Genomic DNA, 138,609 nt, shown 5'->3' with positions numbered 1-138,609 from the left:
TACTGGGAATAGAGTGTGTTGGGAACAGAAGCATTTCCAGTCCTTTGGGAACCTGCAATCTATCATAGTGGATGATGATAAAAAAATAATTAAAAGTGCTGTAAATGTGATGAAAGGAAGAAGTACAAAGTGTGTGGATGTGGGCTGGTATGGAGGGTTAACATAGTCAGGGAAGGGTTTCATAAGAAAATGTTTAAATGAAGACTGAAATTGTAAGACTCACTAGATGAAGGAGGAGTTAGGGAGAGAGTATTCCAGGGATTTGAAAATCATAAAGCATGAAGACAAACACAAACTGCTCACCAGTAGTGAGCAAGGTGTGTGAGAGGAGGTGCAACTAAAGAGGCAGGGTGGAGTTGGAAGGACATTTGGTGGAAGAGAGTTGGCTTTTATGGAAATGTCAATTGGAAGTCGTTGAAGAGTTTGAAATGCAAGGGAAATATAATCAGATTTGCTGTTGAAAAATATCTTTCCAACTGCCATGTAAACAATGGATTGGAGGCGACTCTACCTTTTGGATATGGTCCAAAGACAGCTCAATTTCATCCTTTTTTTTTTTCCATAAAGTGAATAGAATTAAAATAACACCTGAGGTCAGGAGTTCAAGACCAGCCTGGCCAACATGGCAAAACCCTGTCTCTACTAAAAATACAAAAATTAGCTGGGCATGATTGCAGGCACCTGTAATCCCAGCTACTCGGGAGGCTGAGACAGCAGAATCACTTGAATCCAGAAGGCGGAGGTTGCAGTGAGCCGAGATCGTGCCACTTCACTCTAGCCTGGTCGACAAAGCCATACTCTGTCTCAAGAAAACAAAACAAAAAAGAAATAATTAAGTATTATACACATAAAAACTAGAAAGATTTTAAATTGAACTATAGCCCTGTTAAGATTGCTTTTAATAAGATTTTGCATAAAGTAAAATTTAAAAGCTTGATTATGAAATAATTTAAATCCTTTCAAAAACTTCCATAAACAAACTGGAACCTCCAATTGTTCATGTAAAACATGAACAATATGTAAACATGTAAAACAATATGCCTAGCAAGCTTTCTAGACAGCACATGATTTGTAACTGCATTTGTATATTCTGAAACCTTTGTAGTATATTTAAATTATTTTAAATATAAATTCAGTTTAGCATTAAGTCAAAAAAATGTAAGTGAAAGGTAAAACTATCAAAGTAGTTCAAATTCAATATCAGTTTTAATAAAAACTCTCAAAACATATAATCTTTACAACCAAGACAAATTAGTTTTTCATTTTTCTAAACTCAATCCAATGTTTTTCCTGTGATGATTTTAAGCACTAATGCAAGAGAGAAGGTCCACAAAACATCTGCTATTTTATTTTGCATTAACTTGTTCTTTGCAGTAATTTGAGAAAACATATTCAAAAATTGAACAAAGTTCACTTTTCAATGTAACTAAGAAACCAACTGTATTCAAATTATAAAATAAATCTGTGGATGATCTGCAGTACTAGAGTAACATAACTCTGAGAATCAAGTACTCATAGATACTAAGGTCACCATCAAGACAATCTAAATCGATATTGTTCCCTTCATATCAAATGTTGCTGAGGCTTTCATATGCCCACCTACAAAAGGAATTTTATTGACTTTTTTTAGTGCATCATTTGAAGAAAGTTTGGTCTTGGTCTCATGACAGTGTGAAGAGGTAGCTATAGAACGTGAGGCATAGGTTTTACATTTCCCTGAGTTGCCACAAGGATCTGCTAATACAATTTGGCATCATTCATGGTGCCAGTAATCACTGTGTGCATTTCAGAGATAAAACATTTAGCCTCTCTTAAAGGAATGTAGTAATTGTAAAAAGGAAGATGCTGTGTAAGGTCACTATGCATGGAGATATTCTGCTTCTCCAATGAGTTCTCATCAGAAAGTGCCTTCTCTTACCCTCCTGGGCCCCTGACAGATAGCAGGCCCAGAGGTACACCAAGGCTTTCTACCTACCTCACAGTGTGAACTCCCAGGAAAACATTTCTTATCAATCTGAATTATGAATTAAGTTGATATAGCATTGTTTGATATTTTCATCGAATTGCTTGAGAGGGTTATGTCTTCTTTGGTTGAATCAGAAACAGGGTAAAGCCCAATATTTATTTTTAAAGTTACATCAATGCGATTCTGTTTTAGGGAACTTTGGAAGTTAGTTTTGACAAATGATTTTTGATCAAGTGTTAGTTTCCAACCGCACAAATGAAATAACTCTTGCTCTGTACTTGCAATCCATATACTACATTAGAAATAGTCACATTGTCTTTACTCTGTAGTGGGCATAAAGAAGAATATAACAACCTTTCCTAAAATAAATTTTTAAAAACTGTTTTATTTGCTGTTCAATTTAATGAGATTTACCTAAGATGCCTAACTCCAAGTTGTTATTATTATCTTTTGTATAAGATAAACTTTTTCTCATTTTTTTGCTGTTTGCAAGAGCTCAGTACCATCTGAATAAACAATATTAAATAACAACAAAAAAACATTAACTTTTTCCATGAGACATTTCAGGAATGCAAGAATTCATTTTCGATCATTTGCCAGCGTAGGGCTATCTGATCCTCGGAAGCTTTCTCTGTTAATTGAATGGCTTGTACAACTATCTACCTCTTTCCTCAACATCCAACCCACAGTGTCATTCTTAAAATAATTCTTACTGTTTACTTTACAGAAAAAGCAGAAGCCATCAGTATAAAGGTTTTGAACTTCCCCTCCTACTTCTGTTGCTCCAACTATAGACGGACTTGCATTTATTGTCATCACTGACTCTCCCAGGAAGGTCTCTCCAATTTTGCTGTGGATCCACTCACTTGCAACTTCCTCACACACTGCACCTTATCAATGGCCCTCTCTCCTACACACTCACCTCTCTCTCTTTACACTTAGAAGCACTTAAATACAATACAGACTCTATTATACAATAAAAGCAAAAGGCTCATTTCTTTGGCCCTACATATTCATCTACCAAATTTCTGGGCCAGAGATTCTCCAACATTTTGGTCTCAGAAATACTTTCCATCCCTAAAAATTATTAAAGGCCCCAAACACCTTTTATTTGTAAGGGTTATATTCATTGATATTTACTGTATTCAAAGTTACTGTATTCCAAGTGCTGTATTCAAAGTTAAAACAGATATTTAAATAATATTTATTCATTTTAAAATAACAATGTTAACTAGATAACATCAATAACATCAAAAATAACTATTTTATAACAAAACATTTAGTTAAAAGAATGGCAAATTTCTTTAATATTTCGGTTAAGAGGACACAGCTATACTCATATCTTCTGCATTTAATTCCTCATGGGGTTTTCGAAGTACATGAAGAAATCTAGCCTCATACAAATATGTAGTAAAAAAAAAAAAAGAAAGACAAGATTATCTTAACAGTCTTTTCAGATAAGTGTAGATAGTCTTCTTTGATGACTTACCAAAATTTGAAAAATGGCAATTTCTGAAAGGTTGGTTGTGATGTGAAATCTTTGTTTGGTATTCTGTTATATTAAAAATTAAAATCAATTCATGTATCTTGCTATTCGAATGGATCTTTTACCCATGTATGATTTTGTAACTTTGTGCATCAAATGTTTCCAATATATTGGCTCACTTAGTTATACAGAGCTTCCAAATATACATTGGAAAATTCCCCCACATACTCATGAGATAATGAAAGTGAAAAAAGGCAAATAACACTTTAATATTAGTATAAAAATAATATTGATTATTTCTAGACTGTAGGGCCTAGTGATTAAGAGAGCAAGATCTGGTGTCAGACTAATATATACAACTATAAGCTCTGCCCACCTTAGGAAAGATACATGCCACCATTTATCGTGGGTATAATAAAATATCTACATCATTAGAACTGTTGTTATGTTGAGATGACATACTACATGTAACATAACGGCACACAGTAAATGACCAAGAATGACAGTTTTGCTTTGTTTTTTAAAATGTCCTTTTAGTTCTGATTTTCTCCTGTGCTTTCAATTTATATTCATGTTCTCTCTACCTTTACTTTGTCTTCTCTTCTGGGATCTGACATTCAGGGTAAATGTGTCCTTAGGTCCTGACTGAAGAAAACGTTCAGGTTAGAACCTTCAGCTAAATCCAAATTGGACCAGGAGACAACTTCATTCATGCTTTTTAGGAAGTGAGACAATTCTAGAACGTCGAAAGCAAAGCAAGTTGAGTCCTTTAATCCCAGGACCCAGAAGTTTCACAGGTGAAGGATATGACTTACTAAGGGAAGGATATGACTTATTAAGAGAAATCTCAAACTATGTATAGGGGGTCCTTGAACATATCCGTGATAGGAAGCAGAGTTTCTCTTTCAGGCTGCTTGAGTTAATGGAACATTTGGGAAGAGCATGATGTTAGCCTGGGAGAATAGTTGCATTTAGCTCCTGGGCCATAGAAAGAAAATAGCTGACTTCAGTCCTTTGTAAGAAGTCTGGCTCAAGTTGGATTCAAATTTCCTGTTCTGGTTACAATTGCTGTGTAACAAATCACCCCAAAATCTGGCAGTGCCACTTACAACCACCATTTTATTAAGCTCACAGATTCTGGCCTCAGAAATTCAGAAAATGCACAGGAAAAACAGCTTCACCCTCTGCTTCTCCTTGTCTGTGGTGTCAGCCAGGAAGATTCAAAGGCTGAGAGAAAACTGAAAGAGCTGGAATCATCTGAAGGCTCATTCACTCACTGTCGGGCTCAGTGCCTATGCATAGTCTCTCCAGGGAGCCTGAGCTAATTCACAGCAGACAGCTTCAAGGTAGTCAGACTTTATATGGTAGCTTAGACCTCCAAGAGTGAGTGTTCCAGAAACAAGCTCGAAACTGCACTTCCCCTCATGTCCCAGCTTCATAAGCCACACAGTGTCATTCCCACCACACTCACCTGGTTGAAACATTCACAGTCACAAGACTACCCATATTCAACGGTAGGGGACAAAGACCCCATCTCTCACTAGGAGTAGTGTCAAATAATTTTTGGCCATGTTTTAAAACTACCTGAGTGCTAGACACGGAAACTATTAATTGGAGTTTAATGTGAAGAACAATTTAATCCTGTGAGCGTGGACCCAGGGACGGAGAACAAACAGAAGCAACAAAACATTTCTGAGCCCAGGAAGTCAGAGGTTAACTTGGATACTTCAGGACTTGGCTGGCTTGGGCTGGAGAAGCATCAGAGTTTCTTTGGTAGTAGAGCTGGATATGAAGAGACTGAATGCGGAAGCTTGGCAAGGAAAATGGGAGAACAGAGAATAAAGAAAACAAAATCACTCGGAATCCAACTCCCCAGAAGTAACCGGTCTTTACATTCTGATGTGTTTCTTTTAGTGTTGTGTCTGCAATATATGTATATTTATGATCTATGTTGTGTGTATGTGTATGTAAGCAAGAAAGAACATGCATGTGAAGCAACGTTGCAATCATACCTTATAAACGATTTTATATCCCATCTTTCAACTCAAGAATTGGCTTACTTCTCATTGGCATCCCACCCTGAACAGATTTACATTTCATTTCTGTTCACTTCTGCTAAATCAGCTAAGTTAGTCTTGATAGAGTTCCTGTGTGCCTAAGTTTCTCTGTCCATTGCCAACAACTTGCCACTGAGTTTTTCTTGTTATTGGTGTTTTAAGTATTTACCAATTTGAAAAAGACTTTCCAACCAAGAAAGGAACAAAGTCATTAATTACTCCCGTCCATAAACCTAAGGGCCAAAGCCTCTAATATATTAAATAACAAAGTTTCTGCCCTATAAAGCAGACTCTGCCATCTTGCACCAATGCACCATTCCTGGTGCAGAAGCAACAGCAACAGCAAAGATTACAAACAAATAAACAAACACAAACCAAACTGCTACTGCAACCATTGCTCATCGCTTCCAGAAATATTGAGAAGGCCCCAGGTTACATATTTGGCCACCTAAGGTCTTAGCTGGTTTTCTCCTTGTAACAAATGCCTAAAACAATATAATTGACTCCAATCCCCTCAACTGGTACCATTTACCAGCAACCAGTTGTTATGAGATAGAAACGAGGCCAATTAACAGCTCCCAAGCTTCCTGTGTTGACTTTTGAGACACTTGCTCCATTCCTAACCTCCTAACCCCTTGCTCCATTCCTAACACTTGCTCCATCCCTAACCTCCTAACCCCTTCTGAAAGCAGGAACTGCAGAGCAATTTAGTGAGGAGAAAAATTATTCCTAGATTTTTATCAGAGGACAAAACTTTAGCCAGGTGTTAAATGTCTCTTGCTAAAAGGCTTAGAAGAGCATAAGAAGAGAGAGTCAAGCTGAATATAGAACGTGTTGCATTTTTAAACAAAAATGCCTTTTTTTTTTCTTTTGGCCAATGGATATTTCCAAATAACTAGTGTCTGCTTTAAAGTAACTATCATGACTGGGAACACAATAATTCTAATGATGCTATTCTTATCCACACCCTTTTAAATGTGTCATTTGAAGTTATCTTTATAGAGACCATCATAAATTTTGCTTATACTCAGTGGCATTTATTCAACATTTATTTAGTCCCTACTTCTTGTTCGTTACTGTTATAGGCAGTGAGGATATAGGGTAAACATAACACACAATATCTCTGCCTTTTCAGAACTTAAAAACAAGCAAACAAATTATATTTCTTTTTTTCCATAAGTTATTGGGGTACAGGTGGCATTTGGTTACATGAGTAAATTATTTATTTAGGTTGCAAAAATTTTCTCCCATTTTGTAGGTTGCCTGTTCACTCTGATGGTAGTTTCTTTTGCTGTGCAGAAGCTCTTACCTAGGAATCCAACTTACAAGGGATGTGAAGGACCTCTTCAAGGAGAACTACACTGTGATTTGTGAGATTTTGGTGCACCCATCACCCAAGCAGTGTACGGTGTACCACATTTGTAGTCTTTTATCCCTCATCCCCCTCCCACTCTTCCCCCCAAATCCCTAAAGTCCATCGTATCATTCTTATGCCTTTGTGTCCTTATAGCTCAGCTCCCACATATCAGTGAGAATATATGATATTTGGCTTCCCATTCCTGAGTTACACCACTTAGAATAATAGTCTCCAGTCTCACCCAGGTCACTACAAATGCTGTTAATTCATTCCTTTTTATGGCTGTGTAGTATTCCATGGTATATACACACCATGGTTTCTTTATCCACTCATTGACTGATGGGTATTTGGGTTGGTTCTACAATTTTGCAATTGTGAATTGTGCTGCTATAAACATGCATGTGCAAGTATCTTTTTTGAATAATGACTTATTTTCCTCTGGGTAGATACCCAGTAGTCGGACTGCTGGATCAAACAAATCAGTAAGAAAGAAACAAACAATCCCATCAAAAAGTTGGCTAAGGACCTAAATAGACAATTCTGAAAATAAGATATACAAATGGCCAACAAACGTATGAAAAAATGCTCAACATCACTAATGATCAGGGAAATGCAAATCAAACCACAATGTGATGCTACCTTACTCTTGCAAGAATGGCCATAACCAAAAAATAAAAAACAGTAGATACTGGCGTGGAGACGGCGAACAGGGAACACGTTACTGCTGGTGGGAATGTAAACTAGTACAGCCACTGTGGAAAACAGTTTGGCAATTCCTTAAGGAACTAAAAGTAGAACAAGTAATATTTCTGATGGTGTTATGTGCTAAGAAGAGAGAATGACGTGAGGGACTCGATGGGTCTGGGCATGTTTTCCTGAGGTGGTGACATGAAGAAAAGGGGTAAGCTACCTTAAGACATAAGAATGATCTAGGACCCTTCTGGGAAACAAAGCTTTGTGAGTAAATGGAAAGCCACTGATGGTTCTCAGAAGGGAGTAATTTAATTTGGTAAAGATAGGTTTAACATAAGTGAGTGAATATGGTGAGTGTTTCAACTGAAGCATAGAGTTTATGACACAAATTCAGGTTTGTAGTTTGCAGAATAGGGGGTCATTTCTAAAAGATTATTTCCAAAACTGTGTTAATAAAAGAGACCTTAGGAAATTGTGCTCACCAGGCTCTCACCACAACTAAAGTCCTGACAAAGAATATTTTGTTACACACACACACACACACACAAGGGCAGTTAGGTTTGCGAACAATTTAGTGTGTTTAAAAACCAAACAGATGAGTTATCTGTAGCTAGGTAACTTGGCTACTCACATTGCTTTTCTTTTCTTTCTTGGAAGGTTAAATATGATGTTTGATCTTTTAAAAAATTCCTCATGAAAACTTTAATGGCATATAGAGTCTAGAGTTTGTCCAAATGATCACATTCAAATGGAGGGGCCCAAGGTAAGGCAGTCACCTGAACTCTAAAAACAGAAGTGGGTCATGATTCACTAGGGGAAGTCTCGCTAACGTGGACATACGGAAACATGGAATCCATACACTTTTTTTTTTTTACCATTACGTTCACTTTACCACTCAGACTTCGGGTATCTTCCCGTAAGTTTGTCTGTGACTCAGTTTTAGTTTCGGATGACTTAATGCTTCCATCTAATCAAGGGAAGGGAACATGATTATTTAACATATCCATGATCCCCAGTTAGGATGCCAGGAGCCTCTAAGAGGGCTAATCTTGTGGCCTGGCATTTTTCATCTTTTCTTTTTACTTAAAAAAAAATCATTGCTTACATGTGGCCTGCTAACCAAACGTTTCTTTTATCCCTTGAGGATAGTTCTGGGTCCATTTGCCTTGATAGCTCATAAAAGCCTATCCAAGAGCCCAAGTTACCTTGTATAGAGCAAAACTAGACCAGTTCCTACACTTCCTTCTTTGCTTTTACTTAGTAAAAATGCTAATGTTTCCAAGGGCCAGCCTTATCCACATATATTATCTCATTTTAGTTCTCACAGTCGCACTGTTATCAAAACGATTCAGGCATTATGACTTTAATTTACAGATGCAAAAGTGGAAGAGCACAGAGCTTCGGGTTCTGCCTAAGGTTATTAGTAAGGCTGGCTGCTATACTCAAGCCAGTGTCTGGGCCCCACAAAATTTAGTACACTTTAATACATCACAAGGTTTCTGTAGAACACACCCCAAACTTAACATATATATTATTTCCTACCCCCAGATGAGTATTAGACACTTATAATTTAAGCGTTTGATGTGCTCTTATTGTATATTTGTTATCTATCATCACAGTTTGTGTGGTTGATAGAGAATTCCAGAAAATGAAGTGTAACAGTTGGCAGAGATAATAGTCCTTCCTTCTCTCTCTAGACCATTATGGAAAGAGACTCTGTGGTTTATATTCGAAAATGGCACTGAAAACAGCAGTCAGGAGATAAATTTTTTTTATTTTATTATTATTATACTTTAAGGGTACATGTGCACAATGTGCAGGTTTGTTACATATGTATACACGTGCCATGTTGGTGTGCTGCACCCATTAACTCGTCATTTAGCATTAGGTATATCTCCTAACGCTGTCCCTCCCCCCTCCCTCCACCCCACAACAGTCCCCGGAGTGTGATGTTCCCCTTCCTGTGCCCATGTGATCTCATTGTTCAATTCCCGCCTATGAGTGAGAACATGCGGTGTTTGGTTTTTTTGTCCTTGCGATAGTTTGCTGAGAATGACGATTTCCAGTTTCATCCATGTCCCCACAAAGGACATGAACTCATCATTTTGTACGGCTGCATAGTATTCCATGGTGTATATGTGCCACATTTTCTTAATCCAGTCTATCGTTGTGGGACACTTGGGTTGGTTCCAAGTCTTTGCTATTGCGAATAGCGCCGCAATAAACATACATGTGCATGTGTCTTTATAGCAGCATGATTTATAGTCCTTTGGGTATATACCCAGTAATGGGATGGCTGGGTCAAATGGTATTTCTAGTTCTAGATCCCTGAGGAATTGCCACACTGACTTCCACAATGGTTGAACTAGTTTACAGTCCCACCAACAGTGTAAAAGCGTTCTATTTCTCCACATCCTCTCCAGCAGCTGTTGTTTCCTGACTTTTTAATGATCGCCATTCTAACTGGTGTGAGATGGTATCTCATTGTGGTTTTGATTTGCATTTCTCTGATGTCCAGTGATGATGAGCATTTTTTCATGTGTTTTTTGGCTGCATAAATGTCTTCTTTTGAGAAGTGTCTGTTCATATCCTTTGCCCACTTTTTGATGGGGTTGTTTGTTTTTTTCTTGTAAATTTGTTTGAGTTCATTGTAGATTCTGGATATCAGCCCTTTGTCAGATGAGTAGGTTGCAAAAATTTTCTCCCATTTTGTAGGTTGCCTGTTCACTCTGATGGTAGTTTCTTTTGCTGTGCAGACGCTCTTACCTAGGAATCCAACTTACAAGGGATGTGAAGGACCTCTTCAAGGAGAACTACAAACCACTGCTCAGTGAAATAAAAGAGGATACAAACAAACGGAAGAACATTCCGTGCTCATTCATGGGTAGGAAGAATCAATATCGTGAAAATGGCCATACTGCCCAAGGTAATTTATAGATTCAATGCCATCCCCATCAAGCTACCAATGACTTTCTTCACAGAATTGGAAAAAACTACTTTAAAGTTCATATGGAACCAAAAAAGAGCCTGCATCACCAAGACAATCCTGAGCCAAAAGAACAAAGCTGGAGGCATCACGCTACCTGATTTCAAACTATACTACAAGGCTACAGTAACCGAAACAGCATGGTAATGGTACCGAAACAGCATGGTAATGGTACCAAAACAGAGATATAGATCAATGGAACAGAACAGAGCCCTCAGAAATAATGCCGCATATCTACAACCATCTGATCTTTGACAAACCTGACAAAAACAAGAAATGGGTAAACGATTCCCTATTTAATAAATGGTGCTGGGCACGTATGTTTATTGCGGCACTATTCACAATAGCAAAGAGTTGGAACCAACCCAAATCTCCAACAACGATAGACTGGATTAAGAAAATGTGGCACATATACACCATGGAATACTATGCAGCCATAAAAAATGATGAGTTCATGTCCTTTGTAGGGACATGGATGAAACTGGAAAACATCATTCTCAGTAAACTATCGCAAGGACAAAAAACCAAACACCGCATGTTCTCACTCATAGGTGGGAATTGAACAATGAGAACTCATGGACACAGGAAGGGGAACATCACACTCCGGGGACTGTTGTGCGGTTGGGGGAGGGGGGAGGGACAGCATTAGGAGATATACCTAATGCTAAATGACGAGTTAATGGGTGCAGGAAATCAACATGGCACATGGATACATATGTAACAAACCTGCACATTGTGCACATGTACCCTAAAACCTAAAGTATAATAAAAATAAATAAATAAAAATAAAAAATAAAAATAAAAACTGAAAAAATTAAAAAATAAAATAAAATAAATGGTGCTGGGAAAACTGGCTAGCCATATGTAGAAAGCTGAAACTGGATCCTTTCCGTACTCCTTATACAAAAATTAATTCAAGATGGATTAAAGACTTACATGTTAGACCTAAAACCATAAAAACTCTAGAAGAAAACCTAGGCAATACCATTCAGGACATAGGCATGGGCAAGGACTTCATGTCTAAAACACCAAAAGCAATGGCAACAAAAGCCATAATTGACAAATCGGATCTAATTAAACTAAAGAGCTTCTGCACAGGAGATAAATTTACTTGAATTTCACTATCCTCTAAAGCTTACATTTCCGCATCAATAAAAGTGGTATGATACGTGGAAAAGGGGTCACAATAGTTCTGCAAACCTATACCAGCTAGCCTATATGTACATTTTCTTTATTTGCAACCTTTTTGTGTGGTTCAGGAAAAAAATATTAATAAAAACTGTTATAGGTTGAATTTATCAAAAGGAGGAAGGTGTGAGGGTAGGGATGGATGTAATAAAAGTGGAGTTTGGGAGTTGCCTACTCATTGAGTTGAGTGAGGGCATACAGCAAAGAAACTAAGCCAGTTGTTATAAAGCTTAAGACTATTCAGGAAGGGAGATGAAAGAAGAGTTCTAGGAGGTATTACTGGGCATTAGCAAGGTGATTCCTCTTTGCTTTCTCCTCAGTGTTCAGTCTCCTTAACACTCCTTTACATACAGAAAAAATCTACATTGATCTTTAGTGATTTTTAGAGTACTGCTGTGTTTTGTTTGTAGGGTTGCCAGATTTGACACATAAAAATATTGGGAAATACAGGAAGTACCCACTCCAGTTAAATTTGATCGCATTCAAGGACATTCAGATAAACAATGAATAATTTTTCTGTGTGTCTTAAAAATATGACATTCTTTTATTAAAAATTGATGTCTGAAATGCACATTTACTGGGACCTGTATTTCATCTAGCAACTTGGCTAAAAACACAGATAAAAGCAAGACAGTTTATTTTATTGGCTTACATGCAAACTGAGGGAAAGTTTCCTGGAGGCTTTCAGGCAGTTAACAGCTGTTCCGAAACTTGTCTCGACATTAGAATCACCTGAAGAACTCCAGATGCCAGCGCAGTGGCTCTGGAATTCTGCCAGGGTGTGGGATTTTTTCAAAGTATTCCAGGTGACTCATGTACAACAGTGAGGAGCTGGTGACTGATGTCCAGTGCTTCTTAACTTTCCCTACATGTAACAAAAATCTGGGGAACTTTTAAGTATACCCATGCCCAGATCCCACCAAGAACAATTAAATCAATGTCTACAGGCAAAACCCTTGTATTGCTATTACTATAAAGTTTTCAGTAAATTTTAATGTTTCTTGATTAGAGAGCCCTAAATTGTAGCCTAAAAATGGCATCCCATGGCCTCTCCACATATAGAAATGTCATTTCTAGTTATAATGTATCTCAAAAAGTTTAATTTTTTAAATTATGAAATTAATATTTTTCTTATAAATTCAAGCAATGCAGAAAAATCTAAAATAAATATGAACTCCCAAAATCTACTTTCTAGAGGTATCTGCTATTAAAACCTTGATTATTAACTTTTAAATCATTTTTAATCATTTACCAAAATATGGAGAATTATATGCTTATACTCTGAAAAGAATGTGTCCTAGATAGAAAAATCAATCAATTAGGTTGAATTTATCAACCCTTAGATATATTTTTTAAAATGAACATCTGACTTAGGGCTTACATATTTTAAAAGCTTGTATGTTGGGAGATAAGTATTTTACTATTGGGTTTAGATGCAGATAAGAGGCCCCTCCAAAAAATTTTATTTAAACATTTTATTTCTTAAGTGAAAACAGTCTAGGAATCATATGGCAGCTCTGTGGTGGCAGTACTTTATCTAGGAAATCCTCAGCAACCCAAGTTTCTTCTATCTTCTTGTTCTACTATTCATGGTTTACATTCCCAAGATCAGCTCATGGTCCAAGAAAGGTGTTCTGCTGCCAGCCTACACACTGACACTGGAGTCCACAAGAAGCAGGAAAGAATAAATAGTAGCAAAAGATACATGTCACTTATCTTTTAAAGAAGTTGCCACACTTCACTTTTAATGGGCCAGAACTTTGCCATGTTTCCACACCTAGCTGAAAGGAAATACTGTGTTTATTCCATGGTTCAATGTGAATCAATGAAATCAGAAGCTATAACATTAGGGAAGACTTCAACAGACAAGCTCACTTCTCCCACAGTCATTCCCCACTCTGACATTCCCATGTGAGATAGTGGCATTACAGAACACTCCTGACCATTCTCTGCCCTCTGAAAGAAAAAACTGAGCATGAGTAGTTCAATTCCTTCTTTTTGTCTCTCTTTGGGGAGGCAGCCTGTCTGAAGGGCACACACAGTCCTACCTCCTCCATGGGGTAATATTAGAGAGATAAGCCTCTACCAGGAACCCCTCTGTTTTTCCACCTCTGCCTGAGACAGGGAAGGTAACTGATTCTATAGCATTCTGCAAACCTATTGTTGCCAGAATATATGGCATATCCTCAAAACAGCCTTATCAGGATAAAAATGATTTCTGTTTTCCTCCGATATCTATTTCTCAATGGATTTCACTGACAAAGTAATCTCTCAAAATACCAGCAATATAAACATATTTTCCTTTTGAAAGTTACAGAGCTATCATTGAAGTAAACGATACAATCTCTCCCTGATTTCTATGTCCACGCAGGCCCTCTGACTGTAACTCAAACAGTTGGTATGAATACTTTGTAAACAGAAATGCATAAAGCCATATAGAATTAAGAGAGATACACAAACACAACAAACAGAAAAAAATAGATATATTTATATAGTTATATATAAATATTAGAAAAATAATAATATCTAAGTAATTCAAAGGAATAAAATAGACCCTGAGCATGGCCAGGAAAAATCTTCATAGCTGTCATCTGATTTGCCAGACTTTTGAAAAAATATCCCCACATCTCCAGCCATATTGTCCATTCGATGTCATCTGTCAGGCCAGTAGGCAGGCTGGTTCGTATCTGGGCAGATTGTATTCCATGCCTATTAGCCATATTTTCTTTTTCCTATTCAAATAATGGCTTGATTCTGTCTGTGCCCATCTGACATTCTCATTTTAACTAACAATTACATCTCTTCAAAGCAGGAAAATCTATCAATTGATAGTTTTTAATAAAAAATGTAAAAATACATATTTTAATAAAGAAATTGAACTCAGATGTGCATGGTGACTACAGAAGAAGAGAAAGGTGTATCAGCGTATGAGTGGAGGAATACGTAAAAAACACTCCATGTTACCTAGGACACACACATTTTAAATGTTTTCTTGTTTTTATAACATAATGATTTCGTTTCTCCTTTATAGTTAGAAAACCTCTGAAATTAATCTGATTTATTGAGGTAGACACCATGAGTATGTGCTTAAAAAAGATTTTGAGCATTAGAATAATTTGAAACTTTTTAATTTTTTGGTGCTTAAAATCTCAATGTTATGAAAGATGTTGCTTTAAAATGTTTTAAATCTCTGCTAAATTTTTGCTGTGGCAGCACGGAAACTGGAATAAAAATGGTGATCTGTATTTTTAGTTCTAATTTGATTACGAGTTAATTCTCAATGTAATTTTAGACACATAACCTGGGCCTCTCCCACTTCCTTCACTTGTGTATTCGAATGTAGAGCAGATGGTATTTAATACTTCTTCTGATTTTAAAATCCACTGATTCTATTCATTAAAATTTATAGATTGGTACTGATAAATTCTTGGATTAAAAAATGAGCATAGTTTAACAAAAAAATCCATGAGCTGGTGCTGCCCCCTATTGTAGCTTGTTTTATTCAGCTTTCTGACGTGGAGCGGGGAAAGGCCCCAAAGCCAGATAAATATTTTGTCACTCTACTTGCTTCTCCCTGGTACTCTCTACTTGTTTATTTCTGTAAAATCAAGAGACTTTAAAATGGTTTCTAACTATGTTATCTTTTATCTGTTATAATGAAAAAAGTTAAAACTCATGTAAATTATGTTTAGTGATAGCTAAGACAATTTGAGCAACATGTTTTCAAAACTGTTTAAGGAAAAGATTGCTCCTATAATTTCCTAAAATAAATTTGCCTAAACCTGGGTCATAGAAGAGCTGACACAATTTTAAATAAATGTCTTTTACTTAGCAATAGTACTAGAAATATTAAACATATTAAGAGAATCTGGAACTCAATAATACGATGATAGATAATTCATCTCAAAGAGAAAAATAAAGATTTAGTTGTAAGTTAGGTATAACAAATAGTAATTAGTTGCAACTTTCAATATTATATATTTGTGTTAAATAATTTTCCTCTGAATATTTCACTGTAAAAATCATGTGCAGTTTAAAAAAATAGGTCACACACATTGCTAGCAATGTTTCAAACTAGATAATCTTAAAACCCCTCTTTCCATAGAATATATAAAGTCTGGCTAAAATATAACCAAAGAGCATTTAGATGCAAAGTGTAGATTTTGGGAGAGTACAAGATTTTAGCAGAAGTTAAAAATAAAGAATAACTGGAAACTTCTGACTATTAAGCTTAATCTGACATTTTCTTTGGCTTCTCAAATGGAAGGAGTCACCAATGTTTATTAGCAAGGGGCTTTGATTTTACACACCACCATGAGGCTGGAAGTGAGGTCTTGGGCTTAGGCAAGGGTTGGTGTTAGAAGAGAGACCCCCAGTAAAGGGGAAAGTCTCAAAGGGACACACTCCAGTGTAAAAAGTGAAATAGAAAAATTGGCACATAGAAATTAAGAGAAAGCTTGATTGTTTTGACCTCTGCTACAGGTAGGGAAAATTTGTTCCCCGAGAATTCATAAACCACGATTTGCCCACATCATTTAGGGGTTCATATTTGAAATACATACATGACTTGGGAAACACCAAACTGAAGAAATAATATTAAAAATGGTCATCAGCTGGCAACATCACTGAGGCACCAATGGGAGCAAAGGTAAGCCTGTCTGGAGACAGCTACCCTCAGACAAGACTTCCGAGTCTCTTACGTTTCCTGGCCATAGTCCTAAATTTTAAAACACATGAAGTAGCATGCCATCTTTCTCCTCTATTTCTGTTTCCCTGTATTTCTGGGTTAACAGACAAAGAAATCAAATATTACACAGAGATGAAAGAAAAACAGGGCATAAAAATTTGGAGTGTAGCCTCTGGATGTTTATACCAGTACTATGCTGTTTTGGTTACTAAAGCTTTGTAATATAATTTGAAGTCAGGTTAGGTAACGCCTCCAGCTTTATTCTTTTTGCTTCTCCGTGCTTTGGGCAGTCAAATAATAGATTTGTGGATATACAGCCAGCTGAGTGGCCTTGTGCAAGATACCTAAATCTTCATTTTCTATTTTGTAAAATGGGAATCCTTATAGTAATCTATCTCATAGGGTTATGAGAATTAAATAGGTTAATATGTGGAAAGTCTTTAGAACTGGAACAGTGTCTGGCTTAAAGGAAGCATTAAATAGAGCTGGCTGGTTTTATAGTCTTCATCATTTTCACTATTGTTATTATAGGTAGTTGCATCATCCCACCTATCTCATGATTAGGTTGTTTTTTCTCCATATGTGCCCCAGATGAATGTCCAACATCTGGCCTAGAATTAAATCTTTGGGTAAAGATAGCAATTATATATCCCCAAATTACATGATTTCACAACTGGCTTCTTTACTGAGGGGCAGTGCAAGTAAGAACGGCAAGAAATGTAATGGGCAACTATTAAGCTAGCTAATGGCAGTACATGTTTTCAGAATTTGCAATTCACTTTTTTGTTTAGATATTATGTGCAAAGGCATTACCATCTCCCCAGCTCTAGCACCTTCCCCACCCTCATTACACACACTAGTGAACACTCACCATGAACCTACTCTGGGCAGCTGGGACACAGGATTAGGACAATTGGCCTCATCAGATTTCTGGTTGAAACCTTGAGACTGGGCAGCTCTACAAATTGTTGCATTAACTAAGTTCCACCTCTAGGTGGAAGTAGCTCCTCTAGCTCTAGGAGCTTTCATGTATCTCACCTTTTATCCAACCCTTTGGTTTTCCTTCATTACAATTATAGCAGGGACTCCTTATAGCACTTCATCTTCTTGGTACTATCACCTCTTGATGAGGTTTGCTCTTCCTCTGAAAAATGAGATTGATGTTTACCTCATGATACAGTTGTGAGAATCCAGTAATACACATTTGAAAAAAAAAAACACTGTATTTATTTTATGTAATAATTACTTAGCTTTGTGCTACAATTATTTATCTACTCGCTTTATCCCTGCTGAGCGATAGACTACATGTTCCTTTCTATCTTCTTGAACACCTAGCACCGTGTCATACACATATTCGAATTTTTTTTCATTCATTCACCAATATTTACTGAGCATCTTAGATATACCAGACACTGCCCTGCACTCATGGTTTACCATAATAAGCAATCGATCCCTGCTTTGCTTGATGAAATTAGAAAAACTGACATTTTCAGTTACACCCACCATGCATTCAGCTTGCAGACATAGCTATAAAGTGCATCTTACTTACCTCCAGCAGGAACAGGAAGCTCCACGGGGCATATGGCACAAACAGCCTGCCTTAACTGTCCCATTAAATGGGAGAAAACTACATTATGCAGCACTTGAGATGGTGCTAATGACATGGCCTTTATTGAGTGTGCCAACATTCCACTGAGTATGTGTTCATTGTTGTCCTAAAAAATGTGTGTTTTGTTTATTTAAAAGTCTATCTTGGCTGGGCGCGATGGCTCACGCCTGTAATCCCAGCACTTTGGGAGGCCGAAGCAGGCAGATCACCTGAGGTCAGGAGTTCGAGAAGAGCCTGGCCAACATGGTGAAACCCCGTCTGTACTAAAAATACAAAAATTAGCCGGGCGTGGTGGCAGGCCCCTGTAATCCCAGCTACTCAGGAGGCTGAGGCAGGAGAATCGCTTGAACCCGGGAGGCGGAGGTTGCAGTGAGCTGAGATTGCACCATTGCACTCCAGCCTGGGGGACAACAGCGAGACTTCGTCTTAAAAAAAAAAAAAAAAAAAAAAAAGTTAAAAGTCTATCTTGCCCACTAGCCTGTGAGCCCCTGAGAGTAAAAATTATATATTTTAACCTTTGTATTTCTCTCTGCCTTAAGAAATAGCTCAGCGTCTGAATTTAGTAAATGTTCAGTAAAGTATTGATGGAATGAAATAGTGGTAAGGATGACAAGAAGTTTTACTGACAACTATAGCAAATATTTCAAATATATATCCACTTACTATGTTTTAATTCATTTAGCAGACACTGAGTAGATACCTACCATGTGCTATTATTAACCATGCCAAGTGTTATCACATAGTATATTATTCTGCCTCACTTGGACTACTTTGGAGTGTATCACTCTGCTTTTCTCTTTTTTGAGATTTACAATTTAAGAGGCCTAGAGGAAAATGGGAAATGCATTCTGTGAAGTTATGGAAAAAGGTCCATTTTTAATATTAGCTATCACTAGCCAAACAGATGATTTTGATATTAGTTTATTAAATCCAGACTTCTTATGGGTTTTCCAAGCTTGCTTCTTTCAATATAAATTAAATCCAACCTTGAACATTGGGGAAAAAAAAGACTGAAAAGTAGCCAGCTGCTCCAACAGATCAATATACCATACTCTAGAATCACCCTGCTTATTCTATACCTGAATTTGATTTAATATCAGTTGGTCAGAAAAAATAAGTCTTGTAACCTGATTTTTGTATAATTTCTGGAAAAAATGGTCATTTAGAAAAAATGTTTAAAATGCATCCTTCACTGACGGTTACAAATTCTAGCAATTTGTCTTCATGATATACTGACATTGAAATTATATTTGAAATTTAAATGTATCTTAGGAGGATTAGAAATAAGTATTTACAAATAACTTGGTCATATAAGAAAGCTAGTTACTACTAAGAAACACTACAGAAATGACTTTAATAATATTAAATTTATATTAGAAAGCAAAGGCCTTGAATAAACCTAATAATCAATAAAAATTACTTCAAAATCCCTGTGAAAAAAGTATTTTAAGATTCAAAGTCAAAAAATAAAAGTGTTTCACTATTAACCATTGTATATTTATTTAAAAGCCATAAACAATATGAAAAAGCATGAAAGCACAAATTCCAGAGAATTTGTTTTTTAATCGACCCCATCAATTTTACACAACAAAATATCATTAAGAAGCATAGAAATCACGTGAATTGTATTAAAACTATGACATATGACAATATTTTATAAAGAAAATTTTAACTCTAAGAGACACAAATATCATAATTTTTAAAAAAAGAAATTAAAAATATCACGTCTTACGCTAAATATATATAGATATATTTATTATGATGCAGCAGGTTTTGGAATATAGGGATTTAGGCAAGTTAAAAATAAAAAGTTTATATGCTTAAACTTTCTGAATATCGTTTGTCTGATTTCCTATTTAAATATCAGACATCATTATAGGAAATACATAGTCTACTTAAGATTGCAATGGTTTCAAATATGGGGCAATTAATATTTTAGAAAGCAGCAACTTTTACTTTTTTTTAAAAAAAAAGCTAGTAGCAGCATGTAAAAATGAGCATTACAAGAAACTCAGAAAAACAAATTTACCCTGAAAAGATGAATATAATTAAAAAACAAAGCACCTTTCATTTCAAAAAGAACTGTAGGCTAAGACCCTCATCTCAGAATAACCCCATCTAAGAACACTCAGGCTTTCTTTATTTAATAAGCAGCAGCAGCAGAATACATCCCATTCTACATACTGACTGTGTTAAAAAAAATGCAGTCCATATGCAGGTGGAAAACTAAAGTGCAACAGAAGCAAGTTAATTAGAGTGTATTCACTTATACACTATGCTTTTAATTAGTTAACACAAAAATGTGTAATTGATAATTTATTATTGGTACTACATATTATTTACTGGCATGCTGTAGACCATAGAGAAATAGAATGTTTGCTGTGTTTTATTATTACTCTGTGTAGATACATATTTATCTATCATGTCAATAAAAAGAAGCAAAGCAGTATTAAGCAGCGGTGGAATTTGTCGCTTTCACTTTTTATAAAGTGCTACATAAAATGTCATATTTCCAAATTTAAAAACGCAACTCCAATTCTTACCATGAGAACAGCATGGTGATCACCAAGGATCTTCTTGAAAAAACAAACAAAACAAAACAAAAAAAAACAATGATTTCTTCTGGGTATCACATCAAATGAGATACAAAGGTGTACTGGGCAATCTTAGAGATTTGGCAACTTATTTTATATATAAGGCATCTGTGATCAAGAGAGGTTATGAATTAAATGTACAAATGTATTATGTATAAATGTATTAAATGCAAGCTTCATATAATGGCACCAATGTCTCTAAGTTGCTCAGAGATCTTGATTGGCTGTGGCCCTGGCCAGCTCCTTTCCTGATAGTCTGATTCTGCCTTCATATATAGGCAGCTCCTGATCATCCATGCCAGTGAACGAGAAAACAAGCACGGAGTATATAAACTTTCACATTACAAAATGTTTTATTTTGTAATAAAATCAAATTTCCCACTGAAACCTTCAAAAACTTTGCAGAATGAGGTTTTGATATATGTGTACAAGTAGTACCTTCTTAGTACAAGAAAATATCATTATTTCTGTCTGCCTGCCTTTTTGTTTTTAAAGATGAAGACTATCATTGAAACAAGTTTGTCTTCAGTCTGAGGACATGCTGACGGAGAGGAAAGGTAGGAAAGGGTTAGGGATAGAAGCCAGGTTATTTTATCCCAACCAAGTCTGCTCTAAAAAGCCTTATTATTTCACTACCTATTAATATGAGAAGTCTGGATTCATTTTCCCTTATCTCATGTTTATAGTGTTTTAAGCTTACTTTGTATATGTTTACTGGGTTAATGAGTCACAGCTTTTTAGGATGAACTCCTATTCTACTAGAGAGATACTCAATTGAAATACACTTTTAGATTGGGTTCTTGCAAGCCCACTCTCAGCTGTCAAAGTTAACACCCAATAAAAATACTCTACAAAGCAAAGAAATACACTTGCAAATAACTGAGTGCTGACTGTAAGCCCAATCCAACTTTTCCATTTTTCAAAATTAACCATAGGTGATGGCTTGCTGTGTCTCTCTATCTTGAACGTTGTGGTGGAGATCTTTCAAAATACATGAAGTCCTGAAATTGGAAAAAGAATTATATGTAGATATATAGATAATTAGGTATAATGCATGCAGTATTATCCTTTGTAATTGATTAGGGGACTCCCCCATTCCAGTTAAAATAAATAAATTTAGGGAAATATTTATGAAGAGGACCTACTGTGAAGAGCAGCTGTTACAAATTTGGAACTGTTAGTTTTCCATTTGAAGTGCCAATTAACTGAATCTCATCATTAAAAAGAGGAAAAACTTCATAATCTAAGGATTGGACAACCCCAAGGAGCACTGACAGGCAAAAAGGAAGGAAGAATGGGGCATCTACTTTAGAGTTATTTCATTAAGAAATCATAGTCTAGGCATTTTTAAGTAGTGAGAATGACAAATTAACATGCAATGATGATAATTATACCCAACGGATACCTAATGTTATCTAAGTACTCTCCTGGTCATTTTACTCACGATAGCTAATATTCATAACCCTGAAAATTGTAAGTATTTTAATCTCCATTTTACAGATGAGGAGACTGAGGCTTGCAAGTGTTAAACACTTTCTAAAACACGTAACTAGTAAGTGGCAGACAGATAAGTTGGGCTGGTTTCAAGGCTTATTCTTTACACTACACTACACTGCTTCTCCATCAGAAAGAACAACTCTCTCAGGATAACTCACAAATAGAAGGCTTACAATGAGGAAGCAAGCTCCAAAAATCATGGCTTTCATCTTCACATCCAGGTCTAGTGGGAAGTGAATGTCAAAATGGTCAGCATCTGCCATCGCTGACAACAAACCATTCCACTTCCGGATAATACTGCCGATGTTGGATACACCATCAAGGGATTTGACCTGGAATGACAAGAATGTGCCTTTATGATGATTGAAACGCTTAGAGGCACGTTTTAATGTTCTGCTTATCAGATAACATAAATACAATGCAGAAAAAGACTATGTAATTATATAATTTGAAATGAGAAAACAATGGCCAAAAAGGGTTAAGTGCCTTGCAACTGGTTAATAACTGAACTGGGGTATATCTTAAAAGTCTCAGACTGCTGCTCTTTCTTCATCTTCAAATGAGTGATTAAGGAACCTTTTAAGAAGAGGTATGATTTGAACTGATTATGAAATTCTTCTCAACATAGCAAAGGGTGGGAATTGGGAGAGAATCACTTCCAATCTAGGGAAACCTATGAGCAAAAACCGGGAAACAAGTACTGTGCACTTCACATCACTTAAGTTTTTGTGAGCCAAATCCACCTTGTCTTCTTAATATATGGCCAGATACCAAAGAGCTTCAGTTTCTAAAAGGGGAAACCTGGCACTTGTCACAGGGAAAATATCCAAATACTAACTTCTAATGTCACTTGGCAATGGGAATGATCACACACACCCTGATCTAGCAATCTGGCTTATCTACATTGCTCTTTTAACAAATAAGCAATGCTTAATGATATAGTAATACAAAATAAGAACTAAGGAAAGTTTCTTGAGTATCATAGGAAACATATGAACAAGCAGTTTGGAGGATGATGAATCTTGCCTAATTGCAAGGCATTCAAAAAATATTCTTTAAGAAGCCTAGGAAATATTTCTAGGAATTTCCTGTGTCAGACTTGTAGGGTAATGAACCAACATTTTGTAGCCAGTAAGATAAAGGCAAAACAAAATAATTTTTCTTTTTATTGAAAAAATGTTATAAGTGTTATCCGATTTCTTGAGGATGCTGACAGACTTGTATCCTGCAAATATGTATTTCCACAGCCTTAGGAGTACTTGGTATGTTCTGTGACATGTTGGGCACCTGCATTACTTAGAGCCTATATTCCCAGCCTAGAAATCTATGGAAAAAAATGGTTAATTACATATAGCCAACAATAGAATAAATGAATTAGGTCAAGCTATTTACTCTCAGAATATTTAATGTTTTAAATGATTTTATTTTTATCGAGCACTGAAGTCATAAAAAAAGCTTTCATTTCGGAAAAACTCAAACAATCTACTAACAATAACTTTAAAATCTTTTGATGTCAACTGGTTAATTAACTCTTTCCTCACACTGTGTTATTCATTCGCATTAAAAAAAAAAAAGTCTACAACTAGATCTTTCCATGGTCTGTTAATATGAGTAGGAAAAATATCAGAAACACTATTTTTACATAGTTTCACCTCAAAAACAGAATCTGAACCACAGCCATAGGTTGAGCATGGCCCACGAACTCTCATCATGTTTTCTTTCTTCTCATTTTGGATGCTGTACACCGCCCTGCACAGGTTCCAATGTTCTGCAACAAAGCCAATGGGGACACCAGGAGGACACTGCACCTCCAGCTGCAAACAAAACAGTGACAGAAGTTAGGATGCTACATGCATACACAAACACACATACACAATCTAGATGTGTCCTCACTCATTCAAAGACCAGCAAAATTATTGTTGGGAGTGACAGCCTTCCATTTTACCCAGGCCATTCTTTGGGTTGTATTTCAGTGAAAAGCTTTAACGGATGAGGTCATGTTTGCCTCTGGGATAGACAGCAGGCTTAATTATGGCTTGTTACATAATGGCCAGTTGTCCAAGTTCAGTGTTGGCAAGCTGCATAAACAGCTAACATTCATAACTCTGAAAAATGTAAGTATTTTAATCTCCATTTTACAGATGAGGAAACTGAGGCTTGCAAGTATTAAACACTTTCTAAAACATGTAACTAGGAAGTTGCACAGAGATAAGTTGGCTTGGTTTCAAGGCTTATTGTTGATACTACACTACACTGCTTCTCCATCAGAAAGAACAATTTTCTCAGGATAAGTCAAAAATAAAACGCTTACAATGAGGAAGGAATGGGCTTCTCCAAGTCAACCTCAGAACTTGGAGATGAGGGGAACCTACACACTTATGATGCTTGCTGTGCTGTAAAAGGGTCCTCTGTCTCCTTCCTAGGAGTCTCATTTCTTCTGACTCAGTCTATGAAACAGTCAAGCTGACTTTTTAGATTTGAAATTGGGTAAAATCATATCTCAGACATGAAAATTATAACAGAAAACAAAAAAAGAGGCATTTTGAAAATTATATATTGTGTAAACAACAAAATGTGTACATGGGTTTATAAAGCCATTTTTTAAAAGTTTTAAAATATTGTCCACTACCCTGTTTTTAGCTATTTAACTTCAACAATATTATTTTGTGAAGAATTAAGATCTTCCTGTTTGATAATAATGAGTCATAAAGATTAAATTATTTGGTAAAAGCCCAAAGTGAAAGTTTTATTGACTATTTCTCTGGTGTTACATGTACTTTCCTAAGAATTTGGGGAAAGGACTACCCAGGACATGGAACAGGACTGCACAGCTTCATAAATTATTAAATTAAGGTATTATTGTTCATATGTATAAATTCACACCTATATACAAATATATAAATTTGAGAGTATCATAGAGCTATCTAAGTTTAAACCTATGAGATAAAAATCAAAATGTACAAAAATAAATTCCTTAAAAATTCATACCATGGTATACTACTCAGCCATAAAAAGGAATGAACTAGTGATGACAGCTTGTATGAATCTCCAGGTAATTACCATGGGTGAAAAAGCCCAATCCTGAAAAGTTACATACTATATGATTCTGTTAAAATAATATTCTTGAAATGACAAGATTATAAAGATAGAGAACAGATTAGTGGTTATTAAGGGCTAGGGACAAAGAGGAGGGAGGAAGGTGGATGTGGTAATAAAAGAGGACTTTTGTGATGATGGAACTGTTTGGTATTTGTATCGTGCTGATGGGAACAGGAATCTACACAAATGATAAAACTGCATAAACTAAATGTATACACACATACACACACACAAACACACACACACAAATTAATAAAGTAAAACTGGAGAAATCTGAAGAAAAAACCTGGGTAAAGTTATGAGACAAAAGTGTCATAAATTGGACTAGGCTTGTAATTTTTTTTAGGAGTAAGGGTCTTGCTTTGTCACCCAGGCTTCGCCAGAGTGAAGTGGTGCAATCATAGGTCACTGCAGCCTCGACATCCTGGGCTCAAGTGATCCTCCTACCTTAGTCACCCAAGTAGCTGGGACCACAGACACACATCACCAGGCCTGGTTAATTTTTTTTATTTTTTATTTTTGTAGAGATGGGGTTTTACTATGTTGCCCAGGCTGATCTCAACCTCCTGGCCTCAAGAGATCCTCCCACCTCAGCTTCTCAAAGTGTTGGAATTACAGGTGTAAACCAGCCTGCCCAGCTGTAATTTTGATTTGCTTTCCTTTATTCTGGCTTCCTATAGTTTCAGAAAGCTGTAACTATAGGCTTTGATTTAAAACAATCTAACTCATAAATATGAAGATAAATGCCTACTATATCCAAAACGATCCAGGATAATAAGTATTCACTTTAGATATGAGGCTGTTATCACAAAGACAGTAATAACAAAGGAGTAAGATATCTGAAAATAGAAAATATTCATTGAGTACTATACTATTTGCTAGGAACTGTGCAGAGGAATTGACTTAATCCCTAAAATGATCATCCTATCCGATAGGTACGATTAATATTTCCATTTTACAGGTAAATAAGGCCCAGGGAGGGTTGTAAAAAATTAATATTTAGTAAAGGATGTGATTTAACAGATCATTTAAGTATTCCAGTAATCCTATGATGTATTGTACTACCCAGTTTATTTATAAGAGCACTGAGGCTCAAACAGGTTAATTAAATTTTACAGATTTAAGTAGGTGACATATCTAGAATTCAGACTCTGTTTGGTATCTCTCCGAAACCACTTTTCTTTTCCCTACAGCAAATAACTTGCTTAGAAATGCACAGATAATGAATAACCACACTGTAACTCAGCACATCTGTACTCTAGTTCCAGCCCTGTCCTTAGCCAAATCTAACACCTCAGCCATTTAGTAATTTTGAGCCACTCTTTATCTGTGGCAAGGTATGGGTTGTGATGGGTACTCTAAACATATTTAAGTCCCTTCCAATTCTAAAAGCATATGTTTATATTTAGCATTGCTTTATCTGGTGATAGGTAGGTATATTTAGATAAATGTGGTAGGTAAATTTCTAATTAAGTAGATGCAACTGATGGAATCATAATTATTGACTACACAATGCCAATTGTGCTTGACCCACTTATTTAAGCACTAAAAAGGAGTAACCAAAAAGAAAAAATCCTCTATGATTTTCCTTAGGTGAGACAATTTGGTTTCCTCCCTCCCCACTATCTTCTTCCATTCTGGCTGGAAGGGCCAGGGAAAATCCTCCCTGTGTAGTGGAAGGAGCACCCTGTGCCGTGGAGTTGCATAAGAAGCAAACTGTGGATCAGACTTCCATTCTCTGACCTCTTGTCTGGCAGAGGGGCAACAGAAGCAACAGCAGGTGCATCTGAAGGGTCTCTGCATTGTCATGATTTCTCGGCCCATACAATCAGTGACCCGGAGGACGAAGGGCCTTAGTGTCCGATAGGCATTCCTGGTAAAGTCATCTGTGTCTTCGGTTACAATGTAAACCATCTGGTCTGAGTTGTTTTTAATATCATATCTATTATTAGTTTCAAAACCTGTCATCACTAAAAAATAAAATGAGAAAGTCATTTTAAATTAGAAACATTTAAAATGGGCCTCAGAAAGTCCTTGTTTAGTATTTCTTAAGGGCTTAAAGCAACATAGCTTTTTTACAGTTTCAGGTGAAATATATAGAATTGATTAGAGTACCCAAAAATCATATTAGCTAAAAGTATTTAAGCAATTGTGAAAATTTAAAACATTTCTTTTAAGAAGTTCAGTGTAAACATTAAAAAAAATTCTACATAAAAGAAAAGATTGAAACAACCATTTTGTTTCAATTCCTGGAGTATCTGAATTCAGAAAACTTTAACTATAAAACCATTTAAAAAAATTATACATTTGACCATTGATTAATCAGTTCACAAAACATGCTTGGAGGAGTAGGGTCATGATTAATTACAAACAAGAAAACAAACCAAGAAAAGTCAAAGGCCCTATGTGGTGGCCAAATGAATGTGCACAATTGGTTTAGTGAGGGTCAGTAGGAGAACAGGCATCTTTTTGACTGAGATCTTTTCTTCTTACTTCCAAAGTGAGGGCAATGGACTACGATTCGGCAGATATGGATTCTATTTCCAGCTCTGCCACTGATTAGCTGACTGTGGTTTAAATGCTATTTCCTGCTCTGGAGGTGATTAGCTGACTGTGGTGTCCCTGGCTAACTCATTTAGTCTCTTGGCTCCTTTTTTTACTCATCTTTGAAAGGTAAATGTGGAGTAGGAACAATGGGTAAAGTGTAGGGCTATTGACCAGATAAAATGTAAGCCCTTTTCAAATCTGAGAGCTTATGATTATATGATGTATAGAAGGAAAAAATTATACAAAATAATTCACTTTATTACTTTCTTGAAGATAGGGTAATAGAGCAGTTTTTTTCTTTGAACCACTAAAACATGATCAATATAAAGAAGGAACTAGATACTGGATAATGCAAATTTCCATCTGATTAAAATACTGCTGAGCACTACAAAAATTATACATACTTTCCAGAGGCTCAAAATGCTGAAGAACATGTATGTTGTCCAACTGTTGGGATAAAGCAAAGCAATTAGAAGACAGAAATAACAGAATTAAAATACCATTGTAAAATAAACTGATGAAATAGATACTAAAGTGCATCAATTGATACCAAAATATATTTTTGAAAGTCAATAGAATCAAAAAAATTTTACCAACTGAAATTAGCTTATCTGCATCTGATCGGATGGATATTAGCAGAGCTGTCCGTATTAGAAAACCACTTTCTTTCAGTACCACTTTAAAAAAGTTGCCTGCTATATCAGAAAAACAAAACATCTCTTTGCTATAGTAATCACATCAGAAGAAACCGTGCTTATAGATTGTACCTAGATAAGTGCCTACTCACTGGTCTCTCTACATGTCATCCATAGCCTGTAGTTGTTAAGTTCAGAACGATTAACATGGACCAGCCATAGAGAAGGGAAGTCTCTCAGTGGCTTAAGGAGAACAAACAAGCCAGGGTGAACCTCACATGGAGTGTCCCATTTTATATTATTTTACAGGTACCTCCAGCAGAGGTTTATACACTGACTTGCATTCACTTGATCTACAAATGCCAGGGTCTTCCCCAGGTGCACACTGTAATAAGGGAAGGGTCTATGATACCAGGAAGCATGTGAATAGGATTAGGGGAAGAGAAAGGAAACATTCTTAGATGGCAACCCACGAAAAGGATGGCTGTACACCATTTGAGAAATTTCTATCTTAGGAATCATTCTAAAGATGAGCAGTTTGATGCGCACATTATCTGTTACATGTGAGAACATTCTAGCAGAAGAAAAGAAACCTTCCTGAGGACACACTGATTATATTTGTATAATTTTACATCATTTAGACCATTAGACCATTCCTAATCCCTGAGCCCAGAACACTGCCTGAAGTGCCATATTTCACCAAACATTGGCTAAGTACATTAATTAATGAAGAATATATGAATGCAGTAATACATGAAATTAAAATAATGTACCTAAACATGAATGTTTTATGGTGTGATTAATTACAGGAGGGTACAAAGGACACAATCCATGCTTAATTAAAATCTTTTTCGTATACAAAAACACAATGACATAAGGAGACCTAAATATGCCTCATAAAATACCACAAGTGGCTACTAAAATGGTTTATAGTCCATTTTAGAAATCTAGGATATTAAAATCTAGAAGTGAAAAGTAAAAATATAAACTATAGGCATACTCTGGAGATACTACAAGTTTGGTTCCAGACCAATGCAATACAGCAATTATTGTAAGAAAGTGAGTCACATGAATGTTTTATTTTCTTATTGAATATAAAATTATGTTTACACTATAATGTAGTCTACAGTGTGTGTAAGAGTATTAATCTAAAAGAAGTACATATCTTAATTTTTAAAAACTTTATTGCTAAAAACTGCTAACAATCATCTGAGACTTCAGCTAGTCACAATCCTCTTGCTGGTACAGGGTCTTATCTCTATGTTAATGACTGCTAACTGGTCAGGGTGGTGATTGCTGAAGCCCAGGTTGGCGGCAGCAATTTCTTAACAAAAGATAATGAAGTTTGCCATATCAATTGACTGACTCTTCTCTCCATGAAAGATTTCCCTGTAGCACGTGATGTTCTTTTTAGTATTTTATCACAGTAGAACTTCCTTCAAAATTGGAGTCAATCCACTTAAAATCTGCCACTGCTTTATCAATTATATGTGTGTAGTATTCTAAAACCTGTTATTTCAACGATGTTCACAGAATTCTCACCAGGAGTAAATTTCATCTCAAGGAAGCACTTTCTTTGCTTATACATAAGAAGCAAGTGCTCATCTGTTAAAGTTGTATCAAGAGTTGCAGTAATTCAGTCACATCTGCAGGTTCCACTTCAAATTCTAGTTCTCTTGCTGTTTCCATCATATCTGAAATTACTTCCTCCACTGAAATCTTGAACTCTTCAAAATCATCCATAAAAGCGGCAATCAACTTCTCCCAAACACCTGTTAATGCTGATATTTTGACCTCTTCCCATGAATTATGAATGTCCTTATTGGCATCTAGAATGGTGAATCCTTTCCACATGGTTTTCAATTTATTTTGCCCAGATCCGTCTGAGAAATGACACCATCTATGGCAACTATAGCCTAACGAAACTCATTTTTTTAACAATAAGACTTGTAAATCGAAATTATACTTTGACCCATGGGCTGCAGAATGGATGCTATGTTAGCAGGCATTAAAAACAACATTAATCTCCTTATACATCTCCATCAGAGCTCTGGGGTGACGAGATGTGTTGTCAGTGAGTAGTAGTGTTTTGCAAGAGACCCTAACAGGGGAGTCAGTCTGTCCTTTGAAGTTTTGACGTCAGGCGTTGACGTCTCCTTTTTAGCTATGAAAGTCCTAGATGACGAGTTAATGGGTGCAGCACACCAACATAGCACGTGTATACATATGTAACAAACCTGCACATTGTGCACATGTACCCTAAAACTTAAAGTATAATAATAATAATAAATAAATAAATAAATAAAAAGAAAGTCCTAGATGGCTTCTTCTCCCAACACAAGGCTGTTGCATCTATATTCAAAATCTGTTGCTTAGTAGAGTCACCTTCATCAATGATCTTATTGTAGCTAGGATCATCTGAAAAACTTACTGCAGCTTCTACATCAGGACTTGCTGCTTCACCTTGCCCTTTTATGTTACAAAAGGGCCTTTTTTCCCCCCTTAAGCCTTGTAAGCCAACCTCTGCCAGCTTCAAACTTTTTTTTTCTGTAGCTTCCTCACCTTTCTCAGCCTACATAGAATTTAGGAGAGATAGGGCTTTGCTCTGAATTATGCTTTGGCTTAAGGAAATGTTGTGACTGGTTTGATCTTCTTTCTAGACCACTAAAACTTTCTCCATATCAGCAATTAGGCTCTTTCACTTTTCACCATTCATATGTTCATTGGAGTAATATCACTTTCAATTTCCTTGAAGAACTTTTCCTTTGCATTCACAGCTTGGCTAACTGGTGCTAGAAGACTAGCTTTTGGCCTATCTCAACTTTCAACATGCCTTCCTCATTAAGCTAAATCATTTCCAGCTTTTTTATTTACAGTGAGAGATGTGCAATTGTTTCTTTCACTTGAACACTCAGAGGCCATCAGAGGATTATTAACTGGCCTAATTTCAATATTATTGTGCCCCTCCCTGGAACTCAATAATATGTGTCTGTCAAGGGGCAGTTCTTTGACAAATTAGTAAAGTCACTGGCAAAGCCAAGACTCTGGAAATAATATAATCGTGCTAATTTGGATGTTTTAGGACTCTTGGTAACCTTGATAAACATTCATGTAATCTTCATGTGAGATCTCAAAAAGACTAGGGTAGATAGAGGAAAAAGATTGGCTCTAGGTCTTGCATTCACACATAAGAAGGTATTTAAGCTAATAACAGCCACATAGCTTTCATCCATTGGGACAGCCCTTTATGTCAAAAATATTAAGCACATTGTGACCCTTATCTCATTAAAAATTCTCCTAACAATCTGATAAGGTAGGCATTGATAATACTATTTTATAGATGATAAAATTCAAGCAGCAAGAGATTAGAAAAGTTTATCAAAGTTTTTGAGTTACTAGAGAGTAGGACAGAATTAAAAACCAGGTTTGTTTGGGTCCAAACCTGTGTTTTGTGTATTTTTTCACTTATTTCTTTAACTCTAAACATTCCTAAAAGGGAAAATTCATAAAATACGTTAAATTAACCTCTGTCAGAATCATAAAAGAAATAAACAGGTTTTTAATATTTAAATAAACAAAGCTATACAATTTGAAAAGACAATTGACTGTAGAAGACGTTAGATTCCCAACTTCTGTATTTATCACCAAGTATAGAAATGAGACTTTCTAAACTTGATAAGCTACAAACATTCTATTATCTTCTGAAATAATGTAGATGTTTACTCTAGCACTTCACCTGAATGAGTGGCTTTGCATTTTGTCAAAATTTTGTCCAAATAATAATTTAGGATAAATTTTGGCTTTTGTAAAATCCAAATTTTCTGGATCCAACTGTATTGACTTCTATACATCAATGCTATAATATTATACAAATAGTTTTCAGCACACAAGATTATCAGGGTCCCTGTCAATATACAGAATTGAAAACAGAAATGACAGAACTCCAGGAAATACTTGGCTGTTGACCAGGGGAGGTAAGTATTAAATTGGGAAGTTTCTTCTTTATAATGTATTTCAGCACTTCCTTTTTCTAAAAACAACAACAAAAAAAGATTCAGAAGGTTCTATGGAATCTCCAATAAAGTAGTCTCCCTCTTATCCTCAGGGGATACTTTCCAAGCCCCCAGTGGATACCTGAAACCACAGATTGTACCAAATCCTGTATATACTATGCATAAATTTTTCTTTTCTTCTTTACAATTTCATGGACATATTAATTTTACTGTAGATCTTAGTAACCTTAGCATAGGAATTTTTTTTATTATTAAGTCAAAAACCTTCACTTTTACATGTAAAGGAAGACCTTATGGCCTCTCTTTGGTCTTTCCTTGACATATCCAAATTCCCAGCATTACTACTCTTGTGCTTTGGAGACATAATTAAGTAAAATAAGTTACTTCAATGCAAGCACTGTGATACTGTAAGTCAATCTGATAACCAAGATGGCTACTAGTAGTGACTCTGGGTCTGTATACTATGGATAACATGTACAGCGTGGATACACTGGACAAAGGAATGATACATTTGCCAGGCAGAACACAGCAGGACTGTGCAAGATTTCATCATGCTACTCAGAATAAATTTAAAATTTATGAATGGTTTATTTCTGGAATTTTCCATTTAATATTTTTGGAACCTGGTTGACCACGGGTAACTGAAACTGTAGGGATCAACGCCACAAATAAAAGGTGTCTACTCTGCCAGCTTTATCTTATTTTCCATTAAGCAGGTTTTTTAGTTTCAGACATGGGTTTTTAAACAAAACTATTTGTGCACAAACTTCCCATATTACCCCAGTTTTTGATCTGGATGTCTTGGTGGCAGCAGAATATCTATATAGATGTTAATTAGGGAGTTATTGTGTTGTATAAAGGGGGTCTCTGGAACTTGGCCTGAAGCAATATTCTTTGCAGGGTCCATTATTTTTATTTATATTGTATGTTTTTGGGGGTGACAAGAGTAACTAATGAAAATGACGGGTGGTGGTAAAAAGCAATGGGCTAAGGCACTCAGTAATTTACCCACTGTATTGTGTTTTGTTCTCTTTTGTGCTGCTTTTTTTGATGTTAACTGTTTACTTCCAGCAAATAACATAACTATCCTCTATGATAGTTTTTCTATTTCTATTTGTACAATTCTTTCAAGAAAACATCTTGAATGCCTTGAAGTTCAACATAAATCCTTATGAAAAACATACTCATCCCACTATAAACATCCTTGTACTTGCTGTTTCCCCTTCATATTTCTGAAACTGGTATCACTATTCTTATAGTTTCACAAATGGCATCTGTCATCACTGACCTATCTCCTTTATTCACTCTGTTCTGCTTTTTTTCTCTTTTTGTTGGATCCCTATGGTCACATTTCATAAGAAAATAATTTGTATTTTCATGGAGTACCTGAACTAAGTATTCCAGACCAGGAGGGCAGTTTGCCATAGGAGTTGGCCCTGGCATCCATGTGATTGGAATAGACTGATTTGGCATAGGATATTTGCCAGGCTGATACCGGACAGGATGGGTACCACCAACTGGCTGGTACAAAGGGAAGGTACTGGGTTGCTGTGGACTGTAGTATCCCATAGGCAAGCCTCCTGGGTAGTCTGTAGGTGGAGGGACAGCTGTTCCAGGGGGTCCTGTGTTCAAAAGAAATCAAAGCGTTATATATTATTAACACTGTAAGTTAGCATAACCTTTTACATGAGATGAAATAGATCACATGACATCCACTTAAATATAACAACTTGTTCCATTTTGATTGACACTTTATGCAGATCATTGTTGCATATGACTCAACGATGTATTAGGGAGACTTATTTACATATTAATTCATTTAATCCTCTTAAACCTTATAAGATAATTATTCCTATTTCAATGGTACAAAAATAAGTTTTGAAACATTAGAAGAAACATGTTAGCTTCTTAATAAATTAGGTTCCTCCTTGGAGATAATAAACTTACATAATGAGGTTGTAGTGGGATTAATTACTAATGTATTAATTACTAACACATAGTTACTAACATATAATTACTCCTGCAAATTTTTATTATGTCTATTGTTACTGCTTATGGTTACATACATAATGTTTACTTTATTTCAAAGGAATGCTTTTAATGAATATTTTAGGTTGCCTTGATCCCATCACTTGTACCTATCTTCATCATCGAGTTCTCAGACTGGTCCCCAACCCTGACCTCTTTTAGATTCAATTTCTTGAAGTTATTTTCTTAGTAGTTGTGCTGCTATAACAAAATACCACAAACTGTGTGGCTTAAACAACAAGCATTTCTTTCTTACAGTTCTGGAGGCTGGGAAGTTCAAAGACAAATGTTAGCATGGTCAAACCTGGTGAGAGACTTTCCTGGTGTGCAGATGTTCACCTCCTTGCTATATGCTCAGAGTGAAGGGGGAGAGAGAGAGACAGAAAGAGAGAATCCCTCTCATGTCTCCTCTTATAGGGCATAAGTGCCATCATGGGGGCTCCACTCTTTTGATTTAATTTTCTCTGAAAGGCCCCACTTCCAAGTAACATCACATTGGGAAATGGGGCTTCAATATTTGAATTTGGGGGGCATATAAACATTCAGCCCACAGCACTTATCCCCCTACCATTTCTCCCCATTCCACCTTCAATCAGAGATCTGATGAATTATCTTTGTCATTATAAGTCCGTCAAGGAACCTAGATTTCCTTAAATGGATACAACATTTTATCATGCTTTAAGAGCACAGTCTACATATTCAATGCAATTCCCATCAAAATACTATCATCATTCTTCACAGAACTACAAAAAACAATCCTAAAATTCATATGCAACCAAAAAAGAGCCTGCATAGCCAAAGCAAAACTAAGTAGGTGAAAAGAACAAATCTGGAGGCATCACATTACTTGATTTCAAATGATACTATAAGGACACAGTCACCAAAACAAGATGGTACTGGTATAAAAATAGGCACATAGACCAATGGAACAGAATAGGGAACCCAAAAATAAACCCAAATACAGCCAACTGATCTTTGGACAAAGCAAACAAAACACAAAGTGGGGAAAGGACACCCTGTTCAACAAATGGTGCTGGGATAATTGGCTAGCCACATGTATGAGAATGAAACTGGATCCTCATCTCTCACCTTACACAAAAATCAACACAAGATGGATCAAGGACTTAAATCTAAGACCTGAAACTATAAAAATTCTAGAATATAATATCAGAAAAACCCTTCTAGATATTGGCTTAGGCAAAGACTTCATGACCAAAACCCAAAAGCAAATGCAACAAAAGCAATGATAAATAGGTGGGACTTAATTAAACTAAAGAGCTTTTGCACAGCAAAAAGAACAGTCAGCAGAGTAAACAGACAACCCAGAGTGGGAGAAAATCTTCACAATCTATACCTCTGACAAAGGACTAATAACCAGAATCTACAAGGAACTCAAACAAATTAGCAAGAAAATACAAACAATCCCATCAAAAAGTGGGCTAAGGACATGAATAGACAATTCTCAAACGAAGATACACAAATGGGCAACAAACATATGAAAAAATACTGAGCATCACTAATGATCAGGGAAATGTAAATCAAAACTGCAATGTAATAACATCTTATTCCCGCAAGAATGGCCATAATAAAAAAATCAACAAATAATAGATGTTGACATGGATGCGGTGAACAGGGAACACTTCTACACTGCTGGTGGGAATGTAAACCAGTATAACCACTATGGAAAACAGTGTGGAGATTCCTTAAAGAACTAAAAGTAGAACTACCATTTGATCCAGCAATCCCACTACTGGGGTATTTATCCAGAGGAAAAGAAGTCAAAAAAGATACTTGCATATGCATGTTTATAGCAGCACAATTCACTGCTATAATACGGAACTAGCCCAAATGCCCATCAATCAACGAGTGGATAAAGAAAAATGTGATATATATATATCATATATATATATATATATATATATGATGGAATACTACTCAGCCATAAAAAGGAATGTATTAATGGCATTCACAGCAACCTGGATGCGATTGGAGACTATTATACTAAGGAAAGTAATTCAGGAATGGAAAACCAAACATCGTATATTCTCACATGTAAGTGGGAGCTAAGCTATGAGGATGCAAAGGCATAGAAATGATAGAATGGAATGGACTTTGGGGGCTCGGGGAATGATGGGAAGGGGTTGAGGGATAAAAGGCTACAAATTGGGTTCAGTGTATACTGCTTGGCTAATGGGTGCACCAGAATCTCACAAATCACCACTAAAGAACTTACTCATGTAACCAAATACCACCTGTTCCCTAAAAACCTATGGAAATAAAATATTTTTTTAAAAGAGTACTCATAAAAATGAATAAGTACACAACAGCTAATGTAGCTAATGTTTGACTTTAGGAATTTTTTTATCAAGGTCTCTTAAGATAAGCAGTGGTAACTTTGCATTTCACTATGATTTTTTTAAATTCAAAGAATTGCCAACAATAAGTATGAGAATGCCATTACTGCCTATCTATCTAGGTCTGGAATTTTTTGAATAACTGATCATTATTAATTTATTTTTGTTTATTTATGTTTGTTAATTTATTTTGTTTCACTTCCCAAGTTTTTAAGATTAATTAAAATTTATAAATAACTGGATCTTGGTTGTCTACCCAGAAATATGCAACAGACCCTAACTTACTGCTAAGGTGTTGTAGCTCTAACTGAAATCCTGTGAGTAGTAGAGCCACAAGCAGCCCATAATTGATGTTCTCTGAACTGTCGGGAAGGCCAGGCTCAGATAAAGAAAGGTTTTTCTCCTTTAATAGAGAATTTAAGGAATAACATCCTGTGGTTGAAAACAAAATACATTATGTAAGTCAAGATATTTTATGTTAAGATTTCAGTATAGTCGTCCCTTGATATTCTTAAAGGATTGGTTCCAGGACTCCCTCAAATACCAAAACCTACAAATGCTTAAGTCCCTTATATAAAACGGTGTAGTACTTGCATGTAACCTACTCACAGCCTCCCATATACTTTAAATGATGTCTAGATTACTTATAATAGCTAATACAATGTAAATGCTAATATAAATTGTTTTCATGTTATTTTTATTGTATGATTTTGTCATTTTTAATTGTGCTTTTAAAATATTTTTAATTCACACTTTTTTGAATCCATGGATGAAGAATTCACAAATATAGGGGTCCAACTGTGGACCTATTTTAGTTTAAATTAAATAAAAACTTTTTATTAGCAGGGAATACTAGCTAAGATTTGAACTGTAAAATCTAAAGTCTTGGTGACAAGACATGAAGGCAATTTTTAAAAATGGAACTAGATTTTCAAAGGCAGATATTTAAATTTACAGAAAAAAATCACCTCAACACAGTTTCTTAAATTGTGGCTCAATATACCAACTCCTTCAAAATAATCTGGAGTTCCTAGTAAAATTCCAGATTCTGGGGATCATTCCAATGTATTGCATCAGGACTTCTATGGCAAAACTTGAGATTAACAAAACATTTTATTTCATTGATCCTTTTTTAAAATGTACAATTCAGTGGTTTTAAGTATATTCTCAAAGTTGTGCAACCATCACTGCCACCTAAACCCAGAATTTTCATTATACCAGAAAGAACACCCATACCCATGAGCAGCAATTTCCATCTCCTCTTCCCCGTAGTCCCTGAAAACCACTACTATCTGTGGATTTGCCTAATCTACACTTTTCATATAAATGAAAACATACAATAGGCCTTTATGTCTGTTTTTTTTTTACACTTAGCATGTTTTCAAGGTTCATCCATGTTGTAGCACATATAAGTACTTAATTCCATTTTATGGCTAAGTAGTATTCTATTGTGTGGATATATCACATTTTAGGTGTCCTTTAATCAGTCAATGGACATTTAGGTTGTTTTCACTCTGGGCCATTATAAATAACACTGCTGTGATCCTCCATGTACAAGTTTTAGTGTGGACATATGTTTTCAGTTCTCTAGCAAAGAGTGAAATTAGCTGAAATATTTGGTAACTGCATTATTAACTGCCAAACAGTTTTCCAAAGTGGCTTTACAATTTTACGTCCACTTGCAAATATGAGAGTTCTACTTTCTCCACATCCTCCACCAATACTTGTTATTGTCTGTTTTTATTTTAGTCATCTTAGTGGGTATGAAGTTGTATCTTATTGTGATTTTTACTTGCATTTTTCTGATTACTAATGATGTTCAGCATCTTTTCATGTGCTTATTGGCCATTTGTATATCTCCTTTGGAGAACTATCTATTAAATCTTTTGCCTACTTTAAAACTGAATCATTTGTCTTTTTATTGTTGCATTCTAAATGTTTTTTATAGATTCAAGATAAAAGTCTCTTGCCAGATAGTTTGCAAGTGTTTTCTCTCATTTTGTAGGTTGTCTTTTCTCTTTGATAGTGTCCTTAGATATGCAAACCTTTTTAATTGTTATGAAGTCAAATTTATTTTTTGTCGGTTGGTTGTGCTTTAGAGTGTCACATATCTAAGAAACTACTGCCTAATCCAAGGACATAAATACTTACATCTATATCTTGTAAAAGTTTTATAGTTTTCACTCTTAGACACAGGTCTTTCAAACACATAGATCTTTGATTCATTTAGAGTTTTTGTGTTTAGGGTGAGACACAGTTTCAAATCATTCTTTTGTATGTTGATATTGTCTCAGATCCTTTGTTGAAAAGAATATTCTTTCCCTATTGAACTATTTTGACATGCTTGTCAAAAATCAGTTGGCCACAGATGTTTGGGTTTATTTCTTAGACTCTCAATTCTATCTCACTGGTCTGTATGTCTATCTTTATGCCAGTACTGTGGTATTGACTTCTGTAGCTTTATAGTAAATTGGAAATTGGGAATTGTGAGTCCTCCAATTTTTTTTTTCAAGATTGTTTAGGCTATTCTGAATCCTTTACATTTCCATACGTATTTGAGGAATAGCCTGTCAATTTAAAAAATTCCACTGTGATAAGAATTGTGTTGAATCTGTAGATCAATTTAAGGAGCTTTTCCATTTAACAATATTTACTTTTCAAATCTGTAAAATGCCTTTCCACTTACGTAGTCTTCTTTAATTTCCTTCAACAATGCTTTATAGTTTTCAATATGAAATATATTTTACTCCTTTTATTAAAGTTACTTCTGAGTATGTTATTTTTAATGTTATTGTATGTGGAATTATAATTTTAATTTCTTTTTACATTGTTCATTGTTAATATATAGAAATACTTTTGGATTTCTGTATTATGATCTTATATCCTAACACACTGCTGAACTTATTTATTGTGCTGTTTGTGGGTATATATGGGGTTTTGTTTTTTTTTTAGACAGGGTCTCAGTCTGTCACCCAGGCTGAAGTACAGTAGTATGATCATAGTTCACTGCAGTCTCAAATCCCTGAACTCAATCGATCCTTCCACCCTAGCTTCCAAGTAACTGGGACTACAGGAGTACAGGAGCATACCACTGCACCCAACTTAGACTTTTTACATATATAGGATCATGTCTTCTGCCAACGGAGATGGTTTTGTTTCTTTCTTTCAATCTGGATGAATTTTCTTTCCTTTTCTTGACTAATTGCTCTGGCTAGAACTTCCAGTACAATGCTGAATAGAAGTGGCAAAAAAGATACCCTGTCTCATTCTTGATCTTAGATGAAATGAACGTTTTCAGTCTTTACTCCTAAATATAATTTTTGGTGTGAGTTTTTCCATAGGTACTCGTTTATCAGATTCAGGGAGTTCCTCCTATTTCTAGTTTCTTAAGTGTTTTTATCATGCAGAATGTTGTATTTTGTCAAGTGTGATTTCTGTGCTTACTGATGTGGTCATGTGGTGTTTGTACTATATTCTATTAATAAAGTAGATACATTGATATGTTTTAATATGATATTTAATATGATAAACCAATCTTTCATCCATGGGATAAATCCCACTTGGTCATGGTGTTTAATCCTTTTTTATGTTCCTAAATCTGGTTTGCTAGTAATTTGTTGAGCAAGTCTGATTCTATATTTATTAGGGATATGATCTTTAGTTTTCTTTTCTTGTAATATCTATGTTAGATTTTGCCAATTGGGTAATACTGGCCTCTAGAATTAGCTAGGAAGAATTCACCATTCTTTCATTTCCATGGAAGACATTGTACGTGACTGGTAATAAAACGAACTTCATGCAGGAGGGAGCCAAGATGGCGGAATAGGAACAGCTCCAGTCTACAGCTCCCAGCGTGAGCGACGCAGAAGACGGGTGATTTCTGCATTTCCATCTGAGGTACCAGGTTCATCTCACTAGGGAGTGCCAAACAGTGGGTGCAGGACAGTCGGTGCAGCGCACCATGCGCGAGCTGAGCCGAAGCAGGGCGAGGCATTGTCTCACTCGGGAAGCGCAAGGGGTCAGGGAGTTCCCTTTCCTAGTCAAAGAAAGGGGTGAAAGACGGCACCTGGAAACTCGGGTCACTCCCACCCTAATACTGCGCTTTTCCAATGGGCTTGGAAAACGGCACACCAGGAGATTGTGTCCCGCACCTGGCTTGGAGGGTCCTACGCCCACGGAGTCTCGCTGATTGCTAGCACAGCAGTCTAAAATCAAACTGCAAGGCGGCAGCGAGACTGGGGGAGGGGCACCTGCCATTGCCCAGGCTTGCTTAGGTAAACAAAGCAGCCAGGAAGCTCGAACTGGGTGGAGCCCAACACAGCTCAAGGAGACCTGCCTGCCTCCGTAGGCTCCACCTCTGGGGGCAGGGCACAGACAAACAAAAAGACAGAAGTAATCTCTGCAGACTTAAATGTCCCTGTCTAACAGCTTTGAAGAGAGTAGTGGTTCTCCCAGCACGCAGCTGGAGATCTGAGAACAGGCAGACTGCCTCCTAAAGTGGGTCCCTGACCCCTGAGCAGCCTAACTGGGAGGCACCCCCCAGTAGGGACAGACTGACACCTCACTCGGCCGGGTACTCCTCTGAGACAAAACTTCCTGAGGAACGATCAGACAGCTGAATTTGTGGTTCACAAAAATCCGCTGTTCTGCAGCCACTGCTGCTGACACCCAGCCAAACAGGGTCTGGAGTGGACCTCTAGCAAACTCCAACAGACCTGCAGCTGAGGGTCCTGTCTGGTAGAAGGAAAACTAACAAAAAGAAAGGGCGTCCACACCAAAAACCCATCTGTACATCACCATCATCAAAGACCAAAAGTAGAAAAAACTACAAAGATGGAGAGAAAACAGAGCAGAAAAACTGGAAACTCTAAAAAGCAGAGTGCCTCTCCTCCTCCAAAGGAACGCAGTTCCTCACCAGCAACGGAACAAAGCTGGATGGAGAATGACTTTGACAAGTTGAGAGAAGAAGGCTTCAGACGATCAAACTACTCTGAGCTACAGGAGGAAATTCAAACCAATGGCAAAGAAGTTAAAAACTTTGAAAAAAAAATTAGACAAATGTATAACTAAAATGACCAATGCAGAGAAGTGCTTAAAGGAGCCGATGGAGCTGAAAGCCAAGTTTCGAGAACTACATGAAGAATACAGAAGCCTCAGCAGCCGATGCGATCAACTGGAAGAAAGGGTATCAGTGATGGAAGATGAATGAAATGAAGTGAGAAGGGAAGTTTAGAGAAAAAAGAATAAAAAGAAACGAACAAAGCCTCCAAGAAATATGGGACTATGTGAAAAGACCAAACCTATGTCTGATTGGTGTACCTGAAAGTGACGGGGAGAATGGAACCAATTTGGAAAACACTCTGCAAGATATTATCCAGGAGACCTTCCCCAATCTAGCAAGGCAGGCCAACATTCAGATTCAGGAAATACAGAGAAGGCCACAAAGATACTCCTCGAGAAGAGCAACTCCAAGACACATAATTGTCAGATTCACCAAAGTTGAAATGAAGGAAAAAATGTTAAGGGCAGCCAGAGAGAAAGGTCGGGTTACCCACAAAGGGAAGCCCATCAGACTAACAGCTGATCTCTCGGCACAAACTCTACAAGCCAGAAGAGAGTGGGGGCCAATATTCAACATTCTTAAAGAAAAGAATTTTCAACCCAGAATTTCATATCCAGCCAAACTAAGCTGCATAAGTGAAGGAGAAATAAAATACTTTACAGACAAGCAAATGCTGAGTGATTCTGTCACCACCAGGCCTGCCCTAAAAGAGCTCCTGAAGGAAGCACCAAACATGGAAAGGAACAACCGGTACCAGCCACTGCAAAAACATGCCAAATTGTAAAGACCATCGAGGCTAGGAAGAAACTGCATCAACTAACGAGCAAAATAACCAGCTAACATCATAATGACAGGATCAGATTCACACTAACAATATTAACTTTAAATGTAAATGGGATAAATGCTCCAATTGAAAGACACAGACTGGCAAATTGGATAAGGAGTCAAGACCCATCAGTGTGCTGTATTCAGGAAACCCATCTCACGTGCAGAGACACACATAGACTTAAAATAAAGGGATGGAGGAAGATCTACCAAGCAAATGGAAAACAAAAAAAGGCAGGGGTTGCAATCCTAGTCTCTGTTAAAATAGACTTTAAACCAACAAAGATCAAAAGAGACAAAGAAGGCCATTACATAATGGTAAAGGGATCAATTCAACAAGAAGAGCTAACTATCCTAAATATATATGCACCCAATACAGGAGCACCCAGATTCATAAAGCAAGTCCTGAGTGACCTACAAAGAGACTTAGATTCCCACACAATAATAATGGGAGATTTTAACACCCCACTGTCAACATTAGACAGATCAACGAGACAGAAAGTTAACAAGGATACCCAGGAATTGAACTCAGCTCTGCACCAAGCGGACCTAATAGACATCTACAGAACTCTCCACCCCAAATCAACAGAATATACATTTTTTTCAGTACCACACCACACCTATTCCAAAACTGACCACATAGTTGGAAGTAAAGCTCTCCTCAGCAAATGTAAAAGAACAGAAATTATAACAAACTGTCTCTCAGACCACAGTGCAATCAAACTACAACCCAGGATTAAGAAACTCACTCAAAACCGCTCAACTACATGGAAACTGAACAACCTGCTCCTGAATGACTACTGGGTACCTAATGAAATGAAGGCAGAAATAAAGATTTTTTTTGAAACCAATGAGAACGAAGACACAACATACCAGAATCTCTGGGACACATTCAAAGCAGTGTGTAGAGGGAAATTTATAGCACTAAATGCCCACTAGAGAAAGCAGGAAAGATCCAAAATTGACACCCTAACATCACAATTAAAAGAACTAGAAAAGCAAGAGCAAACACATTCAAAAGCTAGCAGAAGGCAAGAAATAACTAAAATCAGAGCAGAACTGAAAGAAACAGAGACACAAAAAACCCTTCAAAAAATTAATGAATCCAGGAGCTGGTTTTTTGAGAAGATCAACAAAATTGATAGACTGCTAGCAAGACTAATAAAGAAGAAAAGAGAGAAGAATCAAATAGATGCAATAAAAAATGAAAAAGGGGATATCACCACTGATCCCACAGAAATACAAACTACCATCAGACAATACTACAAACACCTCTACGCAAAGAAACTAGAAAATCTAGAAGAAATGGATAAATTCCTCAAGACATACACCCTCCCAAGACTAAACCAGGAAGAAGTTGAATCTCTGAATAGACCAATAACAGGCCCTGAAATTGTGGCAATAATCAATAGCTTATCAACCAAAAAGAGTCCAGGACCTGATGGATTCACAGCCGAATTCTACCAGAGGTACAAGGAGGAACTGGTACCATTCCTTCTGAAACTATTCCAATCAACAGAAAAAGAGGGAATCCTCCCTAACTCATTTTATGAGGCCAGCATCGTCCTGATACCAAAGCCTGGCAGAGACATAACCAAAAAAGAGAATTTCAGACCAATATCCTTGATGAACATTGATGCAAAAATCCTCAGTAAAATACTGGCAAACCGAATCCAGCAGCATATCAAAAAGCTTATCCACCATGATCAAGTGGGCTTCATCCCTGGGATGCAAGACTGGTTCAACATAAGCAAATCAATAAATGTAATCCAGCATATAAACAGAACCAAAGACAAAAACCACATGATTATCTCAATAGATGCAGAAAAGGCCTTTGACAAAATTCAACAGCCCTTCATGGTAAAAACTCTCAATAAATTAGGTATTGACGCGACGTATCTCAAAATAATAAGAGCTATCTATGACAAACCCACAGCCAATATCATACTGAATGGGCAAAAACTGGAAGCATTCCCTTTGATAACTGGCACAAGACAGGGATGCCCTCTCTCACCACTCCTATTCAACATAGTGTTGGAAGTTCTGGCCAGGGCAATCAGGCAGGAGAAGGAAATAAAGGGTATTCAATTAGGAAAAGAGGAAGTCAAATTGTCCCTGTTTGCAGATGACATGATTGTATATCTAGAAAGCCCCATTGTCTCAGCCCAAAATCTCCTTAAGCTGATCAGCAACTTCAGCAAAGTCTCAGGATACAAAATCAATGTTCAAAAATCACAAGCATTCTTGTACACCAATAACAGACAAACAGAGAGCCAAATCATGAGTGAACTCCCATTCACAATTGCTTCAAAGAGAATAAAATACCTAGGAATCCAACTTACAAGGGACGTGAAGGACCTCTTCAAGGAGAACTACAAACCACTGCTCAATGAAATAAAAGAGGATACAAACAAATGGAAGAACATTCCATGCTCATGGGTTGGAAGAATCAATATTGTGAAAATGGCCATACTGCCCAAGGTAATTTATAGATTCAATGCCAATCCCATCAAGCTACCTATGACTGTCTTCACAGAATTGGAAAAAACTACTTTAAAGTTCATATGGAACCAAAAAAGAGCCCACATCACCAAGTCAATCCTAAGCCAAAAGAACAAAGCTGGAGACATCACGCTACCTGACATCAAACTATACTACAAGGCTACAGTAACCAAACCAGCATGGTACTGGTACCAAAACAGAGACATAGATCAATGGAACAGAACAGAGCCCTCAGAAATAATGCCGCATATCTACAACTATCTGATCTTTGACAAACCTGACAAAAACAAGCAATGGGATAAGGATTCCCTATTGAATAAATGGTGCTGGGAAAACTGGCTAGCCATATGTAGAAAGCTGAAACTGGATCCCTTCCTTACACCTTATACAAAAATTAATTCAAGATGGATTAAAGACTTACATGTTAGACCTAAAACCATAAAAACCCTAGAAGAAAACCTAGGCAATACCATTCAGGACATAGGCATGGGCAAGGACTTCATGTCTAAAACACCAAAAGCAATGGCAACAAAAGCCAAAATTGACAAATGGGATCTAATTAAACTAAAGAGCTTCTGCACAGCAAAAGAAACTACCATCAGGGTGAACAGGCAACCTCCAAAATGGGAGAAAATTTTCGCAACCTACTCATCTGACAAAGAGCTACTATCCAGAATCTACAAGGAACTCAAACAAATTTACAAGAAAAAAACAAACAACCCCATCAAAAAGTGGGCGAAGGACATGAACAGACATTTCTCAAAAGAAGACATTTATGCAGCCAAAAAACACATGAAAAGATGCTCATCATCACTGGCCATCAGAGAAATGCAAATCAAAACCACAATGAGATACCATCTCACACCAGTTAGAATGGCCATCATTAAAAAGTCAGAAAACAACAGGTGCTGGAGAGGATGTGGAGAAATAGGAACACTTTTACACTGTTGGTGGGACTGTAAACTAGTTCAACCATTGTGGAAGTCAGTGTGGCGATTCCTCGGGGATCTAGAACTAGAAATACCATTTGACCCAGCCATCCCATTACTGGGTATATACCCAAAGGACTATAAATCATGCTGCTATAAAGACACATGCACATGTATGTTTATTGCGGCACTATTCACAATAGCAAAGAGTTGGAACCAACCCAAATATCCAACAACGATAGACTGGATTAAGAAAATGTGGCACATATACACCATGGAATACTATGCAGCCATAAAAAATGATGAGTTCATGTCCTTTGTAGGGACATAGATGAAACTGGAAACCATCATTCTTAGTAAACTATGGCAAGGACAAAAAAGCAAACACCACATGTTCTCACTCATAGGTGGGAATTGAACAACGAGAACACATGGACACAGGAAGGGGAATATCACACTCCGGGGACTGTTGTGGGGTTGGGGGAGGGGGGAGGGACAGCATTAGGAGATATACCTAATGCTAAATGACGAGTTAATGGGTGCAGCACACCAACATGGCACATGGATACATATGTAGCAAACCTGCACATTGTGCCATGTACCCTAAAACTTAAAGTATAATAATAATAATAATAAAAAAATCCTTCATGCAGCATTTAGTAAAATTTCCTTTTTTTTTTTTTTTTTTTGTGATGTAGTCTCAACTGTCACCCAGGCTGGAGTACAGTGGTGTGATCTTTGCTTACTGCAACTTCTGCATCCTGGGATCAAGCCATTCTCCTGTCTCAGCTTCCCATGTAGCTGGGATTACAGGCACCTGTCGGCTAATTTTTGTATTTTTAGTAGAGATGGGATTTCGCCATGTTGGTCAGGCTGGTCTCAAATTCCTGACCTCAGGTGATCCACCTGCCTCGGATTCCCCAAGTACTGAGATTACAGGCATGAGCCACCGCACCCGGCCAAAATTCACTATTGAAGCCATTTGGGGCTTAGCTTTATTTTGTGGAAAAGTTTTAAATGACTAATTTAATCTCTTTACTTGTTATATAAGTCTGTTAAAGTTTCTGTTTCTTCTTGAGTCAATTTCAATTGTTTGTATCTTTCTAGGAACTTGTCCATTCGTCTAGGTTTCCTATTGGCATACAATAAATTGTACATACAATTGTTCATATTATTCCCTTAAGATAATTTTCAATTTCTCTATGGTAAAAGCCTCACTTTCATTCCTGATTTTAGTAATTTGAGGTGTTTTATTTTTATTTTTGGTTAGTTTGACTTAAGGTTTCTTAATTTTGTTGATGCTCTCGAACAAATTTTTGGTTTTGTTGATTTTGTTTATTGTTCTTTTTTCTATTTCATTTATTTCTGCTCTCATCTTTATTATTTCCTACCTCTTGGCTTGGTTATTCCTTAAGGTGGAAAGTTTGATTACTGATTTGATATCTTCCTTTTTTTTAATGGACGTATTTATAGCTATAAATTTTCCTCTAAGCACTTCTTCAGCTATATCTCATATGTTTTGGTATACTGTGTTTTGTTTTCATTCATCTCAAAGTACGTTCTAATTTCCCTGTGTGTGATTTTTTTTTTTTGCCCCTACTGTCATTTAAAAGTATTCTTCTACCACTAGGGTAGAAGAATATACTCTACATCATTTTAATTGTTTTAAATTTGTTGAGACTTGTTTCACGACCTAACCACAATACAGTAGAATGCCATATGTTTCAAGAAGAATGTGTATTATGCTGTTGTTGGGTAGAGTGTTCTATTATGCTATTATGTCTAGAGTGTCTGTTGTAGATTGTCTGTTGTGCCCAGTTTGGTTTATAGTGTTGTTCAGATCTTCTGTGTCCTTTTTGATGTTCTGCTTAGCTGTTCTATCTATTATTGTAAGTGGGGTATAACAGTCTCCAACTATTATTTATTGTATTATCTATTTCACCCTTCAATTCTACCAGTTTTACTTCATATATTTTGGAGCATTGTTTTTATGTGTATATATGAATATACTTGTTCTGTCTTCTTGATGACTGACATTTTTATTATTATAAAATGACCATCATCTCTAGTAATAATTTTTTTCTCAAAGTATATTTTGTCTGATATTTCCTCAATTCTTATCAACTACTAAGTTTGAGAAACTGTTTTGATACAGCATTTTACAAACTGAAGATATATTCATAGAGTATTAAAATCAATTTAATAATTCAAATATTAATTTTTGAAAATATAGTCAACTAGAGAAGAATAAAATAGAAAATATGAAACTGTATTATTAGTATACTATATACTCACTTTATATTCAGTATTGTCTGGTGAAACTCGTGTTACTTATATATAAATATATTGAATATATACGTATGCATTGTTCACTATGTGTTATATTAGATTATCATCAAGAATATTTGAAAGCCAATGATTTAAAGATCCTTTTATTTAACTAATATAACGACAGCAAAGATTCTATTCTGAAATGAAAAAGATGGAATCAACGTTGCAGCACTGCAATGTATAATCATATAAATTCTTGTTTTTACTATGGTTGACGATTTGTCTCTGTAGATTTCCACCTTGAAGACAAAAATAATTTTTACCTAAATATAGGTTAAACTGTAGTTTCCTTCTGAAAATTACTGCTTTTCCTTGTAATGTGTGTATATGCATGTATACGTATTTTTTTGTGTATCTGCCCAAAAATTGTTGGATTTTCAGTCCAGATGACAGCTGAAAGATGTTAGAAGCTGAGATTCACCTCATGTCCAGATAAGTGTGCAAAAATGAACAAGGCTAGAACAGTAGAAGCCCAATTTGGGCTGTGTTGTTAAAGCTCCACAAATGGTGTTATGTTTCCCTAAGTAAACTCAGTTTTGGGAACTGTAGGTCTATAGGACTAGTGAATTTTCTGTCTTTTGTAATCAAAGAGCAATGCCACATAGCTTTGTAGGGAAGGGATTGACATCTCCTGAAAAATGTAGACAGTCCTGGCTGGGCGCCGTGGCTCACGCCTGTAATCCCAACATTTTAGGAGGCCGAGGCGAGTGGATCACCTGAGGTCAGGCGTTTGAGACCAGCTTGGCCAACATGGTGAAACCCCATCGCTACTGAAAATACAAAATTATCCGGGCGTGGTGGTGCATGCCTGTAATCCCAGCTATTCTGAAGGCTGATGCAGGAGAATCATTTAGAACCTGGGAGGCGGAGGTTACAGTGAGCCGAGATTGCACCACTGTACTCCAGCCTGGGCAACAGAGTAACATTCTGTTTCAAAAACAAACAAACAACAAACAAAAATGTAGACAGTCCCATAGGCAGCCAGTTTTTGAAAAGGTCACTCTTGCATAATGAAAAATTCACTTAAATGTGATAAGGTGGAGATTATGGTCTCTCTCAGAGCCCCCAAATAACTGGGTCCTGGATACCACCCAGATCTGGAAGAAAGTCCTGTTAGAGAAAGCTATGTTGATTAAAGAAAAAAAAAAGAAAGAAAGATAATAACTAAAACTTATTGAGCTCTCATCATATTCCAGCCCTTACTCTAACAACATTACAAGTACTAAATCTTGTAATCTTTACATCAACCCTATATAGTAGATACTATTATTATCCTTAATTTATAGAGAAGAAAACTGAGGCATAAGGAGGTTAAGTAACTTGGTGAAAGTCATTAGCTGACGTATCAGGAGTAGAATTAGAATTCCAGCATTCTGACTGCAGAAATGTCCTTAAATACATCATGCTAATACTCCCCATAGATCAGAGGCAAGGAAGAAGAGCACCCTAGGCGTGATTCTATGGAGGGCTTTGGGCCTATACACTGGATTGGCATCTCTAGCTAGCAGCTATTTTTAAGCCCTTAAGTTCCACCCTTTCACCTCCATGGGACATCATGGGGCAATGCAGTAGTCTGGGGTCAACCAATACTGCGAAAGCCAGTCGCCTTTGAAGGTGATGAAGTCTAAGACATTTTGGTTACTCATAAAAATGCCACTCATAATAGTCATGAATCATGAAATTCTCCTAATACTATCTGAAAACAAGGCCACGAGATAAATCCAAGATTCTTTTATCTATGAAATATTCTTCAAGCCCATTTCAAGGACCAGCTTCTATGCTTGCTGCTAGAAATATAAGACAGAAAGACATACAAATGCATGCCTGTCTCCAAGGGCAGCAAGTTCTGGGGAGGCTACAAAGACGTGTAAGGAAAGGTGAATAGTTGTCACGAAGCAAGTAATTGACATAATCGTAGGTAGATGCATAGTGTGTTAAGGGATTAGACAGGAGGAGTACCTAACCTACGCAGAGAAGGTATACTACGATATAGGTGCCAACACACTAGACCTAGCCAGCGTCTCCATGATGGGGAAAGGTTTTACAGGCAAATGGACAAGAACAAGCAGGTGCATAGAGGAGGCTCACTACTGCAGGACAAACTGCTGTGTGTGGAGATTTAGCAGACAAGGCTAGAAAGACAGGATGGAGTGAAGATTATGAAAGACCTTGAACTTTATGCCAATCAAGTGGAAGGTAAAGTGATTCGTTTTACATTTAGAATTCTTTATATATGAGGTCAGATTAGGCAGGAAGTACTTGCAAGGGTCTGGCTAGAAGGCAAGGAAGGCTGATTTTGGTGAAAGGAGCAGAGAGTGGAGAAATGGTAATTGACATTTAAGATACAACATTGACTTTGAAGTGGACTGGATATGAGAAAAGATTCTCAAGTTTCTGGCTTGGGATGCTACAGGCCTCTAGTGTATGGAAAGAATGGAGAAAGAAAATAGAGTTTAGAAGCAAGATAACAAAGTTGGGCTGGTGATCGTTGAGTTTGAGATTCAATGGTCTTTCACGAGAAGCAGTCTATAGGTGGTTGGAAGTGCAAGTTTAGAGACTATCAGATTGATATAATCTGTGGATATGTATTTCATAAGTGATGAAGGAAAAGGAAACCTTCAGTATTAACAAGATCACTTAGAAGAGTGTGTAAAAGGAAGGGTGACTGGGAGAGGAGAGAGGAGGAGATGGGGAAGGGCAGGGAAAACCAGGGGAGTAGACCAAATAATTCTGAGAACAGCAGTTTTCAAGAGTAGGGACACAGTTTTTGACAAAAACTGAGAGTAGGCAGACTTAAGGGAAAATAATGGTAACAGGAAGCAATGTCAAATGAGAGTTAAGTGAGAAAAAAAGTATAATGTATTTGGAAAAAAGTGAAGGAAAGTATGTATTTAAGTTTGTCATGAAGAATATACTTTAATTCCTTTAAGAATTGTATTTAAGAGTACCCAAATTGGACTAGAAATCAGATATCCACACCTTCTTTTTTTAACTATTATTAAAAATAACAATGTAACTGAAAATCATATGAATTATCTTAAGAATATTAATCATTATATCACTTCAATGAGTTAATGATTAATTCACCATGTACTTTTAATATAAAAGCACCTCATGCTATAAAACTTGAAGATCAATAAATCAGAAAAAAATTGCCATTTAGATTTTGAGGCTATTCGTATAGAGATTATATTTTTTAAATTAAATTTATATTTATTTTAAAATTAAATACATATTTATGTAATTGAACGATTTTTGTTATAAGTATGTGTTATCCAGAGATAAAAGAAGGAAAACATATGATCAAATTATATGTGGGAAATTGGTATATTATACTTTCTTCTAAGCTTTGAAGTTTTCATAAGAGTTCTGATTGCTTCTGCAGGAAAACAAAGCAAAACAAAACAAAACATGTTTAACTTTGTGTAACTGTAGCACCTCAGACTTACGTAAACAAAGACCTCTGTTATGAAGCGTTGTCCTACCGATGCTGTTGTAAGAAACACTGCCTGATAGGATTGGAATTTTCTTAGTTATTTTGAACATCATGAAATCATGCCATTTTCTCTTTAAATATACTAAATATAACAAAGGTTTCTTTATTAACTATTCTCTTAAATAAGAATAGTGGATAAAAGTATTTTCTGTGGGAACACATATCCAACACTATAATGCAAATTGAAATTACGTGAAGAAATTTGGATAAATTCATTAACACTACATAATTCAAGTACAGATTTCAAGATTCTTAATTTGACTCGTGACAATTTTTGTCAGTCTTCGTAAGTTTACAGTCCAGCCACCAGGTGGCGATCAAAGCGAAATTTTGCTATATTTTATAACTGAAAATTCATTAGTTGTGTGGTCTGCACTATAATATTTTTACAACTTATCTTGTCATTTAATTTGAAGGATGTAGCCTACTCTCTTGCTGAATTATTGATATAAAGAAGAACAGACATATGCTTTATCAGAACATGATGTATAACCAAGGTTTTTCTCAGAAATGGTGAAGTTTCTGTTCTAGTAGGGTCTAGGTTTTTGGATATAGAGTAATTGGTAAATATAAGATAGATCTTGTATATCATGTTGGAAGTCACTGAAGTGACATATAGAGAAACTACAGATAAAGCATGATTATAATTTAATAATTTAATTTTTAATACCTTAGATTTAGGAAAGGTACGCTATTAATGCAGTATGTTATAATGCATTTTATCCTCATAACACACATACACATTAGGAAAAGAGAAAAAAGGAAATCCTGATGCTTTCAGAAAACACTGTAGGTGCAGAAGCCACCTGACCTGCATGGATCATGTGCCTAGAGCCAAAAAAAACCTTTGGCCAGGCATGGTGGCTCACACCTGTAATCCCAGCACTTTGGGAGGCTGAGGCAGGTGGATCACCTGAGGTCGGGACTTCAAGACCAGCCTGACCAACATGGAAAAACCCTGTCTCTGCTGAAAAATAAAATAAAATAAAATAAAAAATAAAAAACAAAAATTAGCCGGGCGTGGTGGCGCATGCCTGTGATCCCAGCTATTCCGAAGGCTGATGCAGGAGAATCACTTGAACCTGGGAGGTGGAGGTTGTGGTGAGCCGAGATCGCACTATTGCACTCTAGCCTGGGCAACAAGACCGAAACTCCGTCTCAAAAAAAAAAAAAAAAAAAAACAACTTTTGCCATTATCTTGTACATATCAGGGTTTCTTTTCCCCCTTCAGAGCATAACGCAATGGTTTCTACTTCTAAATATACACTTAAATATATATTTTAAAGAAATATTACTACAGTGTCTACATCATTATGTAAGTCATAAAATGTGTTAAAAGACAATACTAACTGAAACTATTTCCTTGGCCAAAAGTCAGGGAATTTTTAATTTTTAAAATTTTAAACTTGGCCAAATTGTTTTCTAACAATCATAATATCTCAAATTCACACTAGCACTGTATAAGTATTCATTTTCCCAAGACATCACCAGTAGTGCACTCAGACATACAAAAATATTTGCCAGAAAGACAAGCTCCTTAATCAGCACCCACGGCCATTCAACTTCCATTTCTCTGCACATCTGCCATGTGTCTCATGCATGCCTCATACCAGATTTTCACGACCCTGTACTTATGGACATATGATTCTTTCTGCTAAGGATAGTCCTTTCCCCCTTTCCTTTGCTTGTGAAATTTTTATCATGACAGCAAAACTTGACCTCCTTAGTCAGGGCTTTCCTCAAATCCCTGGCAATGTCAAATACTGTCTTCTGTGTCCTTACAACACTCTCTTCATGTCTCCATACAGAATGGAGAGAATGTCATCAATATTTGCACAATTTCCATCTAAAAGCCTGTAAATCCTATGGCTACAGGAATATATTCTAACTGACATATAGTAAACTATGTGGCACCCTATCGGCATCCAATATTTATTTACTTATTAAATCAGTCAATTAATTTGATAACTTAAAAAGCAATTTTAATCATTAGTATGGTTTTTAGGAAAGGAGAGTATCTTTTATGAATATTTAACCCACCTGGTAAAAAATTAGAATTGTATTCAGGAGGAGCATCAGGCCTTGGATCTGGTTGTTTTGTTTGATTTTCCATTTCACCTGCAGGCTGTTCAGCGGCTGTGGGTACCACATCTTCAGGGGAAGAGAGGGAACATGACTTACAAAGGAAACAATAATATAATGACAAAATGTATTATTTTTTCTTTCTTATTGGAATGCACCAGGAAATATAATGAACTGGAAAATACACTCCTATATTTCTTAAAGAAAGAATCATATATTGGACACTATCTATTAATAAATTTCATGAATTTCATGAATTTTCAAACTTAACATAGATTTAAAAATAGAACTAGACAATTACATTGTGCTTGTGATCAAAGCAATGAGCTTTCATACTAGTGGTTCAACTGCCCCGATGCTAACTGCTATCTACAAATTCCTGGCATAATAGCAAAAATTATTTTTCCCATTACATAATACGGAGAACACAAGCATTTATAGAGTGAAGTTGATTTTTTTCCTAATTATTTTTGGAAAGTGCTGTCTAAAAAGATTCACAATATAACACCATAAACACATAATGGTTTAATAAACAGTGGTGTCACACACAACTGAATTAGCCATAGTTTAGTCTACATCTCCAGTGACTCACATTTTCACTGTATTCTTTCTAAAAGCAACCTAGGTCACAGTAATTGCTGCAAGGGAGGTACTGAAGTCAGTTTCATGATGTTGTACCTTGTCTTCTTAATGAGATTAGAGACTAATTTCTCTCTGGGCTTACTACAAAAAACAGCTGAGTTTCCCAAACAACCAGTTGACTTTTATCTCCTAGCAAACAAAAATCCCATAAATGTGGTTTTTCTCTCTTTATGTAAGTTACTGGAAAATACAAGGCCTACTTTCACCCTCCTCTACCAAGGCAGGACCTTGCCACAGGCTCTTTATTACTACAACCTCTCTTTGCAGAACTGCTTTCCTCATCTTGCTTTTTTTATTACCTAATTTTCCCCACAAACTTCAAAGATTATTCAGTAGATATGTGCCCCACTGTAAGTCCCTTTTTAATCTTTTTCTGACAATGATAGGAATGTCTATATACATAAATAATAAATATATACATACATATGTATATACACGCAAACACACACATATTCGCCAAATGTTAAAAAAAAATCAAAATGAAATAAAGTCCCCCTTTAGGGAAAATAATCACAAAATTCACATTTGAAAATAAAGCATATTCAAATTTATTCACAAAAACCTACCTGACATTTTGAAGAATTCCAATCAATCCTGAAAAATAAAAAATGTTAATGCCTTTAAAATATATACATAATAAATAGTATTACTACTCAGTGACACAGGTAAGGAATTCTGTAATTTTTTTTAACCTCCAGTTACATTTGTCCCTTCATTAATTCAAAAAGTACTTACTGAGCACCTATTATGTACGAGGCACTAATATAGATGTTGAGAGCACAGCAATGAAGCAGACAGACACTCTGCTGCCTACTGTGCTGCAGTTTATATTGTAGTAGGATGAGATTTAAAAAAACATGTCAAGAAATGTTAAAGTTTAACTTTAGATAGTACAGTTATGAGGAAAACAATGTAACAGGCTTAAGAGAAACAGGGATGGTTAGTTCTAGGAGTTAGGGAAAGCCTGTCTCAGGAAGTGACCTTTGAGCTGTTTGAACTATGAAAAACAAACATCACACTCAATTGTGGGAAGAGAGTTCTAGGAAGATAGGAAATTAGTGCAAAGGGTCAGAGATGGCAGTGAGCTCGGGATACTGAAGGGAGGAAAATAGAAAGTGGTTAGGAGTGACTGGGCCACAGTGAGTGAAGCGAACTGAGGTAAGACATGCAGATAAAGGTCTGATCTCCTCTGAAGGCCACTGCAAGGCATTTGGCATTTTTGGTATTTGGAACTGGGAAGTCTGGAGGATTCAGTCAGTGGGGTGATCAGATCTGACCATACAATGAGACCATACAATGAGAGGAAGAGTAGAAGCAGGGAGCAGTGAGGGATGGCAGGAGCAATCCAGGTGAGAGCTGACACCAGCTTAGATGGGGGAGGTGACACTGCAGAAGGTTAGGAGTGTTCAGAGGCGTGACAGGGTTTGGAAGCAGGGTCTCCAGGAGTCGCTGATGGACTAAGGTAAAGAGAGGAGTGGAAGAGGGTTCTGAGTCATAGCCCAAGGTAACTCGGTTGATGGTGATGCTATTAAAACTAGAGAGGAGGATAATGGGGGAACAGTGGGGATGGAGGAGGGTAAGAACTGAAAGTTTAGACTGGGGCATGTTATGTTTAAGAAGAGAATAAAAGAAGTTAAACATTTAAATTAAAAATATGTATGGGAACATTATGAGAATAACTCAGAGAAGGAGACTAGAAGTTGAGATAAGATTTGAAACAAGTAATGAGGGTAAAGGTAAAATTTTCTGAATTCAATCAGGCAAAAAAAAGTCTATTATTTGAGAAGGGAATTTCAATATATCTGAATTTCTGAGTTCTGAGTAATGACAAATAACAAAAAGAATATCAACAAAGGCTATAATTTACTGAATGCTTATCAAGTGTTAGGCAAAGGGCCCAATGCTTTTCATATATCTCTGACTATAACAACTCTCTAATGTGTAAATGGCCAACCCCGCTAAAGGCGAGTGCTTCTAAATCCTAGGCCTATGTACGTTTCAATATGTGATCATATTTATAAGAATACAGAGTTATTTGTGTTGTCCAAGTGGAGTAAAAAAGTATCAAGCTAGAGTAGGTCAAAAAAGCATTCAAACAACATATGAGTGAGTCACCAGTATGGGCACTGAGCTGACTCAATGAAAATTGCCATGGTATGAGCCAGTATGCAGATTCCCAGCTGAAATGATTGTCTTGCCAAGACGGGTGAAAGTTTAACCAGTCTTGGACCATCTCCACTCACCTCTGGAGCTGGAGTTTGTTGTACGGTGCCCTGTGCGTCTTGAAGCTTAAAAAATATATATAAATACATTTTAAAACATATATATTTATTTTTATATAATATATATTATGTAAAAATGTTTTAAATATATATTTAATATATATTATATACATTTTTACATTTATATTTTAAATATATTAATATTCAAATATAAAATAATACAAATATATAATTATAAATAATATAATATATATTTGTTTATTTATTCTGGGGCATACCACCAAAAAGTCAGACCCAATTCTGGACCAGTCAAAGGAGTTCAAGGAGTTAGTCATATTCCTTAATGACGATAATCCCTACTGTTGAGGAAAATGACTACAGCTTTCTAGAACTTTAGACGCTCCTAGTTATGTACCTGCAAGTGACTCCTGCACATGTACACAGGATATGGACAAGAATGTTCTTGATAACACTATTCATATTAAAAGGAACAAAAACTTGCCTAATGTCCATCAATGGTAGACTGAATAAATAAATTCTGGTACATTCACATGATACAATAGTATACTGTAGTGAAAACAAATTACAGCTGTGCATGTGGACAGAGATGAATCTCAAAATTACAACACAACAGAAAAAGCAAATTACTGGGGAATACATGTAGTATGATTCCATGTAACAATGTTCAGCAGCAGGAATTCTAAACAAAATACTTTATGTGATAAATATATAGAGGAAAGCTTTAAAGAAATGCTAGGGAATTAAAAACACAAAATTTCAGAAAAGGGTTACGTGTAATGAAGCGACGAGGGGTGGCTGTTTAGCTGGGGCCCACAAGGAACCGTAAGTTCCTGCCAATATTAAAATTCTATTAGGGTGATAAGAACAAGGCTAATGTCTTGTCATTCGTTTTTAAAGGGTACGTACAAGTTTAAATATGCATATTTATATGCATGGCATTATTTCACAATAAACAAGAACCATTTGACAGTTATATGTTGAGTGTGACCTTCTTCTAACTAATGGTCTGTTGTTCGATTATATGTTAAGTCTCAGGATTGCAAACTATCAAGGAGCCACAGTGGAAACTAATTACAACAGATTATTAAATGTCTTAGTGAAAAGAGGCCAAATTATTATATCTATCTATCTGTCCACCTATCATCTATCTAGCTATCTATAGTGGCAAACTTTTAACAATTGCTGAATCTCAGTGCAGAAATAAACTTGAATATTAACCATGCCAGGCATTATTAAGCATTCAAATCGAATTCAAGTAATTGAATGATAACTTGAAAAAAAATTAATAAAATTTTAGAAATATTTAAAGTATTACACAGATACTAATCTCAATGAGTTTAAGGAAAAGAAAAATGCCTACATATTGCCTCACAAGTTTCAGATACTCGAAGTCTGTTTACCTTCCATCTCCGTTGCGCTGCTAGTATTTTTTTCTCACCACCCTATATTTTATTCCCTTTCTTATAAAATTTTACAATATAGTTTTAGCCAAAATACTGTGCAAGGCAGGATAATTTCCAGTTGATAGAAGCATGAATGTTGTTAACTTAATCTTCCTTTAATATTCAGTGAATCGCTTCAGATTTCCCTATCACTTAGCAACAGCAAAAAGTGCCTTATCTTGAAAAAATTGATTTTTGGCTTTATATCTGTCAGAAACCAGATTGGAAAACTGAGCTGTGTCTCCAGAACAGGTTAGTATTACAAAGTCTGGAGGGCTGTTAATTGCAGAGGCTTTGCTATTTTCAGGGCATGATATGCATACAGGGGAATCTGGGCTGCCTGGAATGTAATTAAGAGAGAAAGGAGACATGGGCTAGACAGGACAAGGTTGCTGAGATTGAGGTTTGCTGCCTTGCAAAGGCAGCCCTGATATCTTAAATTGCATCCTACAGCAAGAGTGCTGTATCTTATTATATGCTATTACATGGATATCACTGCAGCACCCAACAAACGCAGCTGTGTTAAGAGGCTCGCTTTTCAATTTCACCATTGTAAACAGTGACAAACTCTCAGAACTTGATAAAACCACAAGTTCTAGAACTCACACCAGGGATATTTGGAAATTCAATCACAAAACTCAAAAGGAGGATTAGCTCTTTACAGTAGAGTATTTGCTGGAAGCTGTCCTGGCCTCTCCACAAGGGAGGCTCTGGGCAGTGAGAATCTCCAGGCACAAGGCTTGGAAGCGGCATATGCATTCTAAAACTCTGGGTCCTGTCTGTCTCCAGTGCCTTTAACCCTGAGAGGAGAGAAAAGAAAGCAGGTCAATGAACAATTCCTTCTGCTTCTTAGCAGGGACAAGAAGAATAGCTCGCTCCTGCAAAGTCCCATACCAGCTACCATGACATCCCTTTTGTGTTTATTATGTTAACTGATAGGAGATTATATTCTTTGTCCATCTTAATCTTCCTTTAAGAATACCTGGAGAAAAGCAGAAGATTGCGTGACTATTAAATAGTGTATTCCAGCACACTTCAGAGAGTATGGACAGTGGTCCAGAGTGTGGGTTCAAATCTCAGGTCTTTCTCTGATGGCTGTGTAATCCTGAATGACTGTTTGGTTCTTAGGTTATCCTGTTAATCATGGGGATGACGATGGCTGGATCAACCTTGTAGAAATACTGTGAAGACTAAAATAATTACATTTGTATAGCACTTAAAACAGTGCCTGCCATATAAAAAATCCTCAATAAACTTGCATTATTACTACTATTTCACTAGTAAGACATACTAACTGATGAAGAGACCAAGAATAAATGTGTGTGTTTAACAGCAGTATTTTTAAAAAGCTGTCTGCCAGTCAGCAACTCAGCATGTATTACTGAGCATCCGTATGTAAGATTCTACTCTGGGATCTGAGCTGACACCACTAATTCCCATCTTCTATATCCAGTAATGTTCTAGCAAATGGGATTTCATGAGCACTGTTTGTAATGAATTTCAAAGTGGAAGGGGTGGGGAGAAAAAAAAATGGAGATGTTTTTCCTATTTGCAGCTAAATGAAAGACAAATGAGTTAGGGTACACCTTAAGAGGCTAAAAAATTTGCTTTCAGTTCAGGATAGTGACATTACTTATATTATTCAGATGATGGATGTATCTTGTAGTAAACTTTTAAAAGATCAGAAAATTAAGATTATATTAATGACATATTCCAAAAATTAAAAGAATATGGTGTTCATTCTATCAACATATAAATATTGAGGTTTTTAAAAATAACTTTGTACTATGAAAATTGAATATTTGTCTATATTAGTATAGTACTTCATGGTATAAGATGCAACTGAGCTAATATATGTATGAGTGATTAGAAGTAATAAAACATTTTATTTATAAGAAAGTCTTTATGAAACTAAAAAATATAAATATTATTTAAATGTTTAAATTTTATAAACCCTCTAATATATCACAAGTATCTAGGCTGGGTGAATATAAGTGCTAATAGGTCTAAGAAAGTGCATACACCTTGCTTTAAAAAGAGGTATCTACTAAACGTTGCTAAATGTCTGATGTACTAATTATTTTCTTCTATCTCCATAGAAAGTGATAGCTAATCAATTTTAGTTGTTACATGTAACTCAGTATTGCATAAAAGAGAATTATTCTGGTCTTTGCCCTGGGTTCCGGGAAAGCAATTTCTAAACTCTTAGAATTTGCAAGTAATAGCAGTGTTTCTGTTTTCCTTGGTGGGCCCTTGGACCATACCTGAGATTTTGCTAAGGTGACAACATAATAGGGAGGCCGATCATGCCAGAAAGAATCATGATGTGATTATAGAGAATTGGAGCTTTGAGTAACATCATATTTGCCTGACCTCCAGGGAGGTGGGGGGCCTTGAGACTGAGTTCAATCCATGAAGCCAATAATTCAAGTAATCATGCCAGTGTAATGAAATCCCAATACAAAACCTGACTCTAGTTAGCTTCCTGGTTGGTAAACACATCAATGTGCTGGGAATGTGATGAATCCTAAACCCACAGAGAGAAGGCATGAAAGCCTTGTGTTCATGACCCTCCTAGGCCTCACCCTATGCATCTCCACAACTGACTAGTCCTGATTTTTATCATTTTATTTTTATTTATTTTTTATTTATTTATTTATTTATTTTTGAGACGGAGTCTCACTCTGTCACCCAGGCTGGAGTGCAGTGGTGCAATCTCGGCTCACTGCAAGCTCCGCCTCCCGGGTTCACGCCATTCTCCTGCCTCAGCCTCCCAAGTAGCTGGGACTACAGGTGCCCGCCACCACGCCCGGCTAATTTTTTGTATATTTAGTAGAGATGGGGTTTCACTGTGTTAGCCAGGATGGTCTCGATCTCCTGACCTCGTGATCTGCCCGCCTCAGCCTCCCAAAGTGCTGGGATTACAGGCGTGAGCCACTGCGCCCGGCCAATTTTTATCCTTTATAATAAAATGTTAGTTGTAAGTAGAGCACTTTCTTGAGTTCTGTGAGTCATTCTAGGAAATGATCACACCTGAGGGGTTGATGGGAACATCTGAATTTGTAGCTAGTTGGTCAGAAGTGTGGGTGGCCTGTAGATCTGCAAACCTGTCTGAAGTGAAGGCAGTCTTGTTAGGAAGTAGGCCCCTAAGCCTGTGGAGTTGCAAACTCTGGGTGTTTAGAGTCAGACTGAATTGCAATACTGTACTTTGATTGCTAAAAAATAATAATAGTAATTGTGTAATGGTTACAATGGTACACACACATACACACATATTTCTGATTACAAAAGCAATATGTTTTCATTTTTAGAAAATCAAGAAATAAAAGTATAAAAATGTGACTATACCCTTAATTCAACTTTCTCAAAATAACTATTCTTAAAATTTTGGTGGATTTCCTGTGTGTGCCTGTGCAGGTTTACGTTTCTATGTGTATGCATGCAGGGATAATAATAAAAATTCTTAAAAACATATTGTGAACTGATCACATTCCTCCCTGGAAAGTGGCCCAAGGGGAGATCATATTTATGAAAGGGAGTGTTGGGGTCTTTGCCATCCTACTATGGCCCAACAAAGTCACTGGATCGAAAAGGAAATACTATTGTCTCTTTGTTGCTTGGAGGTGTTGCTGTGTAACAGAGAGAGCAAGGAGGAGGAGAAGAGGTGGGACAGTGGAGAGGGAGCCAGGTCCTAGTAAGGAGAGGGAAAGGAGAGGGACAGGAGGAAGAAAATGCGCAGCAGTAAAAGAGTAAACAGTTTTAAAGAGGTAAGAACCTTAAAGAGAATTAAATTGGATGGACGCTTCAGCTAGAAGATAAGCTCCATAAAGGAAGAAATTTAAGACATGTTTTAATGGTGTAGTCCTTTGTTATTATTTTTCCTTTCTTAACTTTTATTTTAGGTTCAGGGTGAACAAGTGCAGGTTTGTAACATGGCTAAATTACTTGTCAATGGGGTTTGGTGTACAAATGACTTCATCACCCATGTAATGAGCACAGTAACTGACAGGTAGTTTTTTAACCCTTACCCTCCTCCCACCTTCTGCCCTCAAGAAGGCATTGGTGTCTATTGTTCTCCTCATTGTATCCATGTGTACTCAATGTTTAGCTCCCACTATAAGTGAGAAGATACAGTATTTGGTTTTCTGTTCTTGTGTTAGTTAATTCCCTTAGGATGATGGCCTCTAGCTGCATCCATGTTGCTACATAGGACATGATTCCCTTCTTTTTTAAGGCTGCATAGTATTCCATGGAGTATATGTACCATATATTCTTTATCCAGTACATCACTGATGGGCAACTAGGTTGATTTCATGTTGTTGCTATTGTGCTGCAATGAATATAGAAGTGTATGTATCTTTTTGGTAGAACAATTTATATTCCTTTTGGTATGTACCCAGTAATGGGACTGCTGAGTCAAATGCTAGTTCTGCTTTCAGTTCTATTAGAATCTCCAAACTGCTTTCCATAGTGGATGAACTAATTGACCTTCCCACCAGCAGTATATAAGCATTCCTTTTTCTCTGTAACTTCACCAACATCTATTATTTTCTGATATTTTAATAATAGCCATTCTGACTGGTATGAGATATCATTGTGGTTTTGATTTGCATTTCTCTGATGATTACTGATGTTGACCCTGTTTTCTTATGCTTCTTGACCACGTTTATGTCTTCTTTTAAAAAATGTCTATTCATGACCTTTGCCCATTTTTTAATGGGGTTGTTTTTCACTTGTTGATTTGTTTAAATTCCTTACAGATTCTGAATATTTGACCTTTGTCAGATGTGCAGTTTGTGAATATTTTCTCCTATTCTGTAGGTTGTCTATTTACTCTGTTGATAGTTTCTTTTACTCTGTAAAAGCTCTTTAGTTTAATTAGGTGCCACTTGTCTATTTTTGTTTTAGTTGCAATTACTTTTGGAGACTTCATCACAAAATATTTGCCAAGGCCTACGTCCAGAATGGTATGTCCTAGGTTTTCTTCTAGGGATTTTATAGTTTTAGGTCTTACATTTAAGTCTTTAATCCATTTTGGGTTGATTTTTGTATATGATGAAAGGAAGGTGTCCAGTTACAGTCTTCTGCATATGTCTAGCCAGTTATCCCTGCACCTTTTATTGAACAGGAAGTCTTTCCCCATTGCTTGGTATTGTTGACTTTGTTAAAAATCAGATGGTTGTAAGTGTGCAGTTTTATTTCTATTCTATTGTTCTATATGTCTGTTTTTGTACTAATACCATGTTGTTTTAGTTACTGTGGCTTTATAATATAGTTTGAAGACCGATAGTATGACACCACTGGCTTTCTTCTTTTTGCTTAGGATTGCTTTGGCTATTTGCGCTCCTTTTGTTCCACATGAATTTCAGAATCATATCTTTCTAATTCTGTGAAAAATGACATTGGTAGTTTGATAGGAATACCACTGAATCTGTACATTGCTTTGGGCAGTAGGGCCATTTTAATGGTATTGATTCTTCCTGTCCATGGGCATGGAATGTTTCTCCATGTTTTTATGTTATCTCTGATTTCTTTCAGCAGTGTTTTGTAATTCTCATTGTAGAAATCTTTCACCTCCACAGTTAGCTGTATTCCTAGATATTTTGTTCTTTTTGTGGCTATCATGAATGGTATTGCATTCTTGATTTGGTTCCTGGTTTGGCCATTACTGGTGTATAGAAATGCTACTGATTGTTTTACACTGATTTTGTATCCTGAAACTTTACTGAAGTTGTTTATCAGTTCTAGGAGCCTTTGGGCAAAGACTATGGCAGTTTCTAGGTACAGAATCTTATGATCTGTGAAGATAGTTTGACTTCCTCTCTTCCAATTTGGAGTACATAGTCATGTCTGCATATGGTAGGTACCCAATAAATATTGCCTAATGAGGTTTTTTACTGTGTGCAAACTTATGCTACATCCTTTAAGAAAATCTACATTACAAGCTGGAATTATACTTCCACATCTCTGGACACACTTTTGTTTCCCTGTATTTGACTACCTATAAATTCTGGATGATGATGTACCACAAGACTGATGAAGTTTACATACATCAATTTCTTTGACAAAAACAAGGCTTTATATTTTTAAGTTTCAATTATTTAAAAGCTTTTTTATCATTAGTTAATTTACATGGGAGACAGTTCCTTTGAATTTACAAATTTTGTCACTTTTGCATTTATCTATATTATTTCATCGGTCTACTAATAATATAGATTACAAAATATAATTCTCTCGGCCACATACTATATTGGGAACCCTGCTATGTAGAAGTAACTAGATATGTTAAATTATTTATAACACCAAACCACAACACTAGAAAAGGTAGGTAAAACAGTCATATTTCAAAATTTTTGAACAGATAACTGTTGTTACATTTCAATTTAAAGCTAACTTGAAATATATTTCAAATATATTTCAAATTTTCTGTTGGACCCCCCCAACAGAAAATGGGGATTCTTATAAATGAAAATTTCTAATATTTTTTAGAGAAGTTTTAAGGCATTTTTAAAGGAGCAGCTGGCTATAAAGATGTTAAGGATTACCTACTGATTATGACTCCAAATGACTTGCTATATTTTAAACTCTCAGTTTAAGTTTTAGATATGAATTACTAAACATCTATCATGTGTCAGGAACTTCATATATGCTGACAGAGGTGAATATTATGGTTTCATTATACAGGCAAGGAAACAGAAGCCCACAGAGTTTAAGCAACCTGTTCAAGGTTATAGCTCTATAATCTGGAAACTATAGTTCAAAAAACCAGCATCAGAGACCAACTTAGTATTCTACAAAACAAGCCCTACTGAAAGTTACCTTCTATATACTTGCTGCCTTCTCCTTCATACCCCATCACCCTCATGTTGCTTTCAAACTATCAAGCACACCTCACTACTATACCCTATAATGGGAAAGTAGGCTGTTCTGCTGTGTTCTTTTTCAAATTCCACTTGGTAAGGGTTTTGAAATATATTTATAGTTTGAAGAGAAATTACCCATGAACTAAAAAACCCAAAAAACATAATAGGTCATATGTTCCAGTTATGGATAACATGCGATAAACTGATACCAACCTGTCTCTCTGACTAAATACAATTAATTAACCTAAACAGAATGAATGAACAGCTATTTGAAGACCCTGGAAATTAAAAAGTAGAAAGAAGATGAGACAGAAGACCAGAAAAAGTACAATCAAACCAGAGTAAGCTTCACATTTTTCTCTGGTATCCCTGGCCCAATACTGGTTTCAAGGCATCCTGAAACATAGTAGTAGACACTAGATGCAGAGACAGCTCCAGGAGAAGCCCTCTACTTCTGGCTTGAGCAGGGGAATGAGCATTGCTAAAGCTCAAAAACAGCTGGAAAATTCAGTTTTGTAAAAAAATTTTTTATTTTCTCCATTCTGTCATGTCCCAGATCCTGGAAGTCTCACTGTGGAGAAAGCAGTAATTTTATCAGAGAAGGCTCACAGGTGTGGAAAACACTAAAGGAGAGAATTCTTCCTCTTGACACAAGGAGCTGTGGCTCCAAAAGAATGGGGTGCACCCTGTCACCTTTTTTCTGTCTCTGCCTTCCTGTGACTTGGACTTGAATGCAAATGAATTTGGGGGACACACAGAGATGAAAAGGGTAAATAAAACTTGATTTTTTTTCTGGCTGAAAAACAAAATAGGAGAGACCCAGAAAATGAGTAAGTAGCAAGGAGATCATGGAGAAGATGCAGCTTGGGATTGTCCCTATAAAGTTGTTTATGAACTCCTCAGCTAATCCAGGAGTAATGAATGGATGGATCTGATCCTAAGCATCTGATCCTAACAAAGACTTTAGAACTGATGTAAAAGAGGTGACTGCTCAGGTCTCAGACTGGCCAAGGGTTGTGCACACACTAAAGAGATCTAAATATCATGGCAAAGACTTTGAATATTAAACTAACTGACATTGAAATCATAACTCACAAAAGGCTGGCCAGAACTTTTGGCCTCAATCCAAGTGGATCAACTGCCTGCCAAAACAGTAAGAAAATCAATTAGCTCCATGGCATTTTGGTAAGACTCAGAATCTCATAAAATAATATGCAAAATGACTATGACACAATATAAAATTATAGTTCAAAAAGAACCAGAAAAACCTCCACTGATGTGGAAAAAGAAAATCGAAAGATGATGACATGGTTCAGCTCTGTGTCCCCACCCAAATCTCATGTTGAAATGTCATCCTCAATGCTGGAGGCTGGGCCTGGTGGGAGGTGATTTGGTGATGGGGGTGGTTTCTAATGGTTTAGCACCATCTCCCTAGTGCTGTTCTTGTGATGAGTTCTCATGATATCTAGTTGTTTAAAAGTGTATGGCACCTCTCTCATCTCTCTTTTCCACCTGCTCCAGCCATGTGAAGTTCTGGCTCCCCATTTGCCTTCTGCCATGATTATAAGTTTCCTGAGGTCTCCCCAGAAGACAAGCAGATTGCCAGCATCATGCTTCCTGTACAGCTTGTGGAACTGTGAACCAATTAAACTCTTTTTCTTTGTAAATTACCCAGTCTCAGGTATTTTTTTTACAGCAGTGTAAGAATGGACTAATACAGAAAATTGGTACCGAGGAGTGGGGCACTGCTATAAAGATACCTGAAAATGTGTAAGTAGCTTTGGAATTGTGTAACAGGCAGAGGTTGAAACAGCTTGGAGGGCTCAGAAGAAAACAGGAAGATGAGGGAAATATTGAAACTTCCTAGAGACTTGTTAAATTGTTGTGACCAAATTGTTGATAGTGATATGGACAATGAAGTCCAGGATGATGCAGTCTCAGAGGGAAATGACAGACTTCTTATTGGGAACTACAGCAAAGGTACTTCTGTTCCTTAACACAGCAATTGGCTGCACTGTGCCCCTGCCCTAGAGATCTGTGAGACTTTGAACTTGGGAATGATGATTTCAGGTAACTGGCAGAAGAAATTTCTAAGCAGCAAAACATCAAGATGTGGCCTGGCTGCTTCTAATAACCTGTTCTCATATGTGTGAGCAAAGAAATGACCTAAAACTGGAACTTATATTTAAAAGGGAAGCAGAGCATAAAAATTTGGAAAATTTGCAGCCCAGCCATGTAATAGAAAAGAAAAACCCATTTTCAGGGGAGGAATTCAAGCAATCTTGAGAAATTAGCATAACTAGAAGGAAGGAAATTGCTACTAGCCAAGACAATGGGAAAAAATGCCTTGAAGGCATCTCAGAGACCTTTGAGGTAGCCCCTTCCATCATAGGACTGGAGGCTTAGGAGGTCCCCAGAGTCATCAATAAAATCACTATTCACAAAATACAGTCTAAAACACAATAAACAAATAAATGCTACAAAAAATTCAAACAGCATTAAAGAGCCCTTATAATGGATGAGATAAATAAGAACAGAAAGGAGAGCAAGCATGCAAAAATTCAAACATATCGATATTTACATTTAAAATCATGTACTGAGCATATAAACAAAGAGACTGAGGTTAACAGAATAGTTAAATGCATATTTTTTTTTAAATGACCCTGATATTGTTTGGCTGTGTCCCCACCCAAATCTCATCTTGAATTCCCAGGTGTTGTGGGAGGGACCCAGTGGGAGGTAACTGAATCATGGGGGCAGGTCTTTTCTGTGCTGCTTTTCTGATAGTGAATAAGTCTTACCAGATTTGATGGTTTCATAAGGGGAAGTTTCCCTGCACAAGTTCTTCTCTTGGCCTGCCACCACCCACATAAGATGTGACTTGCTCCTCCTTGCCTTCACCATGATTGTGAGGTCTCCCCAGTCATGTGGAACTGTAAGTCTGTTAAACCGCTTTCTTTTGTAAATTGCCCCATCTCAAGTATGTCTTTATCAGCAGCGTGAAATGGACTAATACAGACTCAATTACATGCTCTCTAAAAGAAACTAACCTCAAATGAAATGATAAGGTAGAAAAAGATGAAAGAGAAAAGGGTTAAAGAAGAAAGGATAAGAAAGATATACCATGTATACACTAATAAGAAGAAAGTTAGAATGTAAGACATATAGAAAACAAGTAGCAAAACATCTGATATAGTTCCTACCTTACCAGTAATTACCTTAAATGTAAATGGATTAAACAATCCAATCAAAAGGTAGAGACTGGCAGAATGGATTAAAAAAAGAAAGAGAAAACATGATCCAACTATATGTCATATACAAGAGACACAATTTATAAAGACAAACAGGTTGAAAAAGGAAACAGGTGTACTTTGTGTTAACCAAAGAAGAGCTGCAGTGGCTATACTAATCTTATACAAATAAAACTTTAAAACAAAAACTATTACTGAAGACTAAGAAGAATATTTCATACAGAGAAGAAAAAAATAATCTATCAGGAAGATATAACCATTATACATTTATGTGCACATCACAATACAGCCCGAAAATACACAATCAAAAACTGATGAAATTGATGGGAAATATACATACATCATGAACCAATTAGATCTATAATTATCTATGTAACACTGTAACTGACAATAGCAGAATACCTTATTTTCAAGTGCATATGAAACATTCTCCAAGATATAACATTCATTAGGCTATAACGTGAGCCTCAATAAATTTTTAAAAACTGAATCATATAAAATATTATCTGAACACAATGGAAAACTAAATTATAAATCAACAATAGAAAAAAGTTGAGGAAATTCAAAATATGTGGATATTAAACAACAGTCTCTTTAACAAGCAATGGGTTGGCAAAAAAATCACAGTGAGAATTCACAATGAAAAGACAAAAGGACACAAACTTATGGAGTACAGCAAAAGCAATGTTTTGAGGCAAATTTATAGTTGTAAATAAAAATAATTTTAAAGAATAAAGCTCTTAAATAAATAACGTAATCTTCCTCTGTAAAATATGTCTTAAAGAGCAAATTAAAACCAAAGCAAGAAAAAGGAAAGAAATAAAGATTAGAGTAGGAATAAATAAAATAGAGAATAAAAAAAATCAAAAAAGCTAAAAACTGTTGCTTTGAAAAGATCAAAACTGACAAACTTTTGGATACACTAATAAAGAAAAAGAGAAAAGATTCAAATTACCAAAATAATGAATGAAAAGAGCCATATTAATACTAACCTTACATTGAAAAGAAAAAAGGATTATAGGGGAATACTACAAACTACCATATGCCAATTAGATACAGTAGATGAAATGGACAAATTCCTAGAACACAGACACTGCCAAAACTGACTCAAGAAGAAACAGGAAACCTGAATAGAACTGTACTAAGAGGCTAAATTAGTAATCAAAAAAACCTCCCACAAAAAAAAAACCCAGGTACAGATGATTTACTTGTGCATTCTACCAAATACTTAATAAGGAATGAATATCAACCCTTCACAAACTCTTCTAAAACTTATTTTATTTCAGTATGACCCTTATATCAAAATCAGGTAAAGACAATACAACAAAACTACACTAATAACCATGAAGAATATTGACACAAAAATTCTCAACAAAATACTTGAAAACTGAATCCACAATATACCACAATACACCATGACTAAGTGGGACTTATTTATACCACAATACACCATGACTAAGTGGGATTTATTGTAGTAATAAAATGGTTTATCAAACCAAAAAAACCTCAATCAATGAATATATCATGGTAATAAAATAAAGGACAAAAACCACATAATCTCAGATGACAGAGAAAATATTCAAAAGAATCCAGTACTCTTTATTGATAAAAACAATAAACACTCAACAATCTAGAAATATAGAACTTTCTTAATCTGGTAAGAAACTTGTGAAGCACTCCACAGCTAATGTCATACTCAACAGAGAAAGATTAAATGCTTTCCCTTAAGACCAAAACAAGACAAGAGTATGTACTGTTACTATTTCTTTTCAACATTGTACTGGATGTTCTAGCCAGAGTGATTAGCTTAGAAAAAAGAAATAAAGCCATCTAAATTAGAAATAAAGAAATGTGACATTTTTAAAGTAATACCAAAGTTTCTAAGGAATTCATTAAAGAGCAAGAATAAACAAGTTCATCAATGCAGCAGGATACAAGACAAAGATCAATTGTATTTCTACACCCTGGCAATGAACAATGCAGGAAATCAATTACATTTATAATAGTATCAAAAATAATAAAACACCTAGAAATAAATTTAATTTAAAAGTGCAAGACTTGTACACTGAAAACCATGAAATGTTGAAAGAATTAAAGAAGATCTAAATAAAAGATATCCCAAGTTCATCTTAATATTGTTAAGATAGCAATACTCCCCAAATTCATCTACAGATGAAACAAAATCACTATCAAAATACCAGTTGCCTTTTTCCAGAAACTAACAAGCTGAACACAAAGTTCATATAGAAGTAAAAGGGTCCCATAAAGGCCAAAACAATCTTGGAAGCAAATGAAAAATGGAAAACTGAGACTCCCTGATTTCAAAACTTACTACAAATCCACAGCAATCAAAACAGTATGGTATTGGTCCAAAGAATAGACATATAGACCAAAGGAACAGAAATGAGAATCCAGAAATAAATCTTTGCATTTATGGGTAACTGATTTTTGACAAGGATACCAAGAGGGGAAGGAACAGTCTTTTCAACAAATAGTGCTGAGACAACTGTACATCCACATACAAAAAAAAAACAACAAAAAACAAAAAAACAAACTTGGACCTCTACAATACCCAACACAAATAATTAATCAAAGTATATTATAAACTTAAATGCAGGCCAGATGCGGTGGCTAATGCCTGTAATCCCAGCACTTTGGGAGGCCAAGGCGGGCGGATCACCTGAGGTTGGGAGTTTGAGACCAGCCTGACCAACATGGAGAAACCTCACTTCTACTAAAAATACAAAAATAGCTGGGCATGGTGGCACATGCCTGTAATCCCAGCTACTTGGGAGGCTGAGGCAGGAGAATCACTTGAACCTGGGAGGTGGGGGTTGCTCTGAGCCGAGATTGCACCATTGCACTCCAGCCTGGGCAACAAGAGTGAAACTCCATCTCAAAAAACAAAGAAAAAACAACTTAAATGCAAAAGATAAAGCTAATAAATGTTAGAAGAAAACACAGGAGTAAATCTTCATGACATTGGGTTAGGCAATGGTTTCATTGATATGACACCAATAGTAAAAGCAACAAAAATAAATAAATAAATAAATTGGACTCATAAAAATTTAAAAGGTTTGTAGTTCAAAGGACATCATCAAGAAAATGAAAACAGAACCCACAGAATGAGATAAAATATTTTCAAACCATTTATCTGAGAGACTTTTGTCCAGAATAAAGCATACTCCAACTCAAAAATAAAGACAACTCAATTGGAAAATGGCCAAAGAATTTGCACATTTCTCCAAAGAAGATATATGAATAGCCAATAAGCACATAAAAATATTCTCAATATCACTGGTCATTAAAAAAATGCAGATCAAAACTAATTAAGGCATTAAGGCTGGGCATAGTGGCTCATGTCTGTAATCTTAACACTTTGGGAGGCCAAGGTGGGAGGATTCCTTAAGATCAGGAGTTAGAAACCCTGGGTGACATCATGAGACCCTGTCTCTATGAAAAAATAAACATTAGCTGGGCAAGGTGGCATGTACCCGTAGTCCCAGCTATAGGAGAGGCTGAGGTGGGAGGATTTCTTGAGACCAGGAGTTCGAAGCTGCATTGAACTATGACTGTGTCATTGCACACTGGCCTGGGTGACAGAGCAAGAAGATCCTGTCTCTTAAAAAATAACAAAACTACAATTAGATACTCTTCACACCTAGTAGGATGACTATAATAAAAAATATAACAACAAGTTTTAGGAAAGATATGTAGGTATTGAAACCTTCCTATGTTGCTGAGGAATGTAAAATGTTAAAACTGCTTTAAAAATCAGTCTGGCAGTTCCTCAAAAGGTTAAACATAGAGTTTCATTATGGTTAATACAGTTAACCATATCCTCTAGTAATTTCATTTCTAGGTATATACCTAAGAGAAATGAAAATAAATGCCTTCACAAAAACATGTTCATAATAGCATTACACATAATAGCCAACAAATAGAAACAACTCAAATATCCATCAATTGGTAAACTGATCAATTTTTAAATATCCCTACAATGAAATATGACTCAGCCATACAAAGTAATTTAGTACTGATACATGCTACATCCTGGATGAACCGTGAAAACATTACACTACTAGAAAGAAGTCAGTCACCAAAAAAACCATATAGTACATGATTCTACTGATGTGAACTAGCCAGAATAGGCAAGTTTATAAAGGCATAGAGTAGATTTGTGGATTCAAGAAGATGGAAAATGACTATTATTGGGCATGGGTTTCTTTCTGGAATTATGAAATTATTCTAACATTAGATTGTGGTGATAGCTTCACAACTCTGAATATACTAAAAATCAATGAACTGTACACTTTGAATGGGTGAATTTTATGGTATGTGAATTATATCTCAACAAAGTCATTACAGAGAAAAAGAAAGCTGGAGTGGTTATATTAGTATCTCACAAGTAGATTTCAGAGCAAAGAAAATTACCAGAGATAAGAAGGGCTATCACTTAAAAGTAAGAGACAATTTCTTAACAAGATACAGCAATCCTAAGTGTGACTGATCCTAACAATGGAGCTTCAAAATACATGAAGCAAAAACTGGCAAAATTGAAAAAAATAAAGAGAAATCCACAGTTATAGTTGAGGACTTTTACACTCCATTCTTAGTAATCTATAAGAACAAGCAGAGGAAAAATCAGCAATGATACTGGCACAACTAGGCAGCATCATCAACCAACACTGACATTTGTAGGACACCGCATCCAACAGCATTAGAATAACCATTATTTTCAACATACAGAACATTCACCCAGACAGACCACATTCTGGCTCATAAAACAAATCTTAAAATATTACAAAAAAATTAAAATCATACAGCTTGTTCTCTGACCATAATGTAATGGGCTAGGAATTACTAACTACAACAGGAAATTCTCTAACCACATAAAAATAAAACAACACATTTCTACATAATCTAAATCAAAACCTGATAAATTAAACTGGGCCTAAAGCTGCCTCTGTAAGTAGTAGACTGCAACCTGATTTGAGGGTGTATTCTTGTAACAAGTAGCTGAGTCTCAGCCAATGACAGTAGCGGAGCTTCAGCCAATCACAGGCTGTCAACTGATCAGACCATGTCTGTTGAAGGCAAATGCCTCATCACATCATGACCAAATAAAGCAAATACTAGGCTGGATCCAATCAACTGATTTATGTATGTCACTTCTTTCCTCTGTTTATGAATACTGCCTGCCCATGTTGCTGGGTGGAGCTCTCTGAAACTCTTCTGGTTCTGAGTGCTGCCTGATTCATGAATCGTTTTTTGCTCAGATAAACTCTGCTGAATTTGTCTAAAGTTTTTAAGAGTTTCACATGAGAAGTCAGATCTTGAAGCAAACTTCCAGTGATCCCAGGAACACTGAGTGACCAAGTTAAGGTACCCAGCATGCCCAGTGTACTCACTGCTCTTTCGCAGCAACTGGGGTCATGGGTGAGATTTGTTGAATCTAAGCTTCATGAACTTCTGATTTGAGCTGAGTTTGAGCATTTGTTATCTACACTGGGTTTCAAAGTCATGACAAAAACAGGACTGGACCCAGTAGGGAGGCCTCAGGTATTTGACTGGGTCAGACATAAACTCAACTCAGTTAGTAGGCAGGAAAGGTTAATAAAAGACATGGAATCATGGGTTTATCTGGTCAAAGGTTGCTAGAACTTAGCCATCTGGAATTCTAGCCAACTTCATGTATAAAAACTAGAGACCCAGAACCTGTGCTTTTCGAGATGAATGGGAGAACCTTACCAAAAGTAACTTAGAATGGCTACAGTGGGAAAATTCCTTACAAAAGGCAAACAGGTTTATGTCTTTACAGTTGTAATGGCTACAGGGCCCAAGAGGAGCTCTTCATACATATTTTAAATCCAAACCAATGGATCCCAAAATAAAGAACCCTATGCCCCAAGATGTCTGCCTTTATGGTAAACACTCATGCAACTAGAAAATACATTGTCCACCTTTATACTAGCCATCTAATGGATCCACTACCTTCTGTCTGAACTGTTTCTCCACTAGAGGAAGCCCCCAAAGGCTTTAATCCCAAAACAATAACCCATCAATCTCTCAGGGAGGAAAAACAAATTCTGTGGTGGGGGTTTCAAATCAAACCTGAAAAATTCCTAATTGACACTTGGACCATTTCCAGAAAAAAAAATTGTAAGAATTAGTTCTGTTATCTGTATTTCATCCTGCTTCTTCCATGGGAATCTCTCAATTGACTGAAACCCCTCTTCTCAAACTCCTGCTAACTATATGCTCTGCCAACTGTATAAATCTCTTTTTTTATTATACTTTAATATGCACAACGTGCAGGTTTGTTACATATATACATCTCTTTCTTATCATCATGATCCTGACTATGCTCCAAAACTCTTGAAAAACAAAAAAATAGAAAGCAAAACAGTTTTGTCATTTATTCTTGAAAACAAAGAAATGAACAAAAAGGATGAACCAATCTCTAACTTTAAGACAACATTATAATATTCATGCAGAGTTCAGGCACATAAAATGCTGTATAGACTAAGCATCCCTAATCCAAAAGTCCAAAATCTGAAATGCTCAAAAATCCAAAACTTTCAGCCCCAACATGATGTCACAACTGAAAGATGATGAGGACACTGTTAAAACTGCAAAGTGCCTATAGATGACGTGGTGAAAATATGTGATGGGTTTATTGAAGGACTAGAAGAGCATTCATTCATCACAGAATAAGAAATTGTGTCCGTTTGTAAAATCAACAAAGACTTCTAAGACAAAAACCATTGTTAATGAGACAGATGGCTCCAGAGGAAACATTTTGAAAAGTCATCCATCAGAATGCTTCCTCATTTGTAGAGAAAACACTTGCTGGTCACTTGGCTACTTCTGATATTTCTTCTCACTTAAAATAATAAAATTCAGTGAACAATAACCTTGTAATCAAATTACAGCATTGTAGGTAAAGAATGAAAGCCTGCCATTGCTTATTGGTGGCTTTCTGTCACAGGCATTCTGGAGACACTACTGTGCTGCTTAGTTACCCTGAACACATTCTCTTTTCACTGTATTAATATATCCCATTTTTTACTGTTAAGCACTTATTTGTGAGTAATATAAGAAAATGATTACTTATCAGTAGCATAATGAATTTAGAGTCAGGAATGATGGTGATGTCAATAACCACAGATTATCCACATGGGTGATTGAGATACTGATACCTTTGCTTTCTGATGGTTCAATGTATGTAAACGTTTCATACACAACATTATCAAAAATATTGTATAAAATTATCTTCAGGCTACGTGTTTAAAACATAACGGAACATGAATTTCATGTTTAGTTGGGTCCCATTCTCAAGAGACCTCATTATGTACATGCATGCCTTGTTTTATTGTGCTTTGCTATATTGTGATTCACAGATATTCCATTTTTTTAAACAAATTGAGGGTTTGTGGCATCCTTGTATCAAGGAGTCTATCAGTGCCATTTTGTAGAACAGCAAGTTCTCAGTTTGTCTCTTTGTCACATTTTGGTAATTCTCACAATATTTCAGACTTTTTCATAACAATCTGTTATGGTGATCTGTGATCAGTGATCTTTGACGTTACTATTATAATTGTTTTGGGACCCCATGAACCATGTCTATATAAGATGGTGAACTTAAAAAGTGTTGTTGTGACTGCTCCACAGAGCAACTATTCTCCCATCTCTCTCCTTATACTAGGACCTCCCTATTCCCTGAGACATAACAATATTGAAATTAGGCCAATTAATAAGCCTACAGATGTCTCTAAGTATTCAAGTGAAAAGAAGGTTCGTGCATCTCTCACTTTAAGTCAAAAAGCTGGAAAACATTAAGCTTGATGAGGAAGGCATGCTGAAAGCAAAGACAGGCCAAAAGCTAGGCCTAGATTCCTCTGATGAATTGAAAACTTTCTAAAAAGGATTCACCATTTTAGACACCATTAAGAACTTTGGTTATTCATGGGAGGAAGTCAAAATATAAATATTAACAGGAGCTTGGAAAAAGTTGATTCCAACCCTCCTGGATGATTCTGCGTGGTTCAAGACTTCACTGGATGAAGTACCTGCAGATGTGAGAGAATAGCAAGAGAACTAAGAATTAGAAGTGAAGCGTGAAGATGTTACCGAATTGTTGCAGTCTCATGATAAAGCTTAAAAAGATCATTGCTTCTATGGATAAGGAAAGAAAATGGAAGCCATTTCCCAGATGATTTTAATATATCCCCTACTGGCCCCAACACACCCCCCCTCAGTTACAGATCTATGAAATTTTACCCCATTCAGATAAAAACCTATCTGCTGTAGGAATCATAATACATTCAATGAAATGTTTACCAATATAAGACATATCTATTTTTTCTCAAATCTCATTTGTAAACCCAAGTAAATTTCCTCTATACCAAATTCAAAACAAATCCAAAATATGCCATATAATATTTTTAAGTGATACATTCTCATTTTCACAGAAGGAATGCAAAACGAAAATAGCAGTGATTGTAAACTATATAAATTCAAGCACAGTTGTTAAGTAAACACATTATAGTGAAACATGATAAAATAATTTTCCTTTAAAAATATAGTGACAAATAGTTTTGTAAAAATCATTAAATGTTTACATTCAAATGTTAAACATATAATCTGGATAATTATAATGATAGCAATGTTTTTAAAAAATATGGAAACTGGAGGAAATATGCTAAGATATAAACATTTCCTCTTTAAATTTTCTACAATAAATGTATAATAGATTATATAAACTGAGTTTTTAAAATAATTTTTAAAACCTGACAATGTACTCTCTTGTAGTGAATCTGTAACAAGACCTGCATGTTCATCAAAGATGAAATATTATGCACACCTTTCCAAGTACGATCCTCTTTATAGACTTTAAGCCAAATTTCTTGGCTCCTACGGTGGACTGTGTTGATTACTTTTATGGGTTTCTTGGCTATGGGGAACTGGATAGTTCAGTGGGTTCAATATGAGCGGATTAAAGTCCAATGACTGAAGGATTCAGTCATTTCTGTAGACATCTTGTAAAATTAATAAGTTTCTGTCACATGGGCTGAAATTTAGAGAAACGAATTCCAGGCTTGCACAAAAGACAAACCTAGGTCCATGTTGATAAAATATGCTGCAGCAGGTATGTCCCATAGATACACAGTATCTTCATTATAATTACATGTTAACATATATGTATTTAATTGTATCTTTGCATAAAATCAATTCTAGAAGAAACTTAGGGAGTAATTAATGTTCAACAAACTAAAAGAGCAAAACCTAAGATTTTTAGTGTTGTTTTTATAACCTATATAAATATATTTATTATTTTATTAACATCATGACTCCTTCAAAAGAAAAAGTGTATGGTAGAATATTTCATTCTTTTTAGCAAGTGTGAAGGATCTTGGAGGTTAGCTATTTGGCTTTAATATAAAATAAAAGATGAGATTAAATGAAAGCAAATTGATAGCCACAGTCCATACATAACCTTTATTAAACATATTAATTTAGTTCAAATTGTTTAAAGAGAATATCAGGTATCTCCTTTTTAGCTTTCAAGAGGGAAATGTTTTGGTTATTTAGAGTACAAAAACATCAGAACAATATTCCCATGATGTTTATATAAGACATTAAGGAAACATTACCATGCCAACTGTGATTACCAAGAATGCCTCATTGTGTCATTTTACAGCTAGTCTTTTAGTATTTAAAATTGTAGTAAAACAAGATGTCATGTTGCATACAGTTGAGTCACTTCGATAAGAAACTTTACATTTATGAAAACAGACTTTAAAAAATAGATGTTATGTGCAAACAAACACAAATATAATTCAAGGAGTCGGCAGTGCATACATTTACACAATACACTTATACAAAAAAACCCCACCTACTCTAATTCCCATTTCCCATTTCAAAAGGCAACCACAGACATTAGACTTTTTTTTCCAAGAAATTTTCTAAGCATATATAAACTAATATACAAAGTTTTTATACGAACGGCAATTATCTATATGCTTTTCTGTGTCTTTTTCTTTTCATTTATTAAAATGTCGACGTTGATTACATTTCAGTCCATATAACCTCATCCTTTTTAATGGCTGCAACATAATGTATTTAGTTGGCTGCTTAATGACAACAAGTTAAATCGTTTCCAAATTTAGGCTATTACCAAAAATGCTGAAAAGAATATTTTCTTCCTGTGGATCTGTGCATTAAATTATTGGAAGCAAAATTGATGGATCAAAGTTTTGTACATTTTTAAAGATACTATCAAACTGCACTTTAAAGAATTTGAATCAATTTAGACCCCAGACAAAAAGTTACATTCCTAATACAGTATTTTATCAACATTTTTGTAGTTGTCAATCTGATATGTAAAAAAAAAATTGAATTTATTTTCCATATATCTTATAATGAGGAGGCTGAGCCACTTCTATTATTTGTTTGAAAGCAATTTGCAACTCTATTTCTGTGAATTGCCTGTTTGTCATTTGTTCATTTTTGTTAGCCTTTCATTTGTCTTCTTTATATGAAAGGTATTAAAATTTTATATTAAAATTATCTTTTCAAAACTTATCGTTTGTCTTCACTGCATTTTTGTCATGCAATTTTATTTTTGAGGCAGGGTCTCTTTCTGTTGCCCATGCTGGAGTGCAGTGGCATGATAATGGCTCACTGCAGCCTTGACCTCCCAGGCGCAATCAATCGTCCTGCCTCAGCCTCCTGAGCAGCTGGCACTACAGGTGGGTGCCACCATGCCTGGCTAATTTTTAAATTTTTTTAGAGGTGGGGTTTTGCCATGTTTCCCAGGCTGCTCTCAAACTCCTGGGCTAAAACAATCTACCCACCCCTGCCTCTCAAAGTACTGTGATGACAGGCATGAGCCACCACCACCCAGCCTTATCATGCAATTAAAAACAATTTTTTTTGCAGTCCAACTTTAGATGTTTTTCTTTTTAAGGACTAGCATATCTATCTCTTTCATCCTGAAGAATGAGTACTATAAAAATAAATTTTAGTACAATGCTGGTGAACATATGAGTATGAACCTTCCTGTATTTTTTGTTTATGAAAGTTAACTGGTTGTGAAATCCCTCAAGCAAAATTCTTCACTGCTGTGCTTGCAATAAACATCATAAATATCAATATTAAGGAAGGGGATTTTAAAGGAAGCAGCTGAAAGAAGACACTTATAAAAGAAAAAAATGAGACAATATGAAAGGTTTTGTGAAATATATTTCTTCTGTAGTAAATGACAGCTAATATATTCAAGAAGGCAATATAGAGCATTTCCGGGGGTGGAGCCAAGATGGCCGAATAGGAACAGCTTCAGTCTACAGCTCCCAGCGTGAGCGACACAGAAGACGGGTGATTTCTGCATTTCCGTTTGAGGTACCGGGTTCATCTCACTAGGGAGTGCCAAACAGTGGGTGCAGGACAGTCGGTGCAGTGCACTGTGCGCCAGCCGAAGCAGGGCGAGGCATTGCCTCACTCGGGAAGCACAAGGGGTCAAGGAGTTCCCTTTCCTAGTCAAAGAAAGGGGTAACAGACAGCACAGGGAAAACTGGGTCAGTCCCACCCTAATACTGCACTTTTCCAACGGGCTTGGAAAACGGCACACCAGGAGACTGTGTCCCGCACCTGGCTCGGAGGGTCCTACGCCCACGGAGTCTCGCTGATTGCTAGCACAGCAGTCTGAGATCAAACTGCAAGGCGGCAGCGAGGCTGGGGGAGGGGCGTTCCCCATTGCCCAGGCTTGCTAAGGTAAACAAAGCAGCCAGGAAGCTCGAACTGGGTGGAGCTCACCACCGCTCAAGGAGGCCTGCCTGCCTCTATAGGCTCCACCTCTGGGGGCAGGGCACAGACAAACAAAAATTCAGCAGGAACCTCTGCAGACTTAAATGTCCCTGTCTAACAGCTTTGAAGAGAGTAGTGGTTCTCCCAGCACACAGCTGGAAATCTGAGAATGGACAGACTGCCTCCTAAAGTGGGTCCCTGACCCCCCGGGGCAGCCTAACAGGGAGGCACCCCCCAGTGGGGACAGACTGACACCTCACTCAGCCAGGTACTCCTCTGAGACAAAACTTCCAGAGGAACTATCAGACAGCTGAATTTGTGGTCTCACGAAAATCCACTGTTCTGCAGCCACCGCTGCTGACACCCACCCAAACAGGGTCTGGAGTGGACCTCTAGCAAAGCTCAACAGACCTGCAGCTGAGGGTCCTGTCTGGTAGAAGGAAAACTAACAAAAAGAAAGGGCGTCCACACCAAAAACCCATCTGTACATCACCATCATCAAAGACCAAAAGTAGATAAAACCACAAAGATGGGGAAAAAACAGAGCAGAAAAACTGGAAACTCTAAAAAGCAGAGCAACTCTCCTCCTCCAAAGGAACGCAGTTCCTCACCAGCAACGGAACAAAGCTGGACGGAGGATGACTTTGACGAGTTGAGAGAAGAAGGCTTCAGACGATCAAACTACTCTGAGCTACGGGAGGAAATACAAAACAATAGCAAAGAAGTTAAAAACTTTGAAAAAAAATTAGATGAATGGATAACTAGAATAACCAATGAAGAGAAGGGCTTAAAAGAGCTGATGGAGCTGAAAGCCAAGTTTCGAGAACTACGCGAAGATTGCAGAAGCCTCAGTAGCCGATGCGATCAACTGGAAGAAAGGGTAACAGTGATAGAAGATGAAATGAATGAAATGAAGCGAGAAGGGAAGTTTAGGGAAAAAAGCATAAAAAGAAACAAACAAAGCCTCCAAGAAATTTGGGACAATGTGAAAAGACCAAACTTACATCTGATTGGTGTACCTGAAAATGACGGGGAGAATGGAACCAAGTTGGAAAACACTCTGCAAGATATTATCCGGGAGAACTTCCCCAATCTAGCAAGGCAGGCCAACATTCAGATTCAGGAAATACAGAGAATGCCACAAAGATATTCCTCGAGAAGAGCAACTCCAAGACACATAATTGTCAGATTCACCAAAGTTGAAATGAAGGAAAAAATGTTAAGGGAAGCCAGAGAGAAAGCTCGGGTTACCCACAAAGGGAAACCCATCAGACTAACAGCTGATCTCTTGGCAGAAACTATACAAGCCAGAAGTGAATGGGGGCCGATATTCAACATTCTTAAAGAAAAGAATTTTCAACCCAGAATTTCATATCCAGCCAAACTAAGCTTCACAAGTGAAGGAGAAATAAAATACTTTACAGACAAGCAAATGCTGAGTGATTTTGTCACCACCAGGCCTGCCCTAAAAGAGCTCCTGAAGGAAGCACTAAACATGGAAAGGAACAACCGGTACCAGCCACTGCAAAAACATGCCAAATTGTAAAGACCATCGAGGCTAGGAAGAAACTGCATCAACTAACGAGCAAAATAACCAACTAACATCATAATGACAGGATCAAATTCACACATAACAATATTAACTTTAAATGTAAATGGGCTAAATGCTCCAATTAAAAGACACAGACTGGCAAACTGGATAAGGAGTCAAGACCCATCAGTGTGCTGTATTCAGGAAACCCATCTCACGTGCAGAGACACACATAGACTCAAAATAAAGGGATGGAGGAAGATCTACCAAGCAAATGGAAAACAAAAAAAGGCAGGGGTTGCAATCCTAGTCTCTGATAAAATAGACTTTAAACCAACAAAGATCAAAAGAGACAAAGAAGGCCATTACATAACGGTAAAGGGATCAATTCAACAAGAAGAGCTAACTATCCTAAATATATATGCACCCAACACAGGAGCACCCAGATTCATAAAGCAAGTCCTGAGTGACATACAAAGGGACTTAAACTCCCACACAATAATAATGGGAGATTTTAACACCCCACTGTCAACATTAGACAGATCAACGAGACAGAAAGTTAACAAGGATATCCAGGAATTGAACTCAGCTCTGCACAAAGTGGACCTAATAGACATCTACAGAACTCTCCACCCCAAATCAACAGAATATACATTTTTTTCAGCACTACACCACACCTATTCCAAAATTGACCACATAGTTGGAAGTAAAGCTCTCCTCAGCAAATGTAAAAGAACAGAAATTATAACAAACTGTCTCTCAGACCACAGTGCAATCAAACTAGAACTCAGGATTAAGAAACTCACTCAAAACCGCTCAACTACATGGAAACTGAACAACCTGCTCCTGAATGACTACTGGGTACATAATGAAATGAAGGCAAAAATAAAGATGGTCTTTGAAACCAACGAGAACAAAGAGACAACATACCAGAATCTCTGGGACACACTCAAAGCAGTGTGTAGAGGGAAATTTATAGCACTAAATGCCCACAAGAGAAAGCAGGAAAGATCCAAAATTGACACCCTAACATCACAATGAAAAGAACTAGAAAAGCAAAAGCAAACACATTCAAAAGCTAGCAGAAGGCAAGAAATAACTAAAATCAGAGCAGAACTGAAGGAAATTAGAGACACAAAAAACCCTTCAAAAAATTAATGAATCGAGGAGCTGGTTTTTTGAAAAGATCAATAAAATTGATAGACCGCTAGCAAGACTAATAAAGAAAAGAGAGAAGAATCAAATAGATGCAATAAAAAATGACAAAGGGGATATCACCACCGATCCCACAGAAATACAATCTACCATCAGAGAATACTACAAACGCCTCTATGCAAATAAACTAGAAAATCTAGAAGAAATGGATAAATTCCTCGACAAATAGACCCTCCCAAGACTAAACCAGGAAAAAGTTGAATCTCTGAATAGACCAATAACAGGCTCTGAAATTGTGGCAATAATCAATAGCTTATCAACCAAAAAGAGTCCAGGACCTGATGGATTCACAGCCGAATTCTACCAAAGGTACAAGGAGGAACTGGTACCATTCCTTCTGAAACTATTCCAATTGATAGAAAAAGAGGGAATCCTCCCTAACACATTTTATGAAGCCAGCATCATCCTGATACCAAAGCCTGGCAGAGACATAACCAAAAAAGAGAATTTCAGATCAATATCATTGATGAACATTGATGCAAGAATCCTCAATAAAATACTGGCAAACCGAATCCAGCAGCACATCAAAAAGCTTATCCACCATGACCAAGTGGGCTTCATCCCTGGGATGCAAGGCTGGTTCAACATAAGCAAATCAATAAATGTAATCCAGCATATAAACAGAACCAAAGAGAAAAACCACGATTATCTCAATAGATGCAGAAAAGGCCTTTGACAAAATTCAACAACCTTCGTGGTAAAAACTCTCAAGAAATTAGGTATTGATGGGACGTACCTCAAAATAATAAGAGCTATCTATGACAAACCCACAGCCAATATCATACTGAATGGGCAAAAACTGGAAGCATTCCCTTTGAAAACCGGCACAAGACAGGGATGCCCTCTCTCACCCCTCCTATTCAACATAGTGTTGGAAGTTCTGGCCAGGGCAATCAGGCAGGAGAAGGAAATAAAGGGTATTCAATTAGGAAAAGAGGAAATCAAATCGTCCCTGTTTGCAGATGACATGATTGTATATCTAGAAAACTCCACTGTCTCAGCCCAAAATCTCCTTAAGCTGATAAGCAACTTCAGCAAAGTCTCAGGATACAAAATCAATGTACAAAAATCACAAGCATTCTTGTACACCAATCACAGACAAACAGAGAGCCAAATCATGAGTGAACTCCCATTCACAATTGCTTCAAAGAGAATAAAATACCTAGGAATCCAGCTTACAAGGGATGTGAAGGATCTCTTCAAGGAGAACTACAAACCACTGCTCAATGAAATAAAAGAGGATACAAACAAATGGAAGAACATTCCATGCTCATGGGTTGGAAGAATCAATATCGTGAAAATGGCCATACTTCCCAAGGTAATTTATAGATTCAATGCCATCCCCATCAAGCTACCAATGACTTTCTTCACAGAATTGGAAAAAACTACTTTAAAGTTCATATGGAACCAAAAAAGAGCCCACATCGCCAAGTCAATCCTAAGCCAAAAGAGAAAAGCTGGAGGCATCACGCTACCTGATTTCAAACTATACTACAAGGCTACAGTAACCAAAACAGCATGGTACTGGTACCATAACAGAGACATAGATCAATGGAACAGAACAGAGCCCTCAGAAATAATGCCACATATCTACAACTATCTGATCTTTGAAAAACCTGACAAAAACAACCAATGGGGAAAGGATTCCCTATTTAATAAATGGTGCTGGGAAAACTGGCTAGCCATATGTAGAAAGCTGAAACTGGATCCCTTCCTTACACCTTATACAAAAATTAATTCAAGATGGATTAAAGACTTACATGTTAGACCTAAAACCATAAAAACCCTGGAAGAAAACCTAGGCAATATCATTCAGGACATAGGTGTGGGCAAGGACTTCATGTCTAAAAGACCAAAAGCAATGGCAACAAAAGCCAAAATTGACAAATGGGATCTAATTAACCTAAGAGCTTCTGCACAGCAAAAGAAACTACCATCAGAGTGAACAGGCAACCTACAGAATGGGAGAAAATTTTTGCAACCTACTCATCTGACAAAGGGCTAATATCCAGAATCTACAATGAACTCAAACAAATTTACAAGAAAAAAAGCAAACAACCCCATCAAAAAGTGGGCGAAGAACATGAACAGACACTTCTCAAAAGAAGACATTTATGCAGCCATAAAACACATGAAAAAATGGCCATCAGAGAAATGCAAATCAAAACCACAGTGAGATACCATCTCACACCAGTTAGAATGGCCATCATTAAAAAGTCAGGAAACAACAGGTGCTGGAGAGGATGTGGAGAAATAGGAACACTTTTACTCTGTTGGTGGGATTGTAAACTAGTTCAACCATTGTGGAAGTCAGTGTGGGATTCTCAGGGATCTAGAACTAGAAATACCATTTGACCCAGCCATCCCATTACTGGGTATATACCCAAAGGACTATAAATCATGCTGCTATAAAGACACATGCACACATATGTTTATTGCGGCACTATTCACAATAGCAAAGACTTGGAACCAACCCAAATGTCCAACAACGACAGACTGGATTAAGAAAATGTGGCACGTATACACCATGGACTACTATGCAGCCATAAAAAATGATGAGTTCATGTCCTTTGTAGGGACATGGATGAAACTGGAAACCATCATTCTCAGTGAACTATCGCAAGGACAAAAAACCAAACACCGCATGTTCTCACTCATGGGTGGGAATTCAACAGTGGGAACTCATGGACACAGGAAGGGGAACATGACACTCCAGGGACTGTTGTAGGGTGGGGTGAGGGGGGAGGGACAGCATTGGGAGATATACCTAATGCTAAATGACGAGTTAATGGGTGCAGCAAACCAACATGGCACATGGATACATATGTAACAAACCTGCACATTGTGCACATGTACCCTAAAACCTAAAGTATAATAATAAAATAAAATTTTAAAAGGCAATATTATGTATAAATTACTAATCACTATCAATTTTTCCTTATACACATGCATACATTATAGAAATGTGTAATACAACATCACTACTCATAATAATGTAATTCAGCCTATATTCCAAATTATTTACAAAAATATAATTACTACACTACACACACACACACACACACACACAGACACACACAGTGTTTCAACTTGTTCTGTGTTTCATTTTGTGTTTTAACTTTAACTTATAATATGTTTCGGACATATTTCCAAGTTAGAACATTTAGAGCTACAATGTTTTAAACTGTATATTATTCCACCTTTGAATATACCATACATTATGTAACCAGTTCCCAATCAATGGCTACAGAGTTGTATCCATGTTTTCTACATTGTAAACAATCCTACTTTAAACATCTTTGACAGAGATTTTTATTTGTACACTTGGGAGCACGTTTTGCTGGATAAATTCCAGTTAAGTAAATGAATATTTGTAAATTTGAACAGCTTTAACCCTAAAACAGTTTCACCAATTCACATTTCCACTAAAAGTTTGTAAAATTATATTTTCCTCATTGCATTTTCAACAACACCTAAAGTTATCAGAATTTCAAAATTTGTAAAATTAATGCAAAAATTGATGTCTTCATATATGTTTTGGATAATTAGTGTGGCTAACAGTATTCAGTCTGCTTATTATTTGCATTTCTTTTGCTTTGAGTTGACTCTTTTTATCCTTAACTGGGTCATTGATTTTGAAGGTCATTAATAAGATTTCTAGGTATATTAGCAAAATTACATATTTTTTTTCTATTAACAATGTCCCCAGTTTGTATCTTTTTTGGGGGATGCAAATGTTAATAAAAATCATGTCCCTAAATGGGTCTAGGTTTGTATTATGCTTAGAAATGCTTTTCCCACATGCAATGTGCACAAATATCTATTCGGGCTTTCTTTTTTCCTTTTTAGGCTGCATATGTTTAGATTTAAACTAGTAAGCCATCTAGACCACATTTGTCTATTAACAGTGAGGAAAAGTTCCAGTTTTATTAGGTTTCCCAAACAAATTCCTGCTTGTCCAAGCACATTCAATTAAATGTTATTTCTTCTTCCCCACCCACTGATTTAAAATGTATGCTTATCAAATGCCAGCTTTCCTTTTATTCTTCCATGTCTCTTCAGTTTCATTTACACATCTGGTAGTAGGTCTACTGCACTGTCTTTTAATCACCACAGTTTTGTAACATCTCTTATTATATGAAGAAGTCTCCACCATATATATGTGTATATGTATAATATTAAATGTTAAAATTATATATAATATATAAAAGAAGACATAATTATATATGTTGTATTTTATTATTTGTAATATATTATACATAACATTAATATGTTCTTCCACATGAGCTGAACAGTACAGTTAAAAACAGTAACAAAAATATTCAGTTAGGATTCTACTTATACGTTGTTTTAGAGAAACGATATCTTTACCTAGAAGAATGTTATGTATTTTGTTAGATTCTCATACATACCTTTTTATATCTTCTTAAAAATAATTTCTCAATTGTGTGTTATTTCATGCCAAACTGAATTTTACTGCTTTACTGTATTATCTAGTTTATGTATAAACATCAATTGATTTCTATAAATTAAGTATGATGCAACTGGAAACTCTGATAAATTCACTTATGCTTCCCATCAAATTTTGGTGTTTCCTATGGACATTAAGGTATACACTCACATCATGCATAAAGTGATAATACGTTCCCCTACCTGTTGTCACTCGCCCACAGAATTCACAACCATGTCACAGCGTGTAATGATTAGCATTCTTGTCTTTTTCAAATTTAATGGAAATGCTGCTAGTATTTCACAGCTATCCATGAGAGCAGACAGATGGAGGTTGTGTTCTATTACTATTACAGGAGAATGCAATTTAGATTAGGAAATGTACTCCCCTTTAAGCAGTATCAAGTTTGGTGCATTATATCTTCACAAGTACTTATGTTGGTGGCTCCATTCTAAATGCAATATAAAATTAAAAACTAAATTGTAGATCCTAAGAGAAGATAAGGCCACAAAATAAAATCCTAAGTCTTTAAATACGAACGTTTTATTTTTAAAAACAAATCAAGGACAGCCCCAAATCGCCCCAGTTTGCCCGAATTGAAAACATGCGAGAGGGATTCTCTCCTGTCACCGCCTCCACTCGCCGAGCAATTAAAAAGTTACCATAAACAGCGTTTTTACCTGCGAGTGGCCTGGCCTGAGTCCGTGAGAGTCGCGCCGTGGAAACGCCAGTCAGAGACCCATGAGAAACCCAATCAAGCGAGACCTGTCACGCAGAGCGAAACGAAAGGGCCGCCCCCGTGAAGTGCAGCCAGGATCCCCCAGCCCTGGGCAGGAAACTGCTCGCTCCCAAACCCTCTGCGTCTGCACCGCAGACGAGCGCCCGACACCACGAAACTTCTGCAACCACCTGAGGATGCGACGCGAGCGCAGTGTCCGGGAACTGCTAGCGCAGGACGCCGCGCGCCCTCCGCGCCCGCCCGCAGGCACCGCGGCCTCGGGCCTCCCCTGACGACGCCCTCGGCCCCGCAGCCCGGGCGCCGGCGCCACCCTGTCCTGCTCTGCGCCCGCCTGTCCAGCCCCACTCACCGCCCGCCCGGCAGAATGCTGGGCACCGGCGACGCCACACGCGGGGTCTAGTTGTATTGGCAGAGAAAAGGGAAAGGAGAGGAGGCAGGGAAGGGAGACGGAAGAGGATTTTTCAAGTTATAAACAAAGTAAGCGCGCGGAAGGGAGGGCTAAGCGCAGGGTCCGGGGGCGGGTCCGGCTCGCCTGGACCCTCCTTCCCCGCGCGCGGCCGCCACGTCTGGGACCCCGCCCCGCGCTGGGAGAGCTGCCAGCCCCGCTGGAGCGTCTTCCTGGAAGAGGTGGGTGGGGCACCCTGAGGTCCGCTGAAACCTAAAAGCCGAGGGGGAGGAAGAAATGAAGAAAACAAGTTGTCAGTACTCTAGTAAGAGGTGGAAGAGAAGGTAAAAGCCAGCCCACGGTCACTTCCAATCTGAGGGGCAGGTTGCAGGGCCTGGGAAAAGGAGCTTTGTTCGTAGATGACTGCGCCTGGAGAGAAAATGAAGAAACCCCTCTTTCTCAAGAGCCTTTTTTATTTTTTATTTTTTTATTTTTTTGAGACGGAGTCTCGCTCTGTCGCCCAGGCTGGAGTGCAGTGGCGCGATCTCAGCTCACTGCAAGCTCCGCCTTCCAGGTTCACGCCATTCTCCTGCCTCAGCCTCCCTAGCAGCTGGGACTACAGGCGCCCGCCACCACGCCCGGCTAATTTTTTGTATTTTTTAGTAGAGACAGGGTTTCACCGTGTTAGCCAGGATGGTCTCGATCTCCTGACTTCGTGATCCGCCCTCCTCGGCCTCCCAAAGTGCTGGGATTACAGGCGTGAGCCACTGCACCCGGCCTCGAGAGCCTTTTTGATTTGCATTTGCGCCCATCCCCAGGTCCTCGGCTTGGTGATTTAGCCTTGCCAATGCCGTGCTGGCTGGAAACACTTGGGCAGGAGGCCCAGGAATTCTGTTTTCTTTTCCACAGAATTGGGGGAGGCCAACTTGATCTTGGAGGGAAGGTGGGAGAGACGCCAAGAAAGGGGAAAGGGAGCAGGTTGCCCGTGTTTTCTGACATTGGGAGAAAAATGCCATTTGCTTATTACTGTTAGGCACAAATACTTCTTTCAAACCAATGGGATTCAGTTCTGTGGTGGTGCTTGGAGAGAAGCACAATACATTGACAGGAAGTGGGAGAACTGAAGGTCCTCTGACCTCATAAAGAATCAGAACTGGACAGAAGTAAGTTTGATTAAGCTCTGAGGAGTACTTGGCAGAACCCCATTGTGGGAGAAGGTTGGATAGGGAAGGGATATGGGAGTGGAGTTCTAGAATTTTACATTTTTCTTTGTATGTGTGTTATTTGTTAATATTCATGTGAGAATAGATTAAAAAATCATACTGTTCTCAGTAATAATTGCACAGAACATTTCTGAAATGCAGACATAGTGTTTTATTGAAAGCATAAAACAAAGAAACTGGTGGTGAAACTAAATTATAATAACATGTGTTACTGTTGGGAGCAAGCCCCCCAAAATCTGGCCATAAACTGGCCCCAAGACTGGCTATAAACAAAATCTCTACAGCACTGTAACATGTTCATAATGGCTGTAACGCCCAAGCTGGATGGTTGTGGGTTTACAGGAATGAGGGTGAGGAACACCTGGCCCGCCCAGGGCGAAAACCGCTTAAAGGCATTGTTAAGCCACAAACAATTAGCATGAGCGATCTGTGTCTTAAGGGCGTGTTCCTGCTGCAGTTAATCTGGCCCATCCCTTCGTTTCCCTTAAGGGATACTTTTAGTTAATTTAACATCTATAGAAACAATGCTAATGACTGGTTTGCTGTTAATAAATACTTGGGTAAATCTCTGTTCGGTTTGGGGGGGGCGGTGTCAGCTGTGAAGGCTATGAGACCCCTGATTTCCCACTTCACACCTCTATATTTCTGTGTGTGTGTTTTTAATTCCTCTAGCGCCACTGGGTTAGGGTCTCCCCGACCGAGCTGGTCTCGTCATGTTACCTTTGTTTAAAATTTATGAAAGAGGCCAAGTAATTGAGCTTTTATGAATGTAAACATCCACAGTGGACATATGAAAGATACCAAAAATTTCAAGGGCAAAACATGTCTTGTGAAACATATTGCTTTGAGGGATTAAAATAAAATCAAGTATGTCATATACCCCAAATGACAACTTTCGAGGGGAAGAAGAAGAACTCAATTTCCTGTCTTTCTGAAATTTCCTGATCTGATGACTTCCCAACCTGGACATTTCGAGGGATGACAAATTCACTACTTTTTATACTAATCCCATTTTAGTTGCTCTGTTGCTCCAAGTGTATTTCTTCGTGTTACTTCCTTTTCCCTGGTTGTTCTTATGTTACCACAGTCTATTTAGAGTTAATAATGTACCACTTCACATAAAGTTAAGAAATTTATAATTACTTTACAGTTCCTCAATTGTATGCAAATGCTGTCAGATTTTACATACCCACTAATTATAGACTTTACACAACAAAATGTTTTAAGTTTTGCTTAACTAGTGCATTGTCTTTTACAGAAATTAAAAGAAGAAAACAGCTTTTCTATATTTCCACATATACACAATTTCCTGTGCTCCTCGTTTTTTTTCTTGCAGATCTTAGTTTCACCTATTATCACTTACCTTCAGGCGGGAGACTTTCCTTTAGTATTTCTTGTTATTTTTGAGACAGGGTCTCACTCTGGTTGCCTAGGCTGGAGTACAGTGGCACAACCTCAGCCCACTGCAGCCTTGACCTGGGCTCAGGTGATTCTTCCACCTCAGCGTCCCAAGTAGCTGAGATTACAGGCACATGCCACCATGCCCAGCTAATTTTTTTTTTTTTTTTTTTTTTGGGAGACGAGATTTGGCTTTGTTACCTGGACTGGTCTAAAACTCCTGGATTCAAGCAGTCTGCCTGCCTTGACCTACCAAAGTGCTGGGATACAGGTGTGAGCCACTATACCTAGTCCCTTTAGTATTTCTTATAGTGCAGAACAGCTACAGACAAATTCTTTTTAGATTTTTTAAATCTAAAAATGTTTTTATTTTGTATGAATTTTGTAATGATATTTTTACTGGTTATAGAATTCTGGGTATACGGATTTTTTTTATTTTATTCCCCAACTATTTTGACCTCCATTTTTATCTGATAGAATGCATATTGTTGGTTTTAAGAATAACTTTTTATGATTGGTTTTCTGCAGGTAGTCTATGATGTATGGTTCTTTCTGTATTCTACTGTGGTTTTCTAAGTTTCATAGATATATAAGTAGATATTATTCACAAAATTTGAAAAACTTTCAGTCATTATTTCTTTACTGCACCATCCCCATTTCTCTCTCTTCTCCTTCTGGAAATTCAGTTCAATTAGTTGTATGTTGGACCATATGATACTGACTCACAGCTCACCAAGACTTTATTTACATTTTTTTTATTTTTTTCTCTTTAAGTTAAATAATTTCTATGGGTCCCTCTCAAAAATATGCTGACCCTTATTTCAATCTACTGTTAAGTCCATTACAGTATTAACACTTTTCAGTGCTAGTATTTCTATTTGGTTCATTTGTGCAGCTTCCATGTCTTTTGATGAGATTTCACATCTGTTTATTCACTAAGACTATCATTTTCTTAACTTTTTAACTTATAATAACTGTTTGATAAGGTTTGGATCTGTGTCCCTCCCAAATTTCATGTTGAAATGTAATCCCCAGTGTTAAAAGTGGCCTGTTGGGAGGTGTTTGGATTATAAGGGAGAATCTCCTGTGAATGGCTTAGTGCCATTGCCTTAGTGTTGAGTGTGTTCTTGCTCTGGTAGTTCCTGTGAGATCTGTTTATTTAAAAGAGTGTGTCCTCTCCCCTCTCTCTATCACTCCAGCTCTTGCCATTGATAGACCTGCTCCCCGTTTGCCTTCTGCCATGATTGTAAGTTTCTTGATGCCTCACCAGAGGCAGATGCTATCACTGTACTTCCTGTACAGCCTGCAGAACCATGAGCCAATTAAACTTCTTTTCTTTATAAATTACCCAGTCTCAAGTATTCCTTTATAGCAATGCAAGAACACCCTAACACACTGTTTTACTGCTTTATATCAACATGTGTTTCACCTTGTCATGTATTTCTCTGGGCTGGTTTTTTTTTTTTTGGATGATGAGTCATGATTTTCTTTTTCTTTTTTATTATACACAGGGCATTGCAAATAATATATCTGAGTTATGTCATCTTCCTCTAAGGAGAAAGCATTCTCTGGCAGGCATTTGAGGGCTGATCACCTTTAACATCTGGAGCCATTGGTTTATACTTTAAGGCAGGACTATTGAATATCTGAAGATTTTACTAGGCTGCTCTATCCTTCGTGTTACTCAGATTCCAAACAGTATTTCATTTGCTGTACACAGCAGTTGAAATCTCTGTCCAGTCCTTTCAGCTGCTGCCTTCTGCTTTCTGCTGGCATCATTGGAGTGTCCCCAATAGACACACAGTTCCACAATCAGTCAAGGATTTGAGGACTTTTAATTGGCAGGTATTAATGTTATTGTCTCTGTGTCTCCCTACTTTCTGAGATTACTCTTCATTTATAAGCACCCTGGTAGCCTGAAATCTCTACACCGATATCACAACTCAGTAATTCTGAAGCATTCTACTTGAGTTCTAGCTATGTTATATCTGAGAACTGGGAGTACCCACAGGGAAAGTGTCTATAAGCATGGGTCTCACTCAGTCATTGTAGTTCCCCTCTTTACTAGTTGAATTAGGACATTTTTGCATCACCATAAAAAAATACCTGAGGCTGGGTAATTTACAAGAATAGTGATTTAGTTGGCTCCCAGTTCTGCAGCTTACACAGGAAGCATGGCACCCAAATCTGGTCTGCTTCTGGGGAGGACTCAGGGAGTTCTTACTCACGGAAGAAGGCAAAGCAGGAGTAGGCATGTAACATGGGAAGACAGAGAGCAAGAGGGAGAAGGGAAAGGTCCCAGACTCTTTTAAAGTCTTTCAGATCTCACGTGAATTATTTGAGCAAAAACTCAGTTATCACCAAGGGGCTGGTCTAAACCATTCATCAGGGATCCATCCTCATCATGTAATCAACTCCCACCAGGCTCCACCTCTAATACTGGGAATCACACTTCAACAGGGATTCTGAAGGGACAAACATCCAAACCATATCATTCTACTCCTGGCCCCTCAAAACTTACGTGCTTTTCACATTTTAAAATACAATATTGCCTTCACAATAGTTCCCCAAAGTTATAACTTTTTCCAGCATTACTCAAAAGTCCCAAATTCCAAGTCACAAGTCCAAAGTTTCATATGGAGATGAGTTTTTTTTTTTTTCCACCTATGAACCAGTGAGATTAAAATCAAGTTATTTACCTACAAGATACTGTGGTGGTACAGGCATTGGGTAAACATTCCCATTCCAAAAGGGAGAAATTGTCCAAAAGAAAGGGGCAACAGGCCCCACACACATCTGCATCCCAACAGAGCAGTCATTAAATCTCAAAGCTCCAAAATCTCCTTTGACTCCATGTCCCACATCCAGGGCACACCGATGCAGGTAGTGGGCTCCCAACACCTTGGGCAGCTCCACCCCTGTGGCGTTCCAGGGTGTAGCCCCCACGGCTACTCTCATAGGTTGGAGTTGGTTGCCTGTTTTGGTTCCAGGATGAGGTTGCAAGCTGTCAGTGGCTCTACCATTCTGGGATCTGGAAGCTGGCAGCCACCTCCCCACAGCTCCATTAGGTAGTGCCCTGGTGGGGACTCTGTTTGGGGGCCCCAACCCCACATTTCCCCTCTGTGCTGTTCTAGTAGAGATTCTCTGTAAGGACTCCACTCCTGTAGCAGGCTCCTGCCAGGGCAGCCAAGCTTTCTTACACGTCTTCTGAAATCGAGTGGAAAGCTGCTAAGTCTTCTTCAAAATGCTGTGGGCCTGCATACTTAACACCACATGGATGCTGCCAAGACTTATGGCTTATGCCCTCCAAAGCAGTGGCTCAAGCTATGCCAGAGGCTCTTTGAACTCTAGCAGCTGAAGAAGCCAGGATTTGGGGAACAATGTCCAGAGGCTGCACAGGGCAGCAGGGCCATGAGCCTGCTCCACTAAAGAATTTTTTCTGCCTAGGCCTCTGGGCCTTTGATGGGAGGGTCTACCTTAGAGATTTCTCAAATGCCTGCTAGATCTGTTCCTCATTGTCTTGGATATTAGCACCTGGTTCCCTTTTAGTCATGCTAATCTCTCTAACAAGTTGCTGCTCTGCAACCTGCATATATTTCTCTCTTGAAAATGCCTTTCCCTTTTTAGCCACATGGCCAGGTTCTGAATTTTCCAAATTTTTAAACTTTGCTTCCCTTTTATATTTAAGTTCCAACTTTAAGTCACTTCTTTGCTCCAGTACCTGATGGTAAACTGTTAGAAGCAGCCAGGCCACATCTTGAACGCTTTGCTGCTTAGAAATTTCTTCCACCAGATATCCTAGGTCATTACTCTGGAGTTCAAACTTCCACTGAACCCTAAGTCATGGACACACTGCAGCTAAGTTCTTTGCGTGGGCATAACAGGGGCTACCTTCACTCCTGTTCCCAATAAATTCCTCATTTCCATCTGAGACCTCCTTAGTCTGGACTTCATTGTCCACATTTTAATCAGCATTTTCATCACAGCCATTTCACAATTTAAGAAGTTCCAAACTTCCCCCTCATCTTTCTGTCTTGTTCTGAACCCTCTAAACTCTTCCAGCCTCTGCCCATTACCTAATTCCAAAGCCATTTCCACATTTTCAGGTATCTTTATAGCAACACTCCACTCCTGGTACCAATAGTCTGTATCAACATGATGTTTTTGTGTTGCTCCAAAGACATATCTGAAGCTGGCTGAATTATAAAGAAAAGAAATTTAATTGGCTCATAGGTCTGCAGGCTGTACAGGAAACATGGTGCCTGCATCTGCTTGGCTTCTGGTGAGGCTTCCAGAGCCTTTTCAACAACCAGATCTCATGTGAAATAACTGAGTAAGTACACACTTACCAAGGAGATGGTGCTACACCATTCATGAGGAGGTGGGACCTACCCTCGACCCACCCTCATGATCCAATCACCACCCACCAAGCCCTACTTTCAACATTGGGAATCGCATTTCAACTTGAGATTTGGAGAGGACAAATATCCAAACAATATTACCAGTCAGATGCCTTACAATTTCTGTCAGCTTTTGATTGTTCTCCAGTGCCTTCAAATAATTTTTATTTTATATTTTTCCCAGCGTTTATTGTTATCTAGGGAAAGATTATTGCAATCCAAGCTAACTTATCATCATTGGAACTCCAACTCTCACAAACTCGTAACTTTGAAAGCAGTTTATTTTCAGACATGCCAAACTGTTAGAAATTTTTTTTATTAAACTAAATGTACATGTATCCTTTATCCCAAAAGAGAATATTTTTCTTACTTATTTAATATAATAACCCTGTAAATTGTTGTAAATTGCTATTAAGTTTTCCTTAAGTATTTTCTTCCTAAGACCAAACATCCTTATTTCCTTTTGCTGTTTCTATTTGTCATTATTGCAGATCCCTTACATTGAGATTACCTTCCGTAGGTTTATTCATTGCCTTCTAATATTTGATCTAATGTTTAGATAATACAATAAGATATCAATAGGTCTCTATTAATGAGGCCTAATTGCATTAGTTTCATTGGCATATTATTTACTCCTAGTATTATAAGTAATACTATATTTGTGGTTCATTAAACCCTAACATTATTACCCTAGAGTCAGTCTTTTCATTGTGTACTAGAAAGAATATTATCATTGTTAATATCTGATAGATGAGCTTTTATTTCCTGAGCTCAATTCTTTAGTCTAATAAGTTCTACATGCAAAGGATAAGAGAAATGGAAACCAAATAATTTTAATAAAAAAGTACACAAACCTGTTAAGAAATGAGCCCACGGCTGATGTTGTGGGTGGAGGTAGAGGAGTATAGTGAGAGAAAGGCTCTTTCTAGCACCTGAAGTAATGGCTTGGTGGTTTTACCAGTAAACAATATAAAGCAAATTGTCTGCTATTTTCAATACTACCCTCATAATTTTTTGATTTAAAGTACTTCATGGATTTCACAATTTTTATACCTTTTCACAATAGGCCAAGATAATAAATTTGCCCTCTGACCCATCAGTGTGAGAAAAATATTTGAAAAATGGGAAACATTTCTATTTGTGTGCAGCATTAGATAGGAACAGGACACCAGCAACAATGTGTTTCAGGATATAGTTTCTCATTATCAGATCCTCTTCATAGATGGATTTGACATAAATGTTATGGCAGTTAAGAACACAATCAGGCCGGGCGCGGTGGCTCACGCCTGTAATCCCAGCACTTTGGGAGGCTGAGGCGGGCGGATCACGAGGTCAGGAGATCGAGACCATCCTGGCTAACACGGTGAAACCCCGTCTCTACTAAAAATACAAAAAATTAGCCGGGCGAGGTGGCGGGCGCCTGTAGTCCCAGCTACGCGGGAGGCTGAGGCAGGAGAATGGCGTGAGCCCTGGGGGGCGGAGGCTGCAGTGAGCCGAGATCACGCCACTGCACTCACTCCAGCCTGGGTGAAAGAGCGAGACTCCGTCTCAAAAAAAAAAAAAAAAAAAGAACACAATCAGATTAGCCATGTTTAGGAGGCTCTCATCTAACCAGCTTTTTAAAACTGCAGATATGGTTATTATGTGGACAGCTGATTTTTGATTTCAGAAATAGAAACTCATACTGTACGTACATAATTTTATCTTCTTTATTAAGCCCATTTGGCTTCTCAGCCTTGTGACTAAAATCAGATGTAGCATATTAAGGTTAATTGAATCTGTATTATGTTTACCTATCGTATTAGCCATTTTCTTAGACTTTGTCGCATGGAATTTGATAATCTTTTTCTTTATGTCTAAATTTATGTCACTGAAACAAATGTTGGGTTAGATAAAGAATCCAATAGGTCATTTCTGAGATTAACCTCTAGGATGACAGAAATTCAATAATCAATACCTTCTGTAATTGTTCAACCAGCTAAAAATCCATTTAGACTTTCCTTTTACATAATCCACATTTTAAAATGTCTTGCTCACAGCAATGAATATTAAAATCTCTGCTTGATTTGTTAAAAACAATGTTAATTATGACATTACTCTATTCCACCAGTCAGGAGGGAAGGGGAAATGAGTCCATTTTATAAGATTTGATTGAGAACACAATATTGCCTTGTTAAATGCTCAAATGCTATTATTTACATCTTCTGCACTATAAATTTGCCTGAAACTGACATTACAATGCATTGTTAGTTGAGTTGTGTCCCCCAAAAAGATATTTTGATGTGATTTTATTTAGAAATTGTCTGTATAGATGTAATCAAAATAAAAGAAAACCAATACCATATTAGGGTGCACCCTAATCCAATAACTGTGTCCTTATAAGAAGAGAGAAATTTGGATACAGAGACAGACACACAGAGAGAACCCATGTGACAATAAAGACAGAGATTAGAGTGATGTGTCTAGATAAGGAGCACTAAGGATTGCCAGCAACCACTAGAATCTAAGAGAGAGGCATGGAACAAATTCTTTCTGAGTCTGCAAGAAGGAAATAACTCTACCAACATATATATTTTCAGTTTTCTGGCTTCCACAACTGAGAGAAAATAAAATTCTGTTGTTTTAAATGATCTCGTGTGTGGTAATTTTTTAAGGCAATACTAGGAAACTATTACAAAATGTGTGAGTGTTTCTGTGTGTAATTTCTACAAGTCAGTATTTTCTTTTCTTGAAAATTGGGACACAATTTGCTTTTTACTAGTTTACTGAATCTTCACACATTCTGTGATGTTGAAAAGAAAATTGAGAGTGATTTCAATACGATACTTTCATGATTTTTGTCCCCACGGGTATAGTTTATCTGATTTTAAAAGCTTGAACTCATTTATGCTGTCTGGGTCAAATTGACCTTGATACATGGGGTAGAAAGTGAGTTGCATCTCCAAGAACACAAGAATTAAGAATGTAAAAGAGCAACTGAAGTATTTGGGGGAACAGACGGAACTTCTATCAATTATCATTTAAGTACATCAAGAAGCATATTTAGAAATGATTGCTTAAAAATGAAAAAGGATCTTAAATCTTTCTGAAGTAAAATTGCTCTAAAAACACAATGGTTAAATTTTGTTGGAAAAAACTTTATATATACTTAAATATATGGATATAGATATATATGCCATGCTTATATGTAGGCATACACTAGATATACTTACATGTGATTACATAAGCATGGGGAAAAATGGAAGAACAAACTACTTTTATAAATATGGGTTATCTGGGGTGTGGCAGTAGTGGAAAGAGGAAAAGAATGAGAAAACTGTGGCTTGAGAGGATAAGTAACTTGACCCAATAAGTGATGGAGCTGAGATCTGAACCAAAGTCTGTATTGAATCTAAAGCTTACTGTCATAAACTTTGTTAAAAATGTTATGATATTCAATTCAATGCAGAAAGAGACAGTAAAACAATCTTTTTCAAAAGCGTGCTCTGTTCCTTGGAATTTAATTATAGTGTATCTCCTTTTTCCTTTCACAAAGCATATAACCAACTTTTCTGTCTATTCATATAGATATATTTAAATCTTACTTTTTAATTTAACAATATTTTGTTTTATCTTAGGTATACTTCAGACAGATTAATACAAATATATCTGTGAAATGTCTGAAACTATTTTAAATTTAGAGTATTTATACTTACTTTACTAATGGCTAGGCCATGTGATCATTACGTATTTATATATTTTTACAAAATCTTAAAATGGTTAATGCAGTTCAACAAAAATTTGAGGAACTAGAAAATTTTTGAGGCTGGCATTCCCAAAAGCAAAAACGAGAAAAAGGAAATATTTCTTGAAGTCAGGCGAGTAATTTAAGTATATATCAATGGAATATTTTAAATTCAAATTTTGTACACAGCAGCCTCGTATGTCACAATCTGTATAATTATTATAACATCAGGGCATTTAATTCAATAGTATGAATGTTTAAGTTGTGATTAAAGACATACAAGTTTGCCATTGTCCTTAAATGTCGATAAATAACAAATTCTTTTTGTATAGTGTCTATATACAAAGTGAATTATTTGCTGATTTAAAGAATTTTGGCTGAATCAGATCTAATGACATTTTATGTATATATTTAGGAATGTGAGTAATTGGAGTATGTGTCAGTGATTTAAAATAATGAATGTTAAAAAATTTACTAAAGTCTTAAACATGTTATAAAAAGAGTATTTTTTTCTACAAAATTGCTCAAGACTTCTGAAATGCAAAGCTGATAATGTCACTTCCAGGTTAAAGTCTTTCATTTTTCAAGAAAGATTTTTCATTTTAAAGCCTACAGTTTTCAAGAAAACTCTTAATATGTCTTGGAGAACATGAAGCCCTAATTTTCTTGCATTTGCTTAATTTTTTTTTGCTTCATCACATAGCACTTCCCTGTTTTCCATGTTCTGGTGATACGCTAGATACTGTATCTATCTATCTATCTATATATATATAAATTCACCATTGTATTGTGTTGGTTCATGACACTGTGAGGTTTATGACTTCATAAATATTTTGCCACTGCTTTATCCTCATTTCTCCATCTGGCTACATTCCATTCATTCTCCCAGACTCATTTTAAATATCATCCACTTTGGGAATCCTTCCATGACCTCTGCATTCTGATTTACTGAGTACTTTGGGCTGGTTCTATACTAGGTGCTGGAGATTCAGTAGAAAATAAGACAGGGTTTCTGCCCTCCTAGAACTTACATTCTTGTCAGATCAGAGCCAATAAACAAGGAAGTGGATCGCAAAATAATTTTAGAGCATGAAAAGTAGTTTGAAAGTAATAAAGCAAGGTGATATGGAAGATGGTGGGGTGGGACCACATTACAAATAGTGTTCAGGAAAGGCATCTTGGTCATGGAGAAAGTGACATTCATGCCAAATGATTAGAAAAAAGCAACTAGGCAAACATATGGTGTTTACTAGTATTCCAGAAATAGAGAACAACCAGCATAAAGATCCTGAGGGAGGAGTATTGTATGCTGACACAACAAAACAATACAAAACAAAATAAAAATGGGTGGTGCTGGAGCAGGAGAGAGAGTGGCATGAGAATAATACGTAGTTCACGAATTCATTTTATTTTTATGTCAACCCCTTTTATATGTTTCTCCATGCAACTCCTTGCCTAGCCCTTCCTAATTCTGTTTCATTTATGCATAAAACTAATTGCTGGCATAGGAATTCCCAAAGTGATATTAGTCTCTGCAGATTACTTTTGTAATTGTTGCCTATATATTTAAATTTAAACTGGGTCTGGATATATAATGACTTATATTCAATATATATTTCAACTAGATATTTTCTGAAATGGTATTATTACACATAATAAGGCCATGATACAATTATAAGAGATGCAAATAATTTCAGCTGCATTCACGGTGTTTTGCAAGGAGGAACAATTTAGAACTAGAAACCTAACAAATTTGAATAAGGTTTGAAGCTAAATTTATACAGAGAAGAACATCAGCCAGTTTTCATAATTTGGAAAGCTAGTAAATTCTAGCTTTAGAGCTTACCATGATGAGGGGGTTGAAACACACATAAAAACAGCATTATGTTATTTCATTCAACAGATATTTTTAAAGTACTTATTTACCCTGAGCTATCTGTTTGGATTCCTTGGGAATAAAAATAAGGAACAAATAGTGAAATACAGCATCCATTTGAAAGCACAAAACAACCCCAAAAACATGTTATTTACTTGCATCTGTAAAAAGCAAAAGGAATAACATAAACTGACTCAGAAGCCTATGGTCTCTGTCTTATATCTGTGAAGCCGTGTGTAAAAGAAACTCTGGGGTGGGTACAGGTGATAGACATTCTCCTCATGACCTTAGTGATGTAATTACTGCCTACCTATCACAGGATGCTATTCCCACTCATTAACAGTCCCAGTATCTTATCTTTTCCATATTAATACTTTTTCACCTACCTATTAGGATGCAGAAATTGAAAAAATACATTATAACTAGAAACAAAAAGAAATCCTTGACCTGTGAAAGGAAAACTAAAAAAGAATTGTAATTACTGTTACCTGTCATTTCTCAATAATACCTTAATCTTGCTACACTTTGGGTAGAGAAGGAAAGAGGAAGGGCAAGGAATGGAGGGACAGAGTGAGACAGAGTAGCCTGAAGAATGTTTAAGTTTTTCTAGCTGTATATAGTTGTTAAGTGTCTACAGGGCTATGTTTACATAGAAATGTAATTATAGAACACAATTTTAAGAAAGCAAGTCTCTTTAATGAGACTTAAGTTAGTACATGGATGTATTCATTGGACTTTATAAGAAAGACTTTGGAGGGAATAAAATACGATTTTACAGTGGAGCTGAGATAAGAAATGTATATTAATAGAAAGAATTGAGATATTCTAATGCATGAGAAGTATGTTGAACAATGCCACAAAAGCAGAAACACGACAGTTTAATAAAAGTAGATCCAAAATTGCTCATGTTACTCAGCTCAGTTAGGATGGACTTCATCTGTCAGATGCATCAAAAGATAAAAAACAAAGACAGCAAGTTTAATGGAAAGAATAACCAATTGTGCACCAGAAAGTCTGTACTGATTTTTTTCACTAACTTGGAAGAAGTTCGAGAAAAGCCAAGCATAGTGCCTGAGACATAACTAGCCCTAAATTATTTGCAGAATTAAGGAATGAATCCAAGTAAAGAAGCAAGGAGGAGCAGCGATAGCTAAAATGGGACTTCTTGTTTGTGTAGAGTTTGCCATGAAATAAGCAACCAGGTTACATTAATTTCAACTATATAAAGTATTTGCACTAAAAAGAACCGTAAATGAATGGCACTACCTAAATTTTTTTCTTAAATTTATTTCTTAAATTTGATGTACTGTCTCGACAATATTTTTTAGAATTACAGTTATTACAAGTTTAAAAACAAACAAGCAAAAAAGGAATACAGAGATTCAAGTTTCTGTTTGAACCAAGACAAGCCATTGAATCTTCATTCTTATCTACTGTTGGCATAATAAGGCAAACTATAATGCTTCAAAGAATCTTTTTGATGATCAAAAGAGGTAAGACTGAGTTCCGTGAGAGTAGCAGTCTTTACTTCTGAATACTCAAGGATTATTACAGTCCTGGCATAGTAGGTGATTAATAAGTACTTACTGTATATTGAGCAATTGAATACTTATTCAAATGAAGTTTTCTTAATAACTTTGTAAAGAATACTTCTTTCTTTGATCTTTCTAGTTTGCCAGTTTGATTAATGATTTTTTTTACTTTTTCATACCTGGCCATCATTTCTGAACTGATAGAAACAACAGTTTCTGCAAATTTTCACAAAACATTTCTCCCAATAGGAAAGCACATTAAAACATTCTTTGCTCTAAACTTTGAATACATTCCTCTTCTAGGCTATTTTTAAACAGTGAATCTAGAATGAAAGAATTATTCACCTTTTCAACAATGTGTTCTCTATCTCTTGAAGACAAAAAAATGAAAGTTTTGCAAATAATTATAAAGTTTCTATAACATTAAATGGCATCAAAAGAAAAATTTCAGCTAATGGAGAGCAAGACAGAGTTAAAAGAGAGGGAAGAGAAAGTGAGATAAATGTGGTGATACAAACAATTAGAATGAGGTAAATAGACACAATATTGGCAAAACCCAAAGGCTAAGGAGGGTACACTGAAAGAACATTTTGGTCAGAGAAGTAAAATTTTGTATAACCATACTTGTTTAGTTCTAAACAAATCTTGGGATCTGAGTGAACAAATTTGTATTGCTCTAATTATGGGAGATATACACAGAATTGATATATACTGTACAAAAACAACCAACCAGTCAAGCAAACCAAAAAGAAGTGCAAAAGTAACACTTCAAGAAGAAAGCCACTAACTGTGAGTCTGACTTCAAGGTATAACAAGTATGTAGGACCACCTGCTAAGTAGTTACTAAGCATGTGTAAGCACGTATCTGACCACCCGCTAAGCTACGCAGGTGGTCAGAAAGACAGTCACAGGGGGCCTCCACAGTGAACCCTGTGTGAATATAAGGAAAATGGACAACAGCATCTCAGAATGGAAGCATAGTGATATTTCATTATTGTTTGGATATTTCATTATTATTTGCATTATATTATTTGGATTTCCTATACCTATGTTTACTCTGTGACCAAGAAAATTTCTGGACATAACAAGCACAATCTAAACTATGTGAAGATGCTTTTTACAAATATATTTCTTCCTCAACAGCAGATCTAGAAAGACAATAAGATAACAAAGCTGAGTGATATAGCTGCTTTTTTAAAATTTGGACATTGAGAATTAAGTAACAAGTTAAATAAAGGTGGTTTACAGAAATAACATTAAAAATAAATTATGTCAAAACCAGGGTGAATATTCTAGCTATGAAATGTATGTCAAAAATCTGCATCAAATGCCAGAAGAAAAATGCAAAAGCTCATCAAGAATGAGAAAAGCGATACAAATTTGGCCCAGGATTTGAAGGGTGTGGGGGAAGGGAGCCAAAGAAGTTTTCAAGACAATCTGACTAAATCAACACTTTGAAGATTGTACTTTTGATGAAAAAAAAGATAAAAATTTCATAAATTCCTTGTGTCTACTTTCCAATATAGAAGATTTACCAGTTTTTCCTACTTAAAATACAGATGGAGATGCTAGAAATATCACGTCATGAACATCTGCAAATGCTGATCACGTTTTGGAAGCAACTGTGGGCATTGATCTCTGATGGAGAAGCCTGGGAAATATTTCAATTTCTTATACTCAATCTTGAAAAGCATGAAACAGACACCACTATTAAACCCATGCCATTACATATACACTCAGCCGTCTGTATCCATGGGTTTCGCATCTGTGGAATCAACCAATTTTGGGTTGAAAATATCTTTTAAAAAATTGCATCTGGCCGGGCGCGGTGGCTCACGCCTGTAATCCCAGCACTTTGGGAGGCCGAGGCGGGCGGATCACAAGGTCAGGAGATCGAGACCATCCTGGCTAACACGGTGAAACCCCATCTCTACTAAAGATACAAAAAATTAGCCGGGCGCGGTGGCAGGCGCCTATAGTCCCAGCTACGCGGGAGGCTGAGGCAGGAGAATGGCGTGAACCCCGGGGGGCGGAGCCTGCAGTGAGCCGAGATCGCGCCACTGCACTCCAGCCTGGGTGAAAGAGCAAGACTTCGTCTCAAAAAAAAAAAAAAAAAAATTGCATCTGTACTGAACATGGACAGACTTTCTTCTATTGTCATTATTCTCAAAACAATACAGTATAATAACTATTTACATAGCATTACATTGTATTTGGTATTATAAGTAATTTAGAGATGATTTAAAGTACACAGGAGGATGTGTGTACATTATGTGCAAATACTATGCCATTGTACATAAAGGACTTGAGCATGTGTGAAACTTGCAGGAGGTTCTGGAACCAATTTTCCATGGATACCAAGGGTCTTTCGTATTTTAACAGTGGGACTAAAGCCCTTTACCTTTTTCTGCTCTTTTTAAAGAAGACTCTGGTAAAAAAGAATTGTACTTCAAGAATATGCTATGAATTTCTTTTCGAACTATCTCATCAAAATGCAAAATGGCATTAAACTGGTATATTTCTGCTTTTTTTTAATATGATTTGCTTTGCCATGTCTCTGGGTGACACTCATGATGTGTTCTAAAATTCTGTCAGACAAACTATGTTAACCCAGAGTAATTTAATGGATAGATACTGAAATTGTCTTTCAAACCCCACATTGCAAATGCACTTGGGGCTCAACAACTATCTAGAAACATGGTTCTCAAAACTGGCTGTCCTGGAGACTAATATGGCAAGATTTTGAAAAATACTAGTGTGTGAGTTCCATGCTGAGAGATTCTGGTTTCATTGCTACAGTATGGGTCTCAAAAACAAAGGACTGGGTCCAGCTCTAGTATTTTGCAACAACCAAGTTAATTATCTCTCTCCATCTCTTACCTTTATATATGACACTTTTTATTGTTGTCGTTCATTAATTAAAGGCTGTTCTCTGCTTTGGATTTCGCATCACAGAAAATAGTCCCTGAACCCATGAACCAATTGACTGTGTATAGAAAAGGTGATCACCTTGTAAAAGCATAAATGCTTTTGTAGTAACATGTAGACAAAGATATAGGGTATGGTAGATCACCAGTTTCCAGAAAAGGTTCAGAGAAGGTAATATTAGTGTTCAGTAATAGAGAAACTATCTTGAATCTTTAACTTCTTATGTTGACATGTGAAACAGAACACTTCAACAAAACTCTAATTACATTTTTGATTTGATAGGTAAACCGAATTTTTACTAATGAAACTCTTATGTTTACTTTAAGTTGACTAAATTGTATTTATTATTTTTAATGAACACATTTGTTTCTTCTGCTATGCATATACGCCCACCACTCTGTGCCAGGCATTACACTCCTGATCCTGTTTGGCTGTTGAATAGCCTGATGAAGGGCATGGGGAGGCAGTAGAGGAGTGGGGAGGAGGGGATGTGGGAGTGTTAGGTGATGGTAAAGAGACATGATTTTCTTTTCTGATGACCTGGTACAGCATGGACCAAGCCCAAATCTTTTCTAAGGTCAAAGAGTGGACCTGCTGATTTTTAAGCAAGAATTTCATCACCTTTGTTATTGATGTCTCTATGACTCTGAATCTAATCCCCTTCCACCCTATGTTCTTGAAACTAGTTCTTCTTTATTTTTCACCCATCATTACAAATGCAGTCAAGTTTTTATTTTTAAGGCTTCTGAAGGTACAACTTGTCTAGTTAGAAAAAATTAATAATCTGGTTTTCTTTGCTACCACAAGAACTTTGTCCTCTACATCTCTTCATCCATCCCTCTGCTAACGGGCTTTGTCAAAGAAGTGAGGGCTTTAGCAGTATCCCTGTCACAATTCCAGCTTCCTGAGAGCACTGGAAAAATGCTCACCTTGGTTTCAGTGTGGCCTATGCTGAGATAAGGTAGCAGTAGTCATGTCCCAGGAGATTAGCACTCCCAGCAAGTCCCTGCTTCTCAAAACAACTGGGTTTCGCTATGATGAACAGTATGCACTGGTAAAAAGAATCACAGCCCTTTGAAGATAACAGCACTTTGAAACTTTGAGCAAGTTTGGCACTTCACTCACTCCTCCCTCCATCAATTTTTACTTAAGAAACGTCAACTGTATTTGAAGCATTTTTGTTTTAAAAAGTCAGTGTTATTGACTTAATGTTTGTGTCCTTTCAACCCACCCAAATTCATATGTTGAAATTCTAACTCCCAATATGATGGTGTTCGGAGCTGGGGCCTTTGGGAGGTAATTAAGTCATGAGGGTGGAGCCGCACAAATTGTATTAGTGTCCTTAGAAGAAGAGACAAGAAAACTTCTTCTGCCTCTGTTCTCTGCCATGTGAGGACACAAAGAGAAGACAGGCATCTGTAAACCAGGAAGAGGACCTTCACCAAGAACCTGACCATGTTGAAACCCTGATCTTGGACTTCCAGCCTTAAGAGTTGTGAGAAATAAATGTTGGTTTTTTCAACCTCTCAGTCTATGGTCCTGTATTATAGTAGTCCAGACTAAAACAGGTACCCGTCCCACCTTTCCCCCCAAAACAGGATAATTGCTCTCTTCCACAACTGAGATAGAAATAAACTATATTATCGTGACAGTTTACAAAGAAGCAACTCTACTTCTTGATGAGAAAGACATCAGTCACTGTATTAGGGTTCTCTAGAGGGACAGAACTAATAGGATATAGATATTTTATATATTATATATAAAGGGGAGCTTACTAAGTATTAACTCACATGATCACAAGGTCCCACAACGAGCTGTCTGCAAGCTGAGGAGCAAGGACAGCCAGTCCGAGTCCCAAACTGAAGAATTTGGAGTCCAATGTTTGAGAGCAGAAAGCATCCAGCACGGGAGAAAGACATGAGCTGGCAGTCTAGGCCAGTCTAGCTTTTTCACATTTTTCTGCATGCCTTATATTTGCTGGCAGCTGATTAGATGGTGCCCACCCAGATTAAGGGTGGGTCTTCCTTCCCCAGCCCACTGACTCAAATGTTAATCTCTTTGGCAACACCCTCACAGACACACCCAGGATCAATACTTTGCATCTCTCAATCCAATCAAGTTGACATTCAGTATTAACCATCGCAATCACTTTTAGTGATCAGCACAATTAATATAGTCCAACCATTTGGTATATACACACACATACTGATTTGGCATCTCTTAAATTCAATTTCTAACTCTATTTCTTAGCAAAAGTATCTTGGCACAGAAATAGTTGGGTAAATCTCACGTTATTAAAAGTAATTAATGAAAACATTTTCATTTAGGTTTATTAAAAAACAATAATTAATGATAACACACTGGCCTTTACAAACTCCTTTTGACATACTTATCTTTAATATTTATTAAGGCCAACATGAGTAAACGAATTTTATCAAGATGTGTAAACATAAATTGTGAGAGGTTAAGTAAGTTTATGAGTTTGTCAAATGTTGTTGAATGAATTTATGAACGTTGTAGAACTTCAACCTACATATTCTGACTTTAAGTCCAGTTCCCTTTTCACTACATAATGTGATGTCCATTGAAAAGAACAACACCTTAAATAGGAAACTGCTAATGTTCATGCAAAATAAACATAAATAAAAAAATAAAAATGAGTCCGTTAGCTTCATGCCCAGTATGATTCAGCTATCTCAGCAGCTGTGAAACAAATCGATGCCAACTTAATCTATGTTAGTAAATGTCTAGTGTCCAAGAAAAGAAGGTCACATCTTTTTACTATATTCTGCAATGCTAAGAACGTGTCTGGAATATCACTTAGTTCCTGGGCCTTGTCTTAAGTGAAGTTGTAAAAAGTTAAAAATGTCTTAAAGAATGGCCATTCTAGCAAGAGAGCATGTGGATATGGCTTCATTTGAAAAACAGCTGAAACGGGGGATATGGACATGTTTAGCCCAGAAAAATAAAGATTCAGCAAGCAGGATGAGTGGGTTAGTTTTCATGAAGTACTTGAAGAACTATTCGAAAGTAACTTTGCATCTCAATGTGTCAGAGCTAAGAACAAGGAATGTAATTTTTAGGCGAGGACAACAGTTTCCATTTAATATACTGCTTTCTAACTATTAGAACTCTTCAGAAGCTTTAAAGGGCTACCTTATGCAGACACAAAGTGCTCCTGTGAAATACGTTGTACAGAAGGCTCCAGACTGCATGGTTCCTAACCAGCCATCAGCAGTTTAACCGGAGAAGGGAAGAATGGAGGGGTTCAGTTTTTGGTGCAAGAGATGATACCCAATACCGTAATCATGGAAAGAGCTTGTCCACAAATGGTTATGATGATGTAGGTAAGTTATATCAATCATGAAATTTCACATTTGAGAGGCTGAGTACAGTACATTTACTCTCTCTTTCTCCCTCTTCTTTTTGAGTAGTTGAAATTAGTATAACACATTTCATTATTTCAAAATGCTCTTTGGTGTTCAAGAGACAGACTAAAAGGCAGAGGTTTCAGTTAATGTCCTCAGTTTAGAAGCCACATCTTTAAGGGAGAGAGTGACGTGGAGCAAAAATTGTAACTGTTATCCTGCAGCATTCAGGTTAGAATAGACAGCTGTTCCTTCACAACTCGCTCTGCTGAAACCCTTATGATGCTGACTAAAGCACATCTCCAATTGCTCAACAGGTCAACTGGAACTGGGGATTTTGTAACACAGCTTTACATCTTTGCAAAGGCTTTATATTCTTTAGGTTGGATATTTTCACTCTTTGGGGTGGTTCTGTAAACAGAGAGTAGATGTTAGGTCTCCTGGATTTGGAGTCAGACAAGACCAGCTCTTTCCCTTGACATGTGTGTGCCCCTATACATGTCCTCTTCTGGAATAGTAAAATATCAGTAATGTTTACCACACTCAGTTGTTTTGAGAATGGAGATAACCATATATATGAAGAGTTTGGCACAATACATATAAATATTAAGTGCTGGAAAAATATTAAGTGTTGGTTTTTAAAATTATATGTATGCTGCTTGTTTCAAGCAAGTGTTAATTCACAATCAAGGGTAGCTCTGTGAAAGAGCCCAACTGCAGCCAAGACTTTTGTACCCAGCCAAGACTTTTGGGATTGCTATTTTGCCAGTTGTCTACATTAAACTATGGTTTATTGAACAATATCATCATCACACAAAGTTCATTGTTTAAAAAAAATGACATAAATACTTGTCATAAATGTTATCTATTGGAATACAGAAATATCTTCATTTTAATTGGTGATTTTTTATTATTTTCTTTGAGATACGAGAAGGTGGAAATGAAGAGAGCACTGTGGAATTAAACCAAGGTGTATGTATATATGTCTATACTTATATGTGTGTGGGGGGCAGGGGGAGGTGTGTGTGTGTGTGTGTGTGTGTGTGTGTGTGTGTGTGTAGTTTTGGTTTTTGTAGCAGGAGGCTTTAGAAAGGTGGTGACTGCAAGGTCACCCTGCCCTTCATCACTAACTCCTATGTGTCTGCTAGTCCTAAGTAAAATGGATATTAATGTCCATGGGCATCTGTGTGCAAGTGAGGCACTGTGTTCTCTGGTGGTTATGGCGTGAGCAACTGATGCAGAACCATGGACTCAGACTGGATGAGACTCTGAAAGCCAGGATTCACCTATTGAAGCCAAGAAGAAACTGAAGCATACACAGATCCTTCCTACAGAGCATAGGCAAACAGGAGTATTTGCGTATTTGACTGCGTCATAAGGAGTTTTCTTCAGGTATCTCCGAAAAGAACAGCTGGCCTGGCTTGCTTGTTTTTATTCTATCATCAGTCTTTTCAGAGCAGACTCCAAAGTCCTCATACCGACCTACATGATTTGGTAGCTCTGACCTCATCTCCCATTCCTCTCTTATTCTCTTGCTTTTATTCCAGTCACACTGGCGTCTTTCTGTTTCTTAAACTTCAAGACTACTCTCCTATCTCAGGATCTTTGCAATTCTTGTACCCTTTTTCTCAAATAATATGCGATTTTCTCATTTAAAATGCATATATTTATTAATGCATTTATTAAATTTATTTTCTGCTTCTCCCAACCAATATTATCTCCAATAGTCATAGGAAATAATAGAGTAAAAAAAATCTACCCACAACGGAGACAATTTAGAATTTAAAAATAAATTTAGTAAAAAATGTATTAGGCCTTCATGAAGGAGACTAAAATATCAATAAATATAGTAAAATCTAGGGCATGTAGGCAATGCTTTTAGATGAGAATACCCAAGATTTTAAAAATCAATGCACAGAAATTAACATATTACTTTAATCTGCAAAACCCCTAACTTTTAAAAAATTGGCTAAAAGGATCTTCAAATATATGGGGGAAAATAAATGCCCAAGAATAGTTAAAAAAAATTGGAAGTGTAATTTTACATACAAAATTTTACATTTTACACAGTAACAGGGCCACTAAATATTATTTTACAATGACTCAATACAAAAATAATTTTGCAAACCATGTCCATTTGCCTTAAAAACTTAATTTCTTTGTCAGCAACTTAGTGCTCTATACTCACAAATATATGAAAATTATCAAAAGTTTTGTTAATCCACGTTGCTATGATTAGGATGTTTCCTGCTGTTACCTCTATTTCACATATAGTCCATAGCTCCGTATAAGAATAATGGAGATTCATAGTGAGTAAATATGTAATATTAATGGTATGAAAGAATATCGCAAATATAACAAGGTATGTTGTTTTGAAACCTCTTCCTAAATATTAATTACTTATTTGTACCACACACCTATATTCTTAATTCAAACATTTGAATAGCTACTTAAGGAGTGACAAAAAAAGTTTTGCTAAACTATTTTTTACTTTTTCTGTTCTGACTTTCATAATATTTCTTCCTTTTCTAATTATACTATGATGAATGTAAGATCTTAGAGAAATAGGACTAGTAGAAATTTGTTGGTCTACAGACCCTAAAAATAAACAATGCAAAATTATAGAGCATTTAAAAAATAAGTCTGTTACTTCCAGCGAATATATAGAATTAGTTTGTTTTCAACGTTTGTGTATCATTTTTTCTGAGTAAGTGAATATCACCTTCGAATGTAATGACTTCTGGACTAATGTTACAAAAACAACAAAAAACAAAACAAAATCCTCCATTCATTTCCCACTCATTGAATTTAGTCAGCTGTTTCCTAACCTAACCCATTGACCTTGTTATGGTCACAATGAAAATACTCAATATTTTTCCCAGCCGGGCATAATGGTTCACACCTGTAATCCCAGCACTTTGGGAGGCCGAGGAGGGCAGATCACTTGAAGTCAGGAATTTGAGACCAGTCTGGGCCACATGGTGAAACTCCGTCTCTACTAAAACTACAAAAAAAATTTAGCCAAGTGTGGTGGCATGCACCTGTAGTCCCAGCTGGGAGGGTGAGGCAAGATAATTCATTGAGCCTGGGAGGCAGAGGTTACAGCGAGCTGAGATCGCGCCACTGCACTCTAGCATGAGCAACAGAGTGAGTGAGACTCTGTCTCAACAAACACAACACAACACAACAAAACAAAGCACTCAATATATTTCCTGATTGTGAAAATGATTTATGAAAATTCAAACAGCACAGAAGAGAGGGAGTTGGTCTGCCAGGTGAAAACACACACTTGAACCTTTCCTTGAATATAGAACATGAGAGAAAGTTCAGCTTATTCTTGATTTCAAGACTGTATTTGTCTAATACAAAACACACCAGCCCATTCTGGCAGTATGTGAAATTTGGACATGACAATCTGGTCGAGTCGACTCTACTGCAATTAACCACCCTGTACCAGCATATTGTGCCAACCTTTGGGCCCTGGGCAGACAGATGTTTCATTTGTGGATTGAGAACACGCACAAGAAAGTATCTGCTTCCTTCTATGTCTCTTCTCTTTTGTCTTGGCAGTCCCTCTGTCCCTTCTATCCCTTTGAAATGTCTACCTCCTGTATCTTGAATTTCTTGCCTTTTTTTTTGTTTTCCTCCCCTTAGCCAAAATTAAGGCCTATCTCTCCCATCCAAAATAATTCATCTATTGTACCCACTTCTCCCTACATTCAAAATTTCATCTTATTTCTTCTCTTCTTCCCTACCAAGATTATTATTGTATTTAATCTCCCATTCATTTCTCAGCTACTTACAATCTGGCTCGCTCTCTTATTTTTCTGTGGAAATGATTCTGACATAGTTCTCCAGTGACCTCTGAATTTCCAAACTCAGTGGAAACAATTCAGACTTTATTTTACTCTCCCTGGCTCCCTGTTCCCTGACATCACACCCTTCTGGTTCTCATACTTTTGGAATTCTTTGCCTCTTTCATGACATCTTTTCTACACAACCCTTAAATGTTAATGTTCTCCAGGATGCATTACTTGGCAAACCCCTACTAGATAATCTCATCTTTTTAAATGTTTTCAGTGATTACCCAGATACTAAAAATTCCCAGACCTCTCGTTCCCACATATATGTCTGTCCTCAGCTACAGACTCACAAATCCAGCCAGCTACTGGACATTTCCTTCTGGTTATCACACGACATTCTAAATTCAACAGTTTCAAAAACAAACTGATTTTATTCCAGATATATTAATGTATGTTCTTTGTCTTGATTGGCAGCACTGTAATCCACTTAGCTAGAAACCAGGATTCTTCCCCGAAACTTCTCTGTACTTTACTAACCACTTCTAATCAATTCTTATATACGTATAGATTTTGTCTCCCAAATATTTCTCAAATTATTTTCCTCTTTTATCATCTTAATATCACTAAGGTATTTAAACTGTCTTCATCTTATAGACCGTCATAATGATATAATCAAAATACAATTCTAACCACTTAGTACCCTGAATAAATCCTTCAGTGTCTCACTGGCACCTACAGGATAAAGCCCAACCTTTTAGAATGTATATGTGGCCCCTCTGCTTGTCACCTTCTCTCTCATCATTTCCTAACACTGTGTTCATCAAAACCCAGTTGCTAGCAAATGCCCCATGCCCCATGCTATTTGTCGTATCTCTTTCTTTGCTCATGTCATCTCTTCTTTCTGGAATCCCCTTCTACTTGTAGTCCCTATTTCTGCCCTTTACCTGTGCAACTCCTATTTATAAGACTTGGCTTAGGCCTTGCTCCCAAAGCTTTTCTGATCCTTTCTTTTTTGCTATCTGATATGGTTTGGCTGTATCCCCACCCAAATCTCATTTTGAATTCCCACGTGTTGTGGGAAGGACCTGGTGGGAGGTCATTGAATCATGGAGGCAGGTCTTTCCCGTGCTGTTCTCGTGATAGCGAATAAGTCTTATAAGGCAGAGTTTTATAACTTTATAAGGTGGAGTTTCCCTGCACAACCACACTCTGTCTTGTTTTAGCCTGCCACCATCCACGTAAGATGTGGCTTGTTCCTCCTTGCCTTCCGCCATGATTGTGAGGCCTTCCCAGCCACGTGGAACTGTGAGTCCAATTAAACCCGTTTCTTTTGTAAATTGCCCGGTCTCAGTGTATCTTTATCAGCCGTGTGAAAACGAACTAATAAATACACTATCTTTCCTTCATCCCATTGGGTTAAATAATATTTCTATGGGTTCACCAGTGGCTCTCCCTATCATCATTCTCACATGGTAGGTACAATCAGCTTTGTAGGTATATGTATGTGTTTATCTTCCCTATAAACTATAGTAAAGACTACATCTATGTTGATACCTATAAAACCCCAGTTCTTAGCATAGTGGCTCAGATATAGTGGTTGAATTCAATATATAACTTTTTCTTTTTGAAAATAAAGATAAGGTCTCACTGTGTTGCCCAGGCTGGTCTTGAACTCCTGGCCTCAAGTGATCCTCCTACCTCGGCCTCTCAAAGTGCTGGGATTACAGGCATGAGCAATCATGCCCAGCCTCAATACCTATCTTGGCATTGTATCTTTTACTAGAATTCTGGAAGATTCACTTAGTGAGTGTTAATTAAATAAAAAGTAGCACAGACATTGTTGCCAAGGACATATTGTTTGTTCCATTTTTCTAATTTTCACCCTGTTTTAATTATATTAAAATTCAAGAACATTTTAAATTACATCCTGAAAGCTAACAATCACTAAACACACATTTCTTAAATTAAATCTTCCAATGGCAATTGGTATAGTATTTTTTTTTTCCCATTAGTATTGTACACATCCAAAGAGGGAGGTAAAACTATTGTTTTATTTAACCATGTTTATACATTCCTATCCTTTGCACTAAGGTGGTTTTCAAGAAAATTAGAATGTTTTTGGATATAGAAACAAATAAGTTAAATGTTATTACATCTACCCCTAAATTAGCCATGAGCCAGACATGGTCTAATAATATCCATTAGATGTTTATTTTTCATTTTAATATTTATTTTGTTATGCTAGGTGTAAGCCAAGACTTAAGTGATTAGTTTAAATCTCTGGATAAATCAAGATGTGACTGAGCTTCATACTGGTAAAAGAAAACAAAGATGTATTGTCAACTACAATACATATACATATAAAAATAATTATAAAACAAGAATACTTTTCAATGAAGATTTAAAGAAAGGCCTGACATGGTGGCTCATGCCTATAATCCCAGCGCTTTGGGTGTCTGAGGCAGAAGTATCACCTGAGGTCAAGAGTTTGAGACCAGCCTGGGCAACGTAGGGAGACCCCTCTCTATACATAAAAAAAAAGTTAAAAATTAGCCAGGCAAGGTTATGCATGTCTGTAGTCCCAGTTACTTGGGATGCTAAGACAGGAGGATTGCTTTAGCCCAGGAGTTTGAGGTTTTAGTGAGCTATGATTGCTATGATTGCACCACTGTACTCTGGCTTGAGAGACAGACTGAGACCTTGTCTCTTAAAAAAAAAAAAAAAAGGTTTAAAGAAAATATTATATATAAATCCTATTAATAAGTTCATAAGATATAATACTTTGGAAATGCCTTTTATATTCCTGGTAACTCCGAATATCTCAGAATAGAAAATAAGTTTACATTCACATACCAGAGGCTGCTGTTCAGATCAAGAAAACTAATTTAATCCCTCTGTCACTTTCCCCAATCTATGATATCTTAATCTCACAACTTTTGACTGCTAATAGCCATGGCTAAGATTTGTATTTCAGGTTCTCTCAGTTCTATATATCCACAAAGATTTTGAGTTTAAAGGTCTTGAGACTACTAGGTTCACAGATTACTGCCACATTCTGTCTTCTGGATTTATCATTTATCTCAACTAAGCATATACTTGTAAAAAATAACAGCTTTATTGATACATAATTTATATAGTATAAAGTTCACCTTTTCACACCGTAAATACAGTGGTTTTTGTTATATTCACAGAATTGTGCAAGCTTTACCATTGAGTAATAATAACTGGCCCAAGACACACAATAGTCTGGCTGTCATCCCAGACCATTCCAACTCTTATGTTCCTGGCCTGCTAATTCTTAAATTCCATCTCCATCTGTTTCCTGACTTTTGATCCTTTATTTTTCATTTAACACTTGCTTCTCCCCTGGAGACTTGGCATTTGTCTCTTGTCTCTAATTAATGACAGTCTTTTAAGGACTTTGACTTAGAATTGTTCACCAGAGCTTTCATTTTGGTCACCTCTGGAAGTTCTTCTGCTTTACTTTTTCTCTAAGAATCTACCCATGGATATTGCCACTCTAGCCAGATGATTGTTTTCCTATCAGGAAGTCATCCAAACATTTTGCTTCCAATTTTTGTTTCTTTGGACTCAGTCTTGATGAAGCTATAGACACATGGATGAACTCAGACTCTCTCTTGAAGATGAAGGAAAAGTAGAGGTCTTGTTTGGGAGAAATTTAGGGCATGTCCTCAGGAATTGGGAATTACTGCAAAGCCAAGCAAATTAAGATATAACATACATCGCAGTGGGGTACAGATAATTTGCCTGGGACCCCTGATTCTAGATTGCCCCCCAGGGCTTCACATGGTGATTCTCAGCATAGGACAAACCAAGTCATAGAATTCATATTGGAAATGGGAGAATGTGTGTGAGGGAGCATTTGTAGGTGCCACTTTGCTACAGACATTGTTAGCATTGAAAGGACAATGTACAGAGATATTAGGCCTCCTGCAATACATAGAGCAGTCCTGCACAAAAAGTGTGTTGGTGACTTTGATGATTTTGAATCCCTAATGGGTGACATGAAAAAATATGTCATCAACTGTCATCTGATGGATTTAAGATTATCGATTTATCCCATCATCTCCCTGCATTTCTGTTGCCTTTGGCCTTATCCTACCCTCACCAGTGACTTGGGTCACGACCTTGGCCCTGGTTACCTGCAGATGCCCTGCACAACAACCTGAGTCCCGGTGGAGAGATTCTTCCCTTTCCCTGCCTCAGGGAAAGAACTGGTTATTTGACCCAGAATGGCTATGCTTGGACAGCATTCCTAGCAGTAGGAAAGGGTTCCTGAGCCAATATGTGAGTTTCAATACAGCTAGAGGGTAAGAAAATGGACTCTGGCCTCAGGATATCTGGATTTGAACTTGAGCTTTACAACTCACTAAAGGGGAGATGACTTCCAGGAAGTTATCAAACTTCCTTTTGCCTCAGTTTCTTCCACAGTAAAAAAGGGGTAATATTAGTACCTGTCCTAGAGGTTTGTTATGGAATTAAATGTGTCAATACATAAAAAGTGCTTGTGAGAGGCTCTGTGAGTCATATGTTAGCTTCCCTTCCACCCTCAAGAAGCCTGCATCACTGATGATTTATCTGGGAATAGGAAAGTCAAATGACAATTAATGCTGACCACTAGATTTGTGACCTTGGTAATTTCACTTCACCCATCGTTATGTTTCTCTCCGGTAAATAAGATTAAGAATTCCTGAGGACATTTTGCTAAGCAAAATAAGACAGCGACAGAAGATTAATGACCTGATTCCACTTATATGAGGTAACTAAAATAGTCAACTCACAGTAGCAGAGATTAGAATGGTTGCCAGGGGCTAGATGGAGGGGGAAATAGGGAGTTGCTATTCAATGGGCATAACGTTTCAATTTTGTAAGATGGATGTTAGATCTGCTGTACAAAATTGTGCTTAAAGTTAACAATACTGTATTAAAACTTACAAATTTGTTTAGAAGGTAGATCTCATTAACCGTTCTTGCAACAGTTTTTTTTTTAAAGCTACAATTTTGCCTCAGTTATTCCACGATGACTAAGATTTCTCTTCCAAAGACCAGGAGCAGCACACAGCAGGAAGCATCACGTAATGTAGGTAACAACTCACAGGCAGAGGGTCAGCAGGAATGAGGGTCTCTTATTTTTGTAATACGCTAGAGAGATGTGATTGGACCACGGAGCTGGGTCCTGGCAGAGATATTCTGCCCCTTGCTGCTTTTCTTTTCTTTTCTTTTTTTTTTTTTAATGGAATAAGCACAGCAATGATCTTGCTCAGGGAAATAGACACTTTCAGTTTTGGGGCCAGTTTCTTAATGATGTACTTTAAAAAGCCAGTTCTCTAGCACTGGAAGAGAATGAAAAAAGTTGCCAAGCCACCCAGAGAGAGAGCTTCACAGTCCAAAATTAGCACTCCTGCTTTTCTGTATAAGACTGAAAGACAAAATATAAATAAATGAATCTTTAAAATTATTAAGCATGGTGTAATTTAAATGGATCTACCTATGATTATCAAAAAGTAATTTTGAATGGTTATAATGAAGAATACAATATACAACATATATAATGCATTATATTATGTTCTTAATCCTAAATTTATAACTTTTACTTAAATATTAAAAACATCTAAAAATATTTTTAATCATGAATCAAACTTTTGTTTAGTAGCTCACAACTGAGAATGAGATAAAATTGATAGCCAAGGGGGCAAGAAAAAACACTCCAAAAGACTGTTTTAATTAGTATACAGTTGTCCCTTGGTATCCATGGGTGATTGGTTCCAGAATCCCCACCAAAATCTATCGATGCTCAAGTTCCTCATATAAAAAAAGGTGTAGCATAATAAGTTCTCATCATAATTGATAAGTTCTTGGAAACTGCAACTTTAAGTAAAACAATGTATAACAAAATCTATTTAATCATAGGCTAATGGATATAAATAAGAATTAAGTTCTTATGGCATATTTCTTGTCACAAAAACATCACCAAACTTCTAACTAAAGACCAAAACACTTCTAATATTCAACAGTGAAATAAATGTGAGCTATATATACCTTTAAGAAAGGCTCAAAAAAACAAATCAGATAAATGTTTATCCAATTATTCCAGTTCAGGATCCCGGGTAGCTGGAGCCTATCCCAGCAGCCCAGGGCCAAGGCTGACACCATTCCATTGCTGGGAGCAATTAGGCGCACACACCCACACTCACTTAGACTGGGACCATTTTGACATGTCAGTTAAACTAATATGCACATCTTTGGAATGTGAGAGGAAATCAGAATACCTGGAGAAAACCCACGCAGACATGGAGATAATGTGCAAACTCAACACAGACGTGGTCCAGGCCAAGAATTGATTTTTTTTCTCTTCAATGTTATAACAAAACAACATTCATGCTGTACTTGCATATAACCTATGCACATCCTCCCATGTACTTTAAATCATCTCTAGATTATTTATAATGCCTAATACAATTTAAATGCCATACAAATAGTTGTATTACTGTATTAATTAGGGAATCATGACAAATAAATCTACATGTTCAGTACAAACTCAATCATCCGTTTTAATTTTTCTGATTATTTTCCATCCATGGTTGGTTGAATCCACAGATGAGGAACCCGTGGATATGAACGGCCATCTGTAATTACTACTCTAAAACAAATACCAAAATTTTAAAGCCACGGATTTTTACACATTCTGATTTTATAATACGTAACATTATTTGTAAATTCATGAGAATAGAACTTACAGGTATAATTTATATGTGATGTTGGCATGTGAATGAAAGTTTAATTTGCATAACTACATTTCAGTAATGAAACTCAAAATAACTTGTCCCAAATCCAGTAGTTGATATGTGATAGAGCTAGGATTCTGACCTGAACTTGCTATATTCTAATGCCTATGATATCCAGTACTAGACAGAATAGGAGAGATTTAGGTGGCTTCAATATTTAAAGTGACATTACCTTCTGGACAGGGCTGGCTTTGTGGGCCTAGGAGTTGCGCAATTGCACGTGGCTTAATGTGTTACATCTTCATCTTGAAGGTATTAATATTTTTTACAAGGGGCTCAGCATTTTTAGTCTGCCCTGGGCTCACTGAATTATGTAGCCAGTCCTGTTTCTGGAAAAGATACAGACAACTCTTTAAATAGTCTCCGTGTTTGTAATCAGTGTGATAAAAATATAGAGTAAGCAACTAGCAAAATTGTTCCTGGACAACCCTGGGATCAGCATGCTCACTTGCTGAAGTGCTCTCCATCCATGGTGATGTCTTCTGGAGTTCTCCAAAAGAAGATACCCCACTGGGTCTTTCTGTAGCTGTCTAGAATGCTCTTTTTTAGGCTTCAGCACACCTCCTAGCAAGCCACAGGACATGGAACAAATGTGACTTCTAAAATCCTGAAAGGATACTTTGAACCTTCTCAGAATTTATCTTCAAAATGAGAGACAAGTAGGAATTGATAGAAGAAGGGAAGGAGAGAACGAAGAAGGCAGGGAGAAAAAGAGAGAGAGGAAGAGAGAGCGAGAATAACACTGTCTATAGACTTTGTTATAGAAAAAGAATGTATTTATATCCTACCTATAAAGATTGTATTGCTCTCTCATTTCATTTCTATAATGGTGTATATAAAGTTCTTTAATTCCCCCATCACCTGGTAGAGGTTTATATGTATTGCTCCTCTACTAACCTCTTTAAGTAGTGAAATATTGCCTTGATCATCTTCTTGGGCCACCAAAATTTTGGAAAAGTTTGATGAAGTGTTTGGTGAAGTTAAATAAAATGAAATGACAGAGCTCTGCCTGTATTCAATGACTTTGGCATTTATACATTTCCATCAAAATTATGTGCTTTTCAGGTGAGTTACGTGAAGCTTCCTAAAACTAAAACTTAATGAATCTCCACAATAGATGTGTAAGTGCTTCATTGCCTAAAAGCAATGTTTCCAATTAGTTTCTGCCTCTGAGCTTTATTTTCCCAATGCAATTTAGCCAATGTTTTAGCTGAAGAGAAAGTAAGCCACTGATTAAATTAATGTTTTAGTAGAAGATTAAGTAAACTACTATTAGCATAAATCCTTCTTCAATAGCATTTGACAAAACTGCTGCTAATTATCTAGCCTACTACAAATGTTCTTGTCAGGTAGTAGAATCATGAGGTTCTTTTTGCCTTTTGATTTTCTTTTTCTTTTTTTTTAGTTGGATTTTATTTTTTCTGGAATATGTCACATCTTAAATAAGAGTGTCTCTTGAAAGACAACGTGACTGGGGCCATACTCCTCACAGAAAAAGATGATTTTTTTTTTTTTTTTAGTTGAGGATATATGATTTTCAAGAGCAATAGCACCAGTGTTAAATCCATCAATCAAAACCCTGTGAATGCTAAAGAAAATTTAAAGAGGAAACAGTAATACCAATCTTACACCAATACTTTCAAAGAATAAATCATGATTCCCAACCTGTTTTATGACGTCAGAACAGGGGTGTGCTGTAGTCAGTTTGCACAAGCTAACAAAAGTCAATTACAAATATCTCTTCCCAACTCTGCATTTCACATGTAATAACCACCATTGTATAACAAACAGAACTAAGCAAACTATAATGCCAACAAATATAGTTCAGTGAGACAATATCAAAAATTTGGGAAAAAGTTTGAAAAAAAGAAAAAATGGGAAATCTCAAGAAAAATAAAAACTCCTGTGTTCTCTTTGATCAAATTTACTTTGAAGATTGTGCTCAACTTGACTAATGAAATAAATGTGCAAATGATAACTAATGAGACCAATATACTGACTTTTCCCAAATACATGGAAAAGTTGAAATACGTTATAGTTAACCTCCATATACCTGTCACCTACAACGAAACATTGATAGTTTTTTAAAGTTCCCAATTGTTTTTTTTAAAGCTGGTCCAATGTGCAGCTAAGTTTGAGGATCACTGCGTTAAATTATAGTGTTTCTCACACTTCAGTGACAATTTAAATTACACAGATTGGTGTTGGTTATTCTTTAACTTATCGGAGAGCAGCTGTGGGGAGTGGGCTTAACTAGGAGCTGGTATGTCTGGCCACATTCCAGTGTTTCAAAGGAGTATCTTCCTCCTTGAGCACAGTGTTTATAGATAAGAGCAGGTCACGTTCTGATCATGGGAACGTGATGCCAATAAGGAGGCTTTCCTACTCAGAGGCCTCCTGTGGCTTTCCACAACTTATTGTTCCATATTTTTATGGCCAGTTTATACAGGCACCCCATAAGCCTTTTTCCCAACACAGATTGCTATGTCTCATATCCAGAGTTTCTGATCCAGTAGGTCTAGAGTTGGGCCCATGAATTTACCTTTTGTAGAAGTTCTCATATTATGTTAATGTCACTGACTCAAAGCCACATTTGAGTAACACTCTGCTCTGGAAAGGGAGATAAGAGATAAAGGAAAACAAGGGGATGATTGAGTAGGCAATGTCCTTTGGGAGGCTGGAAGCAAGCAGTGCACCAGTGGTTTGGTTGTCTTTGTGACGGGAAGAAAGGAAGACACTTTCTTCTTTGTGACAAGTAAAAAAAGAAAGTATGAATGTAAATTCAAATAAGTTTATTGGTGGATGGATTAACAGGAAGTTAAGGAAGTTCCGCACAGATGATTTCAAACATCTTAGGCCAACACTGGGGATCTAGAATGGTCAAGTAAATCTGGTACATATATAGTCATGAAGTCATAATCTCCAACATTTATTCATGTGGTGGCAAAATTACATTCCAGACCACTCTATACATTATCACACTGATAATGTATGTAAACAGGACCTATTCGACCAGGAAGTGTGTGCAGTTGTAAACACATTTATTTTAGCATTCTTTTCTTTTCTTTTTTTTTTGCATAAAAACCAAGAAAGCAGTACTCCTTTACTAATGTTCCCAACATCTGCACAAGAGCAAAGATGACTCTTTTGCTTAGAAGTAAGGAATACCTTTGGGCAGTGATTCAAGAGACACGTGGGTTATAAACCTATGGAATCTAAATTAAATGAACCTAATCAAAACAAGAAAACTCCTCTGTTTATATGTTATTTGAAATATTGACAATTTTTCAAAGTTATCGTGCAAGCTTTGCATGTGAAACAGATGTCAACTGGTTCAATTGCACTGCCCTTTGCACCGGGAATGATGATCCTTATGAAGGCTGTGGAACACTTTGGAGAACTTGTACTGCTATGAAGTGTTCCATTGAATGACATACTGCAGTTTTAAAAAATCCATTGTCCTGTTGATAGAAAAATGAACTATTTGTAGGCTTTTGACATTATGAATAAAATGGCTATAAACATTCTACAAGTTGTTTTGTAGAAATGTGTTTTCATTTCTCTTGAGTGTAAAATGGCTATAAACATTCTTCTACAAATGATTTTGTGGATGTGCATTTTCATTTCTCTTGAGTGAATACTTAGGAGTTGAATTACTGTGTCAAAAATTAATGTATGTTTGGTTTGATAAGAAATTGCCAGAGGTTTTCCAATGTGGTTGTACCATATTATACTCCCTTCAGCAGTGTAGGAGAGTTAGAACTGGTCTACATTCTCCCCAAAGCTTAGTGATGTCATTGTTTTTCATTTTAGCCATTCTGGTGACATATGTGGGTATCTTCTTCTAACTTTAATTTTTGTGTTGACCAAATGACATTGAGCAGTTTTTCGTGTACTTTATTGGCTATTTGTATCTCTTCCTTTGTCAGATATCTGTAAAAATATTTTGCTCACTTTTAATTAATTTTGTCTTTTAACTGTTTGGTTATAATAAGTTTTTATATATATTTTGAGGATAGCAGTCGTTTGTCAGATATATGTTTGCAAATACTTCTTGCTAGTTTTTCCATTCATTTTTTTTGTCTTTCAATGACAAATTTTTAATTTTGTAAAGTCCAATTTATGACTTTTTTGTGTTATGGTTATTGCTTTCTTAATTCTGTCTAGGAAACTTTTGCTTAGCCTCATTACAAAGGTATGTTTGTAATGTTTATGTCTGTGTGTTTATTTTGCTAAAAGTATTACATAGTGTTTGAAGTTAATGATTCCCATAAAGCTATCCAGTTGTTCTTGAACTGTTATTGAAAAAATTTTCTATTTCCATTGGATTCCTTTGGCATCTTTTTCAAAACTTGATTTGCCATCAATGTGTGCTTATATTTCTGGACTTTATTCTATTGTGCTGATCTGTTTATCAATACATATGCCAGTACCATATTCTTGATTACTATAGCTTTACAGTAAATATTAGGGTTAGATAATGTAAGTCTTCCAAATTTGTTCTTTTTTTTCTTTGAAAATTGCTTTAGATATTCTAGGTCCTTTGTATTTCCATACAAATTTTAGAATCAAATTTTACAAAATCGCCTGCTGGGATTCTGTTTGGGATTGCATTGTATCTATAGATCAATTTGGGGTGGATTGTTGTCTTAAAAATATTAGGTCTTCAAATTGATGAACTTTATCAAATGAACCCCATGTATTTAGGTCTTTTTTATTTAACATTTCATCAATATATTGTAGTTTTCAATGTGAATGTCTTTTATATCTTTGTGTCAAATTTATTTCAAAATATTTTATGTTTTTAATGCCATTATAAGTAAAATTATTTCTCTAATTTGGGCTTTAAATTTTTCTCTGTTGATATATGAAAATACAATTGAGTTTTAAATTTTAATCTTGTATCCTGTGAACTTATTATTTTTAGTATCTTTATTATATTTTCCTTACAATTTTCTGTTAAAAATTATGTCATCTATATATAGACATAGTTTTATTCATTTCTTTTATAACTTTAGTCTTCTAAATACTTTTAATCCCTTACTGCAATTAGCAAGGACTTTCAGCAGAATATTCAAAATAAATGGTAAAAGTGGGTATCCTTGGCTTTTTTCAGATCTCAGAGGAACAGTTCTCAGTGTTTCTGCATTAAGCAGGTTTTTCATAGATGCCCTTTGTTAGGCTGAGAAAGTTTCTTACTATTCCTAGTTTGCTGAGAATTGTTATCATGCATAAATTTTTATAAGTTATTTTCATAATTTTTTAAATGATTGCATAGTTTCTGTCTTTTATTGTGTTAATATGGTGACTTACATTGGTTGGCTTGTGAATGTTAAACCAGCCATGCATTCTTAGAATAAGTCCTTTAATTGAGATGTATTCTTACATATATAGTAAAATTGCTAGTATTGTGTTAAATTTTTTGTTCCTTTGTTTATATAATTTTCTTTTTTTAGTAATATCTTTGTTAGGTTTTGAAATTAAAGTTATACTGGCATCGTAAAACCAGTTATAAAATGTATCTTCCTTCTATATTTTGTCAAAGAGTTTTTGTAATATCGGTGCTATTTATTTATTTCATTTGTTAGTTAATAAACTTGGCCTGGAGAGTTCCTTATGGATAGGATTTTGACAGCAAACTGAATAGTGTGTTAGATACAGGACCATTTAGTTTTCGGTTTATCTTGCATCAATTTTTGGCAAGTTGTATATTGTGCTTTCTGTAAATTTATTTATCTTATTTATTCAATTCCTAATAACTATAATTTATTTTTTCTCCATTTTTCTTCTTGGTAAGTCTAGCTAGGCTTATTAATTTTATTGGTGTTTTCTATAGAGGTTTATATTTCATTGAGTTCTTTGCTTACATTTATTTTCTTTCTTATATATACATTTGGTTTATTTTGATTTTTTAATAATTTATTAGATGCAACCCTAATGATTCACTTTAGAACATTATTCTTCTTTGGTTTAAGAAAGAAATTTTCCTTTAAGAACTACTTCAGATGCAACCACAAATTGTGATATGTTGTGTACTTTCATTATTATTCTTTGCAAATTCTCTTTTGATTTCTTATTTTGTCCACAGATTATTTATTAAATGTGTTGTTTAATTTCCAAATATTTAAAAATATTTTATTATCGCTAATTTATAACAATTCAATAGTGATTACAGAGCATACTCTGTATGATTCAAATTCTTTTTTTTTATACTTTAAATTCTAGGGTACATGTGTACAATATGCAGGTTTGTTACACAGGTACATATGTATACATATGCCATGTTGGTATGCTGCACCTATTAACTCGTCATTTACATTAGGTATATCTCCTAATGCTCTCCCTCCCCCCTCCCCCCACCCCAACCCATGATAGGCCCCGGTGTGTGATGTTGCCCACCCTGTGTCCAAGTGTTCTAATTGTTCAGTTCCCACCAGTGAGTGAGAACATGTGTTTGGTTTTCCATCCTTGCAATAGTTTGCTCAGAATGATGCTTTCTAGCTTCATCCACATCCCTACAAAGGACATGAACTCATCCTTTTTTATGGCTGCATAGTATTCCATGGTGTATATGTGCCACATTTTCTTAATCCAGTCTATCATTGATGGACACTTTGATTGGTTCCAAGTCTTTGTTATTGTGAATAGTGTCACAATAAACATACGTGTGCATGTATCTTTATGGCAGCATGATTTTTTATAATCCTTTGGGTATGTATCCAGTAATGGGATGGCTGGGTCAAATGGTATTTCTAGTTCTAGATCCTTGAGGAATGGCCACACTGTCTTCCACAATGGTTGAACTAGTTTACATTCCCACCAACAGTGTAAAAGCATTCCTATTTCTCCACATCCTCTCCAGCAACTGTTGTTTCCTGACTTTTTAATGATCGCTTTACTAACTGGTGTGAGATGGTATCTCATTGTGGTTTTGATTTGCATTTCTCTGATGGCCAGTGATTATGAGCATTTTTTCATATGTCTGTTGGCTGCATAAATGTCTTCTTTTGAGAAGTGTCTGTTCATGTCCTTTGACCATTTTTTGATGGAGTTGTTTGATTTTTTCTTGTAAATTTGTTTAAGTTCTTTGTAGATTCTGGATATTAGCCCTTTGTCAGATGAGTAAGTTGTAAAAATTTTCTCCCATTCTGCAGGTTGCCTGTTCACTTTGATGGTAATTTCTTTTGTTGTGCAGAAGCTCTTTAGTTTAATTAGATCCCATTTGTCAATTTTGGCTTTTGTTGCCATTGCTTTTGGTGTTTTGGTCATGAAGTCCTTGCCCATGCCTATGTCCTGAATGGTATTGCCTAGGTTTTCTTCTAGGGTTTTTATGGTTTTAGGTCTAACATTTATGTCTTCAATGCATCTTTAATTAATTTTTGTGTAAGGTGTAAGGAAGGGATCGTGTTTCAGCTTTCTACATATGGCTAGCCAGTTTTCCCAGCACCATTTATTAAATAGGGAATCCTTTCCCCGTTTCTTCTTTCTGTCAGGTTTCTCAATGATCAGATGGTTGTAGATGTGTGGTATTATTTCTGAGGGCTCTATTCTGATCCATTGGTCTGTATCTCTGTTTTGGTACCAGTACCATGCTATTTTGGTTACTGTAGCCTTATAGTATAGTTTGAAGTCAGGTAGCGTATAGTTTGAAGTCAGGTAGCGTGATGCCTCCAGCTTTGTTCTTTTGGCTTAGGATTGTCTTGGCAATGCAGGCTCTTTTTTGGTTCCATATGAATTTAAAGTAGTTTTCTCCAATTCTGTGAAAAAAGTCATTGGTAGCTTGATGGGGATGGCATTGAATCTATAAATTACCTTGGGCAGTATGGCCATTTTCACAATATCGATTCTTCCTATCCATGAGCATGGAATGTTCTTCCATTTGTTTGTGTCCTCTTTTATTTCATTGAGCAGTGGTTTGTAGCTCTCCTTGAAGAGGTACTTCACATCTCTTGTGAGTTGGATTCCTAGGTATTTTATTCTCTTTGAAGCAATTGTGAATGGGAGTTCACCCATGATTTGGCTGTTTGTCTGTTATTGGTGTATAAGAATGCTTGTGATTTTTGCACATTGATTTTGTATCCTGAGACTTTGCTGAAGTTGCTTATCAGCTTAAGGAGATTTGGGGCTGAGACGATGGGGTTTTCTAAATAAACAATCATGTCATCTGCAAACACAGACAATTGGACTTCCTCTTTTCCTAATTGAATACTCTTTCTTTATTTCTCTTGCTGGATTGCCCTGGCCAGAACTTCCAACACTATGTTGAATAGGAGTGGTGAGAGAGGACATCCCTGTCTTGTGCCAGTTTTCAAAGGGAATGCTTCCAGTTTTTGCCCATTCAGTATAACATTGGCTGTGGGTTTGTCATAAATAGCTCTTATCATTTTGAGATACGTCCCATCAATATCTAGTTTATTGAGAGTTTTTAGCATGAAGCGCTGTTGAATTTTGTCGAAGGCCTTTTCTGCATCTATTGAGATAATCATGTGGTTTTTGTCTTTGGTTCTGTTTATATGATGGATAACGTTTATTGACTTGCACATGTTGAACCAGCCTTGCATCCCAGGGATGAAGCCCACTTGATCATGGTGGATAAGCTTTTTGATGTGCTGCTTGATTTGGTTTGCCAGTATTTTATTGAGGATTTTTGCATCGATGTTCATCAGGGATATTGGTCTAAAATTCTCTTTTTTTTGTTGTGTCTCTGCCAGGCTTTGGTATCAGGATGACGTTGGCCTCATAATATGAGTTAGAGAGGATTTCTTCTTTCTCTACTGATTGGAATAGTTTCAGAAGGAATGGTACCAGCTCCTCGTTGTACCTGTGGTAGAATTCGGCTGTGAATCCATCTGGTCCTGGACTTTTTTTGGTTGGTAAGCTATTACTTATTGCCTCAATTTCAGAACCTATTATTGGTCTATTCAGGGATTCAACTTCTTCCTGGTTTAGTCTTAGGAGGGCGTATATGTCCAGGAATTAATCTATTTCTTCTAGATTTTCTAGTTTATTTGCACAGAGGTGTTTACAGTATTCTCTGATGGTAGTTTGTATTTCTGTGGGATCAGTGGTGATATCCCCTTTATCATTTTTTATGGCATCTATTTGATTCTTCTCTCTTTTCTTCTTTATTAGTCTTGCTAGTGGTCTATCAATTTTGTTGATCTTTTCAAAAAACCAGCTTCTGGATTCATTGATTTTTTGAAGGGCTTTTTGTGAGTCTATCTCCTTCAGTTCTGCTCTGATCTTAGTTATTTCTTGCCTTCTGCTAGCTTTTGAATGTGTTTGCTCTTGCTTCTCTAGTTCTTTTAATTGTGATGTTAGGGTGTCAATTTTGGATCTTTCCTGCTTTCTCTTGTGGGCATTTAGTGCTATAAATTTCCCTCTACACACTGCTTTGAATGTGTCCCAGAGATTCTGGTATGTTGTGTCTTTGTTTTCATTGGTTTGAAAGAACATCTTTATTTCTGCCTTCATTTCGTTATGTAACCAGTAGTCATTCAGGAGCAGGTTGTTCAGTTTCCATGTAGCTGAGTTGTTTTGAGTGAGTTTCTTAATCCTGAGTTCTAGTTTGATTGCACTGTGGTCTGAGAGACAGTTTGTTGTAATCTCTGTTCTTTTGCATTTGCTGAGGAGAGCTTTACTTCCAACTATGTGGTCAATTTTGGAATAAGTGCAGTGTGGTGCTGAGAAGAATGTATATTCTGTTGATTTGGGGTGGAGAGTCCTGTAGATGTCTATTAGGTCGGCTTGGTGCAGAGCTAAGTTCAATTCCTGGGTATCTTTGTTAACTTTCTGTCTCATTGATCTGTCTAATATTGACAGTGGGGTGTTAAAGTCTCCCATTATTATTGCGTGGGAGTCTAAGTCTCTTTGTATGTCTCTAAGGACTTACTTTATGCATCTGGGTGCTCCTGTATTGGGTGCATATATATTTAGGTTAGCTCTTCTTGTTGAATTGATCCCTTTACCATTATTTAATGGCCTTATTTGTCTCTTTTGATTTTTGTTGGCTTGAAGTCTATTTTATCAGAGAGTAGGATTGCAACCCCTGCTTTGTTTTGCTTTCCATTTGCTTGGTAGACCTTCCTCCATCCCTTTATTTTGAGCCTATGTGTGTCCCTGCACGTGAGATGGGTGTCCTGAATATAGCACACTGATGGGTCTTGACTCTCTATCCAATTCACCAGTCTGTGTCTTTTAATTGGAGCATTTAGCCAATTTACATTTAGGGTTAATATTGTTATGTGTGAATTTGATCCTGTCATTATGATGTTAGCTGGTTATTTTGCTCGTTGGTTGATGCAGTTTCTTCCTAGCATTGATGGTCTTTACAATTTGGCATGTTTTTGCCATGGCCGGTAGCAGTTGTTCCTTTCCATATTTAGTGCTTCCTTCAGGAGCTCTTGTAAGGCAGTCCTGGTGGTGACAAAATCTCTCAGCATTTCTTTGTCTGTAAAGGATTTTATTTCTCCTTTACTTATGAAGCTTAGTTTGGCTGGATATGAAATACTGGGTTGAAAATTCTTTTCTTTAAGAATGTTGAATATTGGCCCCCACTCTCTTCTGGCTTGTAGAGTTTCTGCTGAGAGATCCGCTGTTAGTCTGATGGGCTTCCCTTTGTGGGTAACCTGACCTTTCTCTCTGGCTGCCCTTAACGTTTGTTCCTTCATTTCAACTTTGGTGAATCTGACAATTATGTGTCTTGGAGTTGCTCTTCTTGAGGAGTATCTTTGTGGAATTCTCTGTATTTCCTGAATTTGAATGCTGGCCTGCCTTGCTAGGTTGGGGAAGTTCTCCTGCATAATACCCTGCATAGTGTTTTCCAACTTGGTTCCATTCTCCCTGTCACTTTCAGGTACACCAATTAGACGTAGATTTGGTCTTTTCACATAGTCCCATATTTCTTGGAGGTGTTGTTCATTTGTTTTTACTCTTTATTTCTCTAAACTTCTCTTCTTGCTTCATTTCATTCCTTTGATCTTCAATCACTGATACCCCTTCTTCCACTTGATCAAATCGGCTACCAAAGCTTGTGCATGAGTCACGTAGTTCTTGTGCCATGGTTTTCAGCTCCATCGGGTCATTTAAGGACTTCTCTATGCTGTTTATGCTAGTTAGCCATTTGTCCAATCTTTTTTCAAGGTTTTTAGCTTCTTTCCGATGGGTTCGAACATCCTCCTTTAGCTCAGAGAAGTTTATTACTGATCGTCTGAAGCCTTCTTCTCTCAACTCATCAAAATCATTCTCCATCCAGCTTTGTTCCATTGCTGGCGAGGAGCTGCATTCCTTTGGAGGTGAAGAGGCATTCTGATTTTTAGAATTTTCAGCTTTTCTGCTCTGGTTTCTCCCCAACTTTGTGGTTTTATCTACCTTTGGTCTTTGATAATGGTGACGTACAGATGGGGTTTTGGTGTGGATGTCCTTTCTGTTAGTTTTGTTTCTAACTGTCAGGAACCTCAGCTGCAGTTCTGTCGGAGTTTGCTGGAGGTCCACTCCAGACCCCGTTTGCCTGGGTATCACCAGCGGAGGCTGCAGAACAGCAAATATTGCAAAACGGCAGATGTTGCTGCCTGATCCTTCCTCTGGAAGCTTCTTCTCAGAGGGGCACCCGGCTGTATGAGGTGTCAGTCAGCCCCTAATGGGAGGTGTCTCCCAACTAGGCTATTCGGGGATCCGGGACCCATTTGAGGAGGCAGTCTGTCTGTTCTCAGATCTCAAACTCTGTGCTGGGAGAACCACTACTCTCTTCCAAGCTGTCAGATAGGGATGTTTAAGTTTGCAGAAGTTTCTGCTGCCTTTTGTTCAGCTATGCCCTGCCCCCAGAGATGGAGTCTACAGAGGTAGGCAGGCCTCCTTGAGCTGCACTGGGCTCCACCCAGTTCAAGCTTCCTGGCTGCTTTGTTTACCTACTCAAGTCTCAGCAATGACGGATGCCCCTCCCCCAGCCTTGCTGCCGCCTTGCGGTTCGATCTCAGACTGCTGTGCTAGCAATGAGCGAGGCTCCGTGGGCATAGGACCCTCTGAGCCAGGCAGGGGATATAATCTCCTGGTGTGCCATTTGCTAAGGCTGTTGGAAAAATGCAGTATTAGGGTGGGAGTGTCCCAGTTTTCCAGGTGCCATCTGTCACGGCTTCCCTTTACTAGGAAAGGCAATTCCCTGACCCCTGCACTTCCCGGGTGATGTCATGCCCTGCCCTGCTCTGTGGGCTGCACCCACTGTTTGACAAGTCCCAGTGAGATGAACCCAGTACCTCAGTTGGAAATGCAGAAATCACCCGTCTTCTGTGTTGCTCACTCTGGGAGCTGCAGACTGGAGCTGTTCCTATTTGGCCATCTTGGAACCTCCCTCTTGATTCAAATTCTTTTAAATTTATCAAAGTTTGTTTTAATGCCTAGTATATGGTTTATCTTAGTGAACATACCATTTGTAACTGAAAATAACATGTATTCTATAGTTCTTGGGTGTGTTCTATAAATATCTATTAGCTTAGGTCCATTACTAGCATTCAGATCTTCTAAGAGCTTAGAGGAAATGTTTTCAGTTTTCCCCCATTCAGGATGATACTAGCTGTGGGTCTGTCATACATGTTTTTTTTTTTATGTTGAGGTATGTCACTTCTATACCTAGTTTTTTGAGGGTTTTTATGATGAAGGGATGTTGAATTTTATCAAATGCTTTTCAGCATCTACTTAAATTATCATATGGCTTTTGTCCTTCATTCTACTGATATGATGTATTATGTTGATTGATTTGTTTTTGTTGAACCATCCTTGCATCACTGGGATAAATCCCACTTGGTCATGATGAACGATCTTTATAATGTATTGTTCAATGTGGTTTTGCTAGTATTTTGTTGAGAACTTTTGCATTAATATTCATCAGATATATTAGCCTATAGCTTTCTTTTTTTGGTATGTCTGTCTGGTTTTAATATTAAGGTAACAGTGGCCTTGTAAATGAATTTGGAAGTATTTTTTCATCCTCTTTTTTTTTAAAAATAATTTGGGTAGGATTGGCATTAGTTCTTCTTTAAATATTTGGTAGAATTCAGCAGTGAATCAGTTGGGTCTCAGGCTTTTCTTTATTGAGAACTTTTTATTATGGCTGTAATCTCATTAATTGTTATTGGTTTGTTCAGGTTTTGGATTTCTTCATGGTTCAATCTTGGTATGTTGTATGTGTCTAGAAATGTATCCATATTTTGCACATTTTCCAATTTATTGGCATATAGTCACTCTTAATAGCCACCAATTGTCTTTTGTATTTCTGCAGTATCAAATGTAATGTCTCCCTTTTCATCTCTTATTTTATTTATTTTGGCCTTCTCCCTTATTTTCTTCATTAGTCTTATAAAATGTGTGTGAATTTTGTTGATATTTTCAAAAAAACGATTTTTTTGTTTCACTAATATTTTGTATTGTTTTATTCATTTCAAATTCATTTATTACTGCTCTGATCTTTATTATTTATTTTCTTCTACTAATTTTATGATCAGTTTGCTCTTGCTTTTCTAGTTCTTTAACATGCATCATTATTTATTTCAAGTTTTTCTTCTTTTTTATGTAGTCACTTATAGCTATAAATTTCCCTCTTAGTACTACTTTTGCTGTATCCCATAGGTTTGGAATAGTATGTTTCCATTATTATTTGTTTGAAGAAATTTTTCAGTTTTCTTTTTAATTTATTCATTGACCCACTGGTCATTCAGGAACATATTTAATCTTCTTGTGTTTGTATAGTTTCCAGTATTCTTCATTTTTGATTTCTAGTTTTATTGCATTGTGTTCAGAGAAGATGCTTGATATTATTTTAATTCTTTGAATGTTTTAAGATCTGTTTTGTGACGTAACACGTAGTCTATCCTTGAGAATAATCCATGTGCTGAGGAGAAGAATCTGTATTCTGCGGCCTTTGGAAGAAATGTTATGTAAATATTTATTGCGTCCATTTGTTCTACAGTACTGCTTACATAATTTTTAGTGGGTTTTTTTTCTGGATTATAGTATAAATCCTTAATGTTTTACAGCATATTAGAGGTAGTATTATACCAATTATTATAAAAGTAGAAAGACTGAAATATATGGGTCCATTTACTCTATGCACAATCATTGTGTTACAGTTTTTATGTATAACACATCTTTACATGTTATAAACCCTGTTGTTTATAACTGTGCTATAATTTTTGCTTTAAAAATTAAAAGGAATTAAGATAGAAAAAAGTCTTTATTTCTTCATAGGCATACAAGTTTGCAGTTGTTCTAATTTTGCTTCAGCCTGAAAAGCTTTCTTTAGCATTACTTGTAGCCCAGGTACGGTGGTGACAAATTCTTTATTTCAATTTACCTCAAATTATCTTTATATTATCTTCAATGTTTAAGCATATTTTCACTTGATAAAGAACTCTAGATGCACAGTTGTTCTTTGTTTGGGTATTGAATTTTGACCATAATCTCCATATTCTGGGTACTTTTTACATGCAATTGGCAATTATTTTCTTCTAATCTGTAGCTTATCTTTTCATTCACATCAGAGGATCTTTTGCAGAGTAAAAAAAAGTTTTAAATTTTGTTGAGGTCAAATCATTTTTTCCTTTTATGTATTGTGATTTTGTTCTCAAGTTTACAAAGTCTTTGCTTAATCCTAGATCATGAAGATTTTCTTCTATTTTTTTCTAAAATTGTTATAATTTTATGTTTTACATTTATATATCTGACGTGTTTGCATATAACATTTTTATGTAAAGTGTGAGGTTAGGCCGCGTATAATTTTGCCTTGGATGTCTGATTACTTCCACACCATTTGTTGAAAAGTCAATTTTTACTTCATCGAATTGCTTTTGTACCTTTGTCAAAAATCAGTTGAACAAGTCTGTGTGGGTCTATTCTTCTACTCTTTCCCATTGACCTCTATGTCTATGCCTCTATCAGTATCACACAGCACTCATTATTGTAACTTTTAGAGGTTACTATTGGGTATACTGAGATCTCTCAACTTATTTTTTTCATTTTTTTAAGTTATTCTACGGCCTATGCCCCTAGAAGAAATTTTATGATAATTTTATGATAAGTAAATTTTATGATAAGCTCTAGGTCTACAGAAAACAATTTTGAGGATTTTACAAGAATTACATTAAACTTAGAAATCAATTTGGGAAGAATTATTATTACTTCTGTCTTCCTTCATTCCTTTATTCCTTCATTCCTTTAACCAGAATTTTATAATTTTCAGCATACAGATTCTGCACATGTTTAAGTGAATAAAATGAGAGAAACCATTCTACCTAAAATTAAGACTTTTTAACGAATACCGAAGTATTTAATTTTCTTTGGAGTGATTTTAAATGTTATGGCACTTTAAAATTTGTTTTCTACATGATCATTGTTAGTAGAAATGCTATTGATTTTCATGCCTTGATATGTGCCATGTGGCCTGGCTAACCTCATTTACTAGTTTTAGAAGTTTTGTTTACTTGGTCTGTAGATTTCTTGGGATTTTCCATGTAGACATGTCAGTGTTTTGAATCTGTGGGCTTATATATTTGGCCATATTTGGAAAGTTTTAAACATCATTTTTTTTTAATGCTCTTTCAACCTACCTCTCTTTCTCCTCTCTAATGACATAAATGTTGGATGGTTTATTATTCTACAGGTCATTGAGGCTCTATTCATTTGTTTTTTTCAGTCTATTTTCTCTCTGTTACTCAGTTTGGAATAAGTGCTTCCAATCTGTAAATCAGTATTCAGATTGGAACTTAACGATTCTATTCTCTGCCATCTCCATTCTACTACTGAGCCAATCTAGCAAGCTTTAAAAATTTACCTTACATTATTTTTCAGATCTATCACTTTGATTTGTTCCTTTAACTAAATTCTATTTCTATTTTGCTATTTTTCATCTGTTTCAAGACAATTTGTGACTACTTGTTGAATCATTTTTCTGTTGGTTGTTTTAAAATCACTTAACATGTAATTAAAAGTGTTACATGGATATTAAACCTCCTACATATTTGTATTTACATAATTTTTATTTATGTAAAGGTAAATCTTACCTTTGTAACTATATAGCAAATTATATATTATTAATTTTACACATCTTTTAAATAATTTATATATGCACACGCATGCACAGAATAAATTTACATTTAAATTTCCAAAATTATTTCCCCAACAAACAGTAGATTTCACTTACTAAGACAATGGTTTTCAAGAGTGGTCCTCAGAGCAGCAGCATTAATATTATATTTGAAATACTTAGAAATACAATGTTTTAGGCTCTGCCCTAAACATATTGCATGAGAAACTCTGAGGATGGGCCCAGCAATTTGTAGTTGAACAATGCTCCAGGTGATTCTGATGTACAATTAAGTTTGACAGTCACTGCTGTGGGAGATCCTTAGCTTAAGGGTTAATTGTAATGAATATGTTTGTTCTATTTCCGTTAATTCAAAATTGAAATAGAATTACATTTTAAGTATTTTTTTAAAAGGCAATGCAATTGAATAGCTTCTGAAAAATTGAATCATACAGGTCTGATATAAATCTCAAATATCAAGTTAACAATAGACTGTTCATTTTAAAAAGAAAAAGTAATATAATAATAATACATTTGTAGTGCTTGCTGTCTATATGCCAGGTGTGATTCTAAGCACCTTACACAGAATAAATATTTAGTTCTCACAATTTATATAGGTAAGTAGTTTTTCCATTTTACAGATGGAAAAACTGGGTATAGGGAGGTTAAACAACTCGCCCAAAACATGGACCTGATAAGAGAAAGGTGACACACAGAGCTAATAATTGGCAGAGCTGGAATGTAACTCTAATTGAGTGTTTTCATAGTCCCCACTTTGATCATGATGAAATACTTCTGCTTATGATAAATTGTTTTAAGTTCTTAATTTGTATTAATAAGATGTTTGCCTCTCAAAAGTAGTGCATAGGAATGACAACACTGTTTGTATACGGTTGCAAATGGAGACTTTTGTGTCTAATCACACCAAACTACAAGTTAGGATTTGGCCAGCTAAGTAGTTTGTTTGTCTGATTGTTTTTGAGAGACATTAGGCTGGGCATCACTGTCAGTTCCTCTGCCTTCCCCCATCACTTCCTGATGTCTTACACTGCCCTGTGCGTTTTTCTTACTTTCATAGTCTCAGGTGGCAGATAAGTCATGAGCCTGAGTTAAGTGGTTCAGTTCACTAATTAATATGAGTCCTAAAACAAAGCTCTCAAAGATATACAGGCACACAGATGGGAGATTTAGCATGGGGGTTACTTTATTCCAATTTGGCTCCTACCCACATGAGGAGTTTCTCTGTGGGAGCTTGACATTATTTTCTCAAGAAAGCAGAGGGTGATATTGTATACATAATGGTGAATTAAAAAACAAGCAGGAAATCAGCCAGAGCTGCTTGAGACATGAGATCTTCGGGGTATATACTTACTAATGAGCCTCAAATTGGAAATTGACCCAGTGAACACAATTTATCCAAATCAGAATCAAGTTATTTTTTTCTCTTTAATGACCTGCATTAACTGAGACCTTCTGTTCCCCTTCCACCTAACCTACAGGTGACTGAAGCTCCTGGTAAACAGAAAGGACAAGAAAAGCAATCTAATTAAAGGCTGCTGTGGCTGCTCTAATCACAGTTACCAGGAAATAAACTTCCATCTTTTCCCAGGTCTCCATTTTCCCACTTGGTGGAACAGGCTAAAATGAACATGCATGACATGGTTTATTAACTACACTGGTTCCAACTTGAGTCAGCAGCAAGAGAAACAAGAAGCTTACAAACTCTTTTGAGTATGCAGGTCAAAAAACTTTACATATCACAAATTCCTTCTTTGCTGTTTCTCCCTTAATCGATGGAACAAACTCCTCCCATGGAGAAACAATTAGTTCATATTTGGCTATACCTCTAAATACTGTTGGCCTCAGTTCTCAAAGATTTTCCATAATAACACCAGCAGGGTTTGGTTGATGCCTCAATTGCAGGGTCTGTAGGGTCAGGGCTTGTATAGATTTAGCTGTAACTGAAACCTTACTCCAGATTGGCCATACTCTCACTACATTCTTAACCTTGAACTGATATGAGATCTAGGACACACCCTTCTTCGGTTCTGCCCCTGTCTCAGGCCATTTGTACTGCTATAATAAAATACCTGAGACAAGGTAATTTATAATAATCAGAAATTTGTTTCTTCCATTTCTAAAGGCTGGGAGAATCAAGACCTTTCAGAATGGCATTAATCCATTCATAAGAGTGGAGCCTTCATTACCTAAACACATTCTACCTTCTTGTGAATAATTCATTTAATATTTTTTACTCCTGAGGAAAATGAATAAATCTTATACACTAGAGATCTCACCCCCATACTGATACTTTTTGTAAAATATTAACGTTTTAGACTCCATTTATATGGGACATAACTTTAAAATAAAACATGTTCCAGGAATCAGACATTTGTTAGGCCTACTTAAATTAAAGATACTTCATCAATTCCTCTAATTTTTTTCCCAACATTTTTCTACTAAAAGCTTGAATATTCAATGGTAATAGAAATATGCCTCAGGAGAGGCAGAACAAGACGGCAAAATAGAAAATTCCACTGATCATCCCCGCTGCAAGGACACCAAGTTAACAACACCTTCATAAGAACCAAAAGTCAGGTGAGCATTCACAGTATCTGGTTTTAACTTCATATGGCTGAAAAGGGCACTGAAGAGATAGGAAAAAAAACTCCAAATCTCCAGTGCTACCCTCTTCCCCTACCCATGGCAGCAGTGGTGTGGTGCAGAGAGCATTTCTGTGCTCCTGGGGAGGGAGAATGTGGCAGTGTGAGGCATTGAACTCAGTGTTGTCTTGTTAGAGCAGAAAGGAAAACCAGACTAAACTCAGCTGATGCTGGCCCATGGATGGAACATTTAAACCAGCCCTAGTCAGATGTGAATTACCAAT

At 36.6% G+C, this 138,609-nt stretch overlaps 1 protein-coding gene across 3 annotated transcripts; it reads right to left on the bottom strand.

Annotated features, from left to right (window-relative positions):
- Positions 1-19,572: 19,572 nt before the first annotated feature.
- PLSCR4 (phospholipid scramblase 4) lies at positions 19,573-88,781 on the bottom strand. 3 transcript variants are annotated; one of them, XM_030816694.1, is made up of 11 exons: positions 88,557-88,741; positions 88,149-88,233; positions 56,909-56,953; positions 55,232-55,259; positions 53,982-54,092; positions 33,801-34,036; positions 28,171-28,213; positions 26,963-27,189; positions 23,773-23,934; positions 22,294-22,452; positions 19,573-21,624 (listed from the first exon to the last, which is right to left on the bottom strand). In XM_030816694.1, exons 4-11 carry the CDS (start codon positions 55,236-55,238, stop codon positions 21,580-21,582), a joined length of 990 nt encoding a protein of 329 aa, XP_030672554.1. In that variant the 5' UTR covers positions 55,239-55,259; positions 56,909-56,953; positions 88,149-88,233; positions 88,557-88,741; the 3' UTR covers positions 19,573-21,579. The 3 variants fall into 3 exon arrangements, with proteins under 3 accessions (XP_030672554.1, XP_003265405.2, XP_003265404.2); XM_003265357.4 differs by lacking the exons at positions 56,909-56,953; positions 88,149-88,233 and having other exon boundaries at positions 88,557-88,781; XM_003265356.4 differs by lacking the exons at positions 56,909-56,953; positions 88,557-88,741 and having other exon boundaries at positions 88,149-88,401.
- Between the last annotated feature and the right edge of the window lie 49,828 nt (positions 88,782-138,609).

The sequence above is a fragment of the Nomascus leucogenys genome, chromosome 8 (genome assembly GCF_006542625.1).
Source record: "Nomascus leucogenys isolate Asia chromosome 8, Asia_NLE_v1, whole genome shotgun sequence".
Classification (NCBI taxonomy): domain Eukaryota; kingdom Metazoa; phylum Chordata; class Mammalia; order Primates; family Hylobatidae; genus Nomascus; species Nomascus leucogenys.
The sequence above is the reverse complement of the archived record's forward strand: the minus strand, read 5'-3'. Positions and strand labels throughout refer to the sequence as shown.

Excerpts from the sequence above, each read along its gene's own strand:
- PLSCR4 (XM_003265357.4), bottom strand. Across the intron at positions 23,935-26,962 it reads GCCCCTCTGCCAGACAAGAG|CTGGAGGTGCAGTGTCCTCC; the intron begins GTCAGAGAATGG and ends TTTTGTTTGCAG. Across the intron at positions 22,453-23,772 it reads GTTCAGATTCTGTTTTTGAG|GTCAAATCCCTTGATGGTGT; the intron begins GTGAAACTATGT and ends TTGTCATTCCAG.